At 39.0% G+C, this 118,107-nt stretch overlaps 3 protein-coding genes across 5 annotated transcripts; all 3 read right to left on the bottom strand.

The window, feature by feature from the left end:
- ERLIN1 (ER lipid raft associated 1) lies at nt 4,798-43,101 on the bottom strand. Its single transcript, XM_018041349.1, has 12 exons — nt 42,971-43,101; nt 42,614-42,737; nt 40,542-40,623; nt 35,644-35,690; nt 34,166-34,227; nt 30,484-30,609; nt 28,272-28,345; nt 20,807-20,865; nt 18,385-18,476; nt 9,486-9,575; nt 8,523-8,602; nt 4,798-7,068 (listed from the first exon to the last, which is right to left on the bottom strand). The coding sequence occupies exons 2-12, from the start codon at nt 42,724-42,726 to the stop codon at nt 6,847-6,849; spliced, it is 1,047 nt and encodes a 348-aa protein (XP_017896838.1). The 5' UTR covers nt 42,727-42,737; nt 42,971-43,101; the 3' UTR covers nt 4,798-6,846.
- Nucleotides 45,811-86,722, bottom strand: CHUK (conserved helix-loop-helix ubiquitous kinase). Of its 2 annotated transcripts, none has more exons than XM_018041347.1 (21): nt 86,538-86,722; nt 82,121-82,215; nt 80,448-80,562; nt 79,531-79,600; nt 78,620-78,708; nt 76,858-76,947; nt 76,594-76,718; nt 76,321-76,428; nt 75,570-75,705; nt 70,854-71,048; nt 69,791-69,893; nt 67,072-67,195; nt 66,530-66,681; nt 64,860-64,921; nt 63,429-63,538; nt 62,574-62,623; nt 51,142-51,238; nt 50,703-50,850; nt 50,063-50,181; nt 47,747-47,846; nt 45,811-47,003 (listed from the first exon to the last, which is right to left on the bottom strand). In XM_018041347.1, the coding sequence occupies exons 1-21, from the start codon at nt 86,640-86,642 to the stop codon at nt 46,974-46,976; spliced, it is 2,223 nt and encodes a 740-aa protein (XP_017896836.1). In that variant the 5' UTR covers nt 86,643-86,722; the 3' UTR covers nt 45,811-46,973. The 2 variants fall into 2 exon arrangements, with proteins under 2 accessions (XP_017896836.1, XP_017896837.1); XM_018041348.1 differs by having other exon boundaries at nt 50,080-50,181.
- CWF19L1 (CWF19-like 1, cell cycle control (S. pombe)) lies at nt 89,558-114,052 on the bottom strand. 2 transcript variants are annotated; one of them, XM_005698326.2, is made up of 14 exons: nt 113,945-114,052; nt 111,332-111,416; nt 109,958-110,036; nt 109,193-109,294; nt 107,552-107,766; nt 105,554-105,672; nt 104,136-104,220; nt 101,880-102,020; nt 99,909-100,023; nt 99,131-99,210; nt 95,167-95,376; nt 93,738-93,857; nt 92,970-93,067; nt 89,558-89,996 (listed from the first exon to the last, which is right to left on the bottom strand). In XM_005698326.2, the coding sequence occupies exons 1-14, from the start codon at nt 113,965-113,967 to the stop codon at nt 89,849-89,851; spliced, it is 1,620 nt and encodes a 539-aa protein (XP_005698383.2). In that variant the 5' UTR covers nt 113,968-114,052; the 3' UTR covers nt 89,558-89,848. The 2 variants fall into 2 exon arrangements, with proteins under 2 accessions (XP_005698383.2, XP_013830614.1); XM_013975160.2 differs by lacking the exon at nt 113,945-114,052 and having other exon boundaries at nt 109,958-110,020.

Genomic DNA, 118,107 nt, shown 5'->3' with positions numbered 1-118,107 from the left:
ACTATTTTTCACTAATTCCAGAACTCTATTTTTCCACAGCAGACTATTTGCTTCCATTAAACAACCGTATTAGGCTGCATTCCTATATGCATTACATGTGGGGCTACTAAGCTGGGAAGGAGCCACAGCCAGTGATAGGTTTGGGCATGAAGAACCTAGGTAGAGGTAATTAGCTTGAAGTGTGAATGTTGCTCAGTCCTGACTCTTTGTGACCACATGGACTATACAGTCCATGGAATTCTCCAGACCAGAATACTGGAGTGGGTAGCTATTCCCTTCCCGAGGGGATCTGCCCAACTTAGGGACTGAACCTAGGTCTCCTGCATTGCAGGTGGGTTCTTTATCACTTGAGCCACCAGGGAAGCCCATATCCATATCCATAGGCTTCCCTGGAGACTCAAATAGTAAAAGAATCTGCCTACAATGTGGGAAACTCAGGTTTGATCCCTGAGTTGGGAAGATCCCCTGGAGAATGGAACAGCTACCCACTCCAGTATTCTTGCCTGGGAATTCCATGGATAGAGGAGCCTGGTGGGCTATAGTCGATGCGATTGCAAAGTCAGACACAACTGAGCAACTAACACTTTCATATACCCTGCTGTAGTCCTTGCAGCACCTTCTGTGAAATCAGCATCCACTGATGGTTATTCTGAGTTGCTTGCAAACATTTGTTTGCAGACATTACACAATGAGGTCAATTATGGACTTTGAAATGCTTGAAAACGTTGGACTGGTAAACGTGTGCAGAAAGGGCAGTTTTCAAGTTACCTAATCAATTTCCCTGCTTAAAAACCTTAGAAGGTGTTTTTTTTTAATTCGTGAATTTTTAATAGACCTTTCATTACTAAGATTTTGTTTCTGGAGCAGTTTTATAGCAAAATTGAGCAGAAGATACAGAGTTCTCATATACTCCCTGCCTCTATTATGTCCTGAACCAGAGTGGTATATTTGCATGTGTATGTCCAGTTATTCCAGCACAATTTGTTGAAAAGACTATTTTTTCTCCATTGCATTGCCTTTGTTCTGTGACAAAGACTGGCTGAGTATGTGGGTCCATTTCTGGACTCTCTTTTCTGTCCCATTAATCTACTTGTCTCTTTGTTTTTTTGCCAACAACAGTCTTGATCACTGTAGTTTTATAAGTCTTGAACTTAGGTCATGGCCTCCAACTTGGTTCTTCACTATTACACCATCTATTCTACTTCTCCATATATGCTTTAGAATCATTGTCAATATTCATAAAATAACCTGTTGGGATTTTAACTGAGATTGCATTGACTATAGATCTATAGGTTAGAAAGAAGTAACACGCTGACAGTATTGTCTTCCTATCCACAAACATGGAATATCCTCATCTATATCATCAACTCTTCATTGATTTACTGAAGTTCTGTAGTTTTCCTTATATAGATTTTAACAGACACACATTTTGTTAGATTTATACCTATTTCACAGTTTGGGGTGCTAATATAAATGTTATTGTGCTTTAGATTTCAAATCCTGCAATGTTTTGGTAGAAGGTTTATAACCTTTGGAAATATCACTGATATGTAACAAGGCTCAGAAGGTCCACCACATTCCTCCTCCCCTCTTGACACCTACCTTACCAGTCTCACTTTTTTGGTGCTTCTACTTTTGCTAATGTTACACCTGTATCAAACTTTGGTCTATTCTTGGAAGGTTCTTGAACTGAGATCTTCACATTATAAGGCTTCACATGTGAGCATTTTTTAAAATAACAGCTTTATTGGGATGTAAGTCACATACAATTCACTCTTTTAAAGCACACAGTTCACTTTGTGTGGACATGTTTTGATTCTTCTGGGTAGGTATCTAGAAGTGGAACTGCTGGGTTACACGGTTAATTCTGTTTATCATTTTGAGGAACTGTCACAACATAGTCCAAAATAACTACTAGTTTACACTACTACTAGTAATGTATGAGGTCTTCAATTTCTCCACATCCTTGCCAATACTTGTCATTGTCTTTTTTGTTACAGTTACTGTAATGGGTATAAAGTGCTATCTCATTGTTTTGATCGATATTTCCCTAACGACTAACGATGTTAAACATCTTTCATGTTTATTTTAGCCATTTGAGTATCTTCTCCGAAGAAATGTCTAGAGATCCTTCGCCCAATAAAAAAATTTTTTTGTTAAAAATTTTTGTTGTTATTCCCTGATCTTTAACTGGCTAGCTACATTTTTGCATTCTTTATCTCCTCCTCCTTTTTCATACTCCTAGTACTACATTTCTCCCATTTATATAAACTTATCATAGTTGGAATTCTTTGATTAAAATCTACCTTTCCATGAGTCTGTTGATTCTAAGAGAACAAAGATTATATGTCTTATTCACTACTGTTTTGTTCACTGTTGTCTAATACTTAACACATTTAGTTTTTGAGTGCACATACCAGGCACTCAAACATTTGCTCTATTTCATTTGAAGCTTACACTGTTTCTCCTGTTGTGTCAGGAGGGTTGCTGTCTCCATCGAAAAGGTTTCAGGGGTAACCTCCTCTCTGAGCATTTGTGCTCCTCTCTTCCACTGGTTGAGGGTTATCCCTCAGGGTATGAATGCTTGTGCATATCTGAGTTATGTGCAGAATGGCTGCACCTTCCAGTGTGGGAGGAACCCTGCAGTGAAAACCATGGTAACTGCATGCACGGCACTGCTGAAGCTTGGGGACCCAGGGAATTGAATTTTAAGATAAAATAGCATCTGGTGCTCCTAATACCTGGAACACATCCTTTTCTTCAGTTGGCTGGCTGCCTTCTGTGTATCCTTAAAATACCTGGCTCAGACCTGACATTTCTTCCTAGAAACCATCAGGCTGTACTGACCCTCACCTTGCCTCCAGTGACTAGCCTGCTATGGTACTCACCACACTATTACAACTTGCCTATTAATTTGCTGAATCACCCTAATAGCCACTATAACAAAATACCAAAAACTGGTGGCTTAGACAAACAACATTCATTTCTCACAGCTCTAGATACAGGGAAGTCCAAAACCAAAGTGGTAGCAGACCTGCTGTCTGGTGAGAGCTCTCTTCCTGCCTTGTAGATGGCCTTCTGGCTGTGTCCTCACATGGCCCAGCAAGACATCTTTCCCATGTCTCTTCTTATAAAAGTACTAATTCATAAACAGAGTATCACCCTTTACAACTTAATTACCTTTCAAAGGTCCCACCTCCAAACACCATCACATGGGGCATTAGAACTTCAACATGACTTTTAGGGGGACATATTCAGCCCATGGCAGATGGAAGACAGAAAAATGGATAGGCGATAATAGGAAAAAAAGATGAAAGGCACTAATTCCAAAGAAATATGGTTAGGAAAATAAGTAAAATGTCATTCTGAGTTATAGAGGAATGGGCATTTAGGGGGGTGAGCAATGAATTAACAATAAACTAACTTTAAATGCTTACACAAAGACAACAGACCAGAGGAAAGGTGAGAAGCTGGCCCAGCTTGCTGAGATGTTCCTGGAGGGCTGTGGTTGAGGTTAAAATCCAGCTATCACTTAGGTCACTGATGCTGAAGACATAATTCAATCTTGAGTTTTCTGATACACCTGTATCAGCACTGTGCTCTCTGTCCATCACAGGAACTTACAGTCTACTCAGAGAGAGAAACATATATTGACTCCAAAAGGCTGGGTGAAGTAGTGCACCCCAACAAACAGCACTGCAAATCACTGTTCCAAGTGCATACACAGATCTTGCTCAACCTACTGACAAGCTCCATAAGGACATGTCAACAAGTTGGCACAATATGTAATTTCCCATCATTACATGCTACGTCCTGTCATGGACACTCTAGCCTAACTTTTGTGTCCTTGTTTTCTCCCCCACTACTCATTTACCTGCCTTTCACACTCATCCTTTCGTTTGTGCCACTCATATGTGCCAAGCACTGTGCACGGTATTAGCAACAGATATTATCCCAGGAAGAGCGTGGCCACAGTCTCTGCACCCAGAGAGCTAAACATCTGTGAGAACAGGTAATGCGAGGTTATGTGGTTAAAAACAGGGCAATGCGGGGTCTGACCTGAGCAGGCAGTTCCAGGAGCTCTCTCTGAAGAAGTGAAGACGCTATAGGAGTTAACAAGGTTAGCGCTATAGGGAGAAAAAGTAGACCAGGTGGATGGAATAATACATGCAAAGAGACAGAAGCTACAAGCACCTGGGCTGGAGAGCTCAGTGAGAGCAAATCCCAAAGAACCTTGCATGAAAACATCGGGGACTTAATCCCAAGGCAAGGAGAAGCCACAGTATCTCATTCACAAAATTCCTCCCCCACAGAGAGAGGAAGAAATCACTTATATCTAAATCACTTCATTCTAAGACTTACCAAAAGCCTACAGGATAATCAATTTGGATTCAATTTCCCTGGTTTGTAGCCACAGATGTGGGACAGCATGGGGTGGATCCCATAAAGTTATGATGCAGTTTGTCTTTCCTCCACCTTCAGGATAATGCCCCTCCCCTCCTTAGCTCTTGGGCCGTCCCTGAGGGGCATGATGTGCCATCCTCCCCCACCCCTCCTCTGCTGCTGGCTGCATCTCACAAAGAATCGGAACATCCCTTGTTAAATTCCATGAGTCAGCAAAGAATGGAAACCCTGCTTTCAAAATTCTTACATGAGGTTTCTGGGAAGAGTGTAAGAAGAGAGTCTACAGTAAGATAAACTAATAAATAAACTGGCCCCTGAGCTGAAACAGGCAGGACAGCTTGCGGAGCAAGATAAGCAACAGAGAAGAATGGAGACACATGGGAAAAACACGAATCACTGATAGTAAAATAATTTTATTTAGTGTCTTTTTTTAAAAAGGTAGCATTTCACATAAAAATTTAGACTTCAAGATTACCAAAAGGAACATCCCTGAAGGGAGGACAGACTGAGAGCTCCAGTGAGCACAGGGAAGCACACTCCACGACGAGTTTAAACAAAAGTCCTTTCTCGAAAACTTCACAGTGCTACTTCCCTGTTCCTCAACTTTGCCACCAGGGCTTGTGACTTGTAAGAAAACCCACATCCACCACTTTGGGGCAACAGCTTTTAGCTCACAGGAATAGGAAACATCTCTAGGAATGAAAGCACAAAGGTCAATGATCCAGACTTCCCACAGCAATCATTATTTATACGCAGCAACATATGACAGTTTATTATATAGTTCCAAAGACCTTTTAAAGAGGGCTAGAGAACACAAAACTCATTCATAAAGAGAATGTATATAATTAGATGAGCAAAAACAAAAATCCTTTCCATATTACGAATGCCTTTACAGGATAAGGCCTAGGGAAAAGACCCTGAATCTGGATTCCTTTCCCACATTAAGTGTTTGGCACAACCCACAGGCTGTCGTGAGACTGATAGTTAGCTTAAAGGTTTCTGGAAGTGGTCCCATGAATTTTCTGTCTGGCTTGAATGTAGCGTACATAAAAGGTGTCTTAAAACTGCATAAACTCCGGCCTAATTACAGGGCACACTGATTCAGGAAACTTAATCTTAAGGTAAAAAAGGTCCAGATGAAACAGATCTCCCATAGCCACAGGCTAACTCTTACCAGCATCCCATGGAAATTTAAATCCACTGGCTGCCCAGGAAGTCACTGGAATAATCCTGATCTCCTAGGTGAGGTAAAAGCTGGGGAACAACTTCGATTTTAGCATCTCTGGGCCAGGAGGGACGGAGACAAAGATGACCAAGGATGCTTTCTAGGTTACTCCTTGTTCCACCCTATGTGGAGTCCTAAACAACTTCAGAAGGAGAATCTGTGGGCTAGTAACCATGGCAGCCCCAGGATTTGACCTTTAGGCAGAGGTACTGGGGCAAATGAAAGCACCCCAAATCCAGTTTTAAAAATAAAAACTTCCTGCAGTTATGATACAATACTGTGCAGTGAACAGCTAGGAACTGGATACTGCTCCTATTTCTTTTTAAAGTCTTTGTTCCACTCTTGGTCAGAGCTGAGAGGTGACATATAAGGAGTTGTCTGTGGCTAAAAACCAGGCACCTTGTCACATATGGCCTGAGACAGTGACACAGACATCCATCACCTAATGGAGGAGAATGCATATCTCCCAGAGCTTTGGTTCAAAGCAAAGGTTTCATCTCACCCCAAACTTCAAACCAAGCTCTATCTCTGAGCTTACTAAAGCAATAAACTAATGATTAGGAATCTCTCTGAAGAATCTCTGATTGGGTGGCATGGTGCACGACCCAGCAGGCCACCATCTTGACTACAGGAAATCAAACAGGTGAGAATCTTATCAAGTAAATGGTTGCTCAAGCAGAAGATCATTTCCTGAAGAACTTCTGTGGACTAGATGCTAATCACAGGGATGAATGCCAGGACTGGACCCCAGAGAGAGAGCCTGGGTCCCGAAGCAATCAGTCTTCATTACACTTACCACATTACGGCCATCTTCTCTCTGGCCTCCAATCTCTTGAATGGCTGAACACACATTCCCCCAGGGACCAATGTAAACATTATTCAATACATTTCAGCTTAGTAAAACACAGCTTATCATATATCTAGTGTTTAACATTCCAGTGCAGGCAGTGTCTTAGCATCAGACTTTCTCTCATTCATGAGTACCAGTTTAGAAAGGAACACACTCAGGATAGTTGATAAAACTGCAGCTGAAAAGACCATCTGGGTGCAGACAGCTAGTTCTATCCTGCAATCAGCTGATAAATCAGGACGACCGCAGGAGAGGCAGAGCAGACAGAGCATGAGTTCTCTGTAAGTCTGAAGAGTTGTATAACCATTGTTCCCACTTAACCCCTTGGGCCAGATCTTGATACTGGAGAACATTTCTGTCTGTTGCATCAACCTGTATTCTCCTTGTTTTGGATGGGGCTCTCTCCAGAGGGTTCAAGAGCCTCCTTAGAGGGGAGAGAACCTTTTGTTTCAGTCCTAACATCTGAATATTTCCAAGCACAAGAGGAGTCCACGAACATGCTAGGGATGCTGTTGCCAAAGTAGATCTTACTGTTAGAAGCAATGGCCTGGTACCTTTTGAGCTCCAGATATTCCGGGGTCAGTTTGTGCTGTGAGAGGCAAACAAGAGCACAGGCATCAGGACACTTTGGTGCAATATTCCTCTCTCTCTTTCCTAACACAGAGTTTCCCGATTGCTCTCCTGAATATCATTCCTCAACTATGAATCATTACCAATGACCCTTTCTCATTTTGAAGTGTGGCTATCACATCAACAGCATTTTTCACAATGACATAAACTACTGCCCCTTTCAGCCTAAGGCTGACCTCAACGACAAAGTCTTGATACTTGTGTCTGGCCAGCTCTTCCCAAGACAGATTTGGATCACTGGTTTGGAAACTGAAATTTCTCATCTTGCCTTCATCTTGACCAAATTCTATTCTGTTTCTATAGAGCTGCAACCTCCAATATATTAAGTTTATTTCTAAATTTATATGGATTTCAAAGTACTAACAACTCTGTTCTGACAACCTATCATATCTTAAAATTTCTTCTGAACAGAGACTATGTTGTTCCTTTCTAAAGAGAAAAAGTTGAAGCCCTGTCTACACTTTAAATCTTGATTCTAACCCTTCAAACTGCATCGTACACTTTAGCAACCCCCTTCTCAGCTTTTTCTCTGTTCCACTCTACTGTATAATTAATACTTTCTAGACCTTGGTCATATTCTTTCCTTTTGAGACTACTAGCGGTTCCAGTTGACTTTTAATTAAATAAATCCTACTAACAGGTCTGTCCTCTCTAGATATAAACTCACCCCAGTGTCTATACAAACACTGTTTAACCCATATATCACCCAACCTCCTTTCTCAAGATACACATATGAAATTTCTCATGACTATAGCATTTTTTAAATCCAACAAACAAGCATTACTCAATTAGGGGGATTTGGGGGTGTGGGTGTGGGTGTGTGTGTGTGTGCGCGCGCGCACTCTGTGTATTGTTAAAATAATTGGTGAGCAAAACTGATAGTTTAGTAGGAAAGGGCCAGCAAAGCAAAATATACCATAATGTATAAGACAAGTCTTCAACAATGAAAAAGCATCTCACCCCAAAATGCTAAGAATTTGTCTGATTAGAAACGCTGCTTCGAACAAGCTCAGCATTTACCCCCCAGGGCTACCTTATCTGAGGGCAATTTTAAATGAACTTTACTCTTCTCCTGTCACTCTTGTCATTTCAGGAGAAGACCTTTAACTTTCCTGATTACTGAGCTCTTATTCAGCAGTACAAATGAATGAATTTATGGCACTTAACCTGGGTTTATATATCTGCTTGCCTTTTTCCTAGTTCCTCACTTTTATAAGGAACCATACAAAGTTCTCTTCTCATAGAATGTGCATTATATGCTTTTGGAAGTGAATGGCTGATTCTAGAGGCTGTGGTAGTAACCATCCTTTCTTGACACTGGATAAAATCACCTCTATCATGTTAGAACTCTCCACAAGGGAAAGGAAATACCCAAACTCTATTACTAGGACAGTGGCACAGAGAGCCAGTCACCTTGTTTGAGGTGGCGTATTTGTGTGCGGCATAATACTCAGCATCTGCTTTCGCCTTCTCTCGGGCCAGAAATGCAGCATCTAGTAAGCAAAACAGTCAGGGTGTTTAAAACAAAGCAAAGATGCAACCCATTTCCTCAGCTCTGGGCGAGAGTTCAGACTCTACCTGAAGCATAAACCCATTTATCCACTGCCTGATATTACAATCATTTACTTTACTTCTAAGGCATGTAACAGTGTTAGCAGTTTTCAAATCCCAGTCCCCAGACAGCTCCTTCTCAAAGGTGGGATACTTTTGACAATGTCAAGTTAAATAACTCAGTTCACCTGAACCCACTTCATTTTCAACTTGAAGCTGTTCCTTCTTTCCACCACCCCTCATCACTCAAAGCCTCATACCCCACCCAGGCTCTAGGCGTTAACTAAATAAGTTCAGACATGAGCACCTGGCTCTATTTATTGCACTGTCTCCATCCCCTTCAAACTGGATCCAGAATCAGTTAATGCAGAATGATAGGAAGCAGCATCATATAAGCAAAAGAGGCTGAATATTTTACCTTTAAGACTGTGAACTAAGAACATCGATTTCTCACTATGTGTAATCAAGAGTTTGGAAGATAAAAACTGGGGCTTCTTTTTTTCCCAACTAATTGTCTGGTTATTTTTTTGGTTGACAAGCCAAAGAAAAGAAACTGGTGGTATATTCTTTAAAACTGATTACTTTACCTGAGAACAAATAAATCCTAATTTAACAATGGAAAATAAAAGGTTGAGTTTACCATAGTTACAAACCAAAGAACTAAATATGCAATGGCAATTTAAAAAATATTTGTCTAGACTATTAAACTAGCTACTTCCTCCAGACCAGATTATTCTCTCTATGGCCCACCCGTCATAACCCAGACCCAGTCCCTGAGACAGCGAAGCAGTTCAGGATGGTCAGTTTCTTTTCTCCCTGTGGTACCTTCAATTTCAGAAATGCGCTTTTCGGTTTCTTTCTCCATCACCTTCTGCTGAAACCGAATTTTTGCCACTTGTGCAATCTTCTCTGCTTCTATAATTATATACAAAACAAGACACCTTCAAAAACATTTCTCTAGTTCCAGAGCTACTTAGAAAACAGCAGCACATAGCTTACATTTAATTATATAACACTTTATAGCCTAAATGTTTCACTGTTTTATCTATCCAAACTATAAACAACTCATCAGAAAAAAGGAAATTTATTTCCTACTTCACTGTTTTATTTGGACAGTGTTTGTTTTGTGGGAAGGAGGAATACAAAACGTAACAGTTTCAGTCCTTCATGGGATTAAATGGCAGTGATCCACAAGTTAATGGGGAAAACAAGATACTTCATGAAAGTACTCAAAACAAAAACAGAGCAACACAAGTGTATGGCAACACAGGACATTTATATATTGTGGCAGGAGAAAGAACGAATGTGGAAGATAAGCCAAGGAAGGTCATCTAGAAGAAATCTTAAAAGAAAATAATACAGAGAACTTAAGAGGACCTGGCAGAAAGTGTAAATGAAAACAAGAAGAAACGAATTAGCAAGTCACAGTGCAGAGGTGATAAAAGAGCCAGCTGACAAGAGAAGATAACACAAAGACTACAGAGAGGGCTAAGAGACCCCTGTTTTGAGTGAAAGGCTAAGGACTTTAGCTTTAATATATACTCAAGATCAACTGTTAAGTAACTATCAGGGAAATGATGTCATGAAGAGTTACCAGAGAAGTATTCTGACTGCTACAGACCTAAAGAGAAAAAGCAGGGTAATTCATCTGAGCATGTGAAAATGTGCTGGCAGTGAACAAGGTAGCTGCAGCAGGCAATTATAGGCAGGGAAAACAACACAGCCTTAGGAACTCTCTGGTCTAACTAAAGGATCCAGAACCAGGGAAGAAAGACTCTAATTTTACACTTTCAACATAACCACTACAATTCTTGAAGAACATTCTCAATTCTCCTTTTCAGTCAAAGAAGTTGAGTATTTTAACATATCTTCTCTTTGGCCTCTGGAGGAAGCGCATAATGGAAAGAACACTTCCAAGTGGTTTCTTCTTTCCAAAAGGCAGGATCCTTTACGAACTACTTCAAGGCATACTTCCCTATATCCCCAACAGCATAAACTCAATCTATCATCATACCATCCTAAAAACAGACTATGTTCAGCTGGGCCAAAAATTTAGCAATAAGCAGAAACTCAATAAAATTCAAATAAAAGGTGAGGAATCTACAGCCTGCAGCCAGAACCCAGAGAATGGTGTCTTAACATGGGGAAATGATGCAGTAATTCCAATTCACACTGTTCTCTGACATGTGGGCATGAACCAACAAACAGCATGACCAGACCCCTAGTTAAGAAAACTGGTGGATCAGGCTAATGAGAAACCCTTCAGCTATCAACATCTTAAAATGCAAGATAAAACAGAACAAAATTGTTTCCTAATGTGTAACTGAGATCTTCAAGAGACACAAGGAAAGGGAGCGCTGACAGCCCGTATGAGCGCAGCCCTGGGAGTGGATATTAGACAAGCAAGAGGGCGGGCCTTGGGTTACTGCCCATGCAGGGCTGGGAGATGACGTCTTGAGATGGTAAAACTAAAATCCCCATATAAAACCCAAGACCTTCTAAAGGGCTCCAACTCCAGTGAAACTAAAACACTCTACCTTCCGTCCCAGTGACGTATCACAGTGAAATTAGAGACAACCCCAAGATAGAAAATTCTTAAAAGTAAAGCAAGGAGAAGAGGCCAAACAAAACCAAAATATTACTGCCAACGTTACATAGAAAAGGAAGCTGAGTTGGGCTTAGAACTATAGGTTAAATTACCATTCAAGAATGAAGTTAAAATTATTTCAGACCACAGAAGACTGAGTAAGTTTTCCATTTCTCAGCCTTCACTGAAAAAAAGCTAGCAGAAAAAAAGAAATGAATTGCCAGAAGCAATGGAGAGGAAAAAAATTACATAATACATTTAAATAAAAATAAAATATTTTACTGTAAGAATCGATGATAATAATTAATGGGGGAATGAAAACAACACAAACTAAAATATCAGGCAACAATAATATGTAAAATTGGAAGACAGTGATAGAGCTAAAGCATCCTAAGGTATTATTCAAGAAGAGTATGAAAAGAATGATTAAATCTAGAGTCTCTCAAGTCAGGTCTGCTTGTAGCATTTTACGGGCAATGCCTAGTTATACATTCAAGAAATAGAACATAAAACTTCCAATCAAGTCAAAGGAGGAAAAGAATAAAGAAAAGATAATCAATTCAATATCAGTCAAAAAAGGGGGGGAAAGAAGCATGGTAAATGGCACAAAATTAAATGATAAAACAAGTCCAAATATAGCAGTAACCACAATAAATATAAAAAGACTAAACTCACCAGTTAAAAGACAGATTCTCACATTGGATAAGATAACAAAATCCAGCTATATGCTGTTTACAAGAGACACACCTAAAACATAATGACATAGAAAAGTTGAAAGTAAAAGGATGTGAAAATATACATCAAGAAAATAACTAACCAAGAAAAATCTGTCATATTATCATCAGACAAAATAGACCTTAAGCCAACAAGCATGGCTGGTTATAAAGGAGGGTTATTACATAACAGCGCCAATTCTCCAGAGATGTAATAATGCAGTTCTGAAACTGAACACTTTTAAAGATATAGCCCTAGGTTACATAAAGAAAAAATTACAAGTCAACAAATGCATGGTCATAGTGGGAGATTTTAACACACCATCTCAGTAACTGATAGCTCAAGAGGACAAAAGCTAGAAGAGCACACAAGATGTGAACAATGCAGTTCATAATCCTGACATGATGCGTATACAGAGAAACCTGCACCCAACAAACGGCGAACAGACATTCAGTCTCTTCGAGCACACACAGAACATCTACCAAAAAGGGACCATGTACTTGATAGTCCACAAAACAAACTTCAACAAATACTTAGGAATCCATATAACAGGTCATGTTTTCTGATTACAATGCAGAAATCAACAATAAAAAAAGTAGCCTCCGGAGAATTCACTCAATTAGAAATTGAAAATATACTATTAATAATTCATGAGTCAAAGCAGAAATAATGGAAATTAAAAACAAAACAAAAACCAAACACAAATAAATTAAATTATATTCAAAACTGGTGAGATGTACCTAAAAGCAGAACTTGGAAGAAAATGTCTAATTTTACACTTTTCCATTAGAAAAGATTAAAACCTAAAGAATTAAGTCACTCAAGAAATTAGAAAAGAACCAATAAGTAAACTCTAGGTAGAAAATTTTAAAAATAAGTGTAAAATAATAATTTAAAAGAAAGTAACAAAAGAATCAACCAAATCAACATCTAGTTCTCTGAAAAGATAAAAAAAACCAATCTCTGATCCAGCAAAACAGAAGGCACAAATAAACAATACCAGGAAATGACAAGGGGCAAACAGACTTAGTAGAGGGTTTATTTTTAAAATATCATGAGAACTTTACAGATTTATGCCCTCAATTTTGAAATAGCAGATAAAAACATAACTACCAAAATTGACTTAAAAAAGAAACAAACACCTTATACAATACAGAAATTAAATCTGCAGATTAAATGCTGCAATAAAAATCAAATGAGCATACAAAAAAGCACAAACTCCACTTTACCAAGATGGTTTTTCTAACTGAGTTCCAGCAAATCTACAAAGAGGAGATAATATATATTTTATACAAAATGCTCAGAACATGGAAAAAAGAATGCCCTCTAACTCATTTTGAGGCTAGTGTAACCAGGATACAACAAACATACAAAAACAAACAACACCCCCCAAAATCCTAAGAATAAGAAAATAAGAAAAAAAAAGCAGCTGACCATTTATGAAAATAAAAGTAAAAAAATAAAAGAAATTAAAGCAAGTCATATAAAATGTATTAGGGTAAATTAACCACCTACTTTATGAGCAAATGAATTTATCCCATGAAGACAAAATAACTTTTAAGAGAAAATCTATTAATATAATCATCATATTAACTGCTTTAAAAAGAAAAACTATATGGTCATCTTAACAGATTTAGAAAAAAACTAAAAGTTTTAGCAGTCATTCATGATAAAAACCCTTGGCAAGCAAGAAACAGAAGGAAACTTCATCAACCGATAAAAGTTAAGTATAGCAAACATCACTGGGACTGTGTTTTTAAAGTTAGAACAAGACAAGAATACCTGTTTACCATCTTTCTTTTCAGCACTATACTGCAAGTCATAGCCTAAAGTAGTTAAGAACTAAAAAGTGCAGAGTACAGCGAAAAAACCAGAACTGTCCTGATCTGAAGACAATATGATTACTTGAGAAATCCAAGAGAATATTACAAACAACAGCATTTTCAGGAAGACTGCTAAATGAAAAAATCAACAGCATACCAACAGAAGTAAAAAGTTAAACAATGTGTCTTGAAAAAAAGAGCCTATCTGTACTAGCAAAGTATTTGAGGAATATATAGAAATAAGTCTCTAACAAAGAGTGTGTAGGAACTATGAAGAGAAGATTATGATACCTTTTTTTGAAAGGTCATTCTTTCATTTTTCATTCTCATAAATGGAGAAATGCAATAGATTTATAAAATTCAATATCATAAATACTATGATTCTCTTCAAACTGATATACCATATACAAGTAATGTGACTACAATAAAAACTCAACAGTATTTTATAGAACTTGAGCTGGTTCTAAAATTTACATGGAGGAATTAGGGCTTAGAATAGTCCAATACAATTTCAGAAATAGGAACAGTTAAGAGGAATAGTGAAGAAACAGACTTGCTCTATCAGATAGCAAGACTTAAAATAAAAGCTATAGTAATTAAAGCAAGGTATTACTGGAAAACGAAAGACAAAGAAATTGAAAGAAAACAGAAACCCAAGCAACAAAACAAATTATATATAGGATCATCTTATATGACAGATGTGGCATTAGAAATAAATAAAGGGAATAAGGAACTACTCAGTAGTCTAAGATAGTTTGCCATTTGGAAAAGGTTAAACGGATTAGATTTGATAGTGCCTGAAGAACTAGGGACAGAGGTTTGTGACATTGTACAGGAGGCAGTGATCAAGACCATCCCTAAGAAAAAGAAATGCAAAAAGGACAAATGGTTGTCTGAGGAGGCCTTACAAATAGCTGAGAAAAGAAGAGAAGTTAAAGGCAAAGGAGAAAATGAAAGATACCCATTTGAATGCAGAGTTCCAAAGAATAGCAGGGAGAGATAAGAAAGTCTTCCTCAGTGATCAATGCAAAGAAATAGAGGAAAACAACAGGATGGGAAAGACTAGAGATCTCTTCAAGAAAATTAGAGATACCAAAGGAACACTTCATGCAAAGATGGGTACAATAAAGGACAGAAATGGTATGGACCTAACAGAAGCAGAAGATATTAAGAAGAGACTATACAAAAGATATACAGAAGAACTATACAAAAAAGATCTTCATGACCCAGATAATCACGATGGTGTGATCACTCACCTAGTCCTAAGTCAAGCGGGCCTTGGGGAAACATCACTACGAACAAAGCTAGCGGAGGTGATGGAATTTCAGTTGAACTATTTCAAATCCTAAAAGATGATGCTGTTAAAGTGTCACACTCAATATGCCAACAAATTTGGAAAACTCAGCAGTGGCCAGAGGACTGGAAAAGGTCAGTTTTCATTCCAATCCCAAAGAAAGGTAATGCCAAAGAATGTTCGAACTACTGCACAATTGCACTCATCTCACATGCTAGCAAAGGAATGCTCAAAATTCTCCAAGTGAGGCTCCAACAGTTCGTGAACCGAGAATTTTCAGATGTTAAAGCTCGATTTTGAAAAGGCAGAGGAACCAGAGATCAAATTGCCAACATCCATTGGATCATCAAAAAAACAAAAGTTTCAGAAAAACATCTACTTCTGCTTTACTGACTATGCTAGAGCCTTTGACTGTGTGGATCACAACCAACTGTGGGAAAAAAGAGACAGAACTACCAGACCACCTACCTGCCTCCTGAGAAATCTGTATGCAGGTCAAGAAGCAACAATTAGAACCGGACATGGAACAAAGGACTGGTTCCAAATTGGGAAAGGAGTACATCAAGGCTGTATATTGTCACCCTGCTTATTTAACTCATATGCAGAGTACATCATGTGAAATGCTGGGCTTGGATGAAGCACAAGCTGGAATCAATATTGCCAGGAGAATTATCAATAACCTCAGATATGCAGATGACACCACCATTATGGCTGAAAGCGAAGAGGAACTGAAGAGCCTCTTGATGAAAGTGAAAGAGGAGAGTGAAAAAGTTGGCTTAAAACTCAACATTCAAAAAACGAAGATCATGGCATCTGGTCCCATCACTTCATGGCAAATAGATGGGAAAACAATGGAAACAGTGACAGACTTTATTTTCTTGGACTCCAAAATCACTGGAGATGATGACTGCAGCCATGAAATCAAAAGACTTGGAAGAAAAGTTATTTTCTTGCTTGCTCCTTGGAAGAAAAGTTATTACCTAGGCAGCATATTAAAAAGCAGAGACATTACTTTGCTAACAAAGGTCTGTCTAATCAAAGCTATGGTTCTTCCAGTAGTTGTGTATGGATATGAGAGTTGGACCATAAAGAAAGCTGAGTGCCAAAGAATTGACGCTTTTGAACTGTGGTGTTGGAGAAGACTCTTGAGAGTTCATTGGAACTCTAAATTCTAAAGGAAATCAGTCCTGAATATTTATTCGAAGGACTGATGCTGAAGCTCCAATACTTTGGTCACCTGATGCGAAGAACTGACTCCTGAGAAAAGACCCTGATGCTGGGAAAGAGTGAAGGCAGGAGGAGAAGGGGACAACAGAGGATGAGATGGTTGGATAGCATCACTGACTTGATGGACATGAGTCTGATCAATCGCTGGGAGCTGGTGATAGACAGGGAAGCCTCTCTTGCTGCAGTTCATTGGGTTGCAAAGGGGCAGATTCACTGAGCGACTGAACTGAACTAAAACTGAATTTCTATATCACACTAAACATTAAAATACACTGCAGATGAGCTCAAGATCTATATATGAGAAGAAAAACTTTATAACTTTTAGAACAAAATTATTATTTTGGGTTTGGGAAAGAATTCTTAAACAAGATAGGAAAAGCACAAACTGGAAAGGAAAAGATCGATGAATCTGATTACATGAAAATGAAATATATATGTATGTCAAAGACATCATAAAGTTCAAAGACATGCCATAAATTGAGAGAAGATATTTGCAATGTATAAACCTGGGAAGGGATTAGTATCTAGAAGATACAAAGAATTTTTACAAATCAGTTTTGAAAAGTAATCAAATAATGGCCAAAGACTTTAACAGGCAATTACACATCAAAAAAAGGGAAAGGTGAATGTCCCATAAAGCAATACTCAACTTCACCAGTAACCGAGGAAACTCATCAAAACTGTGTGGTTTCATGTCCATCATCAAAATGGCATAAATTTTTAAAAATCTGGTAACTCCATGGGTAGAGGAGGATGTGTGGAAATAAGAACTGAATAAGGCAGCAAAGAAACGGAAACTCAAACACTACTGAAGAAAGGGTAAAACGGAGGAGTCACTTTGAAGAGCAACTTGGCAGTGTTTTTGTAACCTGAAGATGTGTGTACCCTATGACTCAGCAATTCTACTTTGAGATACATATTCTAGAGCAGTGCTTCTCAAACCAGCTGTGGGAAAGAATTTTTTGTATTTTAATATTAATAAAATGTAATAGGGCACTGACCCATACCACATGTTAAGCAGCACTTCTCTAAAAAACTCTTGCATGTGTGCAGAGAGATATGGATAATGGTATTGCTGCAGAACAATCTGTAATAAGGAAAAACAAAATCTAGCTCTTCATTAGTAATCCATCAAATGAGGATCACTCACAGAATGAAATGTATACACGGCAATTAAAAAAGAATCTAGATCTATATGTATCAATATGAATAAATCTCAGTGTTAGTAAAAAAAAAAAAGGAAGTTGTAAATAAAAGGTGGAGTTTGATACCACTTCTGTAGTAAAACAATTCTGTGAATTGTTACATACATAAAGTAATATGGACAGAAAAGATTTATGTCAACTTCAGAACAGAAGGTACTCTGAGAAGACAGGTCAAGAAATAAGACCAGGGAGTGGTACAAAGGGAGGCTTCATATAACATTTTCCTAAAAGAAAATGCAATCTGAAAGAAACATGGCAAAATGTCAAGCCTTCATTATATTGTTCTCTGTATATTCCCATATATCCGAACTATTTTAATTTAAAATAAACTTTCAGCAAACCAAGGAATAAACAAGTGAGAACCTAAGGCAGCAGGTGACTAACAGTCTGCTGGGGTTTTAGGGAAGCCCCTGTGACTTAAAATTAGCTATAAGCAACCCTGGTGTACTTTCAGAGATGGCAATATCGATCCATGCAGATAAAACTAGGTTGCATGTCAACAGTAAAGATGCATACTATAATCCTGAGCTTTGGCAAAAAAAAACCCTTATTCTGAATCTGTGTACACAAAACCCCTATTCCACCAGAGGCTATAACTGTTCCCAAACCCTATCCACTGTCCCTGTCCTCGAAAGACAACAGAGGGGGTCAACAACACAGTGGAGAGCCAAAGCACTTCATCAAGTACTGGCCTCATCTACGTTTAAAGGCTTTAGGACATCTGAACATACACAGGAATTTCCAGGATTCTCCATCATGTATGATGCAATCTTATTTGAGTCCCATCAATATCCAACATGAGGCTGACAAAGAACAGGACAAACTCACAGCACATGTACTTAGAGACTTCCATTTCAGAAAGAAATCCAAGTACCTATAACAGCCTTTTTCCTCTCTGTCTCAGCTTCTTTCTCCACAACCTTTTGTTTCTGTGCAGCTATAAGAAGTTTTGTCTTCTCAGCCTCCCTGTGGGGAAAAAAAATTATAAAAAATTAGAAATGATCTATAGTCATAGATAGTAATTCTGACACTACAGTGGTTCAGAGCATCATTTTCAATAAGAATTTTCTGACTCACTAAGGTAGGCAAGAGAGGTGTTATCTTATTTTACTGATAATAAACCTGAGGTTGAAAGGTTAAATGATTTGTCCAAAGTCACCCGGAAATAGGAATCAAATTTAATATATTTCAGTCTGACATGTTCAGTTGCTCAGTCATGTCCAACTCTTTCTGACCTCATGGACTGTAGCCTGCCAGACTCCTCTATCCATGAAATTATCCTGGCAAGATTACTAGAATGGGTTGCCATTTCCTACTCTAGGGGATCTTCCCAACTCAGGGATTGAATCTATGCTTCCTGCGTCTCCTGCAATGGCAGGCAGACTCTCTACCACTGAACCACCTGGGAAACCTGTAGGCTGACCTTTTCCACTAACTGTATCAAGAAAAGCCCTGTGATCTGGAAGTGTCTGGAGTATATAAATGCTTCCTTTGCTATTAGGCCTCCAGCTAAACTGGACCAACCAGCAAAAGGCACTAACCTCTGGGAAGATGCAGCCCCTCAGGTGCATGGTTTGGCAAGCAGAAGGGGGCTGGATTTCAGGCCCTCTTCCAGCAGACACTCTCGTGTAGCGGCCCTACTTGTTGTACTGAAGATAGAACTAGATGGCAGTTCTTAATTAGGTGGTGAACTGGGGCTCAATATATGAAAGAACATTCTAAGAATTTGAGCTTCCTAATAATGGAAATAGGTGGTCCATCACTAAGCACGGACAAATGGCTACTAGGGGACTACATGGAAGGAAGGGTATTAAAAAAAAGATACCTATTAGGTGGGAGGTTAGACAGCATTATTCCAAGGTAGCCTTTAATTGTGGAATTCCAACAGTCTTTAAACTTAGGAAAGATCCAGAATCCAGACATTCCAATAGATTCCCCAAACATCACCCTTGCCAACCTCTCTCCTTTCCTCCTGTTAATACTGATAAAAGATATAAAATAATATTCTAGATACTATGAGTTATTTGAGGGCAGAGAACACATAGTATTCATCTTTCCATCACCAGAAGCTATTATATTTAAAGTCTAAGACATCCTGAGCCTTCAAGAAATTTTTTTCTTCTATAAATGGATCAGACTCATGATCTACTCAGTCTAGCACTCTGTGCTTTATAGTTTTAAAGGAGTTCTTTTTCTACAATAAAAAAGGGAAAACAAAATTGTGCATAATGGAAGGTACAGACTTGGGAACAATAAGGACTCAGAAGTATATCACTCTATAAAGTACTATTATTACTTTTTGGATGCCCTGTATTTAACCATCTTTCGTATTCTTGACTTTTGCAAAGTTAGTTTTCTAGCATGTCATATTTTGCCTCTTAACCTATCTCCCAAGTTTCCTAAAGACTTTTAGGAAGACAGAATAATAATACTTTAGTTTCCTAAAGACTTCAGTTTCTTCTTTTCAGTACCTGTCATGATACCCATTGTCAGAATCTGGCTTTCTGGGCTGCGGATGTAAGCCCTTACATGGTTATATTTACTTGGGAAATCCAGATTCCGAAGGCTGACTTTTCTGTATCAAGGACTGTATCTCTCAGAAGTGTCTGATTTTACTAGTGAAACATCCTGTATACCACCCTACACTTGACTACACACACACAAAAACATTTTGACTACAACAGGTAGTCCTTTAAAAGGAATCTTCTAAAGCACTCAGAAACTAATTTCATGTCAAGCAAGTAATTTCTTCATTCCCAGTCAGCCCTGGACACATAAAAGAGAAGACTACCAGGAGTCAAGGCAGGCAAAGCTTCCCCAAAGGCAAATTATAAAGATCAGATCTAATTTTAGATACACAATCACATACAATGGAAAAGCAAACTTGATACCAATGTGTTTATTCTTACCATTTATAACACAGTAACAAAATATAGGCACTCTCTTCAACCTTAACAGCTAGGACTCTTTCTCTCCTCTATTAATATTTAATTCAAGGTATTATTCACATCCAAATTATAGCTCCTTAGGCTTCCAACAACAGTTCTACAGCAAACTGCATCTTTAGCCACTGAAGTTGCTCCTGAAATGTCCATATATAAAGAGAAAACTAATAAGAGTCTAGAGGGAATTAAGACACCAGAATAGATAGTATTATTAGAATTAAAGTACAGAAGATAGACATATACTCCTCCCCAGTGTAATTATCTCAAACATAACTTTTTTCTCTAGACTGGCAAGATAAATATGTAGACAACCCAAAATAAAAATATTGAGATCCCATGCATATTACTCACATTAACTCAAAATTTCTTCTTATGGCTTCTGGGATTTTAGGTTTTGTAACACGCACAGCCTAAAAAATAAAAGTGAAAAAGCCAAAGTATATCTGAAAAATAAAATCTTATACAAAAGAGTGCCTCAAATGAAACTAATATTAAATAGCTATGACATAGCTGCCTACAAACACATGTAGGGATCCAGTAGAAAACCTATTTTTCCTGTCACCACACCAAAGTCAAAGATAAGCTGCTTCTTGTTTCCTTAAAAAAATGCTTGGCTAATGGATTTCAACTTGCCTCTTCAGAAACCTATATGCAGGTCAGAAAGCAACAAACTGGACATGGAACAACAGACTGGTTCCAAATAGGAAAAGGAGTACATCGAGGCTGTATGTTGTCACCCTGCTTATTTAACTTATATGCAGAGTACATCATGAGAAACACTGGGCTGGAAGAAGCACAAGCTGGAATCAAGATTGCCAGGAGAAATATCAATAACCTCAGATATGCAGATGACACCACCCTTATGGCAGAAAGTGAAGAGGAACTAAAAAGCCTCTTGATGAAAGTGAAAGAGGAGAGTGAAAAAGTTGGCTTAAAGCTCAACATTCAGAAAACGAAGATTATGGCATCCGATCCCATCACTTCATGGGAAATAGATGGGGAAACAGTGGAAACAGTGTCAGACTTTGTTTTTTTGGGCTCCAAGATCATTGCAGATGGTGACTGCAGCCATGAAACTGAAAGACGCTTACTCCTTGGAAGAAAAGTTATGACCAACCTAGATAGCATATTCAAAAGCAGAGACATTACTTTGCCAACAAAGGTCCATCTAGTCAAGGCTATGGTTTTTCCTGTGGTCATGTATGGATGTGGGAGTTGGACTGTGAAGAAAGCTGAGCGCCGAAGAATTGATGCTTTTGGACTGTGGTGTTGGAGAAGACTCTTGAGAGTCCCTTGGACTGCAAGGAGATCCAACCAGTCCATCCTAAAGGAGATCAGCCCTGGGTGTTCTTTGGAAGGAATGATGCTAAAGCTGAAGCTCCAATACTTTGGCCACCTCATGCGAAGAGTTGACTCATTGGAAAAGACTCTGATGCTGGGAGGGATTGGGGGCAGGAAGAGAAGGGGACAACAGAGGATGAGATGGCTGGATGGCATCACCGACTCGATGGATGTGAGTTTGAGTGACCTCTGGGAGTTGGTGATGGACAGGGAGGCCTAGCGTGCTGCGATTCATGGGGTCACAAAGAGTCAGACACGACTGAGCAACTGAACTGAACTGAGTGGATTTCCTCTATCCATTGAAGAAATAAATTTTTAGGGAAAAGATTCTTCCTTAAAAGACCTTTCACAAAGCTCTTAAATGGAATACTTTTGTTTCCTTTCAAACCTGAAAGTCAAAGAAACAGAAGAAAGGCAAAATTTCAAGATGTAAATTGTAACGTAAGAAATAGTCAAAAACAAAAACAAACCCTGGTGGGTATATGCAACTTAATATAGTGGAAAGTAAATGAATTTATCACTTCCTTAAACTGCAATCACTCAGTACTGATTACAAATAAATAGCCCAACACTGAGGAAAAACAAACACCAATTAATAATTAACAAACACCAATTAGCAGGTCACATTCCTTCTTCCTAGAATCTTCCTTAGAACAAAGTCTACGTGTCTCTGCAAACATTGTTTATTACAGAGTTTCCCTAATCATAGTGTACCTTGGCATAATTATCTATGAAACAGGATAATTCTGGGGTACAAGAGCCAGGTACAAAAGCCCCTCTGTGTTCCTTATTTCTTTTTTGTACAAAAAGGCTTTAGTCTCCTGGGCCTTTCCTGAGTTTCAAAGAACAAACTCAAGCAGTCAAGAAACAATAATTTATAAAACAGGGTCAAGGAATATATATAACAACCTGATGCATATCTCTGACTCATTCTGCAGGAACTAAGGCCCTCACCCAGGTGGAGGATGGTGACTACATGCTAAGCATGAGCACACAGACCCCAGATTCGTTGGCACAAGAAGACTGATGATTAATATTTCTGGAATATTAACCAGAAGAAAGTCATGCCTCCTAGAACCCTCACCTCAAATGTTGCCTTTAAAAACTTCCCTTAAAGCTATTGAGGAGTTTGGGTCCTCTGAGCATCAGCTGCCCACTCTCCTGGCTGGATCCTGCAACTAAACTTTTATTTTGCTGCAAACAACAATTGCCAGAGTTTGGCTTTCTGTGCTGTTGACATACAAGCGCTTACACGGTTATATCTATGTGGGAAATCCAGGTTCCGAAGGCTGATTTTTCTGTATTAAGGACCTGACCTCTCAGAAGTATTTGATTTTACTAGCTAAACGTCCTGTACCACCCTCCACCTGACTGCATGTGCGCACACACACATACACACATACCACCTTGCTGATCTGAAGTAACTTTTCCCTCTGAAAATTGGTTGAACTTTTAAGCAACAAGGCTTTTAGGCATGAAGTCTTCATTTAGGGCTTTTGAAAGAAAGCTTTTAAAACTTCTAAGCAACACAGCCTCCCCTCCATAAAAAAGCTAGATCTGTGCATAACTGAGGATGATCATAACTAAATATAAGAATTAGAGTGAAATGGAATAAGAAGCTGGGGACCATGGTAAAAAAAACCTCAGTTTTCATGCTGAAGGTTGAAACATGCGAGGTTATGAAGAAGAACTCAAGGACATATCCAGAAGACAAAGAAAAATTCAGAACCAGAATTGGTTAGAGATGCCCGATTTCCCTATGTGAGTACCAGAAAGAGAGGTGACCTCCAGTATGATTCAGAGCGAAGCAATGGCCACGTGTTTTCCTAGTCTTAAAAAGTAGCATGAAATAGAACTGTCTTTTGAAGACTTCTATCTTACTGTGTGAGGCTGAAGAATACACTACACAGATGTCAATCTTGAGAAATCTCATAATTTTCAAATATGTGAGATATAAGCACCTATTGATATAGAGACCATGAATAATTTGCTTCATAAAGAGATTTAAGAAATAAAATGTACCCTAAAACAATGGTCAAATACACACACACAGTAAGTGAAGAAAGGGAAAAAGGCTGATGAAATGAGTGTGTCTGTTGAAACTGAACCCTGGGTCATAAGCACATACTTTAAACCAAAAGCCAGCATATAATATAATCATTGCCTTAAATAGCATAGGAAAAAAAAAAAAATCAAGAATTTTTTCACCCCTTCAATTTGCCACAGTAGTTGCTGAAGAAGAAAAACTGCAGGGCTTCCCTAGTGGCTCAGTGGTGAAGAATCTGCCTGACAATGCAGGAGACATGTGAAATCTTCAACCAAGTCCGTGAGCCACAACTACTGAGCCTGTGCTCTAGAGCCTGGAGCCCCAGCTACTGAGCCCTCACGCTGCAACGCTGAAGCCTGCATGCTCTAGATCCCTTAATCCACAAGAGCAGAGGCCATGGCAATGAGAAGCCTGTGCACTACAACTAGAGAGAAGCCTCTGCTTGCCACAGCTAGACAAAGGCGCTCACAGCAATGAAGACCTAGCAAAGTCAAAAAAAATAGAATTTTTTAAAAAGAAAAAATGGGGTACAAATATAGAGAAGGGAAAAATTAAAACACTGAATGTTACAGAGAAGGTTCACTCAACAAGTATTAATTGGGTGCCTAATCGAACCAAGTACTGTTTGTTTCAACCACTGTGGATACAGCAATAAACAAGGCAAGACTGTGCTCGTGGACTTTAAAACTTTAAAAGGTCAAAAAGACAGTAAATAACAACAAAAAGCATATAAATAAACAAAATTTCAGATAGTTATTAGTGTTATGTAGAAAATTAAAATACTTGATTAGGAGGAAAGTCAACATTTTTATTTTGGCATAATTACATAGCTAAAAAAATTCTAGAGAAATTCATAAAGTTTTCATCAAGTAAAATAAATAGCTCCAGAGATCTACTGTACAGCATTGTACCTACAGTCAAAAAATGTACACTAAAAATTCTTTTTGTACACTTAAAATTTTAAGAGGGTAGATCTCAAGTTAAGTATTTTTACCACACACACACACACACACACACAGAAATCTAAGGAAATTAACCGAAAAAATTACTAAAGATAGTTTATTCAGCAAATCTGTGGATATACAATAAAGTCATCAAGAATTGTTTGCATTCCTCAATGTTTAGACTACATATTTAATAGCATTCAGTTCAGTTCAGCAGCTCAGTTGTGTCCGACTCTTTGAGACCCCATGAATCGAGCACGCCAGGCCTCCCTGTCCATCACCAACTCCCGGAGTTTACCCAAACTCATGTCCATCGAGTCGGTGATGCCATCCAGCCATCTCATCCTCTGTTGTCCCCTTCTCCTCCTGCCCCCAATCCCTCCCAGCATCAGAGTCTTTTCCAATGAGTCAACTCTTCGCATGAGGTGGCCAAAGTACTGGAGTAAAGATAGTACTTGGTTTAAGGAGGCGGCAGAGATGTTGTAGGTGGATTCGGTAGAATCAGCAGGATCCAGGGACTGGATGTTAAGGGCAAGAGGGTTGTCAAAGATGCCTCCCATACATTTAGACTGGCCTGAGGCTAAGAGGGAACCATTTACTAACTAGAAGAAAAAAACAGGAGAGAAGCAGATTGGATGGGAAAAGATGAAAGGCTCAGTAACTAATGAAAGAACAGGAAATAGAAAAGGCAATGGAACAGAACAAAGTTCAAAAAACGACTTTACCATATAACAAAATTTAGCATACGATACAAACAAGGAAGACAGAAGGGCATAAATTATTCAATAATTACTGTTGTTAATAACTGGGCGAGGGACTGGAGTCCAACCTCACAACTAAAAATGAATTCCAGGTGAATTAAAATTTTAAACCTAAAAATACAACTATAAAAGTAGAGAAAAAATTTAATTTCTGATTTTATTTAGATTTTTATATTTTAAAATTGGTGAAAAGCTCTTAAAAGCATGCTGCTGCTGCTAAGTTGCTTCAGTCGTGTCTGACTCTGCACAACCCCACAGACGGCAGCCCACCAGGCTCTGCCATCCCTGGGATTCTCCAGGCAAGAACACTGGAGTGGGTTGCCATTTCCTTCTCCAATGCATGAAAGTGAAAAGTGAAAGTGAGTATTTAAGAGTTGCCACAATTAACATATCAAAAATAGTTTAAGTCAATGAGAAAAACAGATAAAAACCAAAAAGTGAGCAAACACACATCTGAGTATATTCAATAACTAACACAAAATACCATACACATTTTCTCCAACAGGATTTAGAGACACGTATCTGTTAATTATTTGGGTACAATCACACAATCGAATGTATAGAAAACAACAGCTGATGAACACTGCTGATGAAAGAACGCAAGATGCTAAAATTTTTCCGAAATGCAGTTTGGCAATATGTACCAAAAAGTCCCCATACAGGGCATACACTTTGACTCATCAATCCTACAATTAAGAATTTATCCTGGACTTTCCTGGTGGCACAGTGGGAAAGAATCCGCCTGTCAATGCAGGCAACACTGGTTGGATCCCTGGTCTGGGAAGATTCCCCATGCTGCAGAGCAATTAGGCCTGGGGGCCACAGCTATTGAGCAGGCAAGCCCTAGAGCCTGTGCTCCACAACAAGAGAAGCCACTGCAATGAGAAGCCCACACACCGCAACCAAGAGCAGTCCCAGCTCACTGCAACTTGAGAAAGTCCTTGCAAAGAAATGAAGACCCAGCACAGCTTAGTCATCACAACATGTACATAACAGTAAAAACTGAAAGCCACAGGGATTAAATTAAAAGGTTAAAAGTGATGATGTAGCGAATCTTACTTCTGACTTGAAAAGACGCTTACATATTGTTGGTGAAAAAAATGGTTAGGATGTGATTCCATTTTAGTCCAACACTGGGGCAAAGAATATGAATAGGCAATGGACAGAGAAGTACAAATGGACAAAAATTGAATAAAAAGATGTCAACCTCATTAACAACTAACGAAATGCAAATCAAAGAGTGATATTCAATAACTTCACATGTATCCATGCATCAAAAATCAGCATGTCTGACTGCTTCACATGTTGACGAGGTTGTGGAGAAACAAGTATTCACAAATACTGGTAAGAATGCAGATTTATATAGCCACTTTGAAAGATAAATTGTACATACAAGGAGATGTGTCAGGAATATTCACTACACTATTGTTTATTAAAGGCAAATTGGAAACAATAGGGAAATAGTTATGTAATATAAGGCAAAGAACTATAAGGGGTTGTAAAGAAGAATGAGCTAGATCTCCTAGTAACAACTTGAGCAGAGTGTAGGAATCTGTGACATTCACATTATCTTTAAAATTGAAAAGCTACTCCAGAACAACCTAAAGGGTTTTACAAAGTTAGCTCTGGACATTTCAAGAGACCCTGTAACTTGGGCAGCTTCCCCTCAGGCAGCCAGCAGAGAGAATGACATAGCAAGGGGGAGAACAAGGGAAATAATACCCTCGGACTTGTTTATGAGATTGCGCCTGACCACTCAGAGTGAATGCACACTTCTTAGAAGCAGTATGATCTAGAAACTGAGGAAGCATATTACAGAAGTCATATTCACCACTTCTCTGATAATCCAGATCCAGAGTCACTGCTTTCCAATGTTATTGAGCATTTCTACAGTAGCAAAGCCATCTTACAATGACACCCACAATAAAACCTACCCCACACACTTACATCAAACAAGTTTCACAGAATGATACTTAAAACTTACTACAAGCCTGGGTTTCTTTTCCTTCAATTCCATTTTAAATAAGGCTAGTCATAACCCACTAAAAGTGATTTTAGAACCTAATAATGGATTCAACCCACTCTGAAAAAATACTGACCCCAAAAAGCAGTTTTTCTCACTATTCTATCTCCCAATGCCACTTCCACCATCACACCACCACTAAATTCATCTGTTACCTTGCTTTTACTCAGGTCAGTCCATCCACTTGAAATACCTTCCTTATTCCTTTCCCTCATATAAATCCTATTAATTCTTCTAAATCTATCAAAATTCCAAGCCAGTTATTTCCAGGCAGACTTTCTTGAAATGTTCTTTTAACTCTTAGAGCAACAGTCATCCAGTCAATTCATCTGTCAATGAATACTTTGGGATATGTACTTTGTCTGGAATTATTGTTTGAAATTTATACTTGAAATTCTTTTTCATAATCTTACTGACGGCAAGCATCAGTCTTACACTGACTTAATACCATTACTGTATCTTAATAATGCCTCACACATAGCAGTATACAGATTTTATTTCCTGTAAGAACCTCAGCTTATCTGTTCCAAGAGTTCAGAAAAAAATGCTACCCATAACTTGAAGTTAAACTGAGAAAGATAGACTATAAATTACCAAAGCACTTCAGTTAAATAACTGTTGAATAAACAGCCCTATTCAAGGACAATTAAATTCAAAGCTCTCAAAATTCCCAAAGAATTTCCCTAGGAGAAGGGCTTACCTGTATGGTGAGGCCTGGGGCCATGACGTTTAAATCCTTCTGCAGAGCTTGCTTGAGGTTTTCGTCTATTTGATCTGTTTTTGAAGCCAAGAACAAGAGCTCTCATGACACTCAAAAAAAACAGTCTTAACACTGTGCTAGCACTAAAACAAAACTAATTATTATTAGATCTAAAGTTTCCATGGTATTATTCTTTCATAGAGCTTGAACCATGTCACACACATATGAAAACAAATAAATATATATACAAATGAGAAAAAGTGTGAGGAATTACTGGACAAAGAAATTGAGGAAAGACGACAAGCAGCCATTGATGTTTATCTAATAAATGGAGGATCTAGGTTTCTTCTGTCTTAATTCAGTATTGTGACTTAATATGTGTCTTGGTTCTCTAAAAAAAAAAAAGAAATTTCTATCTTTAGTCAATCTTTATCCAAATTCTCAAATAACTAAATTTCATTTCTATGGAACTCAGCTGATTATTTTAGATTTAGAGAGAGGGAGGGAGGGGGAAAGCCTCACGAGAAAGTTCTTAAAGCATATAAGAATAAAGATGTCACTTCATTTGACTTTATAATTCACAAATTTTTCTATCCACCTCATCAGTACTTTCCCCATTACTAAATAACCAGTAGTGTGACAAGAAAAGGCAAAATTTTCTCAAACATCATTCCAATAGTTCGTAATCATCAACGAGGAATCAACTGATAGATTTCTACACTGATAAACCATTTCTATATCTGCCTCTAAGAAATTCACTAATAATTCCAGGAGAGAGAAGTAGGCAGCCAATAGCAGCAACCCAACCCCTGGCCAGAACTTTCACTATCACAAATGAAAAGTAACTTGTACATAAGAGAATTAGCATAGCAAGCCTGAAAACTACTATCCTAGAAAGGCCTATTTGCAATTTGGTCTCTGACTGTCACCTGGGGTTGTGGATGTGGAGAGCATTTCATTTCCACAATCCCCAAAACTGGGAAGAATGACTTCACTGTGCCTAAGTTGTTTATTCAAACATTGTATTTTATGCTGAGCATCTACTTTCCTTCTGGAAATCTGGGATATTGGTATTGATACATGCTAGGCAGAGGGTACCTACATGAACAACTTCCAGAAAAAATTCTGGGCAGAAAGTCTCTAATGAGCTTTTCCAGCAGACAACATCTCACATGTGTTGCCACATTTCAAGGCTGGAGTAATCAAGTGTATCCTCCATGACTCCACTGGAGAAGACTCTTGCAAGCTTGTGCCTGATTTTCTTCAGACTTCACCATGTGCCTTTTCCTTTTGCAATTTTGCTCTGTATCTTTTTGCTGTAGTACATCTCAGCTGTGAGTATAATTATATGGAGTCCTGCTAGTCCTCATCAAATGTGGAGGTGAGTCTTGGGAAACTGCAAGACCCAGGTTCTAAATTCCCCCAATTATCTATTAAAATAGCAACAAAGCTGGGCTTCCCTGGTAGCTCAGCTGGTAAAGAATCCACCTGCAACACAGGAGACCCTGTTTCGATTTCTGGGTCAGGAAGATCCTCTGGAGAAGGGACAGGCTACCCACAGTATTCTTAGGCTTCCCTGGTGGTTCAGATGGTAAAGAATCTGCTTGCACTGCAGGAAGCACAAGTTTGATCCCTGGGTTGGGAAGATCCCCTGGAGGAGGGCATGGCAACCCTCTCCAGTATTCTTGCCTGGAGAATTCCACGGACAGAGAAGCCTGCCGGGCTACAGTCCATGGGGTCCCATAGAGTCAGACGCAACTGAAGAGACTGAGAGCGCACAAGCAAAGCTAATTTTTAGTAAATTATCATGGCATAAATAGAATATTGTAAGAAATAAATCTTTTTCCAATCTGTACCAAGTTATACACTATACATTTCAGAAAATGGTTATCATTTTTAAAGTATCTTAAGTAACAATTTGCTTAATTTAAGCAATTTTAAGCAAAGAAATTTTCAACTTAAGATAAAGAATGTTTTAAACACAACTGCTCTATTATAAATTCAGAAGAAATGCACAAATAACACATTACTAATATTATTATAGCCTTCATAAATAAGTTGATCAAGATTTCTAATTGGTTATTCATATATTTGACCCACAGAGATGTTATGGGGAGGGAGGTGGGAGGGGGGTTCATGTTTGGGAACACATGTAAGAATTAAAGATTTTAAAATTTAAAATAAATAAATAAATAAAACAAATAAGACTCACCAAACAATTCAATGTAAACTTCTTGAAGTGTATGGGCACTGCAAAACTGGTTCAGTTCATGGTGGATTTTATTGAAGATTAAGGTCTTGTCATAATCTGCAGTGTAGTTCTTCACGATATCAAACACTGGAAGAAAGGTACAATTCATGTTTACCTGTGTATCCTCTAATTCAGCCAAGGTAAAAGTTAGTTATAAAATATACACAAGAAGTGCCAATGAAACCGCGAAAACATGAACACAACTCTAAGCCTTGATGTGTTCCTTAATGTGCTTAACATTCCACATATTATTGCATTTGCAATTCTAGTAAGCAAACTTTGAGTTCCATACTAAGGAGAGTGTATATTATCTTGAAGGTAATAAGGAACTGTCAAAGTTTTTGAATAAGGGCATGACACTATCAGACTGTACTTTGGCAGCTGAGTGAAAAATGAACTGTAAGGCACAAAAATCAGAGGCAGGGCAAGTATAAAGAAGCAATGACTGAAAAGCAAAAGTTTAGATAAATAGAACCTGAACTAACTGAAGAACAGTGGAAATGAAAGAGGGAAGTAGCTCCAAAAGGCCATTTTCAAAAAGGCAGTTTTCAAAGGTTGAGGGAAAAAAAAAGATGCTAGGCTAGAAGGGAAGGATGCTAACATTTCTGGGCCAGGCTTTATGTCCGGCAATTTATATACTTCCTTAACACACAATTCTCACAAAAAATCTCTTAATTTTGCATAATATGAAACTGAGAAACAGAAACTTCAGAAATGTGCCTAAGGGTATCATACTATACCTATGCCAGAACCTATGCCCTACTTATTAAAACATGCTGCTTTCTCCCTTCAAATCCAAGACGTGCTCTACTGGCCTTCCTATGGAGAAAACTAGAACTAGACTGCAGATCACAAACCGGTCATCAAATAACACTCAGTGGCTAATTAATTCTCTTGGTCATTTACAAATGAGTCAGTGATGCAACAGTTTCCTCTTTATCTCTCACCAGAAAACAAGCAATATCTCCCCTTCTTCTGTTTTTTCCAATCATAGTCCATTCCACTGATCTGTGACCAGGACAAGTGAGAAACTGAAGTCAAGTGAACGTGTTAAGTTGCTTAGTCACGTCTGACTTTTTGCGACCCCATGGACTATAGCCCTCCAGACTCCTCTGTTCATGGAATTTTCCAAGCAAGAATACTGGAGTGGGGTGCCATTCCCTTCTACAGGGGATATTCCCGACCCAGGAATTGAACCTGAGTCTCCTGCATTGCAGGCAGATTCTTTACCATCTGAGCCTCCAGGAACACCCTTGTGACCAGGGAAACTAGATTATAAAAGACAGGAAAATACTTAGTTGCTGAAAAATATAATCCAAATCCACTTGATAGTAACACAGCTTGCTCTCTGTTCTGAAATTCTTTTGCAATTTGTGCCTGTACCAGTGACATGAAATTCAGCAAGACCTTACATTCCTCTTTCTCTCTCTCTCTCTCTCTCTATTTTTTTGTTTGTTTGTTTTAGGTCAGTATCATGCCTTCTCAAGTGAAGGAAAAAAAAAAAACAAACCCTTACGGCAAAGGTCTAACTTCATGTTTTTGAATTGTTTTTGCTGAACGCAGTATCCTGACATTGTATGTGTGCAAATTTTAGTAAGGATAATCATTAATAAGTAATACTTAATAAGGAAAAGTATTACTACTTAGTAATAGGTAATAAGGATAATGACAGATTTTTTAAAAAAATTTATTATAGTTGATTTATAATGTATTAATTTCTACTATACAGCAAAGTGATTCAGTTATACATAAATACACATTCTTTTTCATCTTTTCTTTCATTATGATTTATCACATGATAGTGAATATAGTTCCCTGTGCTGTACAGTGGGGTCATGCTGCTTATCCATCCTTTATATAACAGTTTGCATCTGCTAATTCCAAACTCCCAACCCACCCTCCCCCAAGGCAACCATAAATCTGTTGTTTCATAATTTGTGTCATATTTTAGATTTCACATGTAATTGGTATCATACCATTATTTGTCTTTCTGACTTTACTTACTATGATATTCTCTAATCCACCCATGCCGCTGCAAACTGGCATTATATCATTCTTTCTTATGCTGCATAGTGTTCTATTATATGTATGCACCACATCTTTTTTAATCCATTCATCTGCTGATGGACAGTTAGGTTGTTTCCATGTCTTGGCTATAGTCAATGGTGCTACAATGAACACTGGGGTGCGTATCTTTTCAAATCATAATTTGTCCACGTACATGCCCAGGAGTAGGATTGCTAGATCATATGACAGCTTTATTTCTGGTCTTTTGAGGAATCTCCGTATTGTTTTCCATAGGGGCTGCACAGAGTTACATTCCTACCAACAGCATAGGAGGGTTTCCTTTTCTTTACACCCTCTGCAGCATGTTATTTATAAGACTTTTAAACGATGGCCATTCTGATCAGTGTGAGGTGGTACCTCATTGTAGTTTTGATTTGCAGTTCTCTAATAATTAGTGATGTTGAGCATCTTTTCACGTGCCTATTGAGCATCTGCATGTCTTTTTTTGGAGAAATAACTTATATACGTTTTCTGAAAGCAGCAGATCTTTTGATTCAAAGTAAAGTCTCAAAGACACCCATGTATACCCATGGTCATAGCAGCATTATTCATAATAGCTAAAACATGGAAGTAACCTAAGTGTCCATCAACGGATGAATGGATATAGTGGAATATTATTCAGCCTTAAAAGAAAGGAAATTCTGACATGCTGCTACACAGATGAACCCTGAGGACATTATGTTAAGTGTTAAATAAGCCAGTACAAAAAGACAAACACTGTATGATTCCATTTATGAGGTACCTAAGAGTAGTCAAACTCATAGAGACAGAAAAGTACACAGAAATGTCAGAAAGACAGAAACAGTGGTTGCCAGGGGCTGGGAGAGGGGGCGGATGAGAAGTTACTGTTTACTGGGTAGACAGTTTCAGTTTTACAAGATGAAAATGAGTTATAGAGATGGATGTTGGTGATGACTGCATAACAGTGTGAATCTATTTAATGCCCACTGAATATTTAAAAGTGGTAAAGATGGCAAATTCTGTTATATGTATTTTATCAAAATTTTTTTAAAAATTGGGAAAAAAAAATCAAACATTAAAAAGAAGGCCAATCTTACTTCAGAAATTCTCATTCAGTTTTTTATTTGAACAGTACTCCATCTCTGGGGGTTTTCATCTATTACCAAGAAAATGTTTTCCCCACACTGAGGACTTTCAGATTGCAAGTTATAGCAAATCTCAGCTAAAAAAGATTTTTTGGTGGTCACAAATCAATGTGGTCAAGGAACTGATCAGTTATAGACTTTAAATGTGTAAGGAAATTATTTTTCATCCTGATTGGGTGAAATGCCACTTTCTAGGAATTCTATTAATAATCAATGACTATCTTGCTAAATACACTCAATTCAGCGTATCCTATACAGTTGCAGAAAGTCAACTCTGTCCAGGATTTGTGACCTATCACTATCACCATTCCCTAAGAATGGAAAATATTCCAATGATTATTTTATACAGAGAGAGATAAAAAATGAATGAAGTCATAAAACTTTCCTTAGGGAATCTCTTATTCTTCAGGGACTCTCTCAGTTACAGAATACTCTGATTATAACTCTAACAGAATAGATGGGTACCATACCTGCACAAGGGGCCAACATATTAACCACTTCTATTCGGTCAATATAGATCATGACCCCACCACTAAAAACAGAGAAATGGAAAAATGTGAGCCAAATACAAACTATCAGAGTCCCAGATTAATCCCACATCATCCAACAAACCCCACATGATAGAAATTCAGAAGTATAAATCTAAAGATATATTACTGATTAAAACGACCTCATTAATCACTACTCAAATGACCCCTATACACACTCACCTGGTTCCTCTCATAACCAAAGGCTCTCCTTTGTAAATGCTGTTATCAGATGAGCTCACAGGAAGACTAGACCTAAAACCTAGAGCTGCTTAGCACTCTGCCCTTATTAACTGAAGCCAACAGCTAAAGTAGTGCATTCCTCCAACTTCTCCAACAAGGAACCAGATAAAATGGTTTCCCAAGAGGTACAGAGGTCAGCCATGAACTGAAATTCTTTTGATTTCCTGCCCTATCTTAATCTACTTTTCATCTGTATTTACTCTAATATGAAAAAAAAAACTTCCCCCCAAAATGTGAAGTAAAATTGACACTCCAGAAAGATAGCTCTTGTTAATTAATGGTTTCCTATACTTCCTGGCCTACCAGCACACATCCTGAAGGACATGTGAACCTCAGTTTAAGAAACTTGAAGTTAAGAGATTTTGAAACTATACAATTAAGCCCTTCTATCAACTTACAATAACATTTTTTTCTGATAAAAAAGCATAATACCTGCTCACAGGCAAAAAATCTGACAAACATAGAAAAGCATGAAGATAAAAATAAAATTTACCCAATATCTCATCAGCTGCCAATTTTGAGTCATCTCTGAAGGGAATCCATAAAAGAGAGTTACAGCTAGACCTAGAGAGAACTTGGTATCAAATGCCTTAACTTAAAACAGAGAGAATCTGCTCCCTCTTTAAAAGCATTCCTGTCCTTCCACAGATGTCAAAGCCTCTTTTATAGGCTTTAAAAGTGATATATTAATCATTTAAAATACAGAATTTAAAACATACTTTGAGTTTTATACTTTTCCTTTGATACAATGCAATGTACTGATTATACTCTTTGGGCCTTGCCTGTCTTTCCTCCCCCAAAACTCTTTAGGGCAGTGATTTTCTAAACATGGTCTTTGGACCAGCAGTATTAGCATCACCTGGGAACTTTTGCTAGCAATGCAAATTCTTGGGTCTCATTACAGACCTACTAAATCAGAAACTCTAAATTAGATGGCATTTAATACTATACTTGAGATGGTGAGCTAATTCCATTTTAAACTGTTACTATCAGTTTAAAATGACTCCTAAGATAGAAAGCTCCTATTTGGAGGCAGGGCTTTTCTCAAATAATGCTCAGAAGAGAAATTTCCCTGGGTTACTATCACGCCTATCTGAAAGATGTTTAAGTGACTACAGCTTATGAACAGAAACTACATCTGAATCAAAGGGACCCTGGTAAGCAAGGGGAACGCTTACCTTGTTCCACAAGGCACATTTTTAACTTCATCAGTTTGTAGTGTTGTCTGGGGAGGAAAAAATATCTCATCAATACTCAGCACACATATCATCAAGGAACAACCCACTCCAGTTTTCTTGCCTGGAGAATCCCAGGGACGGGGGAGCCTGGTGGGCTGCCGTCTACGGGGTCGCACAGAGTCGGACATGACTGAAGTGACTTAGCAGCAGCAGCAGTATTAAAGGAAAATCTTTATAGAACTGCTAAGAGATAAGTACAAGAGAACTCCATTACAATTTTAGCTCCCTAAATTTCTTTTTGTATCCTCACTGTTCAGTCGCTAAGTTGTGTCTGACTCGTTGCAACCCCATGGACCTCAGCATGCAAGGCTTTCCTGTTCTACACTATCTCTCGGAGTTTGCTCAAACTCATGTCCATTGAGTCAGTGATGCCATCCAACCGTTTCCTCCTGTCATCCCCTTCTCCACCTGCCCTCAATCGTTCCCAGCATCAGGGTCTTTTTCAATGAGTCAGCTCTTTGTATCAGGTGGCCAAAGTATTGGAGCTTCAGCATCAGTCCTTCCAGTGAATATTCAGGGTTGATTTCTTACAGGAGTGGTTTGATCTCCTTGCTGTCCAAGGACTCTCAAGAATCTTTTCCAGCACCACAGTTCAAAACCATCAATTTTTCAGCACTCAGCCTTCTTTATGGTCCAACTCTCACATCCATATGTGACTAGAAAAACCGTAACTTTGACTATACGGATCTTTGCTGGCAAAGTGATGTCTCTTGCTTTCTAACATGCTGCCTAGGTTTGTCATAGATTTTTGCATCCGAACAGACAAAAGACCAGAAACAAAATATTTTATAGTTAATGTTTGAGTCAAGACTCACCAGGGAAAGTTTCAATGTTCAATCTCTCAATCAGAGTCCTTTATTTGCCTTGCCTATACATTATTTGCCTGGGGTTGGCCTGGGATTACAAACTACATGGAATACCCACAAGGATACTATTGCTAGGACTTGTGTTTTGAACTCTGATTCCACTGCTAATTATTAATGTTTACAATGAAGGTAAAAGATAACTATTATATGCATACAAGTAGGCCTTTGAACTCAACAGCAAACTCTTCCTCTGAAGCTGTAGGCAGTATTCTAGGTCAGGTCCTAGTGATCTCTCAGATGGTCTCTTCAATTTCCTTTTTAATAGAACTGCCACCATCAGCAGTGCTTCCTCCTAGTGAACCAACAATATGGTACTTTATTACCCTACCCCTGTCATAACTTGATTTGGATTTGGAATGACTCCCTATTGCACTGGAAGGCATCCAACAGGTGAGCACAAAATGAGTGTATCCTGGACACAATGCACTGTATTAAGCCCATAGCAACAGAGCACTTGACAGAATACAAAGGAGAAAGGAAGCATGGCCCCTGTTTCCAAAGAGCTCACAATCCAACACAGGAGAGAAAATCCTTACACAGCAATCCATAACAGATACAAATTAGGTATTAACTGGCAGAGTTAAGTAACCAGTCACACAAACTGTGTGTATAGGTTTCAGGAAGCAGTTGGCTTGCCTGGAGTAGGAAGGGCAATATAGATGAGGTGAGGCTCTGAGAAGAGAACATGATGATGTTAGGGAGAGGGCCTTGAATATTGGCTGGGGGCAGGGGGTGGCTTGTGCTCTCCCTAATCCATCCTATAAACAGCCACAAAATGAACCTTTCAAAAATATGACTTCTTCTTCATTCCTTTGCTTATGTGTGATGTGGTTCTCATTACCTATCACATCCGCAGGCAAGAACACCAGCTGGGAAGCTAAAGTAGTAATTTATTTAGATTACTGTAGAAAAAGCCATGGAAACTGAAAGCTGTCAACCCAGGAGACTTAACAGAGGAGTTTGATAACTAGTTGCATATAAAATTCCAGGAGAGGAAAGAATAGACTATGAATTTTGGGGTTAAAAGGGTGATACTAAACATTAGTGACAGGTTCTGAGTAGACAGAGTGAAGCTGATAAGAAAGGCGAGCTCAGTTTATTCCCTTCAAAACATTAACCAAATTAGACTTCAATATCAACTTTACATATACATTTCTATCTAAATCTAAAGGATAGTCTTCAATTTTCAAACCAAGAACCAGCAAAGAGTTCAAAGGTTAAATCTTCAATTTAACATCCTATTTTCATGTACTTTTTTACTTCTTTTATATTATCTCAAAAATCATTTTCCCAGTATAAATATTTCAAAAGTCTTTGGTTTTGTTATATATATTTTAAAGGCTAAAAGTCTTCATATTTTTCTAAACATTTTTTTCTTACATCATATATGGGGATATCACATTTCCCCAAGATGCTTCTTAAATATTCCTATCAAATGCCAAATCTGTTAAGCCATTTGTTTATATAACCTATGTCCTCTAATGTGTTCCAAAAATTCCTAAAAATGTTTCTACATCTCATTCCTATGAAAACAACTTCTTAAGAGGGTTTTATTAATATAATTCTTTCCTAGAGCACTGCTGTTTCACATATAAAGACCATTTCCATTCAGTCAAACTGACTCCAACATTTAATATTTTGTAGATACAAAGTACATTAGTTCACAAAAATCTTTTATAAATTTCATTTTCATTTCTTATGATAGTTTATCACTCTATATGTGAATGTCTGTATATTTAAATATTTATATGTAAATATATACACACATCCTGTATTTATCTCTTTTATATAAAAGGGTCATCAGTATGACTCAACATACTAATCTCCAAGAAGGCAGAGACAGACACGGCTGGCACTGAACAAAATCTAAAAAAAAGCCCCTGATCTCTAAGCATTTGATGAAGCCATTGACAACATCACTATAGACCATTTGGGCTGTTGACTCTGGCTGTTGTTCAACTGCTAAGTCATATCTGACTCTTGCGACTCCATGGACTGCAGCATGCCAGGCTTCCCTGCCCTTTACTATCTCCTGGAGTTTGCTCAAATTGAGTCAGTAATGTTCAATTACATCTCCTCCTGTTGCCCTCTTCTTGTGTGGCCTTCGATGTTTCCCAGCACCAGGGTCTTTTCAAACGAGTTGTTTCTTCACATCACGTGGCCCATGTATTAAAGTTTCAGCATCAGTCCTTCCAATGAATATTCAGGATTGATTTCTTTTAGGATTGACTGGTTTGATCTCCTTACAGTCCAAGGAACTCTCAAGAGTCTTCCCCAGCACCACAATTTGAAAGCATCAATTCTTTAACACTCAGCCTTCCATATGGTCCAATTCTCACATCCACACATGATTAACGGAAAAACCACAGCTTTGACTATATAAACATTTGTTGGCCAAATGAGGTCTTTGCTTTTTAGCATACTGTCTAGGTTTGTCAGCTTTCCTTTCAAACAGCAAGTGTCTTTTAACTTCATGGCTGCAGTCACTATCCACAGTGATTCTGGAGCCCAAGAAAATAAAATCTGTCACACTTCCACTTTTTCCCCTTCTATTTGCCACGAAGTGATGGGACCAGATGCTATGATCTTAGTTTTTCAAATGTTGAGCTTTAAGCGGTTGGTAGGTTCATGCAGTTAAAACCTCTTGATTCAGAGAACTAACTGGAGTCTAGAATGGTTAGGTAATTTCTGCAAAGTCATGTAACCAACTGGTGGAGGAGCCAGGGTCAGAACCTCTTCTCCAGGTTTCTGGCCCCATGTTCACTACACCAGACCGCTTCCTGAGAAATCACTTCAATTTAACAACTTCCACCAAAAGTAGAAAGGCCAGAAATATAAACTGTGTTACAACCCCTGCCTTCAAGAAGTTATGAGACTTTCTGGGAAAAAATTCATACAAAAACTTAAGAGACTAATAACAAGACAACATTACTAAAGGAAACAAGACCAAGGGCCAAAATTTACAATATAGACTTAAAGTGCTATGGAACAAGAGTAGAATTTGTGATGAGCTCTAAAAAGGCTGGCAAGATTTAGACAGGAAATAAGGAATAAAGAGAGATGGTGAGATGGCATCAGCCAAGGCAAGAGTGAATAAAGTATGGGAAAACAGTATGGAATTCAGTCTGACTAGGAGAACACTATATTTCATTTCAATAGACAAGATTCTTATCCCAAGCCATCTAAAAGGAAATTGGAAGGAAATCTGGAGGATTTAAGTATTCATAATGAAAACCTCATTTAGCAGAAAGCCTAGACTTTAAATTACAAGACTAAACACATTAAACTTCCCTGAGTCCTGAAAAATCAGCAGCAGATAGTAGACAAACTTCTGAATCCAAAGATTTATAATCACACAGTGCTTGCAAAAGTAGTAACTATCTAATCCTGCTTTGTCATCTTGTCACGTCAAAAGATATTTACTAAGTGTCTCCTACAGCCAAGACAGTATTCTCAAGAACCAGATGCTTATTTCAGATATTCTGGGATGTTGTCAAACTAGAACATTCAGTATGGTTCCACATAAAATTGTGCTTAATGTTCCAGGCAAAAATACGAGGCAGAGAAACTGTGTATAAAAATTGAGATCCTCCATGTTAACAGTAGCCCAGGAGATTGCCTCTATGGAAACCAAACACCATTCTAAACCAAGTAATCACTGGTTTATGTCTCTAGTTGTGTTTTAAAATCTTGCTTTTACTCTGATAGCAAAACAGAAAACCTGCTGTATTCCACTATATAGATGGGAGAAGTCAGTCCTTAAAAGCTGCCTAGCTCATACTTCCAGAGAGTGATGTCTATCAAAGTCATAACTTATGCTGTGACAACTGTACTCTGAACTTTAGCTCCTACATTGGTAGCATACTATCATTTGCTTAAGCAATAAGGAAATCTATCTCTACCCATGAATGTGGTAACTGTTCCTGTCACACTTGTCTTTCTAGTGTCGGGGCTTCCCTAGGAATCACTCACCTGCACAGATCTGAAGGTAGTAATGAAAGGCAACATGATATGATAGCCTGGTCCACTGGGGCTAGTTAGTAAAGCTCCTCCCCTGCAAAAAGATGTTTCAATTTGATAAGATTATAAAAAGAGAAATTCTCTTTCCAAATCTAAAATGCTACAATAAACATTCACTCTTACTCATTCTATTGATCTACTAAAGCCTCACTAGTATGAGTTACTTGTGATGAACAATTGCTGGTCTCTACAGTATTTGTCACACCTACAAAAGTGAAAAGATAAAATTAAACTGTTAACATTACACCTTGTTTCATAAGCTCTAACAACCACATCTCCGGGTCTCCAGCATACTTTCAGGTATAAAGATTCTCTTTGGTCTTTAACCTTTCGAGAAACACTTGTGAAAAAAAAATTCAGCTGGCTCTCAGTTGATGTACTTTAACTGTACATAACACAAGCCAGATCAAAACATAATACATTAATCACTGGGCTGGAAAAAAAAAGAGATAACACAAACTTCCAAGTAAGGAGAAAATTTCTGATGCTCACGATTCTTTTACTCTACATAGAAAGCAATTACAATATTGGGGGCAATAAACATATACACAACACTATATATAAAATAGGTAAACAAGGACCTACTGTATAGTACAAGGAACTATATTCAGTATCTTGTAATAATCTATAACATAAAAGAATCTGAAAAATATATAAACATATAAATCACTTTGCTAAACACTTAAAACACAACATTGCAAATTAACTATATTTCAAAAATTTTTTTAAAAAATACTTGGGCCATAAAGCCTCTATAAAATCAACAACAAAAAATTAGCATATAAAGATGAAGAATAAAGAGATAAAACTATAAATCAATGTTATAAGCATAGATGTGAATAGAATTTCATCAAATTCTGAAATGTAAGAAACATGACACCATACTCTGGAAGTTATAAAAAGGAGGCAATTTGGAGGCAACAACAAAAATGAAATCCTGTTTTATATAGTGAATAGTAAATTCATAGAACTTAGCTTTCTATCTTGAAAATATAAACAGATTTGCAAAGAATTCATAACAAATAACTAAGAAAAGATTAATTGTTTTAGGTCCATCCCTAACTCTTTGAAACCCACACCTTGAAACGTTCTTTCTTTGCCTTTACTATCACTTTTTTCCATTATTCCAAAAAAATTTTTTTTCCAAAAATTTTTAAAATTTCAAATTCATTGAAAAAAAGTTATATGCTGAACTAGATGGAAATACAGACTAATCTGTCATTTTTAAAATGCTAGACTCCCACCCCTACTTGCTAAGACTATTTCTAAGACTCAAGGTGGATCTAAAAGTGGAAATATCAGTTTTAGGGGAGGATGGGCGGAAGCCAGCAAAAAGTTGAAGCTCTTTCAAATACACCATTTCAAATTTCTCCAAACTATCATCTGTCTACATAAAAAAAAAACAAAACTGGTGGATACTACGTTGAAGGAACAGCTATTCATCTCAGCTAGAGAGCAACTAACAAACTTCACACCATTCCTTTCCACGTGAAAAGAAAGAGAAAGGTTGGGAGGATGTGTCTGTCACAATCCTGTGCTTGTCTCCCAAGGTCCAGGAATTTAACAACTGTAATGGTCTTCATGGCCTTACAAGCCCAAGCCAGATGCCAGAATCTTTTAAATAAAACAACAAAAAGCTAAGAAACCACCACAAACAGGACTCAAGTTTCTAAATAGCTTCTACACCTGCAAACAGAAAGTCAGTAAAGCTGTATGCAATTTAACAATGATTTACCCACCTCCTCAGCTACAGGTGGAGTGACCACTGCCTTCCACCTTTCATTTTTTCCTACAAATAAGTGGGTTTACTATTAGGAACAACTGTAGGGAGTCTTAATCTCTGCACAGCACTGAAACTGTCCAGCTGTCTACAAAAGCCTGCCACCACCCCCAAACCCCCTAGGGATGCGACGAAAATCACCTTCTAGGACTAGAAAAAGTTCCCCGAGAACAATTTCCTAGACTCGAATAAAAGTCTCCCTCTCCCTGCTCTAGAACCTGAGCTGACTGCACGTGCCGCTCACCTGTAGTACACGGCCAGGTGTCCTTCCTCGATCTTGTGGATGGAGGCGTAGAGGAGGACCACCACCAGACCCACCACTCCAGCCACCAGAACTCGGGCTTGAGTCATATTCATCTTAATTCCTCCTGCATGCGGATGGAACGCAGCCCCAGCCCCTTGAGTGACAGGCCCACCACCTCTGGTTTCCACCTTCCCCCTCGCGACCCGGCGCCGTCCCGCAGGCCGAGCTGAGGAGTCCTATGCCCCCTTTTCCTCCTCGCCAACCCCCTCCGCCAGAGCTGGCCCGTGGGTCGACACGGCTCGGCCTGACAGCCCCCTCCCGACGACCGCTCCTCCCCGCCCAGCAGAAGGCACTAACTGAGAAGGGAGCCAGCCGCAGACTCCGAACGGAGGCCGACCCCTCGGCCGGGCCTCACTAATCAGTGACGCATCGTCCCCGCCCGCACGTGGAGCCGCCACCAAGGCAGGGCCAACCGCCGCCAACAGCCGGCCCCGCCCACCCGCGGGGCAATGCGGCTGCGCGGACACGCACGCCGACGCCGCGCCCTGCGACTAGAGACGGGGAGCGAATGGGACAAAATTCTCCAAGCCGCCCGCCAAGAGATTCGCGCGAAGGTGCGTAGGGTCTTCTCTGTGTGCTGTTGGTTTCCTGCTCCGGAAGAAAAGGGAAGTGGGGTATTGGGAGTAAGCAAAGGGGCAGAGGAAAGAAGGCATCTGAGACAAGGGAGTGGTCAGTTTGTCCTTGTGCAAAGACATCTATTAACGTGCTAGAATGCTGATCCAATGAGGGCTTTATGAAGGCCATCCAAGCAGTAAGAACGGAATGAACTAATAAGCACGCAAACGTGGTTGTGTGTTGGGAGGGTCCTTCAGGAAGACTACAAACAGTGAGCATTTGAACTTCCTTGAAGCCTCTGTGATGGAAAGGAATGGGATATTAGGCTAGGCCCTGATTTTGTAAGGCTCAAATGTGCTTTTCTGCAGGGAGGGGAAATTGGATGGCTAGAGAATAAACCCGGAGAAGGCAATGGCACCCCACTCCAGTACTCTTGCCTGGAAAATCCCATGGATGGAAGAGCCTGGAAGGCTGCAGTCCATGGGGTCGCTGAGGGTCAGACACGACTGAGCGACTTCACTTTCACTTTTCACTTTCATGCATTGAAGGGAATGGCAACCCACTTCAGTGTTCTTGCCTGGAGAATCCCAGGGATGGGGGAGCCTGGTGGGCTGCCGTCTATGGGGTCGCACAGAGTCGGACATGACTGAAGCGACTTAGCAGCAGAGAATAAAGACATACTTTCTTTTCACTAAATACTTTTCTGCCCTTTTAAGTTATTCATTGTTATTTAGTCACTAAGTAGTGTCTGACTCTGCGACCCCATGGACTACAGGATGCCAGACTTCCCTGTCCTTCACTATCTCCCGGAGCTTGCTCAAACTCTTATTCATTGAGTCAGTGATACTATCCAACCATCTAATCCTCCGTCTCCCCCTTCTCCTACCCTCCGTCTTTCCCAGCATCAGGGTCTTTTCCAATGAGCCAGCTCTTCACATCAGGTGGCCAAAGTATTGATGGAGCTTCACCTTCAGCATCAGTCCTTCCAATAAGTATTCAGGGTTGATTTCCTTTAGGACTAGACTGGTTTGCTCTCCTTGTTGTCCAAGGGACTCTCAAGAGTGTCCTCCAGGACCGTAATTGAGAGCATCAGTTCTTTGATGCTCATCTTCATGGTCCAATTCTCACACTGGTACAAGACTACTGAAAAAACCATAGCTTTGACTACATGGACCTTTGTCAGCAAAGTGATGTCTCTGCTTTTAGTGAAAGAGTAAAGATAGGAGTGAGATAGATGAATATAAGGGAAATTAGGGCAGCATATTAGAAGAGGTTGGGCATTAGTCATGTAAGCTTTGAAAGACTAGCAGTGGGACCACAAATAGACTAAAGTTGGAGAGCTCTGTAATCTCTTAGGTAGGGAAGTATGAGAAAGCAGTGCTTCTGGGTCCGTGAGTCTACAGAATAGCTCGGAGTGGAGACAGGAGACAGGGAAGCCAAGTGGTTAGTAAACTGCAGGCCCAAAGTTTCAGTAGTTGTAACTGGTGGAAATGGAAAGAGGTAATAGAATCAATTCAAATCTTCATTAAAGCAAGCTCTCCCAGACAACTGTACCTTTTCCCTTCAATAAATGCACTTACCTGGATCATCCCTTTGACTTTTACACCTAAGAATATATGGGACCTTGTCTGTACTAGATAAATGTTAGTTGCAGAGCTTAGCTATTTTGACCTACAAAAAGCAAAACGAATGAAAAATAACTCGTTTACTTCTGTTTTCTGGATGAATTATTTTAGTTTTTCATAGTGTTGCTTGAATGAAATAGATATAATCCACAATTGAAATTCAACTCTGAAAACTGTCAACAAATAGAGTGGTCAACTCATGTATCAAAAGCATATCTGAGGTGATCTCACTGTAATAGGCTGTTCTGACTCATACCACTTGCCTATATCATACAGATCAGGCTCTCCTGAGGTCGTATCAGCCACAAACCATAAAAATAGTCCCACCCTATACCAGGTCTTTTATCAGTTATTATAATGATATTTAGAAAATGCTCATTTCAAAAAGCCTTTAACAATAATTTCATTCCAAATAAACACTCTTATTGTACTGCCTGTGTTAATTTTTCTGATCTTCCCATTTTGCTCAGTATCTTCCAAGCAACAGGCACCCAATAAATGTTTACTGATTAAAACCTTCTAGAACTGGAAGAAGCAAGAGAGAGACAGCCAGTTTTAATGGCTGGTAGCCAGAATGTCCATATTCAGAGAAACAGTAGTAGCAGTTGACTAAAAAGTTAGGCGAAGACAATCCCAAGGTCTCAAACTGAGGTGACTGGAAAAATGACACTATTAGCAAAAATGGGGATGGTGTAACTAAGACAGCAATTTTCAGGACATGGTATAAGCATAGTTTTTAGAAACAGATAGTGATGACAGGCCATCTCAGGAGAAAAGACTATATTAAAGAAGCTACCCAATACTGCCTTTACCGTAAGTCTGTTTCATTCCTAAGTACACTAAAAGCCTGTTATGTTACTCTGTGCTCCAACTTTGCTTCATGGAACCTTCACATTTTCTCAAAGCATATTCAATTATTCTGCTACAGTCTGATTTTAATGAATAGAGATTCAGAAAGTAATTTAAAAATTGTTTAATACACAAAGTGAAAAACTGTCTAGAATACAAAAGCATTTCACATTTTTAAAACAAGTAATACCTTCTAAATTATTTAATAGACAATAGATCCACAATCCTTTATCTGAAACCCTGTCTGCGGCCATACCATCTTGAAGGCAACCCAATCTAGTCTTGAAACCCTTGGGGACAGATGCTTCAGAATTATGAAATTTTCAGATTTTAGAAAGGTAATTCAGTGCATATACCATACTACATAAACCTCAGGCAGGGTCTGTGCCAGCACCCTTCCCCCTAATAATCAAATACAGTAATATTTCTGCAGCAAAAGAAAAGAATATTCACACTAAATGGGATAAGTAGACTCACTGTCAATTCTTGTTGGATGTGCAAGCAGATGAATTTTGTCATCAATTTTATGAAAAATCTTGTTTTCAAAGATTTTTGGATTTTGGAATTATAGATAAAGAATGCAGATCTTTATAAATTTGTATGACAAGACATGAAAGATTCCTTAAAAGACCCATTTTTACAAATGAAAACAGATAAGCTTTCAAATACATTATAAATTAACAGGTATCTTCTCTTTGATATTATTAAATGTACATCTTAAATACATATACATATAGCACACTTAACATTTGGAAGAATCAATTGGTATTAAAGGCACAAATGCACAATCCCTTTCATAGGAAAGGGATACAATCAAATGTACAGTAAAATGGAAAATGGGATTAAACTCTCTTATGAGGCTGGAAAGAGCACTGTTAAGTGCAACACAAGTACAACACAAGCAGTCTCTTCCACAGAAACACAGGCAAACACTTTGTACTTAGAATACATGTTGAGATTTTCTTCTCTGTATACATTATTTTGGCCTTATGCCCAAAAGTTAAATGTTGAAAGAATCAGTTAAATAAGTAATGTTTTACCAAGTTTGAAGACAAATGGATTTAAGTCCACCGACTCATAAAATTCTATCTGTTCAGAAGTTAAAATTACCCAGAGTCAAAATATTATGCTGTAAAATCATATGGAGTTTCTGATCATAGTCATTTCTTCCACTGACTGGTATTTGAAGAATGGCTTCATAGGAGAAAAACACATGTCCAACATGTGCAGCAACAACTTCATAGGTTTCAGGAGAGTCACTAAGTGGCAAGTCATTCTGTTAACCAACTCCAATCAAGACTCTAAAACCAGGCATGAAAAAGTTACCATTAGATGTTGACTCTAAGCAGTAGGTATATGGGTGTTCATTTTTGCAAGTTTTCTGTTTATTTGGAGATTTTATAATCAAAAGTTGAAAAACCAAAAATACAAATAAGTTACAATTAAAGAGTTTAGTTTACCTTAATTTCTACTAACAAAAAAAAAATTTCAAACAGTTTTCAGATATTTGAAGCAAATAATGAAAGAGGGAAAAACAAAGAATTAATATCAAGACTAAACATAGTAAAAGTTAATTCAGTAAATATTTTATTGTAGTTTCGCCAAGTTTTAACAAATCAGTAATTCATAGCAATCAAATCTTCATAAAAACACTTGTTAATAACCATATTAACATTATTCATTTTGCACACAACAGTTACTATATTTGAAGTACAGTACAAATTATGCCCCATCTTACTGGGGAAAACTGACTGCAGAAGCAAAAAAGTACAGACCATTTGATTTCAGTGGTCACACTGCAAAGAAAGCTCACCAATCATTTAACTTGACCAAAAATGCTATTAAAGATTACTGATGGTATAATCCTAGTATATCCACGAGTAAGAGAAGATGGGGAGTTAAGGTTAAGCATTCCTCAAATGCTCTTTGCTCTGAGTTCTATTCCCCAACTGAATCCCAAACACCAGATAAGTCCAGCATGGAAAGTTAAGCCCTTTGCACCCAACACACTTAAAACACATATCCATATTCATATAAAACTTACCATCATACTGTCGCCCTGTTTTTCATTTGCTTCATGAATAATAGTGCTTAAATGGCCAAGACAGTTCAAATTTTCTTCTATCATTTGTGCTAAAGTCTCCCTGTCGAATGAAAGCAAAAGGGCATATGAATTTCCTCTACTTTCTGATTTTCAGGGTCAGGATGATACTGCTCTTCCTACAACACCACAACCCAGCAACCCAACACAGCTGATTCCTGTTGTCTTCAGTTTGCTCATCCCTCCCACCCAGAGGCAGAGTCCTGTTTGTTACTCCAGGCTGCTGCCTCTGCCCCTCTAATGATAAGGAGTCCACTATAACGCCAATCTGATTTTCCTCTGAAATATAAGTGGCACTTATATACAACTTTTCCCCCCTGAAAATGCTCACTCGGGGAAAAAGAGATCCTGTGGCACAGCCAGATGAAAGATCTCTTTTTGTTTCTGAAACATTTCCTTTTCCTTACAAATAGTAAAAACATCAGCATGCTTACTTCTGAGACACAAATGTAGGGGAAGAGACAGAAAAGATAAGCTATCTTTTCTGCAAAGATTAGGGAAGGTGAAAAAAACTGTGGAAAATATAGATAACAGCAATGAAAAAGAAAAGCAAGCTGATTCCTGACGACAGCAGAAGAAAACTGTGACGGGGAGCTGCAAAGAACGAAGAAGTATCCTTGGAAATTTGAAGACAATCCTGAATCTGATTTCTATCTTCTATACTTTCCTCTTCCATATGGCCTCCATCCTTACCTTTTACTAACCCTCAGTCCCTACCCCAGTAGAACCAATTCCAGGCCATGGAAGATGGTCACTGTTAGCTTAGAACTAAATTCTTATTCAGCTTATTCAACAGATAGAAAAATTGAGGTCAACAGTCCCCAGTCCTTGGTGGTTAAGTACCACAGGTATATTATTACTGAAACCAGTTTTCCTTTTGGAAAATATTTTTAAATTCCTGGTGAATATATTTTTGCAAACAATCATAACCTCACACTGAAAATCACTTGTATAGAGGTAACATTTGCAACCATTTGCATTCTCTAATAAACCCGTGTCTCTAATGAAAGCAAAAAGATATTAAAGTTTATTTGTATCAATTCTGATTAATGAAATATTTCCTAAAGTCCATATAACTAATTATAGTCTATGCTCTAGCTGTGGATGTATTACATTGGGCCAAATGTATAATGACACTAAAATATACCCTAGAAGTTGCTTTCTTTAAGAAGATAAAATACCTGGTATCAGCTTGCCTTCCTGCCATGTGCTTTTCTCTTATAAAAGCAGAGTACAGAATGTGCAGCTCTGACCTCCTGAGCAGTGATGTTACACGGCTGCACCTCTGCAAAACTAGTTATGGGCAGAGCTTCCAGGAAATAAGCGATAATACACAAGCTAGCAAAGAGCCACTGGCTCTGGATATGGCACATCTCATGCTGAGAAAAATAACAGAAATGAATAGTCATTCAGCTTTTAGCAGAAGAGTAGGAATTAAAGGAAAATATAGGACTTCAAACTTGAGTTGTTTCCAAAAACGATTTAAGGCACTGAAAAAAGTCTGATTTTTAGAATACTAAGTTATAAAATGAGTACTGCTGCTGCTACTGCTGCTAAGTCACTTCAGTCGTGTCTGACTCTGTGCGACCCCATAGACGGCGGCCCACCAGGCTCCCCTGTCCCTGGGATTCTCCAGGCAAGAACACTGGAGTGGGTTGCCATTTCCTTCTCCAATGCATGAAAGTGAAAAGTGAAAGTGAAGTCACTCAGTCATGTCTGACTAGTAGCGACCCCATGGACTGCAGCCTACCAGGCTCCTCTGTCCATGGGATTTTCCAGGCAAGAGTACTGGAGTGGGGTGCCATTGCTTTCTCTGAAAATGAGTAGATTAAACTCAATTCCATCGGGGGGTGAAAGGCCCTAAAATGACAACTGCAAAAAGATAGCATAAATTCTTAGAGATAAATGATAAATTTAGGAATAAAGTATGGCTAAAATGTTTAATAAGTCAATAATAGAAAAAGAACTTAGAACTTGGATTGAGCTAATAAGAAGTAACATTTGCTGAAGATTCACTTCCCAAGCATTTTATATATACTGTCTAGCTGAATTTTCATAGCATTTCCCATTTTACAGGTGAGGAAATGTGAACATTGAAACAGACAAGTTAATTGTGTGGGGTTATTACAAAGGGACAATCAGGATTCAATTCTGGTCTATAAGGCAGTGAAGACTACATCTTAACCGCTTCACTCTACTGTCTCATTCCCACCACTGCTCTTGAGCACACAACTATCTATTGTAACAAAGTGAACCCACCCATCTTGAGGAGTTACCACGCATGACAGAGGATGTTCACGTTCTGCTGAAGTTGGGGGCAGCTGAGGGGTTACACCTTCTAGACTGGATCCTACAAGGGACCGAGCAGAACTCTGTGTCTGAAGGAAAAAAAAAAATTACAGGCAAGCACCTTCATGTATTCATATTCCTAAGACACATTTCTATCACTACTTTTAGGCACAATCAGAGTATTTCTGTACAAAACTATCTCCACACCCTACTAATTATCCTGTCCTGGACCTCTTTCTTCACTGACTAAAATCAGATGTCCATCCTTCCATTCTACTTTAGTTGGAGAAAAAAACTCCAGTTGAACAAAGGGGTGGTTTTTCAAATTAGCCAGGCACATCTATCCCCAAGTTTGGTTGGGTGACCACAGTGGTCTAGGGTTGGGAGGAGTATAAAAACAGGAAACTAGAAAGGAGAGAGAATGAAGGATGATCATGAAGTCCTACATCTGAATCACTAGTGAGACACCAAGCAAAGAACATGAGCATCAACCCAACATAAAATACATATGTCTTCAAGAGGACAGAAATCATGCTGATAAAAAACCCTTTTGTAGAGAATAACAGCAAATTAGTGTCATATTAAATAATTCATGTTAAAAATTACTTACACAGGCAATTTTAAGGAGATGCCATATTTCTTTCTGCCTCTTTCCCTGCATAAACATGACAGTATTGTCAGCTTCTTTGATGTTACTGAGGGCCATTTCCACCTTGGGCAGTAGATCAATAATCTTCTGCTTACAGCCCAACAACTTGCTGGAGAGGTAAAATCTGTGTCAGACACTTACATATTCCCCAAGACTGTACCCCATACTCCCAAACCCAGCTGGGGGAATGAGTCACAATCAGCACAGATTTAGTGACTGATCTGCAAAGCAGTGCACACAGAGAGGACACTAAATGCATGCAGCTGTGGCTAAGCTCTGCAGCATAGTGCCAGTACTTTTCCTGGGTCTAGTTTATTTACCAGAAACGGGTATTACGTTTTAAAAGGAACCTGGCAAAAGTTCCCTGGCTTTTCAGTAGGAAATAAAACAAAATTTCTACCTCAGATGACCAAACAGCTCCTTGAGAACCCGGTCCTGACTCTGCACAGTATGCACAATGATTTTCACCATCTCCGTGCTGTCGCTGTAGGAGTGATCTAGAAAAGAACTCAGTCAGTAGGTACAACCTCTCTTCTGCATGAAACAAACCAGCCCTAAACAAAAAATTCCTAAAAATCTGAAATTAGTTTTAAATAATTAACATCTCCATTTAATTTCAAAACTAAATTGGTATAAAAAATTTTAAGATTATATATCTGTAAATAATCATATAACTAAAAACAAAGTCTGTCTTTGTGTGTATGTAATGTATACATGAAAGTGAAAGTGTTAGTTGCTCAGTCCTGTCTGACTCTGCAACCCCATGGACCGTAGGCCGCCAGGATCATCTGTCCATGGATTTTCCAGGCAAGAACACTGGAGTGGGTAGCCATTCCCTTCTCCAGGGATCAAACTCAGATGTCCTGCATTACAGGCAGATTCTTTACCATCTGAGTCATCAGGGAAGCCCCAGGTGCAAGAATACACAGAATGACTATACAAAAAAGGTCTTCATGACCCAGAAAACCATGATATATGGTCACTCACCTAGAACATCCTGGAGTGTGAAGTCAAATGGCCTTAGGAAGCATTACCAACAAGGCTAGTGGAGGTGATGGAATTCCAGCTGAGCTATTTAAAATCCTGAAAGATGCTGCTGCTAAAGTGCTGCATCAATATGCTAGCAAATTTGGAAAGCTCAGCAGTGGCTGCAGAACTGGAATAGGTCAGTTTTCATTCCAATCCCAAAGAAAGGCAATGCCTCAAACCAATGTATAATTTTGCTCATTTCACATGTTAGCAAGGTAATACTCAAAATCCTTCAAGCTAGGCTTCAACAATACATGAACTGAGAACTTCCAGATGTAAAAGTTGAATTTAGAAATGGCAGACAGAACCAGAGATCAAATGGCAATATCCACTCATTCACAGAAAAAGCAATACCCCCAAAAAATCTGCTTTGTTGACTATGCTAAAGCCTTTGACTGTGTGGATCACAACTGTGGAAAATTCTTCAAGAAATGGGAATATCAGACCATTACCTGTCTCCAGGCCAAGAAGCAACAGTTAGAACCGGACATGGAACAATGGACTGGTTCCAAATTTGGAAAGGAGTCACGGCTGTATATTGTCACCCTGCTTATTTAAATTATATGGAGAGCACATCATACGAAATGCCAGGATGGATGACTCACAAGCTGGAATCAAGATTGCCAGGAGAAATATCAACAATCTCAAACATGCAGATGATGCCACTCTAATGACAAAGCAAAGAGGAATTAAAGAATTAGAGAGGATGAGGGCGAAAGAGGGAAGTGAAAAAGCTGACTTAAAACTCAATATTCAAAAAACTAAGATCATGGCATCCAGTACCATCACTTCATGGCAAATAGATGGAGAAACAATGGAAACAGTGACAGATTTTATTTTCATGGGCTCCAAAATCACTGTGGATGGTGACTGGACCCACGAAATTAAAAGATGCTTGCTCCTTGGAAGAAAAGCTATGACAAACCTAGACAGAGTATTAAAAATCAGAGACATCACTTTTGCCAACAAAGGTCGATTATAGTCAAAGCTATGGTTCTTCCAGGAGTCATGTATGGATGTGAGAGTTAGACCATAAAGGCTGAGAGGTGAAGAATTGATGGTTTCGAATTGTAGTGCTAGAGAAGACTCTTGAGAATCCTTTGGACAGCAAGGAAATGAAACCAGGCAATCCTAAAGGAAATCAACCCTGAATATTCATTGGAAGGACTAATGTTGGAGCTCCAATACTTTGGTCATCTGACGCAAAGAACTGACTCATTGGAAAAGACCCTGATGCTGGGAAAGATTGAAGACAGCAGAAAAAGGGCGACAGAGGATGAGATGGTTGGATGGCATCACCGACTCAATGGAGATGAGTTTGAGCAAAATCCGGGAGATAGTGAAAGACAGGAAAGCCTGGTGTGAGGCACTCCGTGGGGGTCACAAAGAGTCGGACAGGGCTTACAGACTGAACAACGACAATGTGTACATAGGTTTATCACTGTGTATTCAAAGACATTGCATCTTCTCTGTTTTAAGAAGAATTATCTTGGCTAATTCAAGCCCCAGATATATATGCAGCTTTCTGGACATGAGATCAATTTTTCTTAGATGACTAACATAATTTATTTAGAATAAGAACGACAATTCATCAAACTTTCACTGACTCAAAGGAGTTCCAGCTAGGTTGCTTGAAGTTTCATGTTTATCCATCTGTTTATACCCATGAAAGCACTGAAAAAAGCTGATCAACTTAAGCCAAATCATGCACAAAAGGACCTGCAGACATCTTGAATGTTCAGTTTGAGGGCAGTATGACATCTCAAAGTAAACTGGCAGCTGACAAAGATCCTCAAATGGGATGGTGGTCACAGTGAGTTCTACCATTACAGGAGATGCCAGCCACCTTTTTAAAAAAGCAAACCCAAATACTAGCATTAACTGTTATGTTTCAAAAAATGGCTATTTAAGTTTTAAAAAATTGGAAGTTTGGTCATGGATCATGCTGGCATTTCCCCAGACAATAATTAATCTTGAGTACAAAAATAATATTATTATTATATGCTATTATCTACTTACAGTTTTCTCATTTTAATACTCACAGGAGTCCCAAGAAATGGCTACTGATGCTACCCACATTTTACTATGAAAGGAATATCAAAAGAGACTTTTTTAAAGTTGTGTCCTGTGTTAGCACTGTGAAGACCTCCTCAAGTACTCAGCTTTAGTCCCCACACCTTTTTCTGTCTCTTCCTCAAAAACAACCAAAGACAGAGTCTCCCAAAAGGCTTCTCTCCAAACAGCACTTATTAGTAAATCCCACAGATCAAGCCCAACAGCTTTGCCACATAACTATAAGGCATATAGCTCTTTTAGATGGCCAACGACCTCAGAACTTTAACCTACTCCAACATGGGGAAAGCTGGCTTTCACCATTTGCAGCTGAACAAGAATCTCAAGTCAACTCTGAACTGGAAAAGGCACCAAAGACCATATACCTCAAGTGTGATTATATTAGCCCCAACAATAGATAAAACTTCTTGTCACAACTTGTTTGTCAGTTGAGCTGACCATCAGTTCTTTGGATAACTTTGGATAGCAAATTTATTTCTAGGCCCTGTGATATGCTGATACCTGTGACTACTGCAAAGATTTTGTAAGAATAACCCAAACAAATTTTATCAATGACTGTGGAAAGTTAATTTGACTGAGTCAATGGATGGAATTTTATATACCTTCATCTACAATATCTGATTCATTGGTCAGGAGATGGAGAGTAATGAATACTGATTAAAGGAAAAAAGTTATCCTTGCTCTATTTGAAATCTTAAATTTCAGTATTTTACTCTAACTTCTATCATTTTTTTGGTCATTATTTTCAACTTTTCTGTCCTCTAATTGTTAGCAACATCCTAACCCTAGATCAGTCTAACCACCTGCTCTATCAGTTTTCTGTATCCAAGCTACTAAACATTACCATCAAAACAATTATACTTTCATTCTTTCTGCTGTCCTAACTAATTCACAGGTTTTCACTTTTGCTCTGGATTCTTAATAAATGTCCTGGACCAGCAACATCTGCCACTGCACACACCAGCTTTCAAAAGCATACTCATTTAGCATACTCTTAAATCTATGATGTCACATCTCTTCTGTTATAGTTAACCCAACATCTTACTTTGGGATAGGAGGCTGTAAAGCAGTAAGAGTTTCACCTTTCACTCCCTATACCCACAGAAGTATCTATATCCACACACATCTCCCTCTCTAAGATCAGGAGCAACAAGCCCAACCCCTCCCACTATTCTCTGGAGTCAGCCCCTCAAAGTTGTTCAGAGACTTCCCTCTCCACAGGCTTTTGGCCCCAAGCGCATAAACAAGCTTAAGCCTTTCTTCTAAAAATTTACTTCCCTTCATTCTTCAACCTCTCTGAGCTGCTCATCTCTCTTCCTTCCTTAACAGCCAAGCTTTAGGAAACAATAGCTTAGATAACCAGGTTTCAAACTTACGGGTCTCAGGACACCTACACTCAAAAATCCTTAAGAACCCCAAAGTTTTTTAGGAATTAAACTGATAAATATAAAAATATTCATTTATTCATTAAAAATAACATAAATTCATTATCAAAACATTTTAATCCAAAATAACTGTATTTTCCTCAAAAAATTTAGTGAGAGTATTGGCATTATTTTACATTTTTGCCCACCAACTTATCAGAAAAGTATTTAAGTATTGAGAAGCTGACAAATTTTGGATGATGGACAGAAGTTTTCCTACATTCTAATTTTTTGCTTGAAACATGGAATTTTATCATTGACAACTAGTATTGTTTTTTTAATCCTTCAAGTGATAGTCATGCTCCATTAATTTTTAGAAAATATCTGCCACATACGCAAATCTGAAGAACCACAGTTTATCTGATGATCATTGTTCCAAGTAAAAATGGTGTTCTGTTAAATAGGCTGGTCCACAAGCAATGTCAACAACTGCTGATGTGGTTTTCCTTAGGACAACCGTCATACCTCAGCAGGGCTTCCCTCATAGCTCAGTTGGTAAAGAATCCACTTGCAATGCAGGAGACCCTGATTCGATTCCTGGATCAGGTAGATGCCCTGGAGAAGGGATAGGCTACCCACTCCAGTATTCTTGGGCTTCCCTTGTGGCTCAGCTGGTGAAGAATCCGCCTGCAGTGTGCAAGACCTGTGTTTGATCCCTGGGTTAGGAAGATCCCCTGGGGAAGGGAAAGGCTACCCACTCCAGTGTTCTGGCCTGGAGAATTCCATGGACTGTAAAGTCCATGGGGTCACAAGCAGTCAGATACGACTGAGTGACTTTCACTTTCATACCTCAGCATGTAACAGAAGCACTTTATGAGTACTTTCCATTTTGTCACAGAGAATATTAAAAAGACATATACCCAAGGGTTGAGATTTCTTTAGAATTTTTATTGCCTTATCAAGGACACTTTTAAATGAAACTGGCTTTTTTTTTTTTTAAACTATGAACCCACATTGGTGAAAATCAGTGACTACTAGCATACTCTGGTGCTAGTGCCTTCATTCACGCTAAGCAAGGTGCAAGCTGTTTACCCATCAATGTTTTTGCAGCATCAGTGAAAATGTCAACATAGTAAAAGAGGCAAATAACATTCTAGTATTGTGAAAACAGTTTTGACTTCACTGACTCCTCTTAAAAGGATCCTTTGCAGATCCTCAGGGGTTCATGAGCTACACTTTTGAGAACTGCTGATCTAGACTGACTTCTCCATTTCCTCCTATCCCACTCCGTCTTCAGCCCACTACAATCTAGTTCTGTTCCCAAAAGGCCATTATTTTACCAAGATCACCAATCATGTCCAAACAACCAAGTCCAATGGACATTTTCATTATCATTTTTATTATCCACATCTCTAGCATTTCACCCTGATCACGTTCTTCTCGAAACTCTCTGTCCTATTCCCATCGTATCATTCCTACTACACATTCAAGTCATTCCTCAATCTTTTTGTACACTCTTCTGCTTCTAGCCATTTCTTGAATGTTGCTATTCTCTAGATCCATCCTTGGTTTTCTTATTCAACATATTTATACAAGATGATCGCTTTATTCCTATGGCTAATTACTCTCAAACCAGCTAAATATCTAGTCTGGACTTCTCCACTAAATCCACATGTTCAATACATTCATACATATGTACGTACAATACACATGTATATATGTATATATATGTGTGTTTATATATACATACACACATATATACTATTGTCCATCTTATTTAAATGTTCCACTGACACCTTAACATCAACATGTACAAAAATGAACCCACATTCTTTTCCCATTAAGCCTGTCATCTTTCCTATACTTCCTATCACGGTGAGTGGTCCTCACCCACTAGAACTGGGTGCTAAGAGCATCTAATTGCTCTAGCCAGAAACTTGGCAGGCATCCATGACCCTCTAGGCCACCTCCTTCCACCCATATACAATCCATTACCCAATATTATCAGTTCTACTTCCTAAATACCTCTCTTGCCTTTATCTTCCTTTTCTTCACTGGCACTCCCCACTGCCACAGTTCAGGCTCTCTGCTTTAGTTCATGTCCTACCTTATCCTGTGCCACAATTACTCAACAACCTCATAACTGATGAATGTCTCTAACCCAGCCACACTTTAATCCATTATCCACAATGTTACCAATGCAGTATTTCTAAAATGCTAATCTGATCATGCCATTCTCCTGATTTTATCTTTTTAGGGTTTCTCTTTGCCATCATGATGAAATCCAAAACTGTTACTGCGACGTGCCAGATCCTTTGTGATCCAGTCACATTTCTCCTTCTGATACTCTATAATCCAGTCACAATACATTTCCTCAAACACACTAACTGCTACATGTATGTGTCTTTATCTATTATACTTGCATATATAAGAGTATATATACTCTTTCATATATACCTTCTTTCACCAAGCTACTGCTACTTATCTTTTAAGGCTCATCTCAGATGTCATCTCCTGCAGGAAACCTCCTCTAACCAACCATGACTAACCAATCAGGGTTAGATGCCTATTGTATATATATCTCATACATGTTTGTGGAAATTAACTGAACAAATTCCACTACAATAAAAACCAATGTAGAGGAGATTATGTTATTTGTTACATACTATTTAAGATTTGCATGTGTTTGTAATTTTGAGGTGTAAAAGTTACAGTTTTGTTTATTTGTTTACAATTTCAGTATCTAACATATCAGGGCACAGAAGTCACCTTTTACTTCTTCCCTAATCCTTCAAAACAGATCAGTTTTTAACTGAAGGATAATATCGTGCACATACATAATACTCTATAGTTTTCAAGCACTTTCACAAACATCCTGTCATATATAATGCCATATATAGTCACTGAGTTAGGAAAGTTAGATTCCTACCCCATTTTGCAGAAGAGGGAAATGAGATACCAGGAAAAAAAGTTATTTGCTCAATAAAGTGCCCAATTTAGAATTAAAGCCTTCTAATTCTCAATCCAGGTGCTTCCCTGGTGGCTGAGCTGTAAAGAATTCTCCAGTAATGCAGGAGACTTAGGAGACATGGGTTCAATCCCTGGGTTGGAAGATCCCCCGAAGAGGAAATGGAAACCCAGTCCAGTATTCATTCTGGAAAAATCCCATGAACCAAAGGATCATGGTGGGCTATAGTCTGTGGGGTCAAAAAGAGTTGGACATGACTGAACATGCATGCAATCCTCAATCTAGTGCACTTACCATCAGAACATGCTCTGTTTTCAGCAGATGTTCAACAGAAATGAACAGTTTTGTCAATGAAATAAGCAACCAGCGACAGGTGCAGAGGAAGGCATTATCTTCAAAGTATACTGTTTTGGCCTAGCATATGGGCATCTCTCTGACGATTCCACACCTGAACCCACAGCCTCAAATTATTTCCAATCTCTTTAACTTTAAGCAGCATTTCTTTCTTTTTTTTTTTTTACTTTACATCTTTCCACACATTTTCTTGCTTCCTCTTTTCCTTATTCTGAGTTCCTTTTTTCTCTTTCATTCCTTCCTTTCACTTTCCTTTAAAATTTTCTCTATTTCAAAATAAACAACTGGGACCTAATTAAACTTAAAAGCTTTTGCACAGCAAAAAACATAAACTATAAACATAAACAAGGTGAAAGTATAAACAAGGTGAAAAGACAACCCTCAGAATGGGAAAAAGTAATAGCAAATGAAACAACTGACAAAAGACTAATTTCAAAAATATATAGGCAGCTCATACAAATCAATACTAGAACCTAATCAAAAAATGGGCAAAAGACCTAAAGAGGCATTTCTCCAAAGAAGACATACAGATGGCTAATAAACACATGAAAAGATGCTCAACATCTCTCATTATTCAGTTCAGTTGCTCAGTCGTGTCCGACTCTGCGACCACATGAATCGCAGCACACGAGGCCTCCCTGTCCATCACCAACTCCCGGAGGTCACTCAAACTCACGTCCATCCAGTTGGTGATGCCATCCAGCCATCTCATCCTCTGTCGTCCCCTTCTCCTGCCCCCAATCCCTCCCAGCATCAGAGTCTTTTCCAACGAGTCAACTCTTCGCATGAGGTGGCCAAAGTACTGGAGTTTCAGCTTTAGCATCAGTCCTTCCAATGAACACCCAGGACTGATCTCCTTTAGGATGGACTGGTTGAATCTCCTTGCGGTCGAAGGGACTCTCAAGAGTCTTCTCCAACACCACAGTTCAAAAGCATCAATACTTTGGCGCTCAGCTTTCTTCACAGTCCAACTCTCACATCCATACATGACCACTGGAAAAATCATAGCCTTGACTAGCTGGACCTTTGTTGGCAAAGTAATATCTCTGCTTTTCAATATGCTATCTAGGTTGGTCATAATTCTTCTTCCAAGGAGTAAGCGTCTTTTAATTTCATTGCTGCAATCACCATCTGCAGTGATTTTGGAGCCCAGAAAAATAAAGTCTGACACTGTTTCCACTGTTTCCCCACCTATTTCCCATGAAGTGATGGAACCAGATGCCATGATCTTTGTTTTCTGAATGTTGAGCTTTAAGCCAACTTTTTCACTCTCCTCTTTCACTTTCATCAAGAGGCTTTTAAGTTCCTCTTCACTTTCTGCCATAAGGGGACTTTTCATTATAGGGGACTGAAATGCAAAAGTAGGAAGTCAAGAAACACCTGGAGTAAGGGCAAGTTTGGCCTTGGAGTATGGAATGAAGCAGGGCAAAGGCTAATAGAGTTTTGCCAAGAGAACGCACTGGTCATAGCAAACACTCTCTTCCAACAACACAAGAGAAGACTCTACACATGGACATCACCAGATGGTCAACACCGAAATCAGATTGACTATATTCTTTGCACCCAAAGATGGAGAAGTTCTATACAGTCAGCAAAAACAAGACCGGGAGCTGACTGTGGCTCAGATCATGAACTCCTTATTGCCAAATTCAGACTTAAATTGAAATATCGCTCATTATTAGGGAAATGCAAATCAAAACTTCAATGAGATATCACCTCACTCTGGTCAGAATGGCCATCATCAAAAAATTGACAAACAATAAATGCTGGAGAGGGTATGGAGAAAAGGGAACCCCCTTGCACTGCTGGTGGGAATGCAAATTGATACTGCTACCATGCAGAACAGTATGGAGATTCCTTATAAAATGAGGAGTAAAACCACCATATGACCCAGCAATTCCACTACTAGGCATGTACCCTGAGGAAATCAAACTGAAAAGGACATATGTAACCCATGTTCACTGTAGCTATTTATAATAGCTAGGACATGGAAGCAACCCAACATCCATTGACAGATGAATGGATAAAGAAGCTGTGGTATATATACACAATGGAATATTACTCAGCCATAAAAAGGAACACATTTGAGTCAGTCCCAAAGAGGTAGATGAACCTAGAGCCCATTATACAGAGTGAATTAAGTCAGAAAGAGAAAACAATTAACATACGCTAGCACATATATCTACTTCTGCTTTACTGACTATGCTAAAGCCTTTGACTGTGTGGATCACACAAACTGTGGAAAATTCTTTAAGATGGGAATACTAGACCACCTGACCTGCCTCTTGAGAAATCTGTATGCAGGTCAAGAAGCAACAGTTAGAACTGGATACAGAACAGACTGGTTCCAAACTGGGAAAGGAGTACATAAAGGCTGTATATTGTCACCCTACTTATTTAACTTATGTGCAGAGTACATCATAAGAAATGCTAGAATTAAGACTGCCAGGAGAAATATCAATAACCTCAGATATACAGATGACACCACCCTTATGGCAGAAAGTGAAGAACTAAAGAACCTCTTGATGAAAGTGAAAGAGGAGAGTGAAAAAGTTGGCTTAAAACTCAACATTCAGGAAATTAAGATCATGGCATCTGGTCCCACCACTTCATGGCAAATAGATGGGGAAACAATGGAAACAGTGACAGATTTTATTTTTTGGGGCTCCAAAATCACTGCAGATGGTGACTGCAGCCATGATATTAAAAGATGCTTGCTCCCTGGAAGAAAAGTTATGACCAACCTAGACAGCTTATTAAAAAGCAGAGACATTATGTCAACAAAGGTCCATCTAGTCAAAGCTCTGGTTTTTCCAGTAGTCATGTACAGATGTGAGAGTTGGACTATAAAGAAGGCTGAGCACCAAAGAATTGATGCTTTTGAACTGTGGTGCTGGAGAAGATGAGATCCAACCAGTCCATCCTAAAGGAAATCAGTTCTGAATATTCACTGGAAGGACTGATGCTGAAGCTGAAACTCTAATACTTTGGCCACCTGATGTGAAGAGCTGACCCATCTGAAAAGACCCTGATGCTGGGAAAGATTAAAGGCACAAGGAGAAGGGGACGACAGAGGATGAGATGGCTGGATGGCATCACCAACTCAATGGACCTGAGTTTGAGTAAACTCCAGGAGTTGGTGATGGACAGGGAGGCCTGGCGTGCTGCAGTCCATGTTGTCACAGAGTCAGACATGACTGAGCAACTGAACTGAAATGAACACATATATACAGAATATAGAAAGATGGTACTACAAAACCTATTTGCAAAGCAGCAATGGAGACACAGACATTATGAACAGACTTATGGACATGGCTAGGGTGGCAGGGGGGATGCGGAGAAGGAGTGGGTGGAGGGTATGGAGAGAGTAACATGGAAATATATATTACCATATGTAAAATAGATAACCAATGGGAATTTGCTATATGACTCAGGAACTCAAACCAAAGCTCAGAAACAACCTAGAGAGGTTGGATGGGGAGGGAGGTGGGAGGGATGTTCAAGTGGGAGGGGACATGGGTAAGCCTATGGCTGTTTCATGTTAATGTCTGGTAGAAACCAATGCAATACTGTAAAGCAATTATCCTTCAATTAAAAATTAATATATTAAAAACTTTTCTATTTCAAACTTTATTACTTTGCCTTCCTAATTTCTTAAATTCTCACAGACTTAAATGCTGTTGTACTATAAACATCTCAATGTGAAGCTGAAGTGTTAGTCGCTCAATCATGTCTGACTCTTTGCCACCCCATGGACTGTAGCCTGCCAGGTTCCTCTGTCCATGGAATTCTCCAGGCAAGAATACTAGAGTAGTTTGTCATTCCCTTCTCCAGGGGAACTTCGTGACCCAGGGACTGAACCCAGGTCTCCTGCGTTGCAAGCAGATTCTTTACCAACTGAGCCACTAGGGAAGCCCTAAACATCTCAATGGCAATACCAAAACTGGAATTGATTCTGCAGCTTGCTTAAAATCCAGTTTCACAGATTTGTTAAGCTAGTGATGGTTTCCTAAAATGCCTTTGTGTACTGTGAAAGTGTCTTACCTGAAGGTCTGTGCTTTAACTGCTTATATAGATCAATTGCACGCTGTTCCCTATGAAAGAGAAAACATGTTCTAAACATGAAGATAGTTTAATGACTTTAATAATTTCCAACTTGAAATGAACAATATTATTTGAATAGAGTAACGACCCTATTTTCAAGTAATTATATATTGCCAACGAATATTTTACAGGGTGTTTCGCTGGGTAATAAGCAAGATCTTAAGATGCAAAGTTTAATATACTAAGTATCTGCTCTGATCTACCATCACTTATATAGTATCTCTGCACCAGAAACACTTAAATGGGAAAAAAATTATGTCCTGTGATTAAAGAAAAAAAATCTGAAGTTTCTAATCCAAACACTTGGGAAGTTAACCTTATTTAGGGAATTTAATAAATGATACCTTCCTTAAACCAGAAGTGTGGTAAGTAGGGAAATAGTTTGAACTTAAAATACTTGAAAAATTATTAACACTCACATGAAAAGATGCTTCGATTTAAAAAGCAAAGGTCATGGAAAAGAATTTGAAAAAGAATAGGTGTATATATATATATATGGCTGAGTCCCTTTGCTATATACTTGAAACTATCACAACACTGTTAATCAACTATAATATAACCCCAATATAAAATAAAAAGTTTTTTAAAAATAAATAGTAAACATCAACCCAAAGAGTTATTGCCAAAATTTCCTGTGATTAGGAAAAAACTTCCTTTTTAAATATGATGCCAATGTATTTGTGGAAAGAAAACTATAGAAAAGAACCACATATAATCTTCCAGAAATACAATGAAAGAATAATCTGCTACCAAAAATTACAGACACCAACACTAACAACATGACTTCACCCTTACAGAGATTCCATCAAGTCTCCCTGACGTCGTCCATAGGGGCTCTTCTGTAGCTCCATGATTTCAGTGTGCAGGGACATGATTTGATCCTCCAGGTATCCAATGACACCCACCTAAAATATGATGAAACACAAAAGAAATGACAGGCTCACCACCACACAATATGAGGAACTCAGAGAATAACTTCTTACAGTAACAGAACAAAGTGATTTAATATAAAACACTGATTTTGTTCAAGCCTGTTTGTCTCTCAGATTATGGCATGTAACTTTCATATGAGAACCAACTTATTTCAGGCTTCTCTCCTGACAACAGTAGACTACTAGCATTTTCTTTCTCCTCCTGAGAAGGAAAAAGACAGAAGTGTCACTAATAAGTAAAAGTGACTATCAATACCACTGCATCTTGATTCTACAATTTTCAGTGTCTCTTGTTCCCAACTTGAATAAGGATGCAGAAAGATAAAGACACTGGATTTCCCAACCCAGGATACCAACTGCCACACTCATTCCTCAGGAAGTGCTGGCATCAAGGAGAGCAACAATTTAATGGGACCACAGACAGATGTACCAGGTAAAGAAGCAATCTGCCACCTACAGTGTGACCATAAAAAATTTATTGTCCAAACCAGCAAAATTTTGAGAGTATTATTGATAATAAGGGCTTCCCTGATAGCTCAGTTGGTAAAGAATCTGCCTGCAATGCAGGAGACCCTGGTTCAATTCCTGGGTGGGAAAATCCCCTGGAGAAGGGATAGGTTATCCACTCCAGTATTCTTGGGCTTCCCTTGTGGCTCAGCTGGTAAAGAATCCTCCTGCAGTGTGGGAGACCTGGGTTCAATCCCTGGGTTGGGAAGATCCCCTGGAGAAGGGAAAGGCTACCCACTCCAGTATTCTGGCCTGGAGAATTCCATGGACTGTATAGTCCAGGAGTCACAAAGAGTCGGACACGACTGAGCGTTTTTCACTTAACTAACTTAACTAATTGATAATTAAGGCAAGAGAGGTAAACTAACTTAACTAATTGATAATTAAGGCAAGAGAGGTAAACTAACTTAACTAATTGATAATTAAGGCAAGAGAGGTAAACATCCGAGTAAACCAGGATGTCCAGCCATCCTATCAAAACCAGTCTTAAAAATAACAGTGATAACTACCATTTATTAGTCACTCCCACTTAAATCTGTATAACCCCACTAAAAAAGGTCCCCATAATATAACATGGAAACTGAGGCTCAGTGAGGCTTCATTTTAGTCTCATTTACCCAAAGCTCTTGTTTTTATCCACTGTAGTACTTCCCTCTACATACACATACTAGGTATCTGTCTGATATTCAGGAATGATATGAGAAATACTCTACAAACCAAAAGCAAAGAATTTCTAAGGGAGACCTCAGGAGTTAATAAGCACACAGAATGAGCTCAGTGATTTTACCTCAGCATAGTGGATAGCCTTTTCTTCCATTTCTTTCCAAGCTTTTAACATTTTTTCTGAGGCTAAAAAAAGAGTCTTAATTGGTTATCTCAGAAATAGCCATAGGTTTAATTACTGACCTACCCATCTCCTTGCCATATTAACATCAAAAACAGAGTTATGAGTTGAATTGTTCCCCCAAAAGATGGTGAAGCCCTAACCTTGTACTTCAGAATTTGACCTTATTTGGAAATAGCATCAGGTGCAATTAGCTAAAATTAAGGTTGAGTCTTAACCTAGTATGACTAGTGTCCTTTTAAGAAAAGAAGAAGAAACACAGCAACAGACAAATGAACGGGAAAGCGCCATTTCACAACAGAGGCAGAGACTAAAGTGCCACAGCTGCAAGCCAAGGAATGCCAAAGATTGCTGGCAAAGTACCAGAAGAATCTAAGGAAGGATTCTTCTCCATAGGTTTCAGAGAGCATGGCCCTGACAACACATCGATTTTAGACTTTAAGCCTCTGAAACTGTGAGATAATAAATTTATATTGTTTTAAGCCACCCAGTTCATAGCAATTTGTTATGGCAACCCTGGGAAACTAATACAGATGACTTTCTCTTTAAAAAAAAGAAAAAAATTTTTAAAGTAATACATGAACATGGTATTTTTAAAAAATCAAACACTATATAGAGATATAGAAGTCTCCTCCCCTCCGCTCTCCACCTTCTGCGATCCCAGTGTGAATCATTTCTTACAGCGACACATCTCCTTTTCTCCCATAAATAGAATCATCTCTATATACTTTTCCTTCCTTGCTTTTTTCTCCAACTTAAAGCACTGCTGCCTTAAAGATCAAGTGATCTTTTAATATCAGCACACATAGGTCTACCTCACTCTTTTTAAACAGTAGTCTAAGATATACAACTTAGTAAGGTAAGTCAAAGATAATCCGATGAAATAACTATGTTTTGCTATTCATCAGAATGCCTACAATATACAAACAGAAATAAAATATCAATCATAGAACCAGCTTTGGTAAGAAAACTTATTTACCCAGCTAGACACTGTTGATCATTTAATTCTGAAATATACACATCTTGCTCAAGATAAGTATACAAACAGAAATGCTGAAGGCAACTCTTCTGGTTTATTATTTGAATTTTAACTCTGCTTTTTACATTTCCTTAGTACATCTGAAGGGAGATAAGCTTAGAATTAAATACCAAAACATTGGAGGCTATGTACAATAAAAAACAATGGGACTCCACAGTAGGTTGTTTAGAAATTTTAAAAAAAACCCTGAAATTGCATGTATTATTATTTATAGAAGGGTAAGTAATTTAAGACATCCCAGGCTAAGAAGTCACCCTAATCCAGACTTTGTATCTATTTTTTAAATGAGGTTTGACAATCAAATTCTTAAATCATTTTGCATTTTTCTAAAGGTGAGCAATTTTAGTCCAATTGTGGGGGTGAGGGGTGGGCAGAGTAAAGCTGCTCAACTAAACGTTAAAAAAAAAAAAAAACTAATATTCAAACCAAATACAGTTTACAATAATATGAGATGTCCTATCTTTTGTTCTAATATGAATGCAAGTGAAACAACTGGCTAACAGGTAAGAAGGAAACACAGCAGATGGCTTCAAGAGACGAGACACTTGTTTCAAATACATTATCCAACACTTACATATCCCGTACGTCATCTGCTCACTATATCTTTCCAAGTCAAGCTGAATGCTTTTGTGAAAAAACTCCAATTTAGCTTTCAGTTGCTGAGATGCTGAGATCAAAGTGTTTTTCATTTTTGTCAAGTTAGTATTGTATCTAAGAAGGCTTAACCTAAACCACAGCAAGACAAAAACAAGATATAAGCATTTTACAAAAGCTTAAAAACTCGAACTGCCATAAGCCCAAAGCCTATGTTCCTATTATCAATCTATGAGACATAGCTGATCTCTAGAATCTCATCTCTAAAGAATTTCTGCTTGTGATACTCTATGATAAAACAATCTTCTTATACTAGGAGCATTCAGGAACTACTGTTAGTCTACTGCAACTGGATGGTTTCAGACTGTTAACAAGAATTCTACATGCCTCATCAGAATATTACATTACAAACCGGCCCAGTAATATATTTTTGCATGGGATATTGACTAGGGAAAAGCAGCAAAATTTAATTGAGCATGAATGCACATGACACTGTGCCTATAAACAAGAGAATTCACTTACATGGCTGCTCTCTGTCCCTGAAAGAGCCTGCTGTAGTCTTCTTTCAGCCCAGACACATAGTGTACTGCTTCAGCCCAAACTTTACGCAACTGGATAATTGGAAGCTGTATTTTGCTGTCCTGTACTATGTGTAAGAAGACAGGGGAAAGGAGACGGGAATTACTTTTTAAGATTCTAGTGTTCATTTATTATTCTTCGTGATTTTCTGTCCATACAAATATTCCTATAGATGCTAGAAACCAGATGCTAGAAACAACCACTTGTTACAGTTCCATTCAGTCAGTGTAACTTTATTGAACACCTGCACATTACTTGAGTCCTGTTCCAGATACAAGGGGAAATAAAAATGAAGACATAATTACTACATAATCACAAAGCTTACAATTATTCCTGTATCTGTCTTTTTCTTCCTTGTTTCTCTCCAATCTGGAATCCTCTTTTTTTTTTCCTCTCCAATAATCCAAATTATTTATTCTTTTGAAGTTCTAAACTAAGTCCCAAGTACTCCACAATCTGCTATAGTCTTTTTTGCTTCTGAATAACAAATTTCATCTCTTGAACTACCAACCCAGCTTCAGAAAAACACACTGGGTAAATATGCCTTTAACAATATGCCTTTAAAAATATGCCTTAAAAGATATGCCTTTCTCAATGCAAGACTTATGAAATTATCTATTTATGATAATCTCTTGTGTTTTCTTAGGTAAAGGGGACGTTTCTTTCTAAAACCATGGCAGGTAGATATTAAGTTCAATGAAATTTCATTTTAACATTATAAAATTCTCCAAGATTGAAGAGAGATTCATCTCGTACTTTAAGGTGGTGATTATATTCTGTTATTCTTTTCCAGTGAAAATCTTCAGAGAAAGGGCACTACAACAGGTTTCACATTGAGAAAACACATTATCTGAAACAGATGTCAAACAAATAAAGCTGTGTATATGGAAAAATCTTTGCCTCCCCTAATAATGATAGCCTCAACTAACTTCTCTTCTATTTTTACATACCCACACTTAATCCTGAGGCTTCCTCTGACAGACCAAACAAACAAAACAAAATAAAAACTCACACACTTTAAAAAAAATAGTCTAGGGGAAGAGAGTCTAGAAAAAAATTATATATTTAAAAAAAAAGTCTGAAAGTGCCCAGAAATGATACCCCAGTAGCAAGAAGCATACCAAGTATCCAAATTTTGATTTCTAATGCTGTTCTCAATTAAAGGAACCAGGGCTCCTTGGAGAAATGGCCAATTCTAGGACTATGGTAGAAAATTTAAAAGATGCGCCTGGAATACTACATGGTACCAGAAAGTAAGGAAATGCTTAAAAAAAACAAAAGCAAAAACAAAAACACCCTCACTGATGGGTCAAGTAGAAGAAGGACAGGAAGTCAAATGAAAGAGCTTCTAAGGTAAGCTGCAACAATTTGAATAACAAAATAAACTAGTATTGGATTATAATCTATAATATAAAATAAATATCCATGAATTCAAATTTATATCATAAATGATTAAATAAATTAATAAATGGGAGAGAAGAGATAATTCATGTAAGCAGAAGCGTTTTCAATAAATTATATAGACATTCTACCCTAAAGGAGGAGGCATGTAACTCCTACTCCTTAAGTGTGGATTCTTGCACAGTGATTTCCTTCCACAGAGTATTGAAAGGAGGAGAGGGTAAGACTAAACTTCACAGTGAAGAAAGCTGACTACTTCAGCTATGTGAGCAAGGTAACACTAACAGTCATTAATCATGTTTATAGTATGTACCGTTTATATAATGTTTTCAAAATAGCACTTGAATTCTTTGATCTTTCTCTCAAAAACCCATTATCCTAGCCTAATCATGAGAAAAAAAATCAGGCAAATTGCAACAGAGGGGCATCCTACAACATATGTGATCAGCACTTTGAAGGTCATCAAAAATAAGGAAAATCTGAAAAACTATCACATCCAAGAAGAGCCTAAGCAGACAGGACAACTAAACGTAGCATGGTATTCTGGATGGGATTCTAGAACAGAAAAAGGACACCAGATAAAAACTAAAAGAAATCTGAATAAAGTATGAACTTTAGTTAATAACAATATATTGGTTCATTAGTTGTAACAAAGTACCATAATCACGTAAGATGTTAACAACAGGGGAAACTATATGTGCAGGGGAATAACATAAGAACTCTGTCCTATCTGCTCAATTTTTCTATAAATCTAGAACTTTTTTTTAAACTAATGAAAAGGAAAGATTACATAATTTCAGCCCTTGTGACCAATTTTGTCCTTGATTTTATAATATGCTTGTTTTTAGTTTTGGGTAGATAGAAATTAACCACTTACTTCTTTAGTAGAAAACATTAATTCGCTGAGGAAAAATGAAATCATTTGAACATTAAGTAGTATTCATAGGATAAAATGAAGTATTTGAACATGCTTAAGTAGTGAAGAAACTAAAAAGTGGGCTTAATTAATAGTGAAGATTCAGTTTTTCACGTGAGAGTCATATTCATAGGAAAGTCGTCTTCTGCCAAATGAGGAGTCTGGTGGTGATTTAAAATCTACCTCTTCACCTTCCAAACCATACAAACCCATCTTTTAGCACATATAGAATCCTGAAGTATGACACAGAACAGAAACACCAAAGAACCATTTCTACTAATCATGTCGTGTCAAAATTATATTACTTCAGGTTTAAAGCTCAGTCAGTAAATGAACTATACTTACCAATATAATTTACACAGTCAGATAAACTTCTGGAAGCAAATGGTCCTTCATATACAGTCTTACTTTTATCAAACAAATAAACCATATAGCTATCACAGCCCCTCTGAAAAAAAAAAACCAACAATTAAGAAGAAAAGATTCTTGAAAATTCTAGGTTCTCTAAGTACCTAACCACCAAATTTCCTACTTTGAAATGCCAACTGTGAAGTCAAGTTCTTAGCAAACATCTCACAGACTTAAGGTCTAAATTTTTATTTAAGGAAAATAAGTAACAGTAGTATGGACTAAAGTGAAAACAGTCACCAGACCCAAAAGGGCAAAAGCAAAAAGTTACAACAACATACAATGGGAATACTTTTTCAGTAATCAAAGGAATGAAGTAATGATATATGCTATGGCATGAATCAATCTCAAAAACATAACGGTAAGTGAAAGAAATGAGACACAAGAGATTAAGATTCCACTTGTATGAAATGTTCAGAAAAAGCAAATCTATATAGGCAGTAAGTAAATTAGTGATTTTCTGGGGTGGGCAGAATGGATACTAGTAGTTAAAGAACATAAAGACATGGAAATGTTTTAAAACTGATTTATGATGATGGCTGTGCAATTAGGGTGGTTTGCTAAAAAAAAAAAAACTGAATTGTACACTTGAAATGGTTAAATTATATGATATATAAAATATGCCTCGACAAAGTCAAAAAAGGAAAATGAAATGAGTCATGACCAGAATCATTTATTACCATCCATCCATCCTCTGACAGGACCTATGAGACTGCTGGTCTGATTTCAAGGTTATAGGCTTCAGGAGAAAAAGAGGAAAAAAAAGGATGGAAGTGGCACCAAAGAGAATGTCATATACAGTTTAAAATAACCAACGTTTCATTTCTGTCTTTTCACCTTGCAAAGCAATAAGCATAATGAGTAGGATAAAACTAAAAGAAGAATTATAAGATGTGGACCACTCCCCAGATGATTCCAAACAGACATCAAAAATGCAGGGCATGCAATCCCTGTATGCAAAGAGATTTCTTATACTCTAGGTATATTAGAATTGTCTTACAACTCCATCCAGAACACACTGAGAGGCTGGTTTCCGAGGATCCAGAGAAATTCCCATCTCTGAAAGAAGCTCTTGAGAACCAGTATTTATTCCAGTTTCCCGCTCAATACGAGACTGTAGTGAATGAAGACTTTCATCAGGTGGTAACAGAAAAGAAATTATCTTTGCAGAAGTCATATTTAGGATATGTACTATCTGTTTAAATAAGAAAAAAGAGAAATAACTTTGATTATTTGCTACATAAATGATTCAGTGCTAGTTACTTAAGGGCATTATCTCTGCATTAAATAAGATTCAATCATTTTCCAAAATGAAATCTATAATTATGACATTCTGAAAACTAAAGAGTAGAATTTACTTTTCTACTGCAACAGATGTTAGTTCCCAGGAATTAAGTGTGAAAATTCTAGGGATGTATAAAATCAAGAAAGAAAAACTCCAATTTAAATAAGCAACACTTACTTTTCAGAAAGGTATCACTGACCTAGAAGGAAACGTTTATGAACTGCCTAACAGATGCCAGCCACAAGCTAACCGCTTTCACATAACATCTTGTTAATCAGCTCTTCTACTCTCCTTTTTGGCAAAACAGAAACCAGAGGTCTGAGAACTTCTCACTTAAAAGTCCCACTGAAAGTAGCCAGATACAGGCCAACTAAGTGTGAGACTGAGTCAGGCAGGGCTCTACTGAGGTAACCAAGGATAGTTACAGAGTTAGAGGTCAGTCTTCTGAACAGAATCTAATTTTAAATCTGTGTCCTTCTACTGCCCTTGGATAAGCCATACAAAATTAATACCTATGTTTTCCCAATGCCTTATACTGACTAGTGGATGCAAATGATTAGAAGTATTGATGACACAAATGTTTATCACAGAGGTAAAGAACTAACTTCCCTTTAGTATATAATAACTTCTAAGTAAGGCAATGGCACCCCACTCCAGTACTCTTGCCTGGAAAATCCCATGGACGGAGGAGCCTGGCGGGCTGCAGTCCATGGGGTCACTGAGGGTCGGACACGACTGAGTGACTTCACTTTCACTTTTCACTTTCATGCATTGGAGAAGGAAATGGCAACCCACTTCAGTGTTCTTGCCTGGAGAATCCCAGGGACGGGGAGCCTGGTGGGCTGCCGTCTATGGGGTCGCCGAGTCGGACACGATTGAAGCGACTTAGCAGCAGCAAGTTTAAAAAAGGTGTGAGGAAGAGAAGGGAATCTTTCAAGTTGACATGGATTACAATACAAGCATACCAGCTGAGACCTGCCATTCCTTCCCAGCCTCGGCAGATTTTATCCTGTGACAGTGGCCACTAAGATCAATAGCAGAAACGTAGTATGAAAATCCTAAAGTGGACATTTACTTTTACAGAGGGCATATTTCAAACTATTACGGGGTTCTCACAGCATCCCACTACCAAAGCCAAGATAGAAGGGAGCAAAACAAAGGGAGAGGAAATACAACCTAAATGAATTCTTTTGTTCATTTAAATATCTGATAAGTATCTACTATGGTACAAACTATTAAGTGTGTTGTGCTAGTAGTGGATATGCAAGCTGAATAACTTAATGATCTTTGCCCTCTATAGGATAACAGTCAAATAAAAGATATTAGGACACAATAAAAGAACTAAAAGACAAGGCAAAATGCAATAGGTACTGTAATGATATAAAATATTATGCAGATTTCAAAGAAGATTCTTTGGTGGGAGGAAAGGGGTGCTTTATAAGGAGGTACTATTTGAGCTGAACTTTGAAAAGAATGACTAGAACAAGAAAAGACCGAAAGAAGAAAAGTTCTAGGCAAAAAACAACAAAGTAGGCAGAGAAGTAGAAAGGGATGAGCATAATCAAATGTACCTAAAATGATGCCCCCTTAGGGGAAAACAGGAGATAAGACTAAAAGCGTAGGATGAAATGAGACCAAGACAGATTCTGAATGCCAATGTAAGCATTTGGAATTTATTCAGTAAGCAAAAATGAACTGTGGAAAGCTTTCTAAATTGACAACCTAACAAGTTTAAAATTGGTAAAACACTCAAAAAATAAACTGTACAAAATAAATGGATATGCAGATTGAGGGAGATGGAATAGTCAGACAGCCAAAGTGATGGAAGGGTGATGGGGCAAGTAAGAAGCAGAGGAAAAGCTGTAGAAGCAGTTAATAGAGCAAACATGCTCAGTTTTTCATGAATTATGTCTTGCCAGTGGGACCACCAAGTGTAGTTACAAATACTCGGCAGAGAGCTGTACAATCACAACTAAGGAGATAAACTTGGAAGTTATCCATATTCAGTTTATAGTTAAAGTTATATAACTGAAGAAATTGTCAAAAAAAGGAAGAAAAGTAATACGGAAAAAAAGACAGCTAAGTAAAGACTCTTAGGATATTGTTATACTTACAGGCATGAAAGAAGTGGCAAAGAATGTTCAGTATACTTTTTTTGACTTTTTTGCATATTTAAAGTTTTTCATAATAAATATTTAGAAAAAATGTAATCAGAATCTACAAACTTTTCTTAAGGAAAGGAAATAATTCAGTAACTGTTTTACTGATTTCTTCTTTCTTTTTCCCCCCAGAAATATGGGATGAGCTTACTTTTTAAATTCATTTTTACCTGGAAGAGAATTGCTTTAGCATGCTGTGTTGGTTTCTGCTGTATAACAATGTGAATCAGCTATAAGGACACATATATCCTGTCCCTCTTCAGTTTCCCTCCCACCCCACCCCTCTAGGTTGTCACAGAGCATCAAGCTGAGCTCCCTGTGTTACACAGCAGTTTCCCACTAGCTATGCTGATTTCTTCTTTAAATGAAAATAAAACAGATGTCATTCCCTCCTTTAACAATATAATAAATACCTTAGAAAAATGTCCTATAATAATAGCAATCTATTCTGCATACATGCTTCTGTGCTCATGACATTCCTCTGCTTGCAAATCTTTCCCCCTACCCATTCTCCAGATTAACACTTCCTTATCCTTCAAAACTCAGTCCTATTATTATGTCTGGGAAGCAACCCTGAACTACTATGACTAGTACCCTACACACCCCTTATTCTGAAACCTCACGCTAATACTGATCCTTTAAAGAAGATGTTACTGTACCTAAACTGCTTCTCGGCCTTTTGGCTGAGATTGCAGATGGTAAAGCGTCTGTTTACGATGTGGGAGACTCGGGTTCGATCCCTGGGTCGGGAAGATTCCTTGGAGAAGGAAATGGCAATCCACTCCAGTACTATTGCCTGGAAAATCCCATGAACAGAGGAGCCTGGTAGGCTACAGTCCATAGGGTCGCAAAGAGTCGGACACAACTGAGAGACTTCATGTTCACATACCTAAACTACAAATAAATATAAATATATATATATATTTTGCCTAGATTCACAGATATACAGTTCAGTGCTACAAACTGAACTAAAGTCTATAGAACACAAAACACATAAGGAGTCGTCCTTACTCGTGCTCTGTAAAACAAGCACATGCTCACAGACTCCTTACAAGTAGAAATGATGTTATGGTTACCATGAAAAGACTGAAAAATATGAGAAAAAAAACCAAAAATTTTTGAAACCAACAAAGAACTAAAAGGTGTCACCAAGTCCTGCTTGTCTAACATGCTGGGGGATGATTTACTCCTTGGCACAGTAGAAGAAAACCAAATCACGACACAAGCTGTCTTTTCAATGTGAGCCAAGAAGGACATCAACACCAAGTTCCTATTTAATGAAGTATATCAAGGTAAGAGTAAAACCTGACATTACTACTACTTTCTCATTTACATTTTAGAAACACTATCTACCACAAGTAATCAACAAATATGAAAAGATCACAGATGAGTTGTTTCTACATATACAGCATAACAGAACCTCTCGTTCATATCAATGGATATTTACTGAGAATCTGGTACACGTCCAGCTTTGTACAGAATGCCAGTATAGGAACACTGTGATGGTCGGATAGATGACTGTTAATAAAAGTAAGAAAAACAATCTCAGCATTAAAGAAGACAATCTATGTGGAGAGGCATGAATGGAAGATGAGAAACAACTAGAGAATATAATAAAAATGGTTAAATGACACACTGTGAGGTAGACACAGTTTGGAGAAAAGGAGAGTTGAGTATGCGCCAGTATAGGTGAGGGGATATAGAGAGAGAGATATCAGCCTGGACAGAAGAACAGCATCTGTCAACACAAAAATGGATAATGGGCTTGATAGCATAAGGTGCAATGACAAGCTGGTCCTAAGCGAAGTAAAGGGTAAGAGAAATGAAACAAGCACTTGGATGAGGTAGACCTAAATGAAGAAAACCCGCACAAACCCAGTAGACTTGATTTGGTAGGCAAGAAAAAACTGTTAGTTTCTTGGACTGGAGAATCAAAAAGCCTTTTCAAAAAATAAAACAGGCAGTTCATGCAATACGGACTATAGGATGGAAAGGAAGTATAGAGGCAAAAAGCCAGGTAGGAACCTTCCTCACCAAAACAAATCCAATATGATTAGACCTAAATGAATGAGGTGAAATGGTACCAATATGAGAGAGGGGGAAAATCCAAAAGATACTTCAAAGGAGTGATCAATAAGACCACTTAGAAGTAAAACTGAGAAAGCTTACTAAAGAAATAGAAATGTACTATTAAAATATATTTATGTCCATTCTCCAATCAGTTTGTTAACTTCAATGAAAGTCTTATGAAGTAGACCCCATTCAAACTAACCTTCAAATTCAGAATGTGATCCATTAATACAAAACATCTTGGCTGCTTCAAAGTAAGATCAACAGGTCCTCCTCTCTGCTGAGGATCCCAGTTTAGCATCAACTGCAGCCAGTTTTCCATGGGTTCTACTATTAAACTAGAAAACATACAAAAATAGGATAAAAATCATTATATTCCAATTTTCTTTTAGTTTTGTAAAAAAAAAAAAAAAAGTGGTTGTATAGGTTGGCCATATCCTTTGTCATTATTTGTATGATATTATATCTTATTTCCAAATAACTGATGAAATGACAGGTGACAAACTTTTTTCCACTAAAAAAAAAAATCCCAAACCCATATGTGCAAGTTAGTTATGGGCAACTCCAATGGGTGAATTCAGTCCCATTTCCTAAGGAACCCATTCATCACAGTATTCTAAGAGTGTTCTTAGCACCTAAGCCAATCAGTTGAATGGCAGTTCTTATTTCCACTAGACTGGTGCTGTCCATACGGATGCCACTAGTCACAAGTGGCTATTTGCATTTATACTTAAGTTAATTAAAATTAAATAAATTTGAAATTCAGTTCTTCAGTCTTACCACCCACCTTTCAAGTGCTCAGAAAGACTCATGTGGCCAGCATTCATATAAAACATTTCCATCATTACAGAAAGTTCCAGTGGATAATGCTACTTGAAGCAGACAACAACTTTACTGTTCTTCGACATCCCTGAAGAAAATGAGACAAACTTCCTCAACTAAAATATACATACCTACAAAGGCTATTTGGTTGAGGTAAATGGCTACTAAACCGAACTTCTCCTGTCATTTCTTCACATGCAAATATACACTTTGGATCCTTCTTCTTAATCTTCTCATGCCTATAAAAACAAAAGCTACTTCAGCTGACAACCTGAGACATTTTTGCCTTTTAATTTTATTCAGTTGTGTTAAAAAGTAATTATACCATTTAAAGAAAGGTGGCCAGAAGGGTACTGAAAATTTCACTCCCGTTAAGCATACCAAAGTTCCCTTTCATTTCTTACCAAGTAAATGGCTGCAGATGATGCAAAAAAGGCCTATATCCAGCAATACATTCAAACACCATGGTCCCAAAGCTCCAATAATCAACAGTGGCTGTATAAGGCTTATTCTCAAAGAGCTCTGGGGCCTTAAAAAGGAAAAAAAATGCTTTAAACATCAACACTGTAAGAGAAAAGCTACTTGAGTTTTGAACTATTACATTCACAACCTTAAGAAATAAGAATAATCCTGTACACTTAAATTCAAAGAAACAATATGTGTCTTACCAGATACTGCAAAGTTCCCACAAAAGATGTACAAAGACTTCCTTGATCAACATCTTTGGCATATCCCAAATCAATTATTTTATGCATAATCTGCAAAACATTAAGTATTAAATGGCTGAGAAACTTGAAAAGGAAAGGGAACAAAGTCCTTGTAATGCTCTGGAGAGGGAGGTGGTGAAGAACATGGCTCTGGAATAGGACAAACATGTTTCAAGCCTAAGCTCCACCACGTAGATAAATAGTTATGTGACCTTGATCAAGTTATTCCTCTGTTTCCTATATAATGATATTCCTAACAATCCCCACTTCACAGGATTGCTATTAGGATTCAATGATAATGAAAATAATTTAACAGTGTCTGACATATAGTAAAAAACTAAATCAGTTCAGTTTAGTCACTCAGTCATGTCCAACACTTTGTGACACCATGGACTACAGCACACCAGCCTTCCCTGTCCATCACCAACTCCTGGAGCTTGCTCAAACTCATGTCTGACAGACATGAGTTGGGATGCCATCCAATCATCTCATCCTCTGTCATCTCCTTCTCTTCCTGCCTTCAATCTTTCCCAGCATCAGGGTCTTTTCCAATGAATTAGTCCTTCGCATCAGGTGGCCAAAGGATTGGAGGTACAGCATCAGTCCTTCCAATGAATACTCAGGATTGATTTCCTTTAGGATTGACTGGTTTGATCTTCTTGCAGTCCAAAGGACTCTCAAGAGACTTCTCCAACACCACCATTCAAAAGGCATCAATTCTTTGATACTCAGTTTTCTTTATAGTCCAACTCTCACATCCATACATTACTACTGGAAAAACCATAGCTTAGACTAGACAGACTTTTATTGTCAAAGTAATGTCTCTGCTTTTTAATATGCTGATATAGACTGGCTATTAATTTTTATTTTGGTATATTCAGAATAAGCTTGATCCATTAAACTGGAAGGCACAGGCAGGGTGACTTCCAAACTTATAAGAAGCATCATACTGTCTTAGAGTGGATCAACGTGAGTAAACACCCACCTAACTTCAAGAACATCCTGAAGTCTCAGGATACACACACAAACAAAAAGTGAGTATCCGCCGCAAAGCATACACAAAAGGTTCCTAAGAGAAGAAGCACCAAGGTTTCATCACTTTCAACTGATCATTATCTTCACTACCTAAGGCCATACAATCCAATTCAAATTCACATTCTTGGCTTTATGTCTTTACTGGAATGGAATTTGGGCACTAAAAGCAAGAAAACTGCTCAAATCACTTTGATAAAAATAAATATTCCAAGAATTAATTCACAGTTTCTAGTTCTTCTCAAGATGACTCTTTCAGGAATCTGAGAAATCAAGGTTTTGAATTTTAATTAATAATAAACTTAGGACTTTTGGGGAGGAGAATGACTTTGTTTTGTTTTTCTTAAATATGAAAACATACTTTGAACATATTTTTTTTTTCTTAAAGAAGACCAAGGATGTTTTTTGGATGTACTTCATAACATCCAAATTAACAAATCACTTACTACCTACTAGCTCTGCTAGATACTGTGCTGGAAAAATGAAATGAACAAGACAGATGTAGCTCCTTCTCTAATGGAACTATTATGTTAGCAGAGGAGACAGACAAACAAAAAAACCACAGTTCAGTATAGTGAGGGCTGGGATAAAGAAGTACAGAATGCTATGATGGGCACCCAACCTCAAAGACTAACGACATCATGGAGACTCTATTCAATTAGCACAGAACATTTCTTCAAGTTTTACCTACCTTTCCGCCAACATCCTGAAGAACTATGTTTTCAGGTTTTAGATCACGATGTATAATTTTGTTTTCATGCAAATATCGGATCCCAGATCCTAAATAAAGTTTAAAATGTATTTTGAGGTAATAAAAAAACACTGAAATAAAAAAAATTCAACTCACATTTTGTACAGATCTGGTCTAATGCTCAGTTTTATATGGACCATCATAACTACATGATTGATGATTTCATAGACACTCAAATTTTCTCCACAAAAATAGGGTAACATTAATCAGACAGCAGAATTACAATATGTTCCCATTTAACATATGAAAATTAATATTAAAAAGAAATGGAACAAGCAATTGAAAAAAATCCCTGTATTATCACTGGAGCCTTTCCTTCTGACCTAACTCAACCTCTTCAACTAGACTTTGGCCTCCACAACCTAAGAAAAGAAACAAAATCAAAATATATAGAGAAACATAATCTGGCCTTCTGAGCTCTCTCCAAGGGCCTATGTCCTGGTTATTTTAGAAAATTTTCAGGAGTAATTCTGATTAAAAAGAGATTTCACCTTAAGACTACTTATGCCTATGAGAAGCAATGTCCCTGGTAAATAAATTTACTATGTTAATCAGGGAGGAAGGAATGAATAAGATCATTTCACACCCTTTTTTTTTGGCAACTAGAATATCTACTAGTCAAATGGACACAGACAACACAAAAAATAAAAAACAAAAATACTAGTTTTAAATTAGCATCAACAGTAATACTTAAATTTTTCTGATAATTTCTTAAAGATAAAAAATTCCTTATACTTAAAAACCTATGCTTTATATAGTTTATCAACAATTCTAATTTCCAAGCAGTATACAGGCTCTTATAGACCAAATGGGCATTAAATTATGATGGAATTTTCATACTGATTACATACCTATATCACTCAGTAAAGAAAGTATCTGGCTTTCTTTAAGTCCACAGCAATTTTCTGGTTTGTTGAGTAGCTAAAGGAAAAAAAAAAATCTAAAAATGTATATTGCCAATATTGCTGGGCAGTAATACTGATACATTAACCATTATACTTTGAGAGAATAAGAAAATTAGTCATGATTAAGAAAATATAAGGGGGAAAAACCACCAAATCCACACAGAGGACATGTAAATTTCATGGCAAAATTTATACAAGTAAAAATAATGGGAGAAGGTATTTGAAATTTTACAAGGTTGAAAAATCTCACAGATAAATATATAAAAATAGTCATATGATATTTAAAATAATAGCCATTTTAAATATATAAAAAGAGCTTCCAAGGTGGCACAGCAGGAGCCATGGGTTTGATTATGATTACTGGATGGGGATGACCTCCTGGAGAAGGAAATGGCAACTTATTCTAGTATTCTGGCCTGGGTAAATCCTATGGACAGCCCATGGGGTCACAAAAGAGTTGGACATGACTTAGCAACTGAACAACAACAACAACTGGTAGATTTAAAATGAGATGGGAAAGAAAGATTTGCCATAAACACTTTAAACATTGATATTGTGATCTAAAACCATCAATATAGTCCCATCCTGAAACACCACTACCACCAACAAAAATATTCATGTTCTAAAGCAGGGGTCAGCAAACATTACCTGTAAAGGGCCAGAGAGTAAGTTCTTTAGGCTTTGCAAGTCATGCAATCTCTGGCACCACTACTCAACTCTGCTACTATTTTAAGAAAGCAGCCACAAAAACAGATAACAAGCCATAGTTTACTGACTCTTACTCTAGATTATTGTACTGAGTGGGATTCAAAGACTGCTAGAGTTCGTGTTACTATCTCATCATCTCAAAACATCCACACTACCTTCCGGAGATCTCCTCCAGAACAATATTCCATTGCTAGAAGAGGCACATCGTTAATCAAAAAATTCAATTCCTCAGGAACGTCACAGGCCTTTACAACATTGGCGTGGTTCAACCTAACAAGGGGAAAGCATTATAATAAAAGATTTGTTTCCAGTGAAAAGGGACTCAGTTTGAAATAGTAGTTAATTGGGGGCAGTGAGACGAAAGACTGACTTTATAATATTCTAATTTCTCATTTGTATAATTAAAAATTGATACTTGTTTAAACATTTTTAATTTGTGTACAAATACATGTTTTTCAATAAATATTGAATCACATTATATATTGTTTCCTAACATCTTTTTTTAAACTTAGTAATATATCAAATCACCATCATCATCACACAATGGTCTCTAAACTAGAACAGATTCCCAGGGCCCAAGGACTTAAAGAAACAGAATTTCCATGTGTAGAGCCTAAGGATTTGGATTGTGAAAAAGTTTTTCTAGTGATTCTGCCACACAGCCAAGTTTGAGAACCATTAAAATGCATTGAGAACACTGAAGTCAGAAAGTGCTTATTTCAACTCCAGACTCTATTACGTATCAGTTGTATGACTCTATAAGCTTCAACTTTTTCTTTAGTAATGAGACACAGGGTTGCTGTGACAACTAGAACATGGGGAAGCCCTTATTAGCACTCTACCTGTGGAGGTTTTAAAACATAGCCACTTCTCCCTTCAAAAGCTTAATTCTCTTTCCCTGAAGTAGAGGCTGTATTTAGTGACTGATTTCTAACAAATAGAAATTATTTGGAAAGGATAGAGCATAGCTTCTGAAGGAAGATCATAAAAATATGTCTGCCTGCTCTCTCTCTCTCTCTCTCAGATTACTGACTTTGGGGAAAGTTAGCTGCTATGTTATGAAGACATTCAAATTTCCCTATGGAGAGAGAGACACATGTGGTGGGGAACCGATGCCTCTAGCCAACAGACACTAAATGAGCTTTGGAGTGGATATTCCAGCCCCACTCAAGCCTTTGGATAACTGCAGCCCCAGTCAACATTTTGAGATGTTTCAGGAGGCATCTCTTAAGTCAAAACCACCTAAGTCACTCCCAAATTCCTAAACCACAGAAAGTGTGAGACACCAAACTTCTGTTGTTTTAACCCACTAAGCTTAAGGATAATTTTTTACAAAGCAATAGATACAATGTTTAACAAAAGTAGGTGAGAGTAAAAATATTTTTTTAATGAAAGTAGTGATTGCTATTTAACTATAAAGTATAACAGATAAGCACTGCCTGATACCCAAAAGAAACAGATTCTGCCCTCAGAAAGCTGAGTCTGATAATACCTAACTGACATTTTATGTTTTTAGAGCAGAGAAAGGTTTACAGCAGGGCCATGCAAGGAAATGGTGGCTCATGCTCTAAAAAACCCCAAGTTCCCTGAAGGGCTTTTTGTTTTTCTTCAATAGTATACTACCATTACCTAGATAACTATTTAAACAAAACCTACTTAAGCATGATGTGATGTTATTATTTGAAATAAAACACACAAATTTAATGAGAAAGAGAAAAATATGTTCCTCAAAAGATCCTAAGAAGAATGGATTCCTAGCCGCCTTCCCTATGATGACATCTGGCTGGGATGCAAAACTGGGGAAACTTAAGTCATCAAGTACACTTACTTCTTCATGATCTGGATTTCATGGCACCACCGTTCTCTGTTTTTGGTACTTAGCTCTAGGCGACAAGACTTAATTGCTATTTTGAGATCAAGTTCCTGCCAAAATAGAAAATCAACAGAAGATTATAAATTAGGTTCTTGTGCAGATTTACTTGCTATCAAAGAAATGCCAACTTGGGAAAACAAAACTCTTTTAGCTTTACTAATTAAACATATTTATCCACAGTTCTCTTGAGTCAATGCTTCTGCCAAGTAAGCCAGGAGACTAAACTAATGTTTTTAAACTGACCTTCAAACACCAAAGCACACAAGCAAAAAGTTACTGAGGCTGATCCTGTAACAAATGTCTTCAGAACACCATCTTATACATGCTGCTAGAATATAAAAAGACTGTCTCCCCAACAACCCCTTTCTGAATTTAGTCAAGGTAGCTAAAAAGGGTCCCAGGTTCCAGCATAACTAGAATGCAGAGAATGATTCAGGGCTCCCTGCCTCAACAGTAAGAAATAGTTTTAATATGACCAAATCTAATACAAAAAACTCCAAAACTATTTCCTAATTTTTGCATTTCAAATGACATTAAAAAACTCCTAACAATGGTTGTATGTTTCCATGTCTAGAAAACAGACCTAACAGATCTTGCCTCTATGACTAGTAATTTAGCCAATTCTAAGTGAAATTAAACCCAACCTGATGCACATTACAGGAAGTAGCCGGACCTCATCACATTCTGGCAACAGTAATAATGCAGCCCACGAACAGGAAGCAAGACACAACTTTTATAGGATGGTCTGAAATGGGGGACAGCAAGAAATAAGATAACTGATGTACAGAGAGAGAGTGAGGAATGAGGCCAGACTACAATCCAACCTAACCAGGGTCCTCCCTCCCTTCAACCTCTCGTTATGAGCAGATACTGAGCTGCTGCTAGGTCCCGTGTACGTTATCACTATGGAGTCAATCTGGTACAACCATGAACAACATTAAGTCCTAAATTCTTATATGAGTAAGGCAGAAAACTACCTATTTCAAAAAGATTTCATCCTAAAGGATCCTTCAACCTCTCGGTTTATATTTCAGCTACTCTCTGAAGGCCTTCCTCACTTTTCACAGAGAATGCTCTGTGGAAAGTTTATACATGTCCAGCAAAACAAAAAAAGAGTTCGGTGCTTAAAAAAAAAGGTAATAGTAATATGCAGGAGACGAATGGTGGTGATGGCTGCACAAAATGTGAATGTACTTAATGTCACAGAACTGTACACCTAAAGGTAGCTAAATGGCAAATGTTATGCACATTTTACCACAATAAAAAATGGGAACATACTAAGCTAAATTAGTTTCTATTAGTTCTTTACTATAGGACTTCACAGAGCTTTTATTTATTTATTTATTTTTCACAGAGCTTTTAATACGCTATTGTGGGTTATGACTTTGCAAATGACGAAATATTATATGCAGCATTTATAAAATGTACTGACCACAGTATCCTTTTTTCAAAGCATTTCACAAGATTAGTTTTTCCAAACACATTGTGAGAACTGCCACCCTATGTCCTAGGAAGAGTTCTTGGTTATTTCACCATGCTTCGACCTCACTCGACAAACACCTTCACTATACAGGTCACCACATTGTACTTAAGGTGTTTCTGTGTCTACTTCTCTCACTAGACTTGAAATTCTTTGAGCGCAGAAAATACTGTTTTTGTTGATTCTGGTACCATCAGCTGTCAGCTACCCAATAATCAGTTAAATAAACCATCTCACATCCTTTTCTCTTTCTCGTTGTGATTTAAGAGGGGTAGATGAAATATTGAGATGTGGCTTCCACCAAAACACAAGGATTTGAAAGCCAAACTCAAAGCTCTAATTGGAAAAGTAATGATACTGTTTCCAAGTCTTACCACAGAGTATTCTCTTCTCACTACAGACTCAGTTATCAAACGTCCCAGTTCTGGGGAAGGGTCACTGTAAACATCTGGAAAGTTCCCAAGAGATTTCTAAGATTCCAGAGGAAGCTAAATCTCTTCCATTTAAACAGTGATGAATTCCAAAGACACGTCTCTGGTTTTGGGGAGGAGAAAATTAGGGAGGAATTATTGTTTAAAGACCAATGCCCTGGAGGCTCAGATGGTAAAGAATTTGCCTGTAATGTAGGAGACGCAGGTTCAATCCCTGGGTTGGGAAGATCCCCTGGAGAAGGGAATGGCAATCCACTTCAGTATTCTTGCCTGGAGAATTCCATGGACAGAGGAGCCTGGCAAGCTACAGTCCGTGGGATCACAATGAGTCAGACAGGACTGAGCAACTAACACTTGCTCTTTCTTTCACTGTTTAAAGGGTACAGAGTTTTACTTTGGGAAGATGAAAAAATTCTGGAAATATATGGTGATGGCTGTTGCACAACAATGGAAACACACAATGTCACTAAACAGTACACTTTAAAATGATTAAAATGTCAAGTTTTATGTTATATATACTCCATCACAATTTTTTTTTAAATTTGATGTATTCATTCATCCCCAGCCAGGGACCAAGCAAAGCAGTCACATAAGCATGTGAGCATGCAAACTTCTTTTTCTTATGACCAGACTGATGGGCAGGTTGATTGATAACAAAGCCACAGGCAACATTCTGCTGGAAGTACTTGGCCCCTTCTCTTTACTCTTTGAATTCCTTGTGTCTGATGGTGAAAATTATTAAATTTACTACTTGTCTGGCTGTCAAAGTACTTAATGCCTGGTTCTTCACCTTCCTTTCTCCCTCTCTCCAAGACTCCCTCCTATGCTCTACTAGAAACATGCTTCACAAAATTTCCTGTTATATCAGTGACGTTTGTCATTGTAACTGCCACACAAACAAACCTAATCCTCCCAGGTAGACTCCCTCTACCTTACCTCCGTCCCTATGCTGTGAGCACTCTACTCACATCCATACTTCTTAGGACAGCAAATCATGATTTCCCGTCTTGAATCCACTTCTTAGGTCATAGGCCAATACATTTTAGTAACAGCTTAACTGTTCATCTTGTCTTATATGTTTTTCCACAAAGATTTACCTTTTACAAAAAATCTTCGAGAACACCACTTTTATCTTGACATTTCCTTTTTTTAACATCAGTTAATGATGATGAAGATGATGACAACAGCAACAACACAGCAGCAGCAGGAGCTAACTTCTGAGAGCTTACCATGGGTGTGGCACTTATAAACATCTTATTTAACTCTCAGACTCATGATGTATATACACTATTGTAACTATTTTACATGTGATAAAATAAAAGCTATACTGCAGGGAATATTGTTCCAGGGTCTATAAAGCTAATGGGTCTGAGAATGTCCTTCAAGAGAGCATGTGCTGTGCTAAGTCTCTTCATTTGTGTCCAACTCTTTGCCACCCTATGGACTGTAGCCCACTAGGCTCCTCTGTCCATGGGATTCTCCAGGCAAGAATACTGGAGTGGGTTGCCATTTCCTCCTCCAAGGGATTTTTCCGACCCAGTGGTCAAAGCTTGTCTCTTCTGTCTCCTGCATTGGCAGGCACATTCTCACCACCAGCACCACCTGGGAAGCCCTCAAGAGAACATGGACCCCCTCAAATGGCAATGCATAAGGCTGTATGTGTGTGCATCTGTCTGGGGAAAAGGTTCATAGCCTTTATTGGTATATGAAAAGATTGGCTCACACATGATCTTTAGATGCTACTACAATGGTTAAATAATTTTAGTTATTTTCAGTTAAATCGAAGCACAATTTCCAAGGCTAATGTTAACTGTCTTCCACCTGCTAGAGGACCTCACCCTCATTCTATCTCCTCCTCTTGTGAATTCACGATCATTTTCACCAGCTGTTCCCTACTTAGAACGCATCCCCAATTCCAAAGCCTATCCAATGAAACCAAAAGCTTGACTGCTGACCCACTATGACACCGTCCTTGTCTACTCCAGGCCCTACAGACATCACAAGGCCTGCAAGCACACACAAAAAACACACACATTCCAAGCAGCCCCTCCTCAGCCCCATCTTCTCACTCACTTGTGCTCACAATACACACTCTGACATGTGTGTACCTCCCACACCCTGACTCTATATTCAGAGGGACACGTACATACCAGCACGCTCGGTAAACACATCTTGACAGTCATAACCAAAGTTCTCCCTAATAGCTCTCTCTCACACACTGCCCAGGACCTCAGATAACCTCGGACTCAATCGCCAGGCTCACAAATACAATCCGCCCTCTTTCCTCTCTCTCTCTCTCTCTCTCTCTCACACACACACACACACACACACACACTGAGGCTCACTGGCCCACGACCCTGCCCAAGGTCTCACCGACAATCTCTCACGTACTGACAGGCACTGTGTTCCACAGGCGCCCTGACAAACACCCACCGGCGCTCCCTCGCGCGCCCCGCCTCACCCGATGTTGATACAGGCAGACGTTCCCGAAGCCACCGGTGCCCAGCCGCTCCCGCATCTCCCAGGGCCCGCCCGCGCCCGGCCGCAGCCCCGGGGGCCGCTCCATGGGGCGGGAGGGCGAGCGGCCTGAAGCTCCGCCACTGTTTCAAGGCCGGTTCCGGGCCGCAGAGGCTCGCGCGTTTTTCTTCTCGCGAGAGGCAAGCGTCATTTCCGGTAAGCGCGGCAGCAAAAAAGCCCGCCCCGAGCCCCGCAGGCGAAACGGGGAGGATCAGTTCAGTTCAGTTCAGTCGCTCAGTCGTGTCCGACTCTTTGCGACCCCATGAATCGCAGCACGCCAGGGATGGGTACTTTCAATCCCCTCTCTCGAAAAGTTCCCTAGGCATTTTCGTAGCTGAGAAAACCCACGTGTTTTCCCAATCTTCAAAAATATAAGCTCTCCAAACCATTCCCTTAAAATCACTTTCCAAACTTCGCCGTATTCGTCTTTTCTAAACTTAAGGTTGTCCCCACCCCTGTCTACGCTTCACCTTATTTCAGACCTTTCTTCCAGCCGCACCACCCACTGAGGTGCCACTGGTAAAGGCCACCGAGGATTTAAATATTGCGAAATCCGAAGAACTAGAAAGAATTCTGCGCTAACAGGCCCGTTGATGCATTAGGCTTCATAATTCACTTTTCTTCTCTTAAATGACTTTGTATGCACCTGTTCTAGGATCTCGCCTATAACCCCAAACAACTCAAGGATGTGACGCTGTTCCGGAGTGAAGAATGCGCCGCCTGACTTCGGGAGCTTTTCCCTAAAATCCTCACGGAGCTTGCTGTCAGGCGTACCTCCAGTTGTGGGTTTGCCAGCACGGTAGTTCCTCATTGTGGGGACTGTTTCCGACACTCAAGGCAGAGCTGCAGAGGCAATAGCTATTGGTGCAAAAGTAAGTGCGTCCGAGGGGCAGACTGCCTTAGGATAGGGGCGCCAACTCCCCATTTTCGCTTTGAGTGTTGTACGCTTCATGGAAGTTGAGGATCTCATCAGTCACTCCAAGGTACATCAGCATGGAATCAAATTCTCTAAGTGAGTTTCCTTAGGCCTGGTCATTTGACCCTCCTTTGAGATTATGTGCACTTGGACCATCATTTGTGCAGCCTGGGTTGTAAACTTAGAATTCAGCTAACGTTTTGTGACATGACTGCCATTAGAGATGTAGCATGTTGAGACTTCTAAGGTGGATACAGTAGGTGCACCACAGTAGTGTTGCTGTTTTGAAAGCACTGAATGGACATTGTTATAGTAAATGTCTGTTGTCCCCCAAATCCCTGAATATTGCAGCCAGGATGTTGAACATTGTAAGATACAAACCATGTTGTATCGTAGTTTACCAGTAACCTGTGTGTAGTATCCAAAATTCTGATTTCCCATATATGCTTGCTAGCCATGAGCTGGAGCATCAGACTTGAAGGTGGCACACAGTACCGCCAAAAGCATATCCCTTCTAGCTGGGCAGACTACACAGATTGTGGCAGACTGTTCAAACAGAATGAAGTCCTCATTTGCTAAGTGGGCAGCATCTGGCTCTGGAGTGTATCTGATAGCAATAGGTAGGGCCCAAATCCCGTAGTTCTTACTTGGAAGAGCTACAAAGGGATGCTGAAGACCTTTAAGTGGCCATCTTTGCAGGAACTGGGTTGTTTCCCATAGTTCACTTTTTGAGGTTTTTCTGAATTAAAAAAAAAAATCCTGACTGGTTACCTTCAGGCTCTATCATCTTGAAGCTTGCCAGCTTGTTTTTTCATGTGTAAAACAGAGGTAATAATACCTACCTCATAGCTATCTTATGAGGATTAAGTAAGAGTGTCTGGGCCATAAGTGCTCAGTGTATGAAGAGGTGAAGTGAAGTAGCTCAGTCATGTCTGACTCTTTGCGACCCCATGGACTGTAGCCTACCAGGCTTCTCCGTCCATGGGATTCTCCAGGCAAGAATACTGGAGTGGGTTACCATTTCCTTCTCCAGGGGATTTTCCCGACCCAGGGATCGAACCCGAGTCTCCCGCATTGGAGGGAGACACTTTAACCTCTGAGCCACCAGGGAAGACGCCCAGTGTATAGAAGCAGTTATTTTTCTTTGGCTTCTAAGATAAGGCATTCTCTTGTGATTACTCTCTCTCTGCTCTTTTTCCATGTACTTCTTGGATGACTCGAGGCACTCCTTAAATACTGATATTTCTCAGGTAGTCTTCAGCTTACAATTGTATTCATCCTGTCTACTTTCATCTATTATCTTAACTTCACCTGTGGCCTATATCCTGATGAGCCCCCAAACTCTATCAGCAATCCAGAGCACCTTGAATTTGTAACTATCAAACAGCAACTAAAGCTCACTTCTCAGTAAAGGAGAACTCATCTTTTTAAAAATCTTGCTCTTTCTCTTCCCAATTAGACTGCAAACACTGGGACGACAGGAAATCATGTTGGGACATGGCTATACTGCTATAGTCTAGAAAAATGTCTAGTACAGAGGAGTTAAGTATTTGCTGAAGGACTGAATGAGCTCTTTTCTATCAGTAAGATGAATTCTATAAGGGAAAAATGGCAAAGGCCTTGGGTCCCTTCTCCATCCTGGTTTGCTCAATAAGAAGCCACCTGTGAGATCCTGGGATAACAGCTGGACCTAAAGCCCTGGCCCCTCCTACTATATATACACACACACTGCTGCTGCTGCTGCTAAGTCGCTTCAGTCGTGTCCAGCTCTGTGCGACCCCATAGACGGAAGCCTACCAGGCTCCCCCGTCCCCGGGATTCTCCAGGTAAGAACACTGGAGTGGGTTGCCATTTCCTTCTCCAATGCATGAAAGTGAAAAGTGAAAGGGAAGTCGCTCGGTCGTGTCTGACTCTTAGCGACCCCATGGACTGCAGCCTACCAGGCTCCTCCATCCATGGGATTTTCCAGGCAAGAGTACTGGAGTGGGATGCCACACACACTACTTCATTTCAATAGTTATAAGTAACATGAACACAAGACACTTCCCAACCATGAAAAAGCATCTGGATTTTATAATAGCTTAAATATTTTTGAAAATGTTGACAAACATAAGCTCTACCTGGAACTGGATGACAGATATGTTTTTAACATAAGATCTTCATCCTAAAATATGACTTTTCCCAAAAAACATTCAATCTTAGGCCTCTTGCTACAGGCAGGTTCCATGGGAATACACAAAAAAGAGGCAGGGAAACAGTCCCCATGGGAGACTGTTGTTTCTTAAAAAACAGGCTGCTATTATATCGTGTGAAGTTCATAAAGTGCTTTTTCCCTGTACTCAGTCATCATCCACAGTGAAGTCAAAGGGCTCAAAGTCTTTCCGGAAGCGGCGAGCCAGAGTCTCCTCCTCTTCCTTACTGATCTGACACTTCCTCCAGTCAGACTTGTCAGGAATATTAAGGATAGCTTCACTAGCCAGGACCTCCCTGCAAAAAGAGCACAAAGAAGTCAAAATGGACAGTATCAGTCCAAAACCTTTGATTCCTCTCCAGCCAGAGAGCTCTGCTCAGCATCATGGAAAAAAAGGCATGCAAATTCCTCTAATTGCTCACACCATGTTCTCTTCCCTGAGGGCTATCTCTGCCATTGCTATCTATCAAAATCACATCTGTTTTAAACTGACCAGCCCAGGTCTTAGCTCTTCTCTAACCCCTCAAATTCCATTTACTCCTCTGAACAACCTGGAACTACGTTACTGCTACCTAGAGAATCAACATGACACAGCAGAAAGAGGGCAGGCCCTGCAATCAGAAAAGCGACTGGATTCCATTGCTAGTTCTGCCGTTTGCTGTCTAAGAACAGATTACTTCATCTCTGTGTCTTGATTTCCTTGCCTACGACATGCAAAATAAGGGTTTTCTGATGTATGAAGATAACATAGTCAAAGCACCAAACTAGTTGTAATTACATCCTGCCTTAAACTCTAGTTTTGTTATCTCAGGCCATTAATGGGCTGAGGGCATGGTGAAGTCAGGCACCTAGTATCATACCCCAATCTGATTTTCTGCCCTTTTTTAGTGTCCTCGAGTCTATACAGGCACAATACCACATGCTCAATGTCAACAAAATCACCTCTCACACAAGCTATCTTCTAAATGCCACTGCTTTCTATTTTTACTTATTTTGATATATTAGAAATAACCTTATTTGTACATTTGTTTGGTTCATTTTCCACTTTGAAGCTACAGTAAATAGAAAGGCTAAAAATAAATCACAGACTCTTCTAAAAGTCAAAGGACCTAAGCTCAAGTTCTTATTCTCTGGGCACACTATGAGCCTACCTCTTCATCTGTAGAATGAAGATAGATCCATCCTTCTTGTACAGCAGGAAAAAAAAGATGTCTTCTCAAGTATTTTGTTAATTATAAAATGCTATGTTCCCTGGTGGTTCAGACAGTAACAAATCTGCCTGCTAATGCAGGAGACACAGGAGACGCAGGTTTGATCCCTTGGTTGCGAAGATCCCCTGGAGAAGGAAATGGCAACCCACTCCAATATTCTTGCCTGGAAAAATCCCATAAACAGAGGAACCTGGCAGGCTACAGTCCATAGGGTGGCAAAGAGTTGAACATGACTGAGTGACTAACACTTTCACTATCACTGTAAGTTACTACTTTGAAAAATACTCAAGTGTTGAAAATACAACCAAATATCAAGAGCATAAAATCATTCAAAGAATCTCTCCTTTGTAAGCTTACGTGCGTGTGCCATCAGTATCTAAACCTTTATCTACTGCTGAATCAACAACACAAAAGATAATGTCAGTTGTCTGAAGCTCCTAATACATTTTTTCTCATTTATTATCTTCTTTGAAAATATAGACAACTACATTTACTAGAATTATCTACTGGTAGCAGTCTCTTAGAGGCTTGCCAAATTGGCCCAAAAATGGTTCAAAGTTGACTCAAAGCTCAGTTCTAACTAGGGGAAAAAACCACTGCAAAACACAGACACCAGCACCAGATAATCTGTCCTGCACATTTTTCCAACTACCCTCCATAATCTCTTCTTGCCAGCAAACTCCTGCCTTCAGTTTCTGCCTAATTTATACCATTCCCTGTACAGTTTTGCAGTCATGTTCTCCATGATGTGAGGAACAGAAATGAAGCCTCATCCAAATCTTTAGGAAACTGCAGAGTAATGAGTTAAGACCTAAGTTTTGGGGTCCTGCACGCCAGGTCACTGCGACCATGGACAAGCTACCTCACCACTCACTCTACAGCCACACTGCTGGTGCTGCTGCTAAGTCACTTCAGTCGTGTCCGACTCTGTGCGACCCCATAGACAGCAGTCCACCAGGCTCCCCCGTCCCTGGGATTCTCCAGGCAAGAACACTGGAGTGGGTTGCCATTTCTTTCTCCAATACATGAAAGTGAAAAGTGAAAGGGAAGTCGCTCAGTCGTGTCCAACTCTTAGCGACCTCATGGACTGCAGCCTACCAGGCTCCTCCATCCATGGGATTTTCCAGGCAAGAATACTGGAGTGGGGTGCCATTGCCTTCTCCACTGTCCACTACTAAAGCCACCATGCAGTGTGCCTACATGCTCGGTCTTGTCCAACTCTTTGCAACCTCATGGACTGTAGTCCACCAGACTCTTACATCCATGGGATTTCCCAGGCAAGAATACCAGAGTGGGTTGCATATTCCTCCTCCAGGGGATCAAACCCACGTCTCCTGCAACTCCTGCATAGGCAGATTCTTTACCACTGAGCTACCTGGGAACCCCAATGAAGCCAGTAGCCTAATATATTTAAATTTAATCATAGTTAATTACATGAAATTAAAAATTGAGTTTCTCAGTCACATTAGCCACATTTCAAGTGCTCAGTAATCACCAGTAATGGGGCTGGGGTTTACTGTGTAGGACAATGTAGATTTATAGAATATGTCTGTCATCATGGAAAGTTCTATTGGGCACTCCTCCAGAGTCTCATTCTCCAGACTGGTAAACTGGGATGACAGTACCTACCATACAGAGTTTAGATTAAATGAGGCAATGCATGGAAAGTTCTTGGCACCGTGCCTGGCACAGAGCACATGTTCATAGTAGCATTTTCCTCCCTTGGGCTAGAATGCCCACGCACCAGAGTTTAACCTCTAAATCTTTCTCTCAAGCTCAACTTCAGCCCTTTCATGATGCCTTCCATCAAGCAGAAATGGCTCTCCCTTCTCTGGATTTTAAAGTACATTGTTCCTCAAAACTTTTTTATGGTACTTTCCACATTCTACATTACATTACTGTCATTTACGTAAGTATCTGATTTGCCCTAAGACTATTTGTTCCTTAGGGCAAGGACTATTTCTTGTTTGGCTTTTTATTTAACTCATCATGCAGCCCATTACTTTATTCAGAGTAGGTCTAGTGAAAACACATTTAAAATAAGAAAAATATACAAACCTTCCAAACTGCAAAGGAAAATTCTTTTTAATTCTGTGGAAAAGTTTCTCTCCTGTGTCAAGTTCAACATAAAAATATGCTGCTCCTGGCTGTGCAATCTACAGTAAACAGAGTCATATGAGGACATGTAATAGCACTTTAAACACCGAAAATCCCAGCCCATCTCTGCTGCTGCTGCTGCTGCTGCTAAGTCGCTTCAGTCGTGTCTGACTCTGTGCGACCCCATAGATGGCAGCCACCAGGCTTCCTCGATCCTGGGATTCTCCAGGCAAGAACACTGGAGTGGGTTGCCATTTCCTTCTCCAGTGCATGAAAGTAAAAAGTGAAAGTGAAGTTGCTCAGTTGTGTCTGGCTCTTAGCAACCCCATGGACTGCAGCCTACCAGGCCCCTTTGCCCATGGATTTTCCAGGCAAGAGTACTGGAGTGGGGTGCCGTTGCCTTCTCCCATCTCTTAAGAGCTTTAATTTGGCAAAGAATTTAGAAGTACAAGAACTTTAATACAACGAAAGTTTACAAAGACATTGGCAGATACTACAAAGAGCCTCCCAGTGGCACCTACCTTCCTAAGTTCGTGCCTTAGGAAATTTCTAATTTCTTGCCCTCCCCAGAAAAGCACTAAGGAACTACTATAATATAATCTTCATCTCTACTCTAATACCATATTGTCACCTGCCTATTTAACATTTGTTGAATGCCTCTGAGTACATCAGGCTCTATAGGCTAGAAACCCAATACTTCTGGAATATCACCATCCTCTCTTGTTTTACCTGCTTGATGTCTGAGTGCTCTGGGATTTCCAGGAGCTCTATCTGCTGTTCCTGTGCCTGAGTGATGAAGGCATCTTTAATGTCATCAGTAGCGCAGCTGCTGAGTGGCACAGGAATGACCTAGCGGGGGTGGGGGGGGCGGGTGGAGGAGACAGGAGAAATTCTTTGTGCAGGTCCCAGAGAGGTTGTGCCTCCCGTACAGTCTCTGAGATGCAGCAAATCCATCACAGGGGTGGAGGAACACCCCTCAGCAGACATTTTCCTCAAGCCAGACAGGTCTATGTCATCCTGTCTGTAAGGACTTAAACTTATGAGACAGCCTTTCACATGTGGGAGGCCATCTCTGATGCAGAAAAGGCTAGAAAGAGATCTCTTTGTCATCAAGCCTTTGCCAGCTCCCATATAATATATGTGGCAGAGTCAGGCCCATTTGAAAACTTAACAAATGTGCCAGAAAGAAAACTACCACAATGACAATCAAATTACCCACAACAGTCTCTGAATTTCTGAGCTGGTAGCCCCAGGCAAGACCTGAGACTGCTTCCTACCTGTGAACTGTCACTCATGCTAAGCTTCACACAAAATACCCACTCTCTTCCCAAACTCTTATCTGTCAAGGCCCAAATCTTTCTTGGAACCTTCCTGAACTATCCATTTCTTTTCTCAACAAGGCACCTACTACTTGTGCTATTCAGTTGTGCTGACTATGCACTTCCCTGTGAAGTCCCTGGGGTTATCACCAGAAACTATAACCTTTTAAGTGAATATTATTTAAATATTAATATGAAAGTTCATACTAAATTTTGTAAAGTATTAAGTCAACTATTTAAATATTTAATCATATTAGAATCAAATACTTAAATATTTATTAAAATTAAGTATTAACATTTGTAGATGGGCACTTGGATTGTTTCTATGTCTTAGCTGTTGTAATAGTGCTGCTATGAAAACTGGGTTGCATGCATCTTTTTGAATTAAGGATTTCTGTCTTTTCTGCATATATAACCAGGAATGAGACTGCTGGATCATAGGATCTATCTTTAGTTTTTTGAGAAACCTCTATACTGTTTTCCATAATGGCTGCACCAATTTACAGTACAACCCAAGTGTCCATCAACAGACGACTGCCTTAAGAAAATGTTGTATATACACACAATGGAATATTATTCAGCCATGAAAAACAATGAACTGTTGCCATTTGCAGCAACATAAATAGGTAAACCTAGTACAGGGAATTATATTCAATATCTTATAATAACCTATAAATGGAAAATAATATTTTATATACATATACAAGAACTGAATCACTTTGCTGTACATCTGAGACTAATACAATATTGTAAGTCAACTATACTTCAAAAAAATTAACATCATTTAAATATTTATCAATATCCAGGCCCTTCCAAGCTCTTGGACAGAGATCACATACCTGTAGCTGCAGGTGATGGCTCTTATAATTTCTCTCAAATAGAACACATCGTTTGCCTCGACTCCTAAAGAACCTCCTCAATGTAGCCTTGTACTTCTCCACCTCTTCCACCACCTCTGCTGAAAGCTCCACCACTGACTGGTAGTGTCCAATGGGCAGAATAAGGACATGGTCATCAGATAAGCCTCCTTTGGCCAAGGCAAGGTAGCACTGCAGAGGAAGCACACAGAAGTGAGACTTCAGTACTCCAAGTGTGATTCTTCGGAGAAAAGCCTCTACAAAGTGTGAGCTGCGAGGGTGTGGGGAAAGTGTGCCAGAAGCTACCAGCAGAACTTCTCCTCTTAAAAAAACAGTCTAATTTTAGAGGTTATGACAACATTGCTGTCAAGTACCTGCTAAAGAATGAGGTTAGATGCAACAAATCTCTATGAAACTATCAAATGAACTGGGGAAAAGTGAGCAGCACACAAGACTGGCTTTTGGCTACAAACACACCAGAGCTGAAGGAGACTAGAACAGCAAACTTGGTTTTTCCTCCCAGGCTCCAAACTTGAAACAATTTAACAATTTTCCAGTGACTATCACTCTCAGCTACAGGAAGATACCACTTCTGATTTCAAATGAACCACTTCCCCTACAGTGACACCTAATCTCAACCCTAAATACACTTCCCGGGTTCCCAAAAAAGGCTAAGATGATATGATTACCATCATCATCACCAATGTTCCTACAGCCTTAAGCTGCTGACTCACTTTTACAAAATGAAAGCAAATATAACCTAATGGGGAAGGAAGAAGAAGAAACTTCAAACTCAGGTACATCCAAAGAAAACTATGGTTCCCAGCAATGGCTGTTGACAGCTAAACAGCAACTAAAAATATTTCTTTCAAAACCCAAACACACAAGACTGCTCTGCCATCCAGACATACTTTGAAGGGAAGAGAGCACAGAAAGGGCCAGGCAAATGAAGGTACCAGAGCTTTAGAAAAACAACCCAAAGTATATTTTTAGTGTGGTCCCTTCAAAGTTAAGACTGAAAGAAAGAGTCATTTATTTTTCATCTACACTGAGAAAGCCCAACAGAACGACAAGATAGGTAACAGCAACAAACTAAATCATTATCATCCTTGATATCCTTGGCACAGAGGATTGAACACATCTACAGAGTTAATATTCCAGATGACTAAAGTTCATCAAAATCTCATAAGCACTAAAACAGTAAAAAAAAAAAAAAAAAGTATAGTAACCAATGTGATTGTGTTTGTTTTAAAAGGTTACTCTAGAGGGTTGCTGCCATAAATGGCAGTTTTTATATTGTGATGTGCCTTGAAGCTACTAAAGGCTTCTAGTCTAGACTAAACAGCACCCCTAAGGCAGTACCTTCTAGTTTTTGTGATGTTTCAAACTTGCCCAGTCTCCTCCCTACTTTTCAAACCCTCAACTTCTAATCTGTGCTGTATTTGAACTCATCTCCAATTTTATCTATATAAGTAGGACCTGAATGAGTATTTCTCCCATAAATGCATGGATTTTGCAGTACTTATTCTGGACTCTTAGCAGCCTGCAACTGCTTTTACCAACTTAAACCCATGGGTCATTATGTATGTGAAGTCGCTCAGTCGTGTCTGACTCTTTGCGACCCCATGGACCGTAGCCTACCAGGCTCCTTAGTCCGTGGAATTTTCCAGGCATGAGTACTGGTCATTAGCATGGGTCATTAGCATACTTCTGTGTATACCCCTTGAAGAAGGCATGGCTGCTGCTGCTGCTGCTAAGTCGCTTCAGTCATGTCCGACTCTGTGCAACCCCACAGACGGCAGTCCACCAGGCTCCTCTGTCCCTGGGATTCTCCAGGCAAGAACACTGGAGTGGGTTGCCATTTCCTTCTCCAAGGCACACAAGCATGTGAAATCGCTTCAGTCATGTCTGACTCTGTGCGACCCTATGGACAGCAGCCCACCAGGCTCCTCTAGCCACAGGATTCTCTAGGCAAGAATACTGGAGCGGGTTTCCATTTCCTTCTCCAGGAAGGCATGGAAACCAGGGGAAAAGAGTAATGAAAGGGGATTAAAAGGAGTGGCTGCAGAGAGGGGACTCCAAGTCCTCAGCCAGATACCCACAGGTCACCAGACATTCGCAAGAGATTTCTACCAAAAAGGGACAGTTCAGGTAAGGGTAAACTTGATTGGTAGCTAAGCTCTAAGCTAAGACCATCATGTGACCTCCTATCTGGTCCACAATCAAAATCTGATATGCTTTTTGCCCCTCTAACTTCAGGTCAAGATAAGAAGCAAAGAGTTTTCCTTGAAATTCCCCTAGGCTCATACCCCAGTAAAAGGCCCTCATTATCAGGATAAGCTGAGGAAAAAAAGGTCATCCCCAGGAAACAAAATCAGAATAAATCAATGAAAAATGGATGAAAGTATTTGCCTGCAAAAGCATCACACACTACAAAATGATCTGCATATATTATCCTCGGGAGCCTTGGAAAATAGCCATTTCTAGTCATGGGTGACTAGGGTGCAACTGTAACTCTGAAAATTAAGCTTCTTTTCATTCTAAGTGAATGAAAAAGAAGGATAATGGTTTAGATGGATCCCAGAAGAATGAGGGTCAAAAACGAGTATTATTTAATATCTAAGCAAGTCATGCCCAAGGAAAAGCATTTGGGGAAGTCTGAAATAGGATGACTTTACAGTGAGACACACGTAGTCCATCAGAACTTTTCATAGCCTGAATAAAATCCTCTCAAGATCATCCAGTTGTCACTGTCTGATTCAGTGCTTACCCAGCAATCTTATAATTATCATCTTGGGTTCCCAGATACCCAGACCAGAAATGTGGATGTGAGTCTTCCTGTCATTAGGAAGCTATATCCTCTACTAGTAGGCAAAACTGAGAACTTATCACTTTAGTCTTTTATAATTAGTGTAAATCAGTTCCCAACATTATATAGTTACTATAGATAAAAATTAATAAACTCAAGTTTTAAAATCTGAAGATACAAAAAAAAAGAATATCAACATTTTTAGCCAAATATGAGTGTATAGGCAACAGAGGACTCCTTTTCAGGGACAAAGAAAATCTTTGTAATTCAAAAAAGCAACTCATCATCCCCAAATAGTATGGAATAAAAACATATAAAGTTCAAGAATTTCATAAAAGCATCACCCCAGGAAAGCCATACCTATTTGTCAGAGAGGAGGGAAAGGAGGAATCTTGTGAAACTGATTCTACTAAACCACAAGAGAACTGCTATAGTTGCTATGGTCAAAAAAATAGAAAATATCAAATGTTGGGGAGGATGCAGAAAAACAAAAACCCTCATACATTGCTGGTGGGAAAACAAGATGGTGCAGCTATTTTGAAAAATAGTTTGGCAGTTTCTTAAAAAGGTAAACATAAAATTACAAACAACTCCACTGCTTAGGTTAGGGCTATCCGAGAGAAAAAACATATGTTCACACAAGACATGTATGCAAATGTTCACTAATAGCCATAAAGGGGAAACAACTCAAATGTCCATTTAGTGAATAAACAGAAAAAATGTAGTCTATCCAATCAATGGAATACCATTTGACAAGGAGGAATAGAAAACTGATATAGGCTACAACATGAATAAGAAGAATAGTATGCTATGTAAAAGAAGCCAGATGCAAAGATGTACAATTCCATTTATACGAAATATCCAGACAGAAACAAAAACAAAGTAGACGAATGGTTTCCTGGAACTGAGGGTGGGTGTGGGGATTAACTGGAAATGGGCATGAGGAATCTTACTGAAGTGATGAACATGTTCTAAAACTGTATTATGTGATGGTTGTACAATCAGTAAGCTTACTGAAAGTCACTGAATTGCACACTTAAAGTAGGTAAATTTTGTATGTAAACCGTGACTCCATAAAGTCAACAGAAAAGAAACAGGTGTCTTCCTCTCTGCAAGAGGTTCATGGAAGTAACTCACATGTGTGCCAATGTTGACCACCAAATGCTTTTCCACTTCAGGGCTGGCAAGGCAAAACCAGCAGGGTCCTGGAGGCTGAGCTTCACGTGGAAGAAAGACAAGTGTTACCATGGTCCAAGCATTACAGCACATAACCACCGGCAGAACTCAGCCTTGTCTGATCTTTGTGTCCTGCAAACACTGTATGTACACACTACTGCCACAGTGGGTCTGCTGTGCTCCCACTATGAGCCCTGCCCCCATCACCATTATCAATGAAACTAAATGTCTACAGACATTCTGAATTTGTAACCAGTCCACAGGGAGGTGATCTACAAGTGGTAACCATAGCATGTAACTGGCAACTGACTGCAATAAGAGAACATTCAACTGAGTGTCTGGAGCCCCATATCTAGTTCCAGTCATGCCACCAGCTAGTCACATGACCCCAGGAGTTACAAAGTCAACTTCTTCATCTTTGAAACAAGCGGGTGGAAAAGATCTCAATGTATTAACAGCTGTCTTTGCTAACATTTTGATTATTATTTTATAAACCTGCACTGGTTTTGTAGGCTCTTAACCTTCTGTTTTACAGACATGAAGGAAAAGAACTTTTTCCACAGTTCTTACAGAAATAGCCTCAGACAGCGTGAAAGTCAGGCCATCTTTGCATCCTTTTGTTTTTATTATTGATCTTCTGCCAGAAGAGGCCCTTTGAGCAATGCTGCTTCCCAAACAAGACCCAAAATAACCATTATTGCCCACAGAAGAGACCTCTGGAGGGAGCCAAGGTACTTACGAGGTTTGCGAGGCTGCTTTGGGTAAGGAGAAGACTTGCTGTCTCTGCCTGTAGATGAACGCTTCCTTCCCTGCTTTTCATTTAAATCAAAGAAAAACTGGCAGGCTGATTCTTCCTAGAACAGTCAATAGAAGAGTAAATGTTATTAAACTAATCTTTAAGCAAGTAGCCAACCATCACACACAAGGGAACATCGCTACCTTCCTCCCAGCCCTTTCTGCCTAATCTAGGGAAGCAAAATAGTTTCCCAGTCCTGATGCCTGGACTCCGTCACACCTCTCAACACTTATCTAAGCTACCAAATTCATCCCTTTGGGAAAGCAAATTAAAATGTAAGTTATACAGCAATTCTTGCCTAAAACACAATAGCATGATCCCACCCAAATCCCTTTCCCTCTCTCAGCAGGGCTGTAGTAGTCTTAGAATTTCACAGATCAAACGACTTTAACTGAGTTTTAATTTAAAAAAATAAAAGGCTGCTCATTAAGAAAGTCTAAGAAAGCAGACCATTCATACTAGTAAGGGAACTTGACATTCCTTGCTTGAGTGAAGGGAAAATGAATTTCAGAACTCTAAGTCTGCTATTAAGAAATCTCTTCAGAGTAAATCCTATTGACCTACTACCACTCATTCAGTTCAATTCAGTTCCAGTTGCTCAGTCATGTCTGACTCTTTGCAACCCCATGGACTGAAGCACGCCAAGCCTCCCTGTCCATCACCAAGTCCCAGTGTTTACTCAAACTCATGTTCATTGAGTTGGTGATGCCATCTAACCATCTCATCCTCTGTTGTCCCCTTCTTCTCCTGCCTTTAATCTTTCCCAGCATCAGGGTCTTTTCAAATGAGTCAGTTCTTCGCATCAGGTGGCCAAAATATTGGGAGTTTCTGCTTCAGCATCAGTCCTTCCAATGAATATTCAGGACTGATTTCCTTTAGGATGGACTGGTGATTTCCTTGCTGTCCAAGGGACTCCCAAGAGTCTTCTCCAACACCACAGTTCAAAAGCATCAATTCTTCTGCACTCAGCCTTCTCTATAGTCCAACTCTCACATCCATACATGACTACTGGAAAAACCAGTTTTGACTAGATGGACCTCTGTTGGCAAAGAAATGTCTCTGCTTTTTAATATGCTGTCTGGGTTGGTCATAACTTTTCTTCCAAGGAGCATGCATCTTTTAGTTTCATGGCTACAGGTACCATCTGCAGTGACTCTGAAGCCCCCAAAAATAAAGTCTGTCACTGTTTCCACATCTACTTGCCACAAAGTGATGGGACCAGATGCCAAGATCTTAGTTTCCTGAATATTTAGTTTTAAGCCAACTTTTTCACTCTTCTCTTTCACTTTCATCAGGAGGCTCTTCAGTTCCTCACTTTCTGCCATAAGAGTGGTATCATCTGCCTATCTGAGGTTATTGATATTTCTCCTGGCAATCTTGATTCTGGCTTATGCTTCATCCAGCCCAGCGTTTCTCATGAGGTACTCTGCATGTAAGTTAAATAAGCAGGGTGACGACACACAGCCTTGATGTACTCCTTTACTGATTTGGAACCAGTCTGTTGTTCCATGACCAGTTCTAACTGTTGCTTCCTGACCCAGCACTCATTATAAAATAACAAATTACATTGCTACCAAGCAGTTGGATCCTTACCTGAAAAGTTAGGAACAGGGAATTAACTTTAGACAGGAAAGACTTTTTATATGTAACCCCAATATTTGAACCAACTTTAGACAATGAAAGACTTAAAATATAAAATGGTTAACCCCAAACTACAATTAAATGTACACACACATTGATCCTACTGGAAATCTACTAAGGCTTTCTAATCACCACCACAATTTCCCAAAGGAGAAAAAAAGAGATTAAGATTTAGGGATTAAACTTGCCTTATAAACTAAACTATAACCAAGGAAAAGACACCTATAATGGGTAATCATGCCCAGAAAACGTCACCTCTCAATCAGAACCCACCTCAGGGGCAGGAGCTTGCTTGCCTGTGGACGCTTCCTTCCCAGATTTTCTGTAAGGGTTTTCAGTGACATCTGGCGGCTGTTTTACCAGTTCGGCTGCATCCATTAGTTTCATAGGAACAATACTGAATGCATAAAGATACTTAGGAAAAAGAATAACAATATTATTATTTGCATACTATTTATGCAAATATAACCAACCTCCTGGATTGTAAAATTCCACAAAAATCTTTAGAAACTGAGTAAAACTAAAGAGCAGCAACCAGACTATCTGTAGTTCAGAGAATCCACACAATACCATTTCGGTGATCTCTGCAGGGGCTACCAAGAGCTGATGAAGTAACAAGCAACTCATCAAAGCCCAGCCCTTACACAAAACAACTAGCACTACAAGGCCTAGCGGGATGTGCTCTATAACCCTTGAAGACAAATTGCTTTTGTCTCTCAGTCCTTTATCTTCGTGTGTTGTGGTCCTTTAAAGGACTGGAACCTGATGGTCCAGAGTCAATGATAAAAAAGTGAAAGAGAGAGCTGGAGGGAGAGGCAGAGAGAGAGACAAAGAAAGAAAGAAAGACACGGGGACCCAAGCTCTGAGGGAGCAAAGGTGCTTTAATGATCTGTGAGGATATATAGACTGTTGTACAAGAAATTTCTTTCGACAATGATAAAGATCAGAAAACCAAATGTACAGCAACCGTTACCAAGGGAACAAGGGATTAATAATGGTCAAAAGGTCAGGAGGCGATCCATATCTCAAGAAAGAGGATGGAGACTAAGGAGAATGCTTACTGAAGGAGATTCAAGCCTGTCTCATCCTATGACCTCAGTCCTGGGAGCGGCGTGCCCTTCCACTGGTTTCTGGCAACAGAAACTGATAAGGAACAGGGGATTTATGAGAAACAGCACGTACAAATCCTCCTGTTAAACATTCCCTGACATTTGTGTACTTTGTCAATGGTCACTGTACTGCCCTTTTTTTTCCAATGGAAAACAACTTAGTGTTTTCCTTTGATTTTATACAGTTTCTGCTATTTATGCAGATACACTTTCTTAGGGATTAGTAGCAAGGAACTAAATATAAAAATATCTAGAATCTTCGACGGACGCACAAATATTGAAAACTTTATGTGAGATATGAATAGACGGTTAACCTCACTACTGATCAGGGAAATACAACCAATTAACACTGACATACAACTTTCTTCTATCAGGATGGCAAAAATGTCAGTAAAAACTTGACACTACCCATTGAGAATGTAGACAGAAAACAGTCTCATACACTGCCGGTGGGGGTGTAAACTGGAACAAAATTTTGAGATGAATTTAGTAATACTTGCCAATTTCAAAATGTGCATATTCTGAGTGAAGTATGCATTGCTTAGCGCTAAGGCTAACAGGTCCCTAAAAGTAAAACAACAGACTAAAAATACTGTAAGTGATACTCAGTCTTAAAAGGGAAGTTTAAAAAAAGGAAGAAAGGAAGAAGGGAGGAAAGGCAGATAAGTTATTAATAAAAAAGAAATTACAAATCAAAACTTGCTAAGAATGCCCTGGGCCCCAAAGTTTGAGCTATTATGGAAAAAACAAAATAGGTATTTGCTTATCTTTTGCATGTACACTGTTCATGGCCTATTAAAGTGAGAAAATCTTCAGATAATTTATCTGTTTTCCCACTTGACTGACTGTTCTAATCTTTAGCTGTCCCAATCCACAATATCCTGGCTTTTGGCCTTAAAGAATCAGAAATGCTCTCAAGGAAGTGAGAAAACCAATATATATACTTTTTTTGTATATTCTCTTTCATTCACTTGCACAGTTTTCTAGTAGAAAGCCAGATTCCAGGTATCACTAAGACCACCCAAAGCCAAGAAGGGCTTACGTAAATCCTTGGGAAGATTTTATTATTTCGGCTAACTGAAGTTGCTAAAAGAAGCAAAGCAATAGTACCACCTGATGTCAAACCCTTGAAAAATACCCGTGGAAACAACCACATGGATGTGGGAAGAAAGAAACATAACTCATTTGAAAATCTGCCTCTGTTCCACTGGGCCTATTTTCCCAAACCCTTCCCTAAAATCTCCTACAAAGGACCCAAGGAAACTGACCTTTCATTACCATATTATTACAAAGAGTAAAGTCGCTGAAGTACTGGGACATTACAGTTGGGAAGAAGAGATCTGAATCCTAAACTGGGCAAGAGGAACATTTATCAGGCAGACAATGAATACTAACCAATCACCAAACACTCAACATTTACCTTTTTCTTTTCTGGATTTCCAACATTTGCCAGAGCTATAAACCTGGTGGCATGCTGTGCATTTTCCTGTAGAACAATGTGATTTCTGTAATATATTTGAAAGATAATAGGTTATCAACAAACTTTACCCTTTTCTGGCCGTGGCTCGAGGCTTGCTCATTCTTACTTCCCTGACTAGGCAGCGAACCCAGCAATGAAAGCACTGAGGCCTAACCACTAGACCGTCAATGAATTCCCAAAAACAAACTTTACTTTTGATCTGCAATTATGAAATATGTAGACTCCACAGGTCCATGAAAAGAGCACAGGCCTAAGTCTATCACTACATCACCACCAGTAATATCTCAGATGTTACGCATCCATTCAGTAAAATAATCATGCCTACTTCCCAGGGCTGCTGTTAGGAAAAAATGAGATCATGAATCTGAAAAGCACAAAAAAACTCTTGATTTTAAAAGAGTTGGGCAACTGGCAAAATGTTGATAATTGCTGATGTAGGTTATGAGTTCAGGAGGGTTCATTATACTATTCTCTCTTCTTTTGTGTAATAATAGAATACCCTAATGGCTAATGATGTGAGAGCATCTTTTCACGCACCTATTGGCCACTGGTTTATGTTCTTCAAAAAAATATGTATTTGCATTCTTAAAGGTTGAACTGCCTTTGAGTGGCTTGTTCCAATAACCTTTCTGTTTTCAGTGTATGGTTTCAGAGAAGAAGAGGCTTTTCCAGAAGGCATATATGGGGACACAAAACAAAAATCTGTGATATCTATGTTTATACCTCAGGCTGTGGGATTTATAGGGAAAGAACAGGTTATATTCTTCTTTTGCTCACCTATATTTTTTGAACTTTCAACAACACATATATTGCTTTTGAATAAAAAAAAAGTACAAATTGTTTAGGGATTATCCATGCCCTTTACAGTGACAATCATTCACAATAAATTTTACTTAACTCTATAACTTATAAAACACTGGTTTTATTTTTCTGCAATATATCCTTTAAAAACTCCACCTCCAAACTATACTGAAAAAAAGAAGAAAACAAAATTGATACCAGTTTTTGATTCCTAAATTAAAATGTTTCTTATGTAATTACCCTAAGTTTAAGACTATACAAGGAGCAGTGTTTAACCTGATCAAAACAGGACTTACTGTACATCAAGCTATGATGATTAAACAGCACTGTAATGTCAGACCCTTAAGCCTACAAGGGGCTCTGTATTGGCCAATCCTTTGTATTTCAAATCAGGAAACCAAACTCAGAGAAAGTGGAATGGTTTGAGAGTCACTTATTTCATGCCTGAGAAACTAAAAGAAACCTATATGTAATATGGCTAAAATGAAAGGGAGAAGTTTACAGAGAAAATCCAAGCAAATTCTTCAAAAAACCAAAAAGAATGGAGTGCTACTCACCGATATGGAAGCCTCTCATAATATGTCTTCTCCAAAGCAGCAAAATGATATCTTGGTTTCAAGCCTGTGGCAAGACTGGAGATCAAAGCAGAGCCACATTTTTTCGTATCCACTTCTCCCTAGTAAACAGAAATTGAGTCATCATTAACAGATCTAGGAGTTATCATGAAATGCAGAGATATAACAAGACACTTTGAAATGACTTTGGAATTTTTATGCGGCTACAATGCGGCAGCAGAATTTGCATCATGAATTCCACTCTATGGCAATCAGAGAAACTCAAACACATAAGGGGAAATGGGCTAATTACAAATGCAGAAATAAGAACAATAGTTAGAAGCCAGAAGTTAAGGAAGAAGGTTACTCCTCCATACAAACACCCAAAACAAGATTTATTAAAATCTCATTTGGGAAGGTAAGCATTTTCTCTCTGGAGCCCACAGGCTGTGTGTCTATAATTTGCTTTGCTGTGCTCCGGTAGTTCTGATAATGCAGACAGTGACAGTCACTACAGAAGATTAAAATCAAAAGCTAGCTTTCAGGGCCCCTAGGATCCACAGAATATTTGCCATAGAACATTTAGGAACTTCATCACATAAGCATACAAGCCTCTATTTTGCTTCAGTCAAGGAAAGCATGGCTTCAGAAGGGCACAACCATGCCCCTGGTTCAGTCTGTCAAAAGTTAGGCTTATTCCCAGAGCTTCCATTAACAACAAATTATGTGACCTCTCTCTCACCAATAACCAGTTCATACTTTCTCCTAGAACTTCATTCTAAGAGAAAGTATAGTTGGAAAGAGAGACATTATCAGAGTTAATTTTCCACTAAGTAAAGCAACACTTTCCTTTTGTCTTATACTTCCCTCCTTCAGGTGTCTGCTGAAGGGCAGGGAATTGGCCCTGAGGCTAGTATCTTAGGGACTGGTGTTTTTCCTCCTATAAATATCTTGTGTGATTATTTATTCATTTTCGCCAAAGTCAACTTTAATCAAAAATTATAGACTTTTTTTAGCACCCCTTTTCATTCCTCCTTATAGAGCATCACTTGTCTTCCTCCCACCTTCACTTTATTAGTCTTTCTCTGAATCTACTGCCGCTTATGTTCTAGTGGCAGAGTAACCATGGGTGTTTGGAAGGGGAAGAGCGTGGCCCTTCTACCTTCAATATCCTGACAATGCCTGGTATTTTGTTGGCCTTTTTGGTCACAGACATATTGTGCTGAAGCTGACAAAGAGTAGTCTACAAGGCCCTTTTCTGAATCATCACTGATAACTCTGCATCTAGGAACTGATATTTTTTCCCTAAATATACTCTTTATATTTTCCTTCACTGAAGCTCAGTGGATGCTTTCTGCCCTCACAGACAATCTTTCAAGGTCTTCCTTAGGCTTATTTTCCACCAGCGTAGCTCCCCATGATAGCTGTCACTCACCAACCTGGTGTACATCCTCTTCTTATAAAAAATATTTAGATCAAATCCAATGACACAGTCCAATATATTCCAACATTAAAGCTTTCCCATTAAAGAAGTACTAAGTTTTCAACATACTGTGTCCCAACTTTAGATCGCTATCTTCACTCCCATAATGATTCCATCTTTTAAAATATTCTAATAGCCAAAAAGATATAATCTGGAATGGAAAGGGAAAAATAAAACTGCAGAGCTGCCACTAGCTATGAATATTTCACTGAATATCAGTGACTCCTCAAAACATCTTAAGAAGGCTAAGAAAGGATACTTGAGGCAAGACTACAATTCTTAAAAAACTTTCATTTATAATTAAGACTTCAGCAATTTCATTGGTGAACCGTGCTTTCACAAGATCAATTTGCTTTCATCAGCCAATAGGCTTTAAGTATCCCGAAAAAATTCACACAAGATTTCTACTGAAAGGAACTAAGAACTGAAACACTCAAAGAGCAAAAAAAAAAAAAAAAGCTCAAATTAAGTCACTACAATTTGCTTTTAGAAATTCCAACTGAACAAACACTACTCACAGAAGAATTCCCAAAGTTCCCCACATACTTGGGCCACGGGGATGTGAGCAAGATATCAACACCCTTAAACTGGGGTGTTGAACACAGCATTGTCCTCAGGGAAGACACATCCTTGGGACTGAAACTGTAACTTGGGACAGGCTCATTTAAGGACTCTGTCCCACTGAGGTACACAATCTGTAGTCCTGAACTTCCTGTGAAGACACCTTTACGACCTGGGTTCAAAGAAAAATAGAAAAGTTTTAGTCAAACTGCAGAAGGAAATGTCACGCTGGTGATGAATCTCTTTCATGCCCCAACTCTCTTAAAGCCCACTTCTGGCTCCCAGGTCTCAACGCTGGATGGCTACAGCAGTATTCCTGTTCAGTACATAAGAGCTGTCCTTATGTGGAAGCTGCTGGAGCCCACAGTCTGACTGCTCTAGGTGCCTCACAACTGAAAAAACTTTGGAAGCACTGATTAAGAAAAAGGCTTTCTGCCTTCTAGAGACTGCATAGGGACTAAAAGAAATCTAGACACCTGGAGTGGCACTGAGAAGAAAAAAAAATAATTGCAGGTTTGAGTAAGCTATAGTCTAGAATAGATGTACACTTTATGAAGGTAGACACTTCCAAATGAAGGAACACATTAGGAAAGAGCAATTATTTAGGAAAAGTTAAGAGACTCTGCCATCTTCTCAACTTACTCCTGGCTTGTGCCCTTGATTCTCTTCCTCTGTGTTGCCTCCGGAACCCTGTTCCATCAGCTTTCACCCCCCTTTCATTTACTGAGTCGCACATGGCTCTTTCCACATAGTGACTCATTATGGAACACATATACTGACTAACAAGAATAACGAAGTGATAAAGAACACACATACTAAAAAAAAAAAAAAACAAAACTATAAAGGAGCATTTATAGCAAAGGAAATGTGGAAGCTTTCCAAAGAAAAGAGAGACCAAGAGAGAGGAAATGTGAAGAGTAGCTGAGCCATTTTAGAAACAACTGAGCTGAATGATGCAAGAAACAGTAGAAGGAGGGGAGCAGGGGAAGAAGAAAAGCAAAATTTGACAGTGCTTTTTCTTAAAAAAACAAAAAAACAGCCAAACACTGAAAGGACCCACTATAAGAGTTTCAGGGGGTTGCAGAGGAACAACTTTAACCTGGAATTGAAGAATGGACCTTGAAGTGGAAAATGGACAAAGAAGTAGTGAAAAACCCAAGGACCAGCATTAAAAACTTGAGTTTTTAAAAACCTCAGTGAAACCTAGAGCTATAGAAATTAGAAGTCTAATTAACAAATAAGCTGTATGTATCTAGCAATGTTTACACGGTGAGACCACATACATAGAATTAAAAACAAAAAATAAAAAACACAATTTATACCTTAGGCACTCCAAACATTGCAGTTAGTTTACTCCTCTAGTTGGCTGAAACAGTATATATTGGGTTGTGGGAGTACAAGGAGATTGGGGAGAGGTGAGAGACAACAGAGCAAAAATGACATAGTCTTAGGCATATGGACATTGACTTTAGGAAAAAAACCCCTTCATCTCCATTCTCTCAGGCAGTAATGGCAGATGAATCCAGCCACAAATTTCCTGGGAGACTAATTCCTGGGACACATTATGTTCATTACAAACACACAAAATATCCACTTACCCAGATAAGTAATGTTCTCAGCTACTTCACACCCATCAACATCTTGGAAATATTTCACCGTTTCTTGGTTATTGGCACCCAGCACATATGTCTGAATAGGAGCTAGTGAGAGAAACAGACATGACACTAGCTAGTTAGCAGAGCTGTTTGGGGACCTGAGAACTGCTTCCCCATAAGAAAAACATTCGTAGCAAAGGCAGAGCCTGCAATCCTCCATGTGGAACATGCTCCCCACAGAGGACATCCTACAGCCAACCTTGTGGCTTGATTATTAAATGGTGTCACTAGGCTTATCACATCTTAGAAGGATACAATGTACAGTTAGGAAAGCAGACCCAAAAGAGCTTCATAAAAAAACATCAAAACTGAAAAAAAGGAAAGAACACATACAGCTGCATTATTCAATTCTCTCTTACTGAGAAGAGAATTCTTTTCCTGGAACTAAATCCAACCAAATTAAAAATCTGAACATTCAGATGCACAGACATTCTTCCCAGATCAATGCAAAACTCAAAGGCAAACTTTTAAATCACTAATATGTAAAAAAAACTTGGCAAGAACCAGGGAGCCTTAAAACTTTGTTAGAAATCATGTTAAAAATAAGTTCTGGGGACATCCCTGGTGGTCCAGTGGCCAAGACTCCATACTCCCAGTGCAGAGGGCCTGGGTTCAATGCCTGGTTGGGGAACTAGATCCCACATGCTGCAACTAAAACCTGGCCCAGCCAAATAAATAAAATATTAAAAAGAAAAATAAGTTCTATACCTTTCTTGATGCCAGTTTTATATTCTTCCCATTCTGCATCTGGAGTGGAGCCAAAGAAATTTCCTACACACAACAGCAGCTAAAATGAGTTTTTTAAACAGATATGAGATTTTCTTAAAAAACTATCAAACAGTACATAATTAATTGACAGTAACATTATTTGGCTAACTATTCTACTTAATTATCTCTAACCAATTTTTTCCTTAATTTATAGAATTTCTAAACATAATTCTTTAACAACTGTAGTAGTTACTCTGATTCTACCAATTACTAAATTTTGGCTCTCTAGCTGTCAAATACAAGCTGGTGAAGGGGATGAGAGGGTCAGGGGGGAAAATGGAGAAATCAACCTTGAAGAATCTCTCTGTGAAATACAAAACTTAGGTATCTCTCAGGTATTAGGTACCCTGAGAGATATAGGAAATAAAGGACACATTTCCTGCTTGTTACCTTACTCAACCTTTAGCCCAATAAACAAATAATTCCCATACCTAGAATACTCTTCTGTACTCTAAGAATTTACAGAGTCCAGTAGTCAACAATACATAACAATCAGGGCTCTTTAGTTTGTGAAGCATTTGCACATATATTGTCTGACTTCATCCACATCATATACCCATGAAATAGATCTGTGCTTTCCAAACCCAGTAATCAGAACCACTAAGGGAGGTTTTTCCAGTAGTTATGTACAGATGTTAGAGTTGGACTATAAAGAAAGCTGAGCGCCAAAGAATTGATGCTTTTGAACTGTGGTGTTGGGGAAGACTCTTGAGAATCCCTTGGACTGCAAGGAGATCCCACCAGTCCATCCTAAAGGAGATCAGTCCTGGGTGTTCATTGGAAGGACTGACGTTGAAGGTGAAACTCCAATACTTTGGCCACCTGATGTGAAGAGCTGACTCATTTGAAAAGACCCTGATGCTGGGAAAGATTGAAGGCAGGAGGAGAAAGGGATGACAGAGGATGAGATGGTTGGACAGCATCACCGACTCAATGGACATGAGTTTGGGTAGGCTCCGGGGATTGGTGATGGACAGGGAGGCCTGGCGTGCTGCAGTTCATGAGGTTGCAAAGAGTCGGACACTACTGAGCGACTGAACTGAACTGAAGGGAGGTTTTGCTAGTCTGTTTTCAGTTTTGTGTAAAGTAATAAAGTAACAAAACTCAAATTCAAGAGTATAAAAAAGTCTACAGTAAACACATCCCCTTTCCCATACCATTCTTCAGCTACTAAATTTCCATGTTCACAAAAGAAACTCAGTCTAACAAGAGAGTAGCTGTTACAGAAATGTATAAAGAGGCCCAAACTTTACTTTAATATGTTTGATTACAACAATCAAATTTTTAAATGCAGTAGAGAAAGAAACATCTTACATCAAAGTTTCCACTTTTCTTCTGAATTGCTCGAACTCTATTGAATAAAGCATCAAACTTTCCTTCGACATCTCCACATGCCAAGCTGCAAATAACATATACATGTTAAAGCAGTTCAGGACACACAAATGGGCCTGCTAGGTTTGGTATATATGCTAGTCTTCCTGGATCAGGGGGATTTGTGTTCCAGTCTCTCTGAGGTTACCTGAGGGGTTCAAGGCATGTGAACTATTAGTGACTGCTGGGCAGCTCCACCTGAAGGTCTCACCGGTTCTCTTCACCATATCTAAAATTTAGCTTATCATTTCCTCCAAAATTGAACCAGTTTCTTCTCACTTGCCAGGTTTTGTGCATAAGTCTACTGCCAATTTGATTACCAAGAGGCAATAATCCCCATCCAGTCATCAAGTCTCTTCAGTTTCTTTTACAAGTATCTTTCGTGATCCTCTTGTACTTTTCATTTCCACTGCCACTATCTTAGCACAGGATTTCAGCCATCCATTCCACAAACACACACTGAGCACCTACAATATGCTTTGCTAAGTGCAGTATGCCAAGTACTATGCTGAGGACATGTTAAGGAATATACAGAAGAGGAATTTTCTTTATATTCTCTGCCTCAGGACAATTATGAGGCAGAGCAACTGAGAGTCCTGTAGTTACTGAAGAGGCAGAATCAGAGAGAAATATAATGAATCTGGTATTGGCTACAACATAGGGAATACACTTACATTTCCTCTAATACCTTCTCTTCTTCCTGTCCATCCTACCTAAAGTCAACAGCTTAATGTTCTTTCCTCAAAAACATTAAGACAACTCAACAGCCAGAGAGATGACAGCTTTTCACAAGTCATGATCTCCTTCCCCAATGCTTTCTCCAAGTTCCAAAACAGAAACCTTCTCTACTGTCAATCTGATCACTCTCTGTCTCTGCCATTCCCTTGGGGTGGCGACATCTCCTAACAGTCCCACTCTACCCATCTTGAATCTAAAAGATTTCCCATCTTTCAAGGCCGAGCCCATCTCTAAAGCCTTCCTGACCAGCTCAGAAAGTCCTCTTCTCAAAACTTTAGAAACCCAAATAGCTTTTCAGAGCAAACTCTGTAATAAATTATTTGGCATGTTCATTTATCTTCGGAGCACCACCTCTTCTAGGAAGCCCTCCAGTCCCTATCAGTCACCAATTCCTAGTGCTCCCACAGGACCCTGCACTTCCTCTTTCATAGCAGTTGTCACATGGAATTACCATTGTTTGGGGGACAGCCACCGTCCAGTCTGTACAACATAAAACACCTCAAAAAAAAAAAAAAAAACCACCTCAAAACTCATCATCTCCTCATCTGGGCCCTTTGCCATGGTTTCCAACCCTACTGAAGAAAAAACGGAAATCTAGGATCCAGACAATGCTGACTTCTTCGCACTCATAACCAAACGTCTCCAAGCCGTGTTGCTGTCCTCTCTTTAACAGACCTTGAATTACTTCACTTTTCTTCTTCATTTACCTAGTCCTAGCTGTCTTCTCGGAGAAGGCAATGGTAACCCACTCCAGTACTCTTGCCTGGAGAATCCCATAGGCGGAGGAGCCTGGTAGGCTGCAGGCCATGGGGTCGCCAAGAGTCGGACACAACTGAGCGACTTCACTTTCACTTTCATGCATTGGAGAAGGAAATGGCAACCCACTCCAGTGTTCTTGCCTGGACTATCCCAGGGAAGGGGGAGCCTGGTGGATTGCGGTCTCTGGGGTCACACAGAGTCGGACACGACTGAAGCGACTTAGCAGCAGCAGCTGTCTTCTACTTTAGCTCTATTTTTTTTTTTTTCACACTGCAGCCAGAATCGCTTTCCAAAATGAAAATTTGATCATGTTAAGGTGTTTGTAAACATTCCAGTGACTTTTTTGGAATACAGACAAAAAAAAAAAAAAAGACTATTAATCAAAGCTCAACCCTCACTTCCTTGATTCCTCATATTAACCCAGAGATCCTATATAAATCCTCCCAGAACCGTGAACCTTTTCCTCCTGACATTTACCAGGACCATAATTTAACATTTATCTGGTTTCTCTGATTAATATTTATTCCCATGAACTGTAAGATCCATTAAAAAGGGCAAGAATTCCATCTGTGCCACGCCTAGCACCAGTGCCTGGCGCACTGCAACTGTTCAATCAATGCTGTTGAATGAACAGATGAATGGAAGGCTTCTCCTCATCACTGCCCTGAAAAAAAAGCGCCAGGGCAAAGGCCCTCTCTCTCTCTTCAGTTGAACCCTGCCCAGGGCCCATGCCTACAATTTTTGGCTAATAAATATACTGCAAGGAGAAACGAAGGGGAAATGATGTCAGAGGCCAAGAAGGCCTAACATGAAGGCCTGACTCTGGCAGCTTCCTCTTCTCTCTGCGACTGTACACAACAGTCTCCCTCTTCAGAAGCGAAAACAATCGGGAGAAGAGGCTTGCCTGCCGTGCCCAGGCAAAGACGCGATAGCAGCTCACCAGCAGCCGCCGAACTTCCACCCCCGGCTTTTCCTCCTTTCTTCACGTTTTTAGAAAAACCCTCTCCAGCAGACACAAACACACAGAGACACACAGGCTTCGGACTCAGGGTCACTTACAGGCGCAGCGGTTTCTGAGCCATCTGCGTTAACAATCTGGGTTGGGCCGACCACGCAAAACTGGAACTGCGAACCCACGCGCCTCCGGAAAACTCGGCCGCACTGCGATACAACGACAGCGCGCCCAACCAATGAAAACTCAGTTACCTACGGAGAGCGCCGAGGGACAAAGGTCTCTCTCAGATGGTTTCGCCTCGCGGAGGAATCGCAGAAGGAGCGTAGAAGAGGTAACGAAGAAAAACATTCCGACTGTACTTTTTTTATTTGGCGGCAGTTGAAATTAGTGAGCTGCTAGAAAGCTGTCTGCACAATGTGGGCCCCAACCTAACCATGTCACTCTGGTGGGCAAGACAGACTTCCTGCACACATGCTTTTTGTAAGTTTTAAACCTATCAAAAAGGTGAAAGAACAATGGCCATCCCCTAGATTCATGTGTCAACTAGTTGCCAAATTTACTCCTCCCTCCCTCCCTCTTCTTTCCTTCCAGATGCGTAGTTCAGTTCAGTTCAGTTCAGTGGCTCAGTCGTGTCGGACTCTTTGCTACCCCCATGAATCGCAGCACGCCAGGCCTCCCTGTTCACCACCAACTCCTCAACGTCCATCGAGTCAGTGATGCCATCCAGCCATCTCATCCTCTGTCTTCCCCTTCTCCTCCTGCCCCCAATCCCTCCCGGCATCAGAGTCTTTTCCAATGAGTCAACTCTTCGCATGAGGTGGCCAAAGTACTGGAGAGATGCATAGTATTAATACTTTTATTCCCAGAGTCATTTGATAGTAAATTGAAGACAGCAGAATACCTCAGCATGTATTTCTTAAGAGAGACAGTTCAATTCAGTCGCTTAGTCGCGTCCAGCTCTTTGCGACACCATGGACTGCAGTACGCCAGGCCTCCCTGTCCATCACCAACTCCCAGAGTTTACTCAGACTCACGTCCATTGAGTCGGTGATGCCATCCAGCCATCTCAACCTCTGTTGTCCCCTTCTCCCGCCTTCAATCTTTCCCAGCGTGAGTCTTTTCCAACGAGTCAGTTCTCCGCATCAGGTGGCCAAAGTATTGGAGTTTCAGCTTCAGCATCAGTCCTTCCAATGAGTATTCAGGACTGATTTCCTTTAGAATGGGCTAGTTGGATCTCCTTGCTGTCCAAGGGACCCTCGAGAGTCTTCTCCAACACCACAGTTCAAACATCTAATTCAAACACCACAGTTCAAAAATCCAGCTTGAACGTCTGGAGAAAGAAGGACACCCTCCTACAAAACCACAACACCATTAACACACCTAAGAAAATTTACCTTAATTCCAAATTATCCACCTAACACACATTTATATTTAAAGTTCTTGTGTCCTCCCAAGTTTGTTTTATACCTTTGTTTTCATTCATGATCCAATCACATTTCACACCTAGATTCAGCTCTCTCTCATCTTTAATCCACGATAGACTACTTACCTTCTTAGTTTTGTTTTTCATGATAGTGACTTTTTCTTTTTTTTGAGAATTCAGTCTTATTGGTTGGAGACAACAGTAAAAATATAAAACAGTAAAACAGTAGTGAAATGGAAACAAGGGTTCCTGATAACTGAGGTGCATGGTAGACTCATCAAAGCCAACCTAAACAATTCAAAATTAACTAAAACTTAAAATAAGTTTAAGAAAGATAATCAGAAAAACTGATTTTCCTCACAACTTCTACAATGTTTTTTTTTTGAAAAATCAAATTACCTGCCTCATAAACATCAATGTCTCTGTATTGCTGGTACACTGACATGTTTTTTCTACTTTTAGCACAATACAGCATAGCCCAGGAGTGAAGATCAAGACTGAATCTTAAATAAGAGAAGTTTTTCAAGCATGGGCAGGTAATCATTTCAGGAAGAGGAGGCACGGTTGAGATGTGAAAACTCAACCATGAAATTCTGTTATCCTTTTTTGTTTTTAATTTAGGTATATGGAATTCTGTGTTACCTATACAACTTTCCAGCAAATCTAATCTGTTGTCAAGTAGAAAGTTTATGTAAGAAAAAAGAAGACACCACATCCAAGGGAATTTAAGGTAGCTCATGACAGCTGAATACAATGTTAAGTCTCAGAGTAATAGGAAGTAAAATTTTAAAAAGGAATGAAATAGGGACCTTGTATGCATGCTAAGAAATATGGATTTAGAAAACACATTCTTGCCTACTGCACATGAACATTCTCCAAGATAGATCATGTATTTGGCTGCAAGTCTCAACAAATTCAAAATGATAGAAACTATATCAAGTATCTTTTCTAAATACAGTGTCACAAAACTAGAATCCAGTAACAGGAGAAAAATTGGAAATTCACAAATGCATGAAAACCATACTCTTGAACAACAAAAGAACAAAAACAGAAATCAAAAGGAAAATCAAATGAAACATGAAACTGGAAACACAACATACCAAAATTTATGGATGTTGCAAAATAAGAGGGAAGTTTACAGCTATAAATGCCTATATCAAGAAAAAAGAGAGATCTCAAAAAGCCTAACATTACACCTCAAGGAACTAGAAAAAGACAAACAAACTAAGCCCAAAGTTAGCAGAAAGCAGGAAAAAATAGAGTAGAAATAAATTAGAGAGCAGGAGAACACTAGAAAAGATCAATGAAATTAAGTTGGTTTTAGAGAAGATAAAATTGACAAACCTTTAGCTGGGCTAACCAAGACAAAAAGAGATAGGTCTCAAATAAATAAAGTTAATGAAAGGGGAAGTCTACTGAAATACAAAGACTGTATAAGCAACTATCTGCCAACAAATTGGACAATCTGAAGAAATGGATAAATTCCTAGAAACATGACTTACCAAGATTGAGTCAGGAAGAAATGGAAAAATCTGAACAAATCAATAAAGGGTAAAGAGTTTGAATCAGTAATCAAAATCTCCCAACAAAGAAAAGCCCAGGATCAGATGGTTTCACTGGTGAATTCTACTAAAAAAGAATACCAATTTTTCTCAAACTCTTCCCAAAAATCTGAAGAGGGAACACTCCTAAACTCATGAGGTGAGTATTACCCTGATACCAAAGCCAGATTAGGATACTACAAAAAAAACTGCAGGCCAATATCCTTGATGAATATAGATGTAAGCTTAACAGAATACTTGCAAACCAAATTCAATAGCACATTAAGACTCATACACATGATCAAGTGGGATTTATCCTGGGATACAAAGATGGTGGTTGTGTTGTTGTGAAAGTCGCTCAGTTGTCTGACTCTTTGCAACCCAGTCCATGGAATTCTCCAGGCCAGAATACTGGAGTGGGTAGCCTTTCCCTTCTCCAGGGGATCTTCCCAACCTAGGGATCAAACCCAGGTCTCCTGCATTGCACGCAGATTCTTTACCAGCTGAGCCACAAGGGAAGCCCACAAAGATGGTTCAACACACACAAATCAATAAATGTAATACATTAATAGAATGAAAGATTAAAATTATGGTATTTTAATTGTTGCCTCTATATATTGATATCAATTTCTAAATACTAGTTTGTGTCAGGGTGTGTATCTGGCCAAATGCTTCAAATCTTATATGAAAAACAGTTACAGAAAGTTTAATTAAGAACCAAACGGAATTACATTTGACTACTTCCTCAGAAACACAAAAGTAATGTTGGTTTCTAAGTTTAAAAAAAAAAAAATCTGGCTTTTTCAAAGACAGCATGAGAAGTCATGAAACAATTCCAAGCAGGAGTAATGTGGCCAGTTTACATGTTAGAAAGACTGATCTGCCAGCAGCATAGACTACAGGTTAGAGGCATAGTTAAGATGAGGAGAGACCACAACAATAGTTCAGAGAAGCAGAGGATCATGGTGGACTTCTAGAACTTAAATGGTGGGAAATTACAGAGTTAAGAACTCTTTTGGAAATGGAATTGGGGACCTCAGACACCTTCATAACAGCTGATACCCAACTCTGGATATAATTGACTGTCTTCCAAACTAGACTGGTTAGTTAGTATCCTCTGATGTCTTTAGTCTGAAAGGAATACAGTCAGGTTCCTGGAAGCTCCCCTGACACTGCAGACACAAGTAGGAAGATATTTTATAAAATGCTTTACTTATTGAGTAGTGGCCTGGGTGGCAGCCCCACCTGCCCACCTAACATACACACACATACACATCCTGTTATATTTCCAAAAGAGAGCACA

This window comes from Capra hircus, chromosome 26 (genome assembly GCF_001704415.2).
Source record: "Capra hircus breed San Clemente chromosome 26, ASM170441v1, whole genome shotgun sequence".
Lineage (NCBI taxonomy): Eukaryota > Metazoa > Chordata > Mammalia > Artiodactyla > Bovidae > Capra > Capra hircus.
Note: the sequence above shows the minus strand (reverse complement) of the source record. Positions and strands in the feature narration are given on the sequence as shown.

Coding starts and splice junctions, on each gene's coding strand:
- CHUK (XM_018041347.1), bottom strand. CDS start 86,642: ATGGAGCGGCCCCCGGGGCTGCGGCCGGGCGCGGGCGGGCCCTGGGAG. Junction 63,539..64,859: donor AGGCTATCCACTATGCTGAG/GTAAAATCACTG, acceptor ATCATATTTTAG/GTGGGTGTCATTGGATACCT. Junction 51,239..62,573: donor GTTAAAGCACAGACCTTCAG/GTAAGACACTTT, acceptor GTTCTTTTCTAG/ATCACTCCTACAGCGACAGC.
- ERLIN1 (XM_018041349.1), bottom strand. CDS start 42,726: ATGAATATGACTCAAGCCCGAGTTCTGGTGGCTGGAGTGGTGGGTCTG. Junction 9,576..18,384: donor GAGGAAAAAGGCTGTTATAG/GTACTTGGATTT, acceptor ATATAATTATAG/AAGCAGAGAAGATTGCACAA. Junction 8,603..9,485: donor GCGCATTTCTGAAATTGAAG/GTACCACAGGGA, acceptor TTTGCTTACTAG/ATGCTGCATTTCTGGCCCGA.
- CWF19L1 (XM_005698326.2), bottom strand. CDS start 113,967: ATGGCTCAGAAACCGCTGCGCCT. Junction 110,037..111,331: donor AGAAAAGTGGAAACTTTGAT/GTAAGATGTTTC, acceptor AACTCATTTTAG/CTGCTGTTGTGTGTAGGAAA. Junction 105,673..107,551: donor GGAACTTTGGGAATTCTTCT/GTGAGTAGTGTT, acceptor TCTGTTTACTAG/GGAGAAGTGGATACGAAAAA.